This window comes from Chiloscyllium plagiosum, unplaced genomic scaffold, assembly GCF_037043375.1.
Source record: "Chiloscyllium plagiosum isolate Xiang-an unplaced genomic scaffold, Cpla_swu_hap1 HiC_scaffold_19, whole genome shotgun sequence".
Classification (NCBI taxonomy): domain Eukaryota; kingdom Metazoa; phylum Chordata; class Chondrichthyes; order Orectolobiformes; family Hemiscylliidae; genus Chiloscyllium; species Chiloscyllium plagiosum.
Genome location: NW_028270157.1, coordinates 41,753,975 through 41,898,153, shown reverse-complemented (window position 1 = coordinate 41,898,153; position 144,179 = coordinate 41,753,975). Strand labels below are relative to the sequence as shown.

Genomic DNA, 144,179 nt, shown 5'->3' with positions numbered 1-144,179 from the left:
GGCGGGTTTCGCTTCGGCGGGTCGGCGTGGACTTGTTGGGCCGAAGGGCCTGTTTACACACGTAATCTAATCTAAATCTAATCTAAACCTGTCACTCTTGTGAGCAATTCGCGCTCTGTAACAGAAGGGAACATCAGAACAACATCTAATATCTGTCAGCCTAGTGGTTCTCCTACTTAACAGTTTTCCATGAAGCTGATTTACAATGGTCCCAGTCAAGCAATTTGATTTCATTATTTCATTGTTCCAGAAGACCTCCTGTCTCTGAAATTTCCTCCAATCCAACAACACTGATGTATATGCACATGATCTTCATGATCTCAAAAATTCCCATTGTAGATTTTTTCCGTCACTGGCTATGCCATCAATTGCTTGCACTTGCATTATTTCCCAAAAGTTTTGTCTCTTTATAAGAGAGTTTTGAAAACCTACCTGTTTAATTGAGCTATAAGCCATCTGCCATCATGTCACAACATGGCACAACATTGAGGGTTAAAGGACCTGTACTGCACTGGAACATTCTATGTCACCTAGTATCTACTTTGGATTTAACACTTTTCCTGTAAACTGCTTAGGACATTTAACTACTTCGAAGGCACAATATAAACATAGGTTTTTGGGATTCTTGTAGCACATTAGTCGCTTAGAGCTAGGAGTCCCAGGTTCAAGTCCCACCTATTCCAGAGGTATATAATAAAATGTCTAAGCAAGTTATTTTACTGGGAAATTTATTAATGAAATTACATACCACTTCACACACTCAGCTTTCAATGGTCACTTTTTAAAAAGCATATGTCCTGCCTCTTTTGCAACTTTAGTATTGCCTGCCTTCCTTCCTTCCTAGATATCTTCCAAAGACAAAATCTAACCTCCACCATCTTAATATCCAGTTTTAATCTCAGGCTAGCACTTCATAGTCTGCTTAAAGTCTGATTGAGTCCTCCCATCTATTTCCTCTCCTTTTCTTTACAATCCCAGTAAATTGTAGAGGTGTCCCTCATCTTGGTCACACAGTGATTCACCCAATATAATTAAAACCTGTTGCACCATCTTTCCAAATGTTCCAAAGGAATTGGAACATTTTAATTTAATGAGGTTGGGATGAAGCATTTGACTTTATTATTTCAGTTTGAGGTCGATTCAGCCGTGACAAGCCACAAACTGGTTCTAATAACTTTATTATACATCGATACACCTGGACCATTAACTTTCTATCTCATTGAACAGGTTTAAAATGCCCACAGGCAATAACAATGTCACTTCATTTTGTGAAGAAAAGGATCAAAGTTATAAACAATACCATTATAATTGTTTAGTCGGTTCATCAGGAACCCAACATTCCAGTTTCATTGATCATCATGCTCAGGGCTGACCAACAAATGTGCATGTCAGCTCAACCTGACTGATTGCCTGACACCTACACCTTCATTATAATAGTATTGGGATTCCTTACAAAACATTAATGTATAATAAAGTTCCTATCATTAGTTGGAAAAGTTGCTGCGACTGTGCACTATATTTAACCACTCATCAGCAGAATGAATTAGAATTGATCAAAATGAAGCTGTCTTGTGATATTACCATCTTTTCAAAAAGGTCACTTCAATTTGTGGGTAATTCCACTCAAATCATAATCAGTGATAATTTAACCCATTGAAAGGAAAATGTTACTCTTTTCACAAGTGCATTTGGAATCAATTATCTAGTTTTTTTCTAGGAATGTTTGACTGCCAGTTGCAGCCTGTTATTTGAATCAATCAATAAAATATTTATTCTGTGCTCTCCACTCACCAACACTGACACATGAGACCAATTATAAATGTGATTGAACATTATGAGGCATTCTTTGCTTGTTGTCTAGCTGTCAAAGCATTTAATTCACACAGGAAGGGGAGGGAGTAATATCTTTATAGAGATGCTCTGAATTTCTATTTACACGCTCAACAACATCATCTGAGCAATTATCCTTTTGATTAATGATGAATAGCATTGAAGGAATCTGGGATGGTTTATATGCCTTGATATAAAATGTAGGTGTTAAAACTGCCAGAGATTTAAAAAACAACGAACAAAAAATGCTTGATTATCTGAGTTGGATAAAAGCTCAGTGCTTTACTTAAAGGGGAAACCGATGAAACTAACATTCAAACAATTGCTGCTGGTAAAGGAAAATGATTGAAAATGCTGTTACATACTTATTTTTGAAGTTATATGTCAGTGCCATTCAGAACCAGTTAAATCAGATGAAGAAAAGACTGTCTGACCTGGACTTCAGCTGTTTCTCCAGCAAACAACATCTTAAAAACATCAAAAGTTTACTACTGTGAAATTTGGCTCTGAAGTGCTTTTTAGTTCTATGTGACTCAGTTTTTGTGGCAAAACAATACAATGCCATTTTGTATGCTTCAAATGTTATCCATGTATCATCATATTCACAAGAGTATTAGATTTTCCCTCTTGTTGGTTCTTTTACAAGCTGCCACAGACCTAGTCAAGCATCAATGTTCCTTAAGACTCAACCAGCTAAGTCAGTTATGGTGCTACTGAACCGTTCTTGGTGATGGAGGTTGAAGATCCCACCCACAATACATTCAGTCCCTTTGTCACGTTCAGTACTTCATCCCAATGTTGCTAAACAGAGAGGAGCACTGATTCATCAGTAAAGGGGGAACTGCAGTATGTGTAAATCAGCAAAAGTTTCTATGTTCATGTTTGACCTGATGCAAGGATACTTCATGGGGTCCAGAGTCAAAGCTAAAGATTGTCAAAGTGACTGCCTCCGAACTGTTTATCACTGTGATGTCATCTCTGCTGAGTTTATCTTGCTGGTGGGGATCACATACTCATTCATACTGAGGGTGTTGTCTGGGACCTTGTCTGCAGGATATTACTCTGAATATATCTATGTCAGGTTATTGTTGACTAGTTTGTGAGAAAGCCCTTCTAATTGTGACACATACCCCAGATGTTAGCAAGGAGGACTCTGCAGCATTGACAGGGTTGAGTTTGGCATTCTCATTGCCTTGTTCAGCACCAGGTGACCCATCCAGATACATTCCTTTATTGACAGTTTTTAGCAGTTTGATACAATTGAGAGGCTTATTAGCTTTTAAAGGGTAGTTAAGAGTCAACCACATTGCTATACGTCTAGAATCCCATGCAGGCCAGACCAGGTAAGGACAATTTCCTTTCTGAAAAGGAGATTAATGAACCAGATGGGTTTTTACAACAATCGGCAATGAACACAAACTTTTAATTAAAGATTATTTTGAATAAACTTCCACTATCTACTATGGTGAGATTCAATCACAGGTCCCAGAGCATTTCCCAGATCTCTGGATTACCAAACCAATGACAATACCATTATGTCATTACCTTCAGCATTACCTATGTAATGACTCTGAGGCAGAGACAGTGAATAATGTATCTAATTTCCTTGACAATACACAGCCAGATGGAAATATAAGTTATATGGAAGATAAAGAGGCTTCAGAGAAATTGACAGTGTAAAAGTGAATGAGCAACAAGAGTGTGGACATAATACATTATGGGAAAGTATGGTTATAAGAGTGATAAGCAGAATTTTTTTTAAAAAGGGGAAGAAAACTTGTAAAAGTTGATGTACAGAAAGGCTTGAGTTTCTTGTATAAAGGAATTGCATGAAGGAAATCAAAGTTAGCATGCAGATGCATCAGACAGTTAATACAGCAAATGGGACATTGAAGTTTGTTGCAAGGAGTTTGGAGTTCAGGAAGGAAAAAAGTTTTGATACACCTTTACAACCGAGAACAGACCAAGAGTACTGTATAAATTTTGTTCACCATAGATAAAGGATATTAATCAAAGGTTCATGAGATTTCTGCCTGTGATGATAGGGTCGACCAATGTTGAGAGAATAAGTCAACTGATTTTATATTTGCTGTAGTTTAAAAAACAGAGGAGTGATCTGAATGAAATATGCAAGGTTTTGAAAGGGCTTGACAGGGTGGACTGCTGAGGTTATTCCCACTGGCTGGATAAATCTAGAACATGGGGTACAATCTCAAAGTAGGGAGTGAATCATTTAAAACTGAGATGAGGAGAAATTTGTTTACTCTCAGAGTGAGACTCGTTTTGGAATTCTCTACCCTAGAGAGTTAGGGATGCTTCCTCTCAGGCCATATTTAAGGCTATTACAGTCTGCAGCCTATGTAGTGTTGGTACACTTACAGTGCTGTTGTGTAGAGAGTTTAATGATTTTGTCTTAGCATTGATGATTTAGCGAATTCAAGGAATCAGGAAAATCAGAAAAGGGTATGGGGAATAGATGAGAAAACAGGCCAAATGATCTATTCCTGCCCCTGTTTTCATTAGAAATAAACAGCTCTGAGAGACCAGGAGTGCCTAAAGGATTCAAAACAAATAAACTATAAACTGATGCACCACAGTCCCTCAGCTCCTGAGATACACTTTGTAGGTAGATTTGATACTGTTAAATGCAATGGCAATAATTACTTCAGAAAGAATAAACTCCAGAGACTTGGATGGACAACTTGTCCAGAATTCACCTGTTGTGATACTCCTCTGTCTGTAAATATAATGTAATAAAAGACCAGCAGAGGGTGCGATTAACTATTGTCAATATCAAGGAAAATAGATTTGTATGTTTGGATACAGCTGGGTTGAAAGGAGTTTATGGCCCAATCTAGAAAGCTTTACAACAAAGTTGTTCTTGTTACCTCAAGACTGGTTCATTTTGAAGAAGTTATTATGTATCAAAGCAGCAGTTGTTATTCCTTGCCTACTTGTGGAGAAGGAAGAAAACTGAGAGGACATCCCTTCCATAAAATTTATTTGGTTTATTAAGAGGTTGGCCATTTTAGCACTAAGATGAGGTGAAACTTCTTCCCTGTGAGTTCTGAACCATTATAATTCTACACTGCAGAAAGCTGTGGATGCTCAGGTGTTGTTTCTTTCATGTCAGAGATCAATGCACATTTAGATAATAAGGGAATGTAACTGCAGTAGAAGATCAGTCACAATCTTAATGAATGATGCAATGGGCTAAGGTAGCTGAATGGCCTATTCCTGGGCTTTTTTCCTGTATTTGAAAGGGATGTGAGCATTACTGGCTGGCCAGCTTTATTACCCAATCTGTGCAAACCTTGAGAATACAGTCTGCAGCCTATGTAGTGTTGGTACACTTACAGTGCTGTTGTGTAGAGAGTTTAATGATTTTGTCTTAGCATTGATGAAGAAATAGTGATGACGACTTTGATAATCACTCATAAATCATGGCCACCAGGTACTGTGTTAGCAGCAGTTTTTATCCCAGCAAGTTGCAAATCTCTGCCACTTGACCCCCTGAGTGCTAACTTGACCCCCTGAGTGTGCTGATATCCTAGTCATTTGACAAGTCAAGAAAGATGATCCTCTGTGTGTCGACCATGTGTGTAAGACTTTCTGCATGCTGTAGCTTTCCACTGAAACTTTCTATGCTGTGGAGTCACCAATCTGAGACTGCAGGGTCCTGCTACACTTACTCCTACTTGTACCAGTTCCTGAGCCTGCTCCTGTTCCTCTTGGATTGCATGACTCTAAAATAGAACAATGTCAGTGGGGCGACATCGTGCATCTGATGCATCCAAGCTCTAAAGCATAAATCAAATTGTAGATGATGCATCAATAGATCCATAAAAATTACCACAGCACAAGAGCAGTGAGCATAGCCTTTTAGACAGCAGATAAGAGAGCAGCTGCACAGTGTCAACATTTTCTGTCATATCTTCAATGTTCCCGGATTACTGTTACATTACTTTCTCTCATGATTTCTAAAAAACCTGGAAAACCCAAGGGCTCATGAGATAAATTGTAAAATTTGTGTTAATTCCTCTAATTGAATGACTTGATTTATTAAAATCAACACCTCATCAGGAAGGGTTTCTCACAATGCAGCCTATACAGGAGATCTTGTGGTGCAGTCGCAACATCTCTACTTCTAGATCCAAGCCCCATTCCAGGACTTGGTCAGTCATGAAGGGAATATTCTTGATGGGTTTCAACAGACTAATAATCAATCAACCAGCCTGGGAATCATTCCACCATCTTTCCACTATTCCCAAAAGTGATCAAAAAAATGTGAGCCTGACATTACACAAAAAAAGCACACCTATCACATTAGAGTCAAATGTGAAATTTGGCGGATGGAGTTGGCTTCTTGATGTGCTCATGTATTTATAACATGAATACACTCTCCCAACTAGCACTCAAATGCATCTTCTTGTCCATGTTAAAACTCCACTGCACCCTCCCAAGAAATAAGCCCCACCCAACCTGCATTAGCACCACCACTGCCAATATGGCTGCAGAATCAACTTCATATATGAACTGCAAGATGGTCTTAAACAGAAATCCCAGCAAGTACAATAACCTCTATTAGTATATACTTCATGATCAACAAGCACTGTGGAAGAAAATTACTTTCAAATAGATATTATATTACTGTTACTTGAGAGATTTCATGAAGATATTCCTTGAAAGTCTTTCGATTTTTGAGGTATCAATATCCTGACAAATTGCCTTCCAGAACACACTGGTTTGGTTTATCTCATGATAAATTTATTAAATTTCACATGTACTGGGAAAAACCTTGGTATTAGCAAACTCCCTGTCACAAGCTCAATCACCAGGGATTATTGCAGCAGATCAAAGCTTCCAGGTCATGACAAAGAATTATGTGAATGGAATGCTATACAGATGGTGCAAATTTGGCCGAGGAAAGAAGAATTATGCTTCAAGAAAATGAAATCTGTAAGCTGATCAAGGAGGGAAGTCCAAAAAATGTACTCAAACTGAATAGTAAACTTGTAAGATAGCATGCTTCAGTGGAATTGATAATTGAAGATTGATTCATTTTGACAAGGTTGACTCTGTTGAATCCTACATTAGTGTGGTCTGATATGTTAGAAACAAGAACTGAAAATCTGGAATTTGACCTAAATAGAGCATTATGGCCTTGAGTGAAAGCTTAAAAAATGTTATAAGCTGTAAGAGAATGTAAAACAAGATTATGAAAGAATACCTATCCTTCCAGGAAGACTGGGCTTATAACAATCATTCTTATGATTGGGGTGAACATTTATTTGTTCTTGCTTGAAGTAATTCAGCAAAAGGGACAAAGGTCAGTGTGACCCGGAAATCATTATTTCCTTTCACATTTATTATGCACAATCTGAAATTTGTTAGAAAGGGGATACAGTGTTCATGGTCTTAAAGACCTTCTGTTTGTTCTTGTAATGCATTAAAAGACCAAAGGAAATTTTAAAATTACTGAAAACATAAGTTTTGATTGGGCAGTGGTTACTTTGACAGCCATGGGCAATATGTAACCTTCATGTCCAGCAGCATGCAGCTCTTCGATTACAGTTGTGTACCATCATGAGCTGAGCTTCCAGAAAGAATGCTACTCTAATACGTCAAGGAAATTCAATGTCAAATTTCCCTTTAGTGGCTGAAAGTTCCACAGGTTTTCCATTATAAGAGACCAGCAGAACAACTACAGAATTTAAGTCCTATAGATGTATCACACTGGAATAGTTGCATTGCAGACGCATGCCATAAGTACTGATATAATGTAAATAAATAGAGACATTCGTAGTAAAAGCTATGCAACTACAAACTGTCTCTGACTGTACATTTTTTTCACAATGTTACATTAGCTGAGGTAGGTAAAATGTAGTGGTGCAATGTCTTACATTGTTATATCCATAATAATGGTCTTCCTGAAATCATTCTGACATTATCACATTTTTGGTGCTTCTCATAAAGGGTTAAATCTACCATCTTTAGGGTCTGAAATAAAGGCTCCATATTGCAGCTGTTTGTTTAGTGAGGGTGACTAGTGGGAATATGTCTGCGTCCTCAATGCAAAGGCTCATAGAATATCAGAAACACACTCAATAAACATGTCAGAAGGGATTGCAGTGCTGTCAGGAAATGTTCCAGCTCCTCAGAATACAAATGAATCTGGTTTGTTTTAAGAACTCAAAATTAATAAGTGATGTAAAGCTTTTGGGATCTATTCACCAGATACCAATTAGCCACCAGCCAGTTTCACCACATATTTGTAACCATATGCAAACAGGTCAAAATGATTCCTGTCACTCGGGCACTGAGGCATTCTTTAACCTATAATTGATTCTGAGTCTGGTCACAAAAGGCTCATCACTGTATGGTAGTGAATCAAGGGTTTTTATGCAACCTTATTCAAAGCTAACATGTAGCCCAGAGCTGCACTTGTTCTACAGTCACAAAGGCACTGAAGGTTAATTCAAAACAAGGTTTTTGAAAAGCAATGTTACGATAGCCATGGGAAGCCATTTCTCCACTAAACATTTCACTTATATAATTTCCAATGCTTTTATAGTACTATACATATATATGACTTAATTGTATTTTTAAAAAATGGTTCAAAAGACAATGATTGGCAAAACCAATTGAATTGACAGAATGATAATAATTAAACAATTCTGCAGTCTTAAGATTCTCCAAACTCCTAACAGTGCATGTAATATCTGAAGCAGTCCTTTTTGAAGAAATCATTTTAGGGCAATTCTATTTTATAATTGCAGGTTGATCAACAACTGGAGCCATAACTATTGAGTTTGGATTTCATCAGTAAATGCCAATAGTGTTAATTCACTGGATCATAGAATTGGTCAAGTGACAATTCCTAGTATTGCTGGTCCTCTAAGTAGGCCAATAAAAATAATCTGGGGTCATCTGCATGCCTTTTTGTTCCTCTCCAGAAAAGTGTCCACACAGCTTATCTTCACGCTGGGTATTTTGGAACAAAGCTGCTGAAAGTTCCTTACTGATTTCTCCAAACTGATGGAAGTAGAGTTCAATTATGTGACGAGCCGGGGTAAATCAGAACAGAACAAGGGTGGACACAAGCAAATGTAGAGAAAATGATTTAGTATCAGAGGGACGAAAAGACTAGATTATCACCAACATCAAAAAATAGTGTTAGCATGTTATTACTTACCAATCAAATCATTTGTACAGATCAAAGTCGACTGATGTCAGAGACAATAATTGAATGAAAGGGCACATTGCAAGCTTACGTTTTAGTAAAAGGCCACTGGACTAAAACAAAAACAAATAAAAAATATAATCTTGAAGCCAGATTTATGTCTGATATCTGACTTGTCCAGTAATAACATCAGCTGCAATCATAACAGCATGGACAGTTTTTGTTTTAAAGAGGTTACGAAAGGGACATTTTTCTAAAGGCAGTGTCTCAAGCTAATTGCTCGGATCAACTTATTAGAAGTCATATGTCTGAAATTACGGCTGGCAGAAGTTGTAGCTGTTTGATATTGTTTGGATTTTGTTTGGTTTGTAGCCTGCTGTTCCCTGTCTCATCCTCTTCTGCCTCTTTTGAAAAATCTTCTGAGAATCCAGTGTGAACGATGACGACTAATGTAGCTGTTCTCCCAAGAAGCTTCTAGAGATGTTCTCCCAACCTCTCCTTAATGAACTGATTCTGAAAAGATCTCGGTGTCAACTACAAGTGACTAGTGAAAACCATTGACATTTAGTGACACCTGTCTTAGCTGGAAGTCAGATCAAAAGCCATCTGGACCATTTCAAATCTTATTCTTTTCTCTTCACAAACTAAAAACTTTTTGTCCAATTTCCCTTTTGTACAGTTATTCGCCACAGTGTGTTTTTAATTGTTCCTTAATTACTCTGTGCATGCATATGCGTGTTAGGTTTTTTAAAGAAGTGTACATAGTCATACAGTGCTATTTCAAGCCAATTGAATTCAAGGGAGAAAAGAGCTTTCAATATGTTTGATGTTATCCATCTATGTTATTTTCTCTCTCCTTTGTTACTGAAGGTAAACGATTGAAGTATGTTTTATTTGTACATTCCAAATCTAATTTCATTGTCTTTTTCAAACTGAATACTCTATAGGTAACCCGTTATCTTCAAAATGTGAAGTTATTGTGTTAGCAAGAGATATTAATTTCTCCATGCTTCTGAGTGTCGTGACTCTCAATTAAAATGGTCGTCCTGCTGTATTGGTTTTGTATACTCCATGTGGGTTGGCTGGCCTGTCAGGTGATCACAGAGCTATTTTAGGTCAATAGTGTCATTTTGAAAAGCATTAATTTTATGAAAGTTTTATATATTTAGGTCAGAGGTGAAAGCTGAATATTGTTTGTCCATTTTCACTCTGATCATAATATCCCCTCCATATATATACTTCTCAGAAAGTATTTAATTTCAAGTCAAGTAATATAAAGGCCTCAGCATTGACAGACAGGGAGTAAGGGAACATAATTGAGGGAAAGGAAAAGCAGAAATCTTAGACACATGGACAAGACAACATTATCATATTTATTGCTTTCCTTCTCGGCAACCACTAGGTTGGGAAAGTGTACAATAGAAGGCCACTCAAAGGTCAATTGAAAGTTATGTCCAGTAATCAGGAATAAGTGGGGGCAGGTAGAAGTAAGACAGGACACAAGGGAAATTCAGTAAAGAAAACATGACATAAACTGGCTTTGGCAAATATTGTGGCTTCTAACAAGAGTTTCAGGCATAAGCTAACTGGGTTCACTGGTTTGGGATGAGGGGGAGGAAGTTAGCTCATCATGGTAGAATTGTTCCTTGAGATAACAGGGTGCACTCTGTTCCTCCTGACTCATTCGTGATGCTATGATCCATTTGCCCTAACTCCATCCTATCAAGTTTTCCCCAAGCCTATTCAAGCTGGACTGAAATTTAAATCAGGCTCCAAACTGCATTGCTGAAACCCAATTTAAATATTATAAGACAGTCACTTCTCAGAGTGATACACACAGCTAGTTGTCATTGAAATAATGGTCTCCTTTGTTCTCACTTAACTATGTAAAGAAACAATTCACTTGGTTTAGATTTTATTTTACATTTTAGACCCAAATTTTGTAATATTTGGTAATTATAGAAGAAATAGACATGGGCAAAACGTGATGGTAGAGAGCTTAGCAGCACTCTGCTTCTTCATTGTTAGGACCCTCTGTTAATGAGGCAACATATTCTCTCCTGAGGAAGCCACAACCTCACACTTTGTACTTCTTTCATGATTTTCTCAGGAATGTGGAGAAGGACATGGAAGACACAGAATGTAGGAAAATAGAAGCCAACATCTTGAAAAAATGCCCCTATGAAGAGGAGGAGGCATTGGATGTCTTAAAATGCACAAGGATGGATAAATCCCCAGAGCTTGATCAGGTGCAACCTAGAACACTGTGGGAAGCTAGGGAAGTGAATGCTGGGCCTCTTGCTGAGATATTTTGATCATCGATAGTCACAGGTGAGGTGCCAGAAGACTGAGATTGGCTAACATGGTGCTACTATTTAAGAAACTTGGTAAGGACTGATTAGAGATAGTCAACAACACTTTGCACACGGGAAATCATGTCTCATGAACTTAATTGAGTTTTTTGAAGAAGTAACAAAGAGGATTGATGAGGGCAGAGTGGTAGTCATGATCTATATGGACTTCAGTAAGGTATTCAACACGGTTCCCCAAGTGAAACTGGTTAGCAAGGTTTGATCACATGGAATACAGAGAGAACTAGCCATTTGGATACAGAACTGGCTCAAAGATAGAAGACAGAGGGTGGTGGTGGAGGGTTGTTTTTCAGACTGGAGGCCTGTGACCAGTGGTGTGCCACAAGGAGCAGTGCTTTTCATCGTGTATATAAATGATTTAGATGTGATCATCGGAGGTATACTTAATAAATTTGCAGATGACACCAAAATTGGACATGTGGTGGACAGCAAAGAAGGTTGCCTCAGCATACATTGGGATCTTGATCAGATGGGCCAATGGGCTGAGGAGTGGCAGATGGAGTTTAATTTAGATAAATGTGAGGTGCTGCATTTTGGTGAAGGAAATCTTAGCAGGACTTATACACTTAATGGTAAGGTCCTAGGGAGTGTTGCTGAACAAAGAGACCTTGAAGTGCAGGTGCATAGTTTATTGAAAGTGGAGTCACAATTAGATAGGATAGTGAAGAAGGTGGTTAGTATGCTTTCCTTTATTGGTTAGAGTACAGAGTACAGGAGTTGGGAGGTCATGTTGCGACTGTACAGGACATTGGTTAGGCCGCTATTGGAATATTGCGTGCAATTCTGGTCTTCCTCCAATAGGAAGGATGTTGTGAAACTTGAAAGGGTTTAGCAAAGATTTACAAGGATGTTGCCAGGGTTGGAGGTTTGAGCTATAAGAAGAGGCTGAATAGGCTAGGGCTGTTTTCCTTAGAGCTTTGGAGGCTGAGGGGTGACCTAACAGAGGTTTATAAAATCATGAGGGACATGGCTAGGATAAATAGACAAGGTCTTTTCCCTGGGGTCAGGGAGTCCAGAACTAGAGGGCACAGGTTTAGGGTGAGAGGAGAAAGATTTAAAAGTGACCTAAGGGGCAACTTTTTCACACAGAGAGTGGTGCATGTATAGAATGAGCTGCCAGAGGATGTGGTGGAGGCTGGTACAATTGCAACATTGAAAAGTCATCTGGATGGGTGCGTGAATAAGAACAGTTTAGAGGGATTTGTGCCAAGTGCTGGCAAATGGGACGAGATTAATTTAGGATATCTGGTCGGCATGGACTAGTTGGATTGAAAGGTTTGTTTCTGTGCTGGACATCTCTATGACTCTGTGACTCTCAGGTCTTTCTCTACATGAGCCAGAAAATTTGTACCTTACTAGGAAATCTAATAGAACAATCACACAATCAATAATATTTATCAGAAAAGGACAATTTAATTTCCAGGAAGAAGAAGGTAAAACACAATGTAACTCCTTTACAACTCTGCAGAGATAGGTGGAAAGAGACAAAATGACAGAAATGACAACACAGTTAAAATAAGCTGGTTCTAAAGTAATTATTCAATATTCTCAGAAATCTAAATTCAGATCAAAATGAGAGCATTGTTGTGCAAAGGTTCAAGGTCCCTGGAGAAAACTTGTGATCACGTCATGGGATCACACATCACTGATCGTGTGGGTAGAGTTCAGACAGTGTGAAACTTTACATCAGACCAGGCTACACATGGGCATGAACATATAAAGAAGATCAGGTTATCCCTAAACTAATATAACTATAAAATCAGAGCTTTAATGATGATAGTTGCCATGTATACAGTAGTTGTATAATAAAAAGTGTTCCTTTTGAGGTCCAAGCCTAAAGACAGATCTTGACATTGACTTCTCCTCAACCAGTCTTGTCTTGAACCCAAATTCACAGTGTGGCATCAAACTACACAATAAAAGAGGCAGAACTAGGGAACATCATTCCACAGATTTAATGGGAAAACAGCTGCAAACTTGTGCAAGAGCAAAAACCAATTAATTCAGCTATTCACGGCAGACTACTAGTAAATATTACCAATATACTTGTGAGATTATTTATTTCATTGTATTGAATAAAAAAGTCTTCAGTATCTCCATTAAAATTCTGTATTGCTTAAATGTTTTTGACAAAACAGTTGAATGACGTTTGTTATACTTACTCAAGCCGTTAAGGGAATATTTTGTATTCAGTGTTGCTTGTCATCCAACAATGACTTCTACATTTTCCATCTTTCTCTTGAAGATTACATCTTCCACAGTAAATTAATGGAGCCAGCTAAGCAAATCTATATTTTAATAGAAATACTCACATGGATCATTGAAGCGATCCATTTACACAGGCATAGGACAGAATTCATTTGAACTAATTCAAAACTCCACAAAAGTGTCAAATAAAATTAATTATCAACGGCTCATCACTGACAGCAGGCTGAGAAAGATATCATGAACTCAGCTAATAAAGAGAGATTTTCTCAACTGTGTGCAGCAAAACCTGGGAATGCAATCTATTGAGATACTTGTTCCTTGTGACTATGTGGGTCTATACAAGACAATGATCTGACTCCTATGACTTTTTCTGGAAAAGTGTTAGCTTTGTTAAGTTTCAGGGGTTTCCTTCCATGAAGCTCAGTGTGATTTCTCTTCCTATCATGCCCAATCAACTAATTAAGAAAATACATAGCACTTACACTGTCCCTTTCACCCTATTCTAACAATATCAATTCCCTGAATGAACTCACCACTCACCAAATGTCCTGGGATCCCTGGCACCATCAATAAGAGGCTGCTGTGCACCCACACATGGATTGGCAATTCAGCACCGTCCTTCATCAGCAACATATGGCAAGGCAGCCACAAAGCTGGATTTCTGAAGGAAATACATTAAGGAGCATCCATATGGTTTTTACAAATACATTAAGAACAAAAGGGTAACTAGGGAGAGAATAGGACCCCGCAAAGATCAGCAAGGCAGCCTTTGTGTGAAGCCACAGGAGATGGGGAGATACTATATGAGAATTTTGCAATTGTGGAGATAGAAATGGAAGATATAGAATGTCAGGAAATAGATGATGACATCTTGCAAAATGTCCATATTACAGAGGAGGATGTACTGGATGTCTTAAAACGCATAAAAGTGGAAAAATCCCCAAGACCTGATCAGTTGTATCCTTGAAATCTGTGGGAAGCTAGGGAAGTGATTGCTGGGCCCCTTGCTGAGATATTTGTGTCATCGATAGTTACAGGTGAGATGCCAGAGACTGGAGGTTGATGAAGGTAGAGCCACTATTTTAAAAAGGTGGTAAGGACAAGCCAGGGAACTATAGACCAGTGAGCCTGATGTCAGTGGCAGGCAGGTTTTTGGAGGGAATCCTGAGTGACAGGATTTACATTTATTTGGAAAGGCAAGGACTGATTAGGGATAGTCAACATGGCTTTGTGCATGGGAAATCATGTCTCACAAACTTGATTGAGTTTTCTAAAAAAGTAACAAAGAGGATTGATGAGGGCAGAGCTGTAGATGTGATCTATATGGACTTCAGTAAGGCATTCGACAAGATTGCTCATGGGAGACTGGATAGCAAGGTTAGATCTCATGGAGTACAGAGAGAACTCACCTTTGGATACAAAACTGGATCAAAGGTAGAAAATAGAGGGTGGTGGTGGAGGGTTGTTTTTCAGACTGGAGGCCTGTGACCAGTGGAGTGCCACAAGGATCGGTGCTGGGTTCACTACTTTTCCTCATTTACATAAATGATTTGGATGTGAGCGTAAGAGTTATAGTTAATAAGTTTGCAGATGACATAAAAATTGGACGTGTAATGGACCGTGAAGAAGGTTATCTCAGCGTACAATGGGATCTTCATCAGATGGGCCAATAGGCTGAGGAGTGGCAGATGGAGTTTAATTCAGATAAATACGAGGTGCTGCATTTTGGGAAAGCAAATCTTAGCAGGACTTATACACTTAATGGTAAGATCCTAGGGAGTGTTGCTGAACAAAGAGACCTTGAAATGCAGGTGCATAATTTCTTGAAAGTGGAGTCACAGGTAGATACGATGGTGAAGAACTTGTTTGGTATGCTTTCCTTTATTGGTTAGAGTATTGAGTACAGGAATTGGGAGGTCATGTTGCAGCTGTAGAGCACATTGGATAGGCCATTTTTGGAATATTGTGTGCAATTCTGGTCTCCTTCCTATCGGAAGGATGTTGTGAAACTTAAAAGGGTTCAGAAAAGATTGACAAGGATGTTGCCAGGGTTGGAGGATTTGGGCTATAGGGAGAGGTTGAATAAGCTGGGGCTGTTTTCCCAGGAGAATCGGAGTCTGAGGGGTGACCTTACAGAGGTTTATAAAATCATGAGGGGCATGGATAGGATAAATAGACAGAGTCTATTTCTCTGGGATGTGGGAGTCCAGAACTAGAGGCTATTCACCGCATCAAGTCTGCTTTAGCTTAGATCAGAGCTGATATAAAAGAGACCTAAGGGCCAACTTTTTCACACAGGGGGTGTATGGAATGAGCTGCCAGAGGAAGTGGTGGAGGCTAGTCAAATGCAACATTTAAATGGCATCTGGATGGATATATGAATAGGAAGGGTTTAGAGGGATATGGGCTAGGTGCTGGCAAATGGGACTAGATTAGGTTGGCATATCTGATCAGCATGGACGAGTTGGAAGAAAGGGTCTGTTTCCTGTACATCTCTATGACTTCATGACACTCCCACACACATCCAAGCCCTTTCTCTTACCCAAGCCACTGTTGAAACGAAATGCCGCACAGTTTACTTGGCACTAGCAACATCCCTGAGGAGAAAGTGAGGTCTGCAGATGCTGGAGATCAGAGCTGAAAATGTGTTGCTGGAAAAGCGCAGCAGGTCAGGCAGCATCCAGGGAACAGGAGAATCGACGTTTCCTGAAGAAGGGCTTATGCCCGAAACATCGATTCTCCTGTTCCCTGGATGCTGCCTGACCTGCTGCGCTTTTCCAGCAACACATTTTCAGCACTAGCAACATCCCCTCCATCTACAGTCCAGTAGGAGAACGTTACAAATAGACAGACAATTCCAAAGATAAGTTTTTATTTACTGTCAGGAAAAGTAAACAAACATGAAATCAATAGAGTCAGAAGTTTGATACCCACAATACAAACAAAATGTTGGCAAGATAAGCAACATCCATTTTATAATCTATGACTGCCAGCTGCAGTCTGCTCTCATCCAATGGGTTAGGGGTCTTTCTGGCTCAATGCAGCTGAGATCTGACATTCAGAAGGATAACTTCTTCCTCCATGATGTGTTTATTCTCCTTCTCTGAAGACAGCTCCCATTCCTCAATTCCTAAGCATCTATCACATTATTTTGTTGCCTGCAGATCTCGCCTCATTTTATTGATGCAGTGCACTCTGTTTGGACAATATTGTAGTACCCCATACCGTCCCAGACTTCTCCAAGCAGTGGAACACTATCATCAGCAGCTTTATCATCTGCCCCACTGTGACCTTCAAGGCATATGCAGCATTAGACTTGTGCTTCGCATCAGTCAGGGAATTGCACAATGGTGTCATTACAGTGGATAGCCCTTGTCCCCCAGTAACCAGCCTCATAAGCCACCTGGGCTTTCAAGCACATCAGAATGTTCCAGGATTTAGGAGTCATCGCAACTGCCAGGGTACAGGGCACACATCCTCAAGAAGTGGTAATGGTGATCATAGATACATTAAGGAAGTGAAACCTCTTCTTGTTGAATTCTGCAGTGTTCTGATAGAGCCCTCTCACTGGCACATGTGAGCAGTTGATAGACCATAAGATACAGGAGCAGAATTAGGCTGTTCACCCCATCAAGTCTGCACTGGCTTTGATCAGAGCTGATATGTTTCTCAGTTACATTCTGCTGCCTTCTCTCTGTAAACCTTGATCCCCTTGCCAATCAAGAACCTATCTGTCTCTGTCTTAAAGACACTCAATGACTGCTCATGGAACCCAGGACAGAACCCCACTGGTCCTCACCTACCACCCCACCAATCTCCATGTACAGCGCATCATCCGCCGTCATTTCCGCCACCTCCAAACGGACCCCACCACCAAGGATATATTTCCCTCCCCTCCCCTATCAGCATTCCGTAAAGACCACTCCCTCCGTGACTCCCTCATCAGATCCACACCCTCCACCAACCCAACCTCCACTCCCGGCACCTTCCCCTGCAACCGCAGGAGGTGCAAGACTTGCGCCCACACCTCCCCCCTCACCTCCCTCCAAGGCCCCAAAAGAAACTTCCATATCCGCCACAGATTCACCTGCACCTCCACACACATCATCTATTGCATCCTCTGCACCCGATGAGGCCTCCTCTATATTGGGGAGACAGGCCGGCTACTTGCGGAGCGTTTCAGAGAACACCTCTGGGACACCCGGACCAACCAACCCAACCACCCTGTGGCTCAACACTTCAACTCCCCCTCCCACTCCACCAAGGATATGCAGGTCTTTGGACTCCTCCATCGCCAGACCACAACAAAACGACGGTTGGAGGAAGAGCGCCTCATCTTCTGCCTAGGAACCCTCCAACCACAAGGGATGAACTCGGATTTCACCAGTTTCCTCATTCCCCCTCCCCCCACCTTGTCTCAGTCAAATCCATCGAATTCAGCACCGCCTTCCTAACCTGCAATCTTCTTCCTGACCTCTCCGCCCCCACCCCAGTCTGACCTATCACCCTCACCTTGACCTCTTTCCACCTATCACATTTCCGACACCCCTCCCCCAAGTCCCTCCTCCCTACCTTTTATCTTAGCCTGCTGGACAAACGTTCCTCATTCCTGAAGAAGGGCTTATGCCCGAAACGTCGATTCTCCTGTTCCCTGGATGCTGCCTGACCTGCTGCGCTTTTCCAGCAACACATTTTCAGCTCTGATCTCCAGCATCTGCAGACCTCACTTTCTCCTCAAAGACTTCTCAATAGTCTTTTGTGGCAATGGGTTCCACAGATTCACCATTCTCTGGCTGAAGAAATTTATTCTCATCTCACTCTGAGGCTGTGCCCTTGGGTGCTAGTGGGAACACCTTCTCCACTTCCACTCTTTCAAGTTTCCTATTGTGGGAGAAACCAGAATTGCACACAGTATTTCAAAAGTGACCAAACCAATGTCCTGTACAGCTGCAACATAACCTCCCAACTTCTATACTCAAAGCACTGACCAAAGCGTACCAAATGCCTCCTTCACTACCCTGTCTCCTTGTGATTATGCTTTCATGGAACAATGAACCTGCACTCCAAGGTTTCTTCTTTCAGCAACATTCATCGGGATCTTTCCATTAAATGTATAAATTATTTTATACTATTAACTAGCTTACTTTCTTATTTCATATTCTCTGCCCCTTTCGCATTTTTTTTGGTTATATACTGCTGCTGCCTAAAGGCTTCCCAATTCTCTGGCTTTACACTAATCTTCATTCCTGAAGAAGGGCTTATGCCCGAAACGTCGATTCTCCTGTTCCTTGGATGCTGCCTGACCTGCTGCGCTTTTCCAGCAACACATTTTCAGCTTTACACTAATCTTCACCACATTGTATGCTTTTTCTTTTGCTTTTCTGCTGTCCCCTGTCTTCCTTAGTCAGCCATGGTTGCTTCATCCTCCCTTTCATATATTTCTTCTTCCTTGGGATGAATTTCTGCTGTATTCTTGAATTATCCCCAGAAACTCCTGTTGATGCTGCTCCACTGTCTTCCCTGTTAGGCTTCACTTCCAATCAACTCTGGCCCAGCTCCTCCTGAGTAGTTACTTTTATGCTTTGTAGATACTTTTATTCAGCTGTCATTGAGCAGGAAACAAAAATCAAGGCTTACACATTTACCTGGGAGCCCGGAGATAGAGTGAGCGAGAGCAGCCAGTGGGAAAGGAGAATCAGGGATCAGAACCAATGAAATAAAAACAGATTGGCTTCTTGGGAAAAGCTGTAAGCTGATTGCTTGCTTATTTTAGATTAGATTACCTACAGTGTGGAAACAGGCCCTTCAGCCCAACAAGTCCACACCGACCCGCCGAAGCGCACCCACCCAGACCCATTCCCCTACATTTACCCCTTCACCTAACACTACGGGCAATTTGGCATGGCCAATTCACCTAACCTGCACATTTTTTTTGGAATGTGGGAGGAAACCGGAGCTCCCGGAGGAAACCCACACAGACACGGGGAGAATGTGCAAACTCCACACAGTCAGTGGCCTGAGGTGGGAATTGAACCCGGGTCTCTGGCACTGTGAGGCTGCAGTGCTAACCACTGTGCCACCGTGCCGCCCAAATACCTATTAAAAATTGCTTTCACATTAAAGGTAAATTGGAGAAATATTTCACAGGCTAAAACTAAAGACTAATAGGAAATGTAAAAGCAATTAATTAAATAACATGGGGATGTCAGGTCAGGCAATGTGTTATAACTGCATGATGTGGAAGCTGGTAGACCCCACTGTGGTTCATAGTGAACACATCTGTAGCAGGCTGATTGCTTTACCAACTGTGGCTCAGAGTTGATGAGCTGGAGTCTGAGCTTCAAACATCAGGGAGGGGAGAGTTATCTTGAAGCTGTCTTTCAGGAGGCAGTCACCCCTGTAGGATAAATACTTCAAATTTGGCCAGTGACTGGGGACAGGAAGGTGTGACTACAAGTGAGACAGATAAAGGGATCCTGAATTCAGCTTTGAAGGAACCTCAGCTTTTGACATTGTCCAACAGATATGAAATATTTGTTTTCTTTGTGAATGAGGAACAGGACTGTAAAGAGGATTGGCATTCTGTACCACAGTGCAGTGATCAGTTTGCCTTTCCAGTGGGGGAGTGCAAAAAGAACAGTGGTACCAGTAGAGGATTCTATAATTAGAGGTACAGATAGTATCCTTTGAAGGAGGATTGAGAGTCCCACATGGTGTGTTGCCTGCCTGGTGCTAAAGTAAGGGACATCTCAAGCCAACTTGATAGGATATTGGAGGGGGAATTAAATAAGAAAGCTAAATTGTATCTATTTTAAGGAACCTGACTGTTAAGACAGATGAACTTAGAGCATTGATCAGCATATGGGAATATGACAATGTTGCAGTTGTTGAGACATGGTTGGAGGAAGGGCAGGACAGTCAGCTTAACATCCCATGGTATAAAAGTTTCAGTCTGGAGAGCAGGTTGGGGGAAGTAAAACAGGTGAGGCATGGTATTATTGATAAAGGAAACCATTACTGAAATAGTAAAAGATCACACAACACCAGGTGAGAGTACATGTTTATTGGATTATAACCTGGTGTTGTGTGATTTTTAACTATGTCCACTCCAGTCCAACACTGGCTCTCCACTTCATCACTGAAATAAATATATGAGGGTCTTCGTGAGGTCATCTAGGCAGAGGTCAAAATTTTAAAAAGTAATTATCTTGCTGGGATTATACTGCAGGCCTCCCAACAGTCATTGGGAGCAAGTAAGAAGGCATATCGCAGAAAGGTATAAGAGAAACGCACTGTAGTTGTAGGGGACTTCAACTTTCCTAACTGGGATTGCCTTAGTGTAAAAGGATCAGACAGAGTGGATTTTTTAAAGAGAGTCCAGGAGAGCTTTTTGTGCCAATACGTAGACAGTCCATGAGAGATGAGAAGTGTTAGACCTAATCATAGCGAATGAAGCAAGCCAAGAGGTTGAAGTTTCAGTGGGCAAGCAGTTTGGGGATAGTGACCATAATTCTGTAAGTTTCAATGTCACTATGGAAAGGGATGCAGAAGTTGTGCCTGAGCTGGAGTAAGCCAATTTCAATGTCATTAGACAGAATCGGGCAAACTTAAACTGGGAGCAGCTACTTGTCTACATTTAGAAAGTGAATGTCTTTTAAAAGTAGCATAGTGAGAATTCAGGGCCAGTGTGTTACTCTAAGAGTGAATGGTAAGGACAGCAGGTTCAGGGAACCCTGGATGTCAAAGGATACTGTGAGTTTAATAAAGAAAAAGGAGGAAGCATATGTCAGATACAGTGCATTAAAAACATGTCGGCCTTTCATAAGTACAGAGAGTGCAGGAGATTACTTAGAAAGGAAATCCGGAGGGCAAAATATCTTTGGCAGTTGGGATGAGTAAAAACCCCTAGGCCTTATATAAGTAAAGCCTTTAATAAAGACTTTGACAAGGACCCTCATGACAGACTAGTACAAAAGGTGAAGTCACATGGTATTGGAGTGAGCTGGCAAGATGGATACAGATCTGGCTTAGTCATAGGAGACAGAGGGTAGTGGTGGAAGGATGCTTTTGGAATAGAAGGCTGTGACTTGTGGTGTTCCACAGGAATAACTGCTGGGACCTCTACATAAATGATTTGGAGGAAAACGTAGCTAGTCTAATTATTAAGTTTGCAGACAATATAAAGATTGACAGAGTTGCAGACAGTGAGAAGAATTGTCAAAGGACACAGCAGCATGTAGACCAGTTGGAGGCATGGGCATAAAATAGCAGATAGAGTTTAATCTGAACAAATGTGTGGTGATGCATTTTGGAAGGTCAAGTACAAATGGAAATTATACCGTGAATGGCAGAACCTTTAGAAGTATTGATATGCAGAAGGATGTGGGTGTGCAGGTCCACAGATCACTGAAGGTGACAGTGCAGGTAGATAAGGTAGTTTAAAAAGGACCTATGGCACGCTTGCCTTCATTGGAAGGGGCATTGTGTATAAGGATAGACAAGTTATGCTGCAGCTTTATTGAATTTTTGTTAGGCCAACTTGGAATATTGCATACAGTTCTGGTCACCACATTACCAGAAGGATGTTTTGGGGAGGGTACAGAAAAGGTTTACCAGGATGTTGCCTGGTATGGGGGAGTTTAGCTATGAAGAAAGGTTGAATAGACTGGGTTGGGGTTTCTGTTGGAATGCAGAAGGTTGAGGGGTGACCTAATAGAGGTTCATAAGATTGGGAATGACTTGGATAGAGTGGAAAGTATGGGGTTTATTCCCAAGGTGAAGGGTCAGTTATTAGGAGACATAGATTCAAGGTTGGGGGTTGGGGGTTGGGGGAGATTTATAAAAGAAATGTGCAAAGCAAGTTTTGCACACAAAGGGTAAAGAGTGCCAGAGGAGATGGTGGAAACAGACACAATAGCAGCATTCAAGAAGGACCTGGATGAAAACATGAATAGGAAGGGAATAGAGGGATATAGATCCTGTAAGTGAAGACAGTTTTAATATGGAAGGGCACAATGTGATGGCATAGGCTTGGAGGGCCAAAGAACCTGTTCCTGTGCTGTTCTTTGTTCTTTGTATATTTATATTAAGAGTAGGAGGGTTACCAGATAAAGGGCGGGGCCTATTACAGACTAGAGTAGCAACTAGTGCATGGAGCCAGACGACACGGATTTAAAATGTTTTAAATGAATATTTCTCATCTGTATTCACAAAACAGAAAGATATTGTAGTAGGAGATAGTGAGGTTCTAGAACACATTAAGATTAATGAGGAGAAGATATTAGATGTTTAATAGGCTTACAGGTGCACAAATCCCCAGGGCCTGATGAGGTGTATCCCAGGCTGCTATCGGAGGCAAGGGAGAAAATTGCTGGAGACCTGGCAGAGATATTTAATACTTCGCTGACCAGAGGTAACCGGATGACCGGAGAATAGCTAATGTGGTTCCTTTGTTCAAGATGGACAGTAGAGATAGGCCAGGTAATTACAGACCAGTTTGTCTGATGTCAGTGGGAGGGAATTTATTGGAAATAATTCTGAAGGACAGGATTAATCAATGTTTGGAAAGGCAGGGATTGATCAGGGATAGCTTGGATTTGTTAGGGGGAGATCTTGTCTGACTAATTCAGTTAAGCTTTTTGAAAATGTGAATAAATATATTGATGAAGGTAGTGCAGTTGATGTGATTTACATGAATTTCAGTAAGGTTTTATCTGCTTGAGAGACATAGATGGAGTAGATCGTGAGAATTTATTCTCCATAGCAGACATAGAGTCATAGAGTCAGGGAGATGTACAGCACAGAAACAGACCCTTCGGTCCAACTCATCCATGCTGACCAGATGTCCCAACCCAATCTACTCCCATCTGCCAGCACCCAGCCCATATCCCTCCAAACCCTTCCTATGTCCAAGACCAGAGGATATAAGATGAGGAGTAAGTGATTTCAAGGAGATATAAGGAAAAAATATTCACCCAATATATGGAAAGTGCTGCCTGAGAGGGTGGTGAGGCAAATACTCTCGCAAAACTTAAGAAGCCAGGGCACAGTAGGTTACGGACCAAGTGCAGGTAAATGGGATTAGTGTAGTTTGGCATTTGTTGGTTGGCATAGACATGGTGGGCTGAAGGGCCTGATTCTATGCTGTATGACTCTATGCACACTCTATGCATTCAGTGCCAACAAAACAAGGGGCAAATGCCCCTTAAACTTCATGGTTTGCCCCTTAGAAAATAGAGGTGTTTGTTGGGGGTGGAGGTAGTGGGTAGCTGTAGGACTTAGGGGAGTGCCTGGTAGAGGCAGAGTAAATGGATCCTGATACAATGGTCCAGCTAGGAGTGTTTTGGGAGGGTATTAATTGGACTGTATATAGTGCTAAATGGCAAGTTATATGTCAAGCCAGCATTAACAGCCATTTAGCCTCACAGTTCATCCACGTTCCTTTCTTCTGCTGCAAATACAACATGCCTGTGCTCGCACCTTTACAGTCAGAATGTACAGATTGGGACATGCCAGATGAGTTTCAGATTTTTATCATACCAGCACAGTGTGAGGTAACCACACTTCATGGCCCTTATCTATTGAATCTAAACACAGCCCACTCCAACTTGCTCAATATCTCTGCTGCCCAACAGTCACCTCAATAAAAGCTATGTGCATGAACACAAAATCAAAAGAAACTGCTTCTCAACTAATGTGCTTTAACTGGAGTATATCAAGTGAAAGGTTAAATAATAGATTAAACAATTTTTGTGTTAGTGCCCAAATTTCTCTTTATTCTGTTTAATTACCATTTGTTAACTTGTCCTTAGAAGTAGATCCTGTAAAGACTGCATCCGTTTATTTTACTTTATTTTTGATCATGGACTGAATTTTGAAAAGGATTTTTTTACAACAAAAGGACAGAGGAAAAAATTGCCTTACTTTTAAAAAGCCAGTTACTGAAACTCAGTGGGTAACGTTTACATCGTTGCTTTGCTAGTAGCTGGGGGAAAGTGTAAGAGGAAATGGCTGAGCACCAGGGTGTGTACACAAAGTGAGATTTGGGCAACAACAAGTAGTTAATTTGTTTGTGCAATTGTGACCAGTTGTCGATATCAAAAGTCATCAGCCTGCCAACAACTCTGGTTTCCAGGTAGCCAAACAGTTTGTGGGCATGAACAATAACAGGGAGAAGCTTCTGGAAGGAGAGCTCATGATACCTCCCCCCTACCCCCCCCACCCACCCACCCACCGCAGTCTGAAACAAAACAAGCTATTTTCTTCATTAGGTACTTTAATTTGTAGCCTTTAACCAGTAAGAGACTTTGCATAGTACTCCAATTGCTAGTACTTCCCTGCGAAGAAGTGAAAAGAAACCAAATAGAAGAACAGGAAGTCCTGGCAAGCAAAAAGGATTATCTCAGTGTACGTTGTGGACTGATGTCACCCAACAGGTTCCAGCCTTTTTTACCCCTCCACTCATAAAATCAATGTTTTGTTTTCTTTGTCTGATGAGTGACTAGGAGGGTTTAGAAGACAGTTAGAGATTTAACCAGTAAAGCCATATATTGATAGTTCATGACTGTTTCCTTCTGATTAGAATTTATTCATTTGTGACATATAAATTGGGAACTTTGCATACTGTAATAACATGTTTAACCTCTGTGAGAAGTGGGGTTCAATTTCCAACATGAAATGTAGTGAGGCAATAACATTTCTTTGGGAGCTTTTATATTAAATTTCTCAAGACATTAGCAGAAAATTTCAGTAGTTGCTGTGTTAACTTGTATATTTACAGAGAAAAATACAGAACTTGACTACATTCAGACTTCCAAGTCCTCCTCAAGGAACTCAAAGGAAGAGGCACAGACTCCTGGAAATGGTGAATCAAATCCTCCAGAAAAGGTAGCCAATGTACAGTACAACCTGTACATTATTATCTAAACATTGATTATCCGAATTTCAGATTACCCAAACAAGATCTCAAGGCCCCGATGCTTGGGTAAACTCTGTTATCCGAATACTCGATTATCCAAATATTCGATTGTTCAAACCATATACTCCCTGCCTGTGTTGTTTGGATAATTGAGGTTGCTCTGTAAACCCAATTGTTTGCAGGGTACAGAGGAGCCAGGGAAGTAGGAAGTGGCTGTGAAAGTGTTCATTCCCAGATAAGGTGGAAAAACAAATTATGCCTTATCTGGAAACTATGAGCTCTCATCTAAGAAGAACTAGTTAAACTACTTAACACAGTGATAAATAATTATTCAATGATACTTCAGAACTTGAAAACATAATTAGTTAAATAGCATACAATAAAGATGACAGGGCAGGTGATGTCTCACAATGCAGCATATGGCTGGTGTGGTCCGCAGTAACTACATCTGCAGTAAATAAATGGAGTTCAAAGAACTTCAGTGCAGAGCTGATAAGCTGGGGTCCCAGCTTCAAGAATTAGAACATAGAACATAGAACATAGAACAGGACAGCACAGAACAAGTCCTTCAACACACAATGTTGTGCTGACCATTGATCCTCATGTATGCACCCTCAAATTTCTATGACCATATGCATGTCCAGCAGTCTCTTAAATGTCCCCAATGACCTTGCTTCCACAACTGCTGCTGGCAATGCATTCCATGCTCTCACAACTCTCTGTGTAAAGAACCAGCGTCTGACATCCCCTCTATACTTTCCTCCAACCAGCTTAAAACTATGACCCCTCGTGTTAGACATTTCTGCCCTGGGAAATAGTATCTGGCTATCAACTCTATCTATGCCTTTCATTATCTTATATACCTCAATTAGGTCCCCTCTCCTCCTCCTTTTCGCCAATGAAAAAAGTCCGAACTCAGTCAACCTTTCTTCATAAGATAAGCCCTCCAGTCCAGGCAGCATCCTGGTAAACCTCCTCTGAACCCTCTCCAAAGCATCCACATCTTTCTTATAACAGGGCGACCAGAACTGGACGCAGTATTCCAAGTGCAGTCTAACTAAAGTTTTATAGAGCTGCAACAAGATCTCACGACTCTTAAACTCAATCCCCCTGTTAATGAAAGATGCAACACCCAATGCTTTCTTAACAACCCTGTCCACTTGGGTGGCCATTTTAAGGGATCTATGTACCTGAACACCAAGATCCCTCTGTTCCTCCACACTGCCAAGAATCCTATCCTTAATCCTGTACTCAGCTTTCAAATCCGACCTTCCAAAATGCATCACCTCAAACTTATCCAGGTTGAACTCCATCTGCCACCTCTCAGCCCATCTCTGCATCCTGTCAATGTCCCGCTGCAGCCTACAACAGCCCTCTATACTGTCAACGACACCTCCAACCTTTGTGTAGTCTGCAAACTTGCTGACCAATCCTTCAATCCCCTCATCCAAGTCATTAATAAAAATTACAAACAGTAGAGGCCCAAGGACAGAGCCCTGTGGAACACCACTCACCACTGACTTCCAGGCAGAATATTTTCCTTCTACCACTCGCTGTCTTCTGTTGGCCAGCCAATTCTGTATCCAGACAGCTAAGTTCCCCTGTATCCCATTCCTCCTGACCTTCTGAATGAGCCTACCATGGGGAACCTTATCAAATGCCTTGCTAAAGTCTATATACACCACATCCACAGCTCGATCTTCATCAACTTTTCTAGTCACATCCTCAAAGAACTCGATAAGGTTTGTGAGGCATGACCTGCCCCTCACAAAGCCATGGTTACTGTATTTAATCAAGCCATGCTCTTCCAGATGGTCATAAATCCTATCCCTCAGAATCCTTTCTAAACCTTGCAGATGACAGACGTGAGACTTTGTTCCATGGACACTTTGTCCTGGGAGACATTCATAGTCCTGAGGTTAGGGAGGAACACATTACTACAGATGCTTGAATCTATACTGAAAACAACCAATGCTGGAGATCACAGCTCTCTCCATCACTGGAGAGAGATCAAGCTAACATTTCGAATCTAGATGACTCTTCATCAGAGCTGAAGTGAAGCGTGGAAAGGATTTTGATAAGGTTCCACATGGTAGGCTGCTCTGGAAGGTTAGATAACATGGAATCCAAGGTGAGCTGGCAAATTGGATACAAAATTGGCTTGATGATAGGAAGCAGAGAGCAATAGTGGAAGGATGCTTGTCGAACAGGAGGCCTGTGATTAGTGGAGTTCCTCAGGGGTCAGTGCTGGGCCCATGATTGTTTGTTATCTATATTAATGATTTGGATGAGAATGTGCAAGGCTTAATTAGTAAGATGGCTGAAGACACTAAAATAGGCAGTATCGTGGACAGTGAGGAAGGTTAACAAAAATTGCAGCAGGACCTTGATCAGCTGGGGAAGTGGACCGAGAAATGACAAATAGAGTTTAATACACATAAGTGTGAGGTCTTGCATTTTGGAAAGCCAAATCAAGGTAGGAGTTTCATGGTGAAGAGTAGTGCCTTAAGGAGTGTAGTTCTCTGAAAGTGGAGTCACAGGTAGACAGGGCAGGGAAGAAGGCTTTTGGCACACTGACCTTCATCAGTCAGGGCACTGAGTATAGAAGCTGGGAAGCTATGTTGCAATTGTACAGAACATTGGTAAGGTGACTTTGTTCAGTATTGTGTTCAGTTATACCTTGTTATTGGAAGGATGTTATTAAACTGAAAAGAGTGCAGAAGAAACTTACAAGGATGTTGCCTGGACTCAATAGTCTGGATTATAGGATGAGGTTGGACAAGTTACAACTTTTTTTCTTTACAGCATAGGAGTTTGAGGGTGGAATTTATAGAGGTGGATAAGATCATGGATAGGATTCTAGGTAATCCAAGATGGAGTATAGGAAAAAGATCAAAACAATGGCACTTTGAAAAGGAGGAAGACAAACAAAACCAGAGACCATATGGTCAGAGACAAAAACCAACAATGCTATCTGACACAGCAGCAAATCTACACAGTTACTGCCTTTGCTGTTTAAGTTCAAGTACCTCTGGACATTGGAGTGCACCGAGGAAAGATGAATAAACAGCAAAAATCATAGTTGACCTTGGAGGAACCCATGTGCTAAATCTGTAATAGTGAGTAGAGTGGGTCCTTTTTTGATTATATGTTTTATTGAGATCTGGTTCTTGATTAAATTTTAAAAATATAAAACATAAGTACAAAGCCTGGAGCAGTGATTTTTAGAGCAAAATGACAGTGCTATTTTCTGGGTCTTGAGATTGTTAAGAAGCGAAGAAGGCCTTTCGTAGCGCAATGTGCTCTCCCTGTCGGATGTGGGAGATTAGAGCGAGTTTCCATGTTGTTGATGATTATGTCTGCAGGAAGTGTATTTGGTTGCGAATCCTATCAGATCCAATGCATTGGTTGGAGCAAGAGTTAGAGGCAATGAAGAATTTACAAGAATGAGGGGGTGTGATGGATGGCAGTTATAGGAAGGGAGAAAAGCCGCGGACACAATCAGGTAGATGGGTTATCTCCAAGAAAGGTAGGAGGGGTAGGCGGGTAGTGCAGGAGTCTCCTGTGGCTATCCCCATCTCGAACAAGTATCCTGTTTTGGAAAATGGTGGGTGATGGACTCTCAGGGGAATGTAGCATGAACAGCCAAGTTTCTAGTACTAAGAATGGCTCTAATATAATGAGGCGTACATCAGGTTCCAAGTGATCAATTGTAATAGGGGTCTCTCTAGAAAGAGGCACAGACAGACGTTTCTGAAGCTGGCAGCTAGAAGTCAATCCCCCTGATGACTGGACCCAGGATTTCTCGAACAGGCTACAAAATATTCTCAAAGGGGAAAGGGACCAGCATGAGGTTGTTCGACACATTGGAACTATCAACATAGGAAGAGAGGGGGCTGAGATTCTGAAGGGACAATAGAGAAAGTTAGGCAGAAATTTAAAAAGGAAGTCCTTGAGGGGTGTAATGGCTAGATTGCTCCTGATGCCATGAGATAGTGAGGGTAGGAATAGGAGGATAGAGCAGATTAATGCATGGCTGAGAAGCTGGTGCAGGGGAGAAGGGTTCATTGGAATGTCTTCTAGGATAGAAGTGACCTGTACAAGAAGTTTGGATTGCACTTAAATTGGAAGGGGACTAATATACTGGCATGGAGGTTTGCTAGAGCTGCTAAGGAGGATTTAAGCTAGTAAAACCAGGGGGTTAGACCCAAGAATATATTGAGGAAAGAGATCAATCTGAGACTGGTACAGTTGGGAAAAGGAGTGAGTCAAGCAGTTTGGACAAGCAAGAACAAAGCAGGGAACAAGATAGGACTGATAAATTAAATTACATTTATTGCAGTGCAAGAGGCCTAACTGGGAAGGCAGTTGAACCCAGGGCATGGTTAGGAACATGGACTGGGATATCATAGCAATTACAGAAACGTGGTTCAGGATGGACAGGACTGGCAGTTTAATGTTCCATGATACAAAAGCTACAGGAAAGATAGAAAAGGGTGTGGGGGGGCAGGGGGACAGGGGGAGGCAGGGTGCAAGAGAGGAGGGTGAGTGGCAGTTTTGATAAAGGATAGCATTATGACTGTACTTAGGGAGGATATTCCTGGCAATACATCCAGAGAAATTATTTGGGTGGAACTGAAAAATACGAAAAGGGTGATCATCTTATTTGGATTGTATTATAGACCCCCAATAGTCAGCAGGAAATTGAGAAACAAATTTGTAAGGAGATCTCAGCTATCTGTAAGAATAATAGGGTGGTTATGGCAGGGGATGTAACTTTCCAAACATAGACTGGGACTGCCATAGTGTTAGGGGTTTAGATGGAGAAATATTTGTTAAGTGTGTACAAGAACATTTTCTGATTCAATATGTGGATGCACCCATGAGAGAAAGTACAAAACTTGACCTCCTCTTGGGAAATAAGGCAGGACAAGTGACTGAGGTGTCAGTGGGGGAGCATTTTGGGGCCAGAGACCATAATTCTATTAGATTTAAAACAGTGATGGAAAAGGATAGACCAAATCTAAAAGTTGAAGTTCTAAATTGGAGGAAGGTAAATTTCGTTGGTATTCGGCAAAAAACTTTCAAAAGTTGATTGGGAGTGGATGTTCACAGGTAGAGGGATGGCTGGAAAATGGGAAGCCTTCAAAAATGAGATAACAAGTGTCCAGAGACAGTTTATTCCTTTTAAGGTGAAAGGAAAGGCTGGTAGGTACAGGGAATGCTGGATGACTAGAGAAATTGAGGTTTTTGTTAAGAAAAAGAAGGGAGCATATGTAAGGTATAGACAGGATAGATCAAGTGAATCCTTAGAAGAGTTTAAAGGAGGTAGGAGTATACTTAAGAGGGAAATCAGGAGGGCAAAAGGGGGACATGAGATAGCTTTGGCAAATAGGATTAAGGAGAATCCAAAGGCATTCTATAAGTACATTAAGGACAAAAGGGTAACTAAGGAGAGAATTGGGCCATTCAAAAATCAGGAAGGCAGTCTATGTGTGAAACTGCAGGAGAAGGGGAGATACTAAACGAGTATTTTGCATCAATGTTTACTGTAGAGAAGGAAATGGAAGATATAGAATATGGGAAGTAAATGGTGACATCTTGAAAAATACCAATATTACAGAGGAGGATGTGCTGGATGTCTTAAAATGCATAAAAGTGGGACCTCAAGTATACCCTTGAACTTTGTGGGAAGCTAGGGAAGTGATTGCTGGGCCCCTTGCTGACATATTTGTATCAACGATAGTCACATGTGAGGTGCTGGAAAGACTGGAAGTTGGCTAAAATGGTACCACTATTTTAAAAAGGTGGTAAGCATAAGCCAGTGAGCCTGACATTGGTGGTGGGCAAGTTGTTGAAGGGAATCCTAAGGGACAAGATTTACATGTCTTTGGAAAGGCAAGTACTGATTAGGGATAGTCAATGTGGCTTCGTGCTTCAGAAATCATGTCTCACAAACTTGATTGAGTTTTTTGAAGAAGTAACAAAGAGGACTGATGATGGCAGAGCAGTGGACTTGATCTATATGGACTTCAGTAAGACGTTTGACAAGGTTTTTCATGGTAGACTGGTTAGCAACGTTAGATCTCATAGAATACAGGGAGAACTAGCCATTTGGATACAGAACTGGCTCAAAGGTAGAAGACAGAGGGTGGTGGTGGTGGAGGGTTGTTACTCAGACTGGAGATCTGTGACCAGTGGTGTGCCACAAGGATCATTGCTGGGTCCACTGCTTTTCCTCATTTATATAAATGATTTGGATTTGAACATAGGAGGTATAGTTAGTAAGTTTGCAGATGACACCAAAATTGGAGGTGTATTGGACAGTGAAGAAGGTTAACTCAGAGTGCATTGGGATCTTGATCAGATGGGTCAATGGGCCAAAGATTGGTTGACCGAGTTTAATTTAGATAAATGTGAAGTGCTGCATTTTGGAAAAGCAAATCAGGGCCTATATACTTAATGGCAAGGTCCTGGAGAGTGTTGCTGTACAAAGAGACCTTGGAGTGCAAGTTCATAGATCCTTGAAAGTGGAGTCACAGGTAGATAGGATACTGAAGAAGGCATTTGATTGTTTTCTTTTGATGATCAGTGCATTGAGTATAGGAGTTGGGAGGTCATGTTGCAGCTGTAGACCACGTTGGTTAGGCCACTTTTGGAATATTGTGTGCAATTGTGTCTCCCTCCTATTAGAAGGATGTTGTGAAACTTGAAAGGGTTCAGAAAAGATTTACAAGTATGTTGCTAGGGTTGGAGGGTTTGAGCTATAAGGAGAGGCTGAATAGACTGGGGCTGTTTTCCCTGAAGCATCAGACACTGAGGGGTGAGCTTACAGAGGTTTATAAAATCTTGAGGGGCACGGATAGGATAATAAACAAAGTCTTTTCCATGGGGTGGGTGAGTCCAGAACTAGAGATCATAGGTTTAGGGTGAGAGGGGAAAGATATAAAAGGGACCTAAGGGGCAACCTTTTCATGCAAAGTGTGATGTGTGAATGGAATGAGCTGCCAGTGGAAGTGTGGAGGCTGGTACAAATTACAGCATTTAAAAGGCATCTGTATGGGTATTGGAATAGGAAGGGTTTACAGGGATATGAGCCAAGTGATAGCAAATGGGACTGGATTACATTAGGATATCTGGTTGGCATGGACGAGTTGAATCAAAGAGTCTATTTCCATGCTGTACATCTCTATGACTCTATCAGAGTCATGGATAGGATGAATGCACTCAGATGTTTTCCAAGTGTTGTGGAATCGAGGACTGGAGGGAATCAGTTTAAGATTGGAGTGGAAAGAATGAAAGGGAACCTGAGGGACAACTTTTATCATAGAGGGTGGTATGCATATAGAATGAGCTGTCAGCGGAAGTGTTTGAAGCAGGTACAGAAACAACTTTTAAAAGGCATTTGGACAAATACATGGATAGGAAATGATTAGAAGGATATGTGCCAAGTGCAGGGAAATGGGATTCGTGCAGAAGGACATTTTGGTCGGCATGGACAAGTTTGGGCCAAAGGACCTGTTTCCGTGCTGTAGGACTCTATGGCACTATGACAGGATTTATGCTATAGTTTTGGGAAGGGGGTGGGGAGTGAGGGTAGTGGCTGCAGGGTGCTGATGGAGAAAAAAATGTTGATAGTTCAGGTTAAGTGATTGAAATGTGAGAATGGCAGAACAATGGTGTATTTACCTGCTAGACTAGAAAGGATAGACAGTCTCACTGACTGGGGGGAGGGGAGAGAGGACATGATAACAGAATGTAACAAGCCACTAGAAAGAGCAGAAATGGGAGTTGGTTCACAATTTGAAAGTGTTAGTTTCTTTAGATGTCACCCATGGTTAGGAGCAGGGGTGGGTGTGTGATTATGTACAAGGTTAAAATGTGTATCTAGAAGGTAGCAGTGGAAAAGCCCCAGCCTTTTCATTTGTCCAGCAGCTTCTCCTGTGGACAAGTGTGGGACATTTGGGAAATGAGTAAAGTTACCACAGCATCATGGTACAGGAGACCATTCACGATGAGCACATTACAAGAAATGCAGTGATCATAAGGAACACTATAACAAGAGCAATAGATACTGTTCCCTGGAGTTAAGAGCATGAGTCCTAGTGGTTGTGTTGCTTGTATCGTGGCAAAATTAAGAACAGAGGAAGATCTTAAAGTGGAAGGGAAGGATGTAATTAGTATCACCCACTTGGCAACCACTGAAATGAATAGAATAAGAAAGAGATCTGCTAAGGAAAAAGGAGCAGCTAAGGGTCTAAGCTAAAATGTAAAACAAAGACAACAATCTCTGAATTACTAATTAACCCATAAGCAAAAAGTCTTAGGGGAAATAAGATCAGAAAGTTGCATGCATAGCTAAAATATTGGTGTGACAGAAATGAGAGTCAACTAATGGGACAGTCACTGAGGAATTGCAAGGAGTTTTAACAAGTATATTGTCTTGATGTAGGAGACATGAAAACCATTCCAAAAATATCAGAAAAGAAAGGGACAAAGTGAAGGGAGGAACTTAAAACAATCAATATCACCCAGCAAAAACGCGAGGAAAAACTAATGGAACTAAAGGCTGACAGGTCCCATGGACGTGACTGCCACATCCTCGGTTCTTAATAGAAGTAGTGACAGAGATGGTGAATACATTGTTGTAATCTTCCAAATTTCTTCACCTTCTGGATAGGCCCCGGTGGTTTAGAAAGCTGCAAATGTAACACCAATATTCAAGAAAAGGACACAAAAAGCAGGAAGCTATAAACCAGGCAGTTTAAAATATGTCACATAGGGAAGTTAGGGAATCCATTACTACAGCAATAGTAGCAAAACATTGAGAAAATCATAGTAAACCCAACCAGGGAGAGCCAGATAAATGATGGCAAGACAAATGTTATGGTACTGGGACGATATATTACCGTGGACAGAGAATCTAGACAAATGGGTCATTTTCAAGTTGGCAAACTGTATCTAAATGGGTGTCACAGGGAATCAATGATACAGCCTCAACTATTTACAAATTCAATTAAAGGAGTTGGATGAAGAAACTGAGCATATTGTATCTAAACTTACTGATTATATAAAGATAAGTGGAAAAGTTAGTTTGAGGAGGACTGAGACACTGCAAAGGGATATATACACACATTACATGTATCGGCAAAACATTGGCAAATAAAGAATAATGTTAGAAATTGAAGTTGTTCATGAAGGAAAAATATAAAATCACAATATTTTTTAAATGGAGAGAGACTGTTGATTGCTGCCATACAGATGGATTAGGTGTCCTTTTAAACAAATCAAAAAATGTTGGTAGACGTATACAGGTATAGCATGTAACTGGAAAGAAATGGAATATTGGCCTTTCTTGGAAGGTGGATGGAGTACAAAAGTAGGGAGATCTTGCAACAACTGTGTAAGGGGATGAGAAACTACAAGTGTGGCAGTTTTAGTCTTGTTACAACACAGGGTAAACCCCTCTGCGAATTTAAACCAGTCACACTGAAAACGTTCACCTCACGTCATAATCTGTTAAAATTTGAGAGCCAAAGAACCATCCCAGAGGTCATTATTTAAAGTAAGAATTAACAATTTTATTCTTTAAGACCAACAGAGAATATTAAAACCGACAACTATTTACAACTACTTTCTTTAAACCTATGTTTTACTGCCCACTCTACAATACTGGTCTGATAAAAAAATCCTGATTGAGATTTACAAAAAAAAGTTTTTAAAACCAATCAGCTTTGTCGATTCTCCTTTGTAGATTTTCCACTGTAGATTTTCTCTAGGTCAGTTTTGATGTTCTGAAGCGCAAACTTCTTATAGACAGGTACCTTCTAGAGAGCTGTTCTGCTGGCAGTCTGTATTTGTTGGTGGCTTGACAGTTCTTCTAACTGTTCAAGGTGTCCAGTTTTATACCCCAAAACATTGGATTGTTTCATTGGTTTTAATATTACCAAAATACTAAATTCAAATTTGATTGGACTTTGGTATCTTAGGGCATAATTAAACTGATTGGCCAAACTTGAATTTGTTTTTGTTTCATGGCAACTCATCTGCAGCTATTTGTTTCCCAAGTGTTACATTCTTACTTTGTTCAGGACTCGCTGTGCTTTGTCAGTCCTTGCCAGTTTTTCAACTCTCTTAAAGGTACAGTACATCTCTACATCTTCATAACAGTCTCCTAATTTTAAGGGAGATATATTTGCACAGAAACCATTTCACTCAATACACTCCAGGGATGAAAAGATTGACTTTAGCAGAAAGAATCAGTTGGTTGGACTGTTGCTGATTTTGAGATCAGAAGAATAAGAGGGGATCTTAATGAAATATACAAGATTCTGAGGGGGTTCTGACATGATTAATGCAGAGATATTTCTCCTAATTTTAAGGAATGGAAATACATAATAAGAAATTAAAAGAATTGTTGCAATTCTTCACTTTAGAGAGCAAAATATTTATGCATAAGTTAAATGGGCTTTATGTAAAAGGGAGCTTAAGGTTGTGGGTGGCAGGCCTCAAAGTGAGGTTGAAGCTACAATCAACTCAGCCATGATTTTAATAAATAGCAGCAGATCAGAATTAAAGGCACTAAAGGCCTATTCCATTTTTTAATTTCAAATGTTCCTGTGTTGTTTTCCTATAAAGATTACAATTCTTTTTGAATTTAGTAAAAACTACGAAAGATAAAGTATGGAATTTGCAGTCTTATAGAGAAGGGGCCAGGCTTTTGTTTGCAACTCAAAGGTCATAAGTAAATGGTGTGATGTTCACTTATGGTTCCACAGATCATCTAACTTCGAGGAGCTTTATTTGATACTTTTGTAAGGCTAGCTTGCACCAGGTGCTTTTAAATTAACAAGGTGCCTAGCAATGGCCTTGACTTTAGGTTATAAGGTCAGTTTGTCAAAGACCTGAGAAGGGGCAGTTGACCTCAAACCTCCAGAAAGCCTGCAAGCAAAGACAGGCCACTCTGTACATCATCCTCTATGAGTGGAAAAAAAAGCAAGACTCTGAAAATAACGTCATCTAGCCTAACCAAAGAGTTAGTTCCAACTTAGCGACTCTGCAGTGAGCAACATGATATCATTGCCAAAAACCAAAAAGTATTGTCACAAAGTCTCCTCATTCCACCTTTGGAGTTTGGACTCTGGAGCCAAGAATTTATACTTTATTGCTTACAGTTTCCACTTATGATATTTCTGCAGAGTTGTCTGTCTTGTCTGACCTATTGTGGAGTTGTCTGTCTTGTCTGACCTATTGTGACTAAGTGTGTCCATACCTGAAAACAAAGAGGGCATGAATTTTAATTTTCAAAGTGGTCATTAATATTCCATCGTTTCACTTGTTAAAGAATACATTTGCTTATAATTTTTAAAAAATTGTTTGATGAAACTTGGTCTGAATTTCTAATATCCGAGACAGCAGTCCAAGTCAGGTAAATTAAACAGTTTGATTGTTTATATATTTGTGACAGTTCATGGAGCAAATTTGGGCTTTGTTACCAGTGTAATCTTCCCATCATGGTTATGACAATGCTTATAGCAAAAGCTATAGGAATGCAAAGAGAATAGGAGTTGAGGGAACACAGTAATAAGAAGAGACATCATTAAGCAAAGAAAAATTGAATAAAGGTGAAGGAGAATAATATGCATGGGAAGAACACAAACAATGGACATTCATGGTCCACATTAAAAATACATTCAGACTGCCAGGCAGGGGGAATCTCTCAGTGTTCAGCTAATTTGAAAATGTAACTAAACATTTTCTAGTATGGCTACCAGATTCTAGTGAAAATGCAATAGGCATCTGAATTGTGTAGCACCTCCTCGTAGGTACACCATTTTTAGTTTCAAATATTGAAGGACCCTGGCTATTTCTGTTTTCAAGGCATTTGATGTATAGTGGATGTAATTAACATAAACAACCGTAGAAAGATAAGACAAGAATAGAGTTAAAAGCTAATAGATGTAAAAAGTAGCAACTGTTGGTAGAAAATTGCAAATCATTAAGAGAATAGAAGAAAGTGGCACAACATGTCTGTGAGAAGAGAAAACCACATATTTCATTGCTTGTAAGTCATGAAAGTAAACCTGCATCATTGCCTTTTTATTGAAGACAATTAAAGGAATACACAATCGAGTCCATTAAAATGCTAAGAAGCAGTATCAAAGCTATTAATGTCAATGCTAGAACTGGCAAATTGTCTCGGGCTGGAGGCACTGAACTAAACAAGTTTGAAGTGAGGCACTGGATTTGAACAAACATTTCCACCCCCACCCCCAAGATTGGTGTAAAACATAGAGCAGAGTTTTAGCAAAAGCTACTGAATCTGAGTAGATTGACCCTTTAAAATGAAACCTAGGTAAATGCTTTGTTGCAATCAGATGATTTTGGAATAGGTAATACTAAAGTGGCTAATTGTTCCATGTAGCATGATGGCTCACTGCTACCGAGGATGGGAATACAAATATTCTCAGAGGATTAAGGCTGAATATTATAGTTCTGAGCATCAATTAATATTTTGGAAAATTACTTAATCATCATTCAAGATCATGGGCTCTTTCTGATTTAGTCTGTAAGTGTTTGAAGAAATGTATAAGACCTAAAGATGAGACATAATCTGAAGCTGTCTATTACAGGCTTTTCCTCTTTCCAGCCTGCCATGTTCTTAAGCTAGAATGAATAAGAAAATAACTTCATTAGCAAAGCAGAAAGTTACAGCAACTGAAGAGAATGTGCTGAAGAGTAATTTTGTTACAGATGCATTAATCAGCAAAGCAAGCCAGAGAGCAGGTTCATTGTCACCACCCAAGAGAGATTCAGCTGTTTCTATCTCTCCCTTAATTTGTCATTCAATCAAAGATGTCATAAAAATTTACATTAATGTCCCTAAGTAGATAAAATAAATATTGAAAGAACATGTTCCTGTGCTATAAGTTTTCATTGCTCATTGACATTGAGCAGCATTAAAATATTATTCTCATTGAGAATTTCATTACTATATTTGGGATAATTTACTAATCACAACTAGAGTTATGACACTATAATTAAACTTGATTTTCAAAATATATTTCAATTTCATTGTTGAATAGTATTAGTAAACAATGATGGCTCTTAATGCAGAATATCAACTAGATTAAAGGCACCTAAAAGAATTAGGAAGATCACAATGTAGTGATTCAGTAATTTTGGAACTTTGGGGGAAGAAAGATCAAAACAATGGCACTTTTAAAGGGAGGAAGGGAGACAAAGGCAGTGACCACATGGGAAATGATTCAAACGGAGAAAGAGACCTGTACTGCTGTCTGACCCTGCAGTAACCTGCACAGCTACTGCCTTTGCTGTTTAGTGTCAAGTATCTCTAGAATTCATTCAAAGAAAAATAAACGAGCAGTGATATTCCCAGCTGACCATGGAGAAACCTGTGTGATGCAGCTCACAGCAGCAGATCAGTTCAGTGGCTAGTTTTAAAGTGTAACCTAACTTGCTTTTGTAAATTGGCAGTACTGAGTAGAGTGGATCCTTTTTTATTTATGTTTTTATTGAGATCAGTCTCTTGATTAAACTTTAGAAGTATAAAAACATAGGTATTAAGCCAGCCTGGAGCAGTGTTTTAAGAGCAGTAAGACAATACTATTTTCTATAGATTGTTAAGGTGCAAAGATGGCCTTTAGTAGAGTGATGTGCTCTTCCTGTTGGATATGGGAAATTAGGAAGAATTTCCATGTCTGCAGGAAGTGTGTTTGGTTACTAATCCTATTGGATCATATGGATCGGTTGGACCGTCAGTTAGAGGCAATGAGAAATTTACAGGAGCTATGGGATGTGATGGATGGCAGTTTCAGGAAGGGAGATAAACCAAATGTACAGCACTCAGATGGTTGAGCCCCAGGAATGGAAACGAGAGCAGCAGTATGTGCAGGAGTCTCCTGTCGCTATCCCCATCTCAAACAAGTATACTGTTTTAGAAAATGTAGGCGGTGATGGACTCCCAAAGGAATGTAGCACGAACAGCCAAGGTTCTGGTACTGAAACTGGCTCTAATGTGATGAGGGGGACACCAGGTCCAAAGCGATCAATTGTGATAAAGGACTCTCTAGTCAGAGGCACAGACAGACAATTCTACAGCCAACAGCGATACGTCAGAATGGTGTGTTGTCTCCCTGGAGCCAGGATTAAGGTTTTCTCGGAGAGAATTTAGAAAATTCTCAAAGGGAAGAGGGACCAGCAGGAGATCATTGGAACTAATGATATAGGAAAAGAAAAAGACAAGATTCTGAGAAGAGAACATAGGAAGTTAAGCAGGAATATAAAAAAAGAGGTCCTCAAAGATAGTAATATCTGGATTACTCCCAGCGCTACGAGCTAGTGAGGGTAGGAAGAGGAGGATAGAATAGATTAATGTGTGACTGAGGAGCTGGTGCAGGGGAGAAGGATTCACATTTTTGGATCACTGAAATCTCTATTGGAGTAGAAGTAACCTGTATGAGAAGGACGAATCAGATTGCACTTTAATTGGTAGGGGACTAATATACTGGTGGGGAGTTTTACTAGAACTGTTTGAGAGGATTTCAACTGGTAAAGTGGTGGGGTACCCAGGAAGATAGTGAGAAAAGAGATCAGTCTGAGAATGGTACAATTGGAAAAAGTAGTAAGGCAAACAGACAGGACCGGGAGGGAAAAAGCAGAGAACAAGGTAGGACTGATAAATTAAAATGCATTTACTTCAATGCAAGAGGCTTAACAGGTAAGACAGATGAACTCAGGGCATGATTGGAAACATGAGTTTGGGATATCATAGCAATTACAGAGACATGGCTCAGGGATGAGCAGGACTGGCAGCTTAATATTCAAGGAAATAGATGCTGTAAGAAGTATAAAAAGGGAAAGGAAAGGTAGTGGTGTTTTTGATTAGGGATAACATTATGGCTGTACTTAGGGAGGGTATTCTTGGGAATATGACCAGGGAAGTTATTTGGGTGGAACTGAGAAATAAGAAAGGGATGATAACCTTATTGGGATTGTACTATAGATCCCCCCCCCCCCCCCCCCCAATATTCAGAGGGAAATTGACAAACAAACTTGTAAGGAGATCTCAGCTATCTGTAAGAATAATAGGGTAGTTATGGTAGGGAATTTTAACTTTCCAAACATAGACTGGGACTGCCATAGTGTTAAGGGTTTAGATGGGGAGGAATGTGTTAAGTGTGTACAAGGCAATTTTCTGATTCAGTATGTGGATATACCAACTAGAGAAGGTGGAAAACTTGACATACTCTTGGGAAATAAGGCAGGGCACGTGACTGAGGTGTCAGTGGGGGAGCACTTTGGGGCCAGTAATCATAATTCTATTAGTTTCAAAATAGTGTTGGAAAAGGATAGACCAGATCTAAAAGTTGAAGTTTGAAATTGGAGGAAGGTCAATTTTGACAGTATTAGGCAAGCACTTTCAAAAGTTGATTAGGGTGGATTTTCTCAGGTAAAGGTTCAGCTGGAAAATAGGAAGCCTTCAAAAATGAGATACAGAGAATCCAGTGACAATATGTTCCTGTTAGGGTGAAGAGCAAGGGTAGGTATAGGGAATTCTGGATGCCTCAAGAAATTGAGGTTTTGGTTAAGAAAATGAAGGAATTATATGTAAAGTATAGACAGCAGAGATTGAGTGAATCCCCAGAGTATACAAAAGCAGTAAGAACGTACTTAAGAGGGAAATCAGGGGGGCAAAAAGGATACATAAAAAAGCTTTGCCAAAATAGGGTTAAGGGGAATCCAAAGGGGTTTTACAAATACATTCAGGACAAAAGGGTAACTAGAGAGAGAATAGGGCCCCTCAAAGATCAGCAAGGCCACCTCTGTGTGCAACCATAGGAGATGGGGGGAGATACTAAACAAGTTTTTTTCATCACTGTTTACTGTGGCAAAAGGTACGGAAGATAGAGAGAATGGGGAAATAAACATCTTGAAAAATCTCCATACTACAGAGGAGCAGGTGCTGAGCATCTTAAAATGCATCAAGGTGGATAATTCCCAACAACCTGATCAGGTGTACCCCAGAATTCTGTGGGAAGCTGGGGAAGTGATTTCTGGGCCTCTTGCTGAGATATTTGGATCATCAATAGTCACATGTGAGGTGCTAGAAGAGTGGAGGTTGGCCAGCGTGGTACCACTATTTAAAGAATGTGGTAAGGAAAAGCCAGGGAACTATAGACCAGTGAGCCTGACATCAGTGGTGGGCAGGTTGTCGGAGGGGATCATGAGGGACAGGATTTACATGTATTTGGAAAGGCAATGATTGATTAAGGATAGTCAACATGGCTTTTTATCTGGGAAATCATGTCTCATGAACTTGATTGAGTGTTTTTCTGAAGAAGTAACAAAGAGGATTGTTGAGGGCAGGGTGGTGTACGTGATCTATGTGGACTTCAGTAAGGTGTTCAACAATGTTCCTCATGGTTGACTGGTTTGCAAGTTTAGATCACATGGTATACAGGGAGAACCAAACATTTGGATACAGAATTGGCTCGAAGGTAGAGAGAGAGGGTGGAGGTGAAGGATTGCTTTTCAGCTTGAGGTCTGTGACCAGTAGTGTGTCACAAGGATCGGTGCTGAGTCCACTGCTTTTCATCATTCATATAAATGATTTGGATGTGAATATTGGAGGTACGGTTAGCAAGTTTGCAGATGATACCAAAATTGAAGGTGTAGCGGACAGCGAAGAAGGTTATCTCAGAGTACAATGGGATCTTGATTAGATGGACCAATGGGCCATATATGGGTAGATGGAGTTTAATTTAGATAAATGTTCTGCAGTTTGGAAAAGCAAATTAGGGCAGGATGTATACTCTTAATGGTAAGGTCCTCAGGACTGTTGCTGAACAAAGACACTTTTGAGTGCAGGTTCATAGTTCCTTGAAAGTGGAGTTGCAGTTAGATAGCATAGTGAAGAAGCTGTTTAGTATGCTTGTCATTATTGGTCAGTGTATTGAGTGTAGGAGTTGGGAGGTCATGTTGCAGCTGTACAGGATATGGGTTAGGCTACTACTGGAGGAAGGATGTGAAATTTTAAAGGGTTCAGAAAAGATTTACAAGGATGTTGCCAGTGTTGGAGGGTTTGAGCTATTGGGAGAGGCTGAATAGACTGGGGCTATTTTCCCTGGAGTGTCAGAGGCCGGTGTGTGTGGGAGAGGGGTGGGGAGAGGGTGGTGACCTTATAGAGGCTATAAAATTATGACAGGCATGGATAGGGTAAATAATCAAGGTATTTTCCCAGCAGTAGGGAGTCCAAAACTAGAGGGCATAGGTTTAAGGTGGGATGGGAAAATTTTAAATGGATCTAAGGGGCAACGTTTTCAAACAGAGGGTGGTGCATGGAATGAGCTGCCAGAGGAAGTGGTGGAGGTTGGTATAATTATAACATTTAAAAGGCATCTGAATATGTATATGAATTGGAAGGGTTTATAGGGATATGGACCAAATGATGGCACTTGGGACTAGATTTATTTCGGATATCTGGTCAGTATGGATAAATCGGACCAAAGGGTCCGTTTCCGTGCTGTACACCTTTATGACTCTATGAATAGAAGAAGCAAAAAAATTAAGGGGCATTGAGTACAAACTTGAGATTCTGAGAAAGAACAAATTAGAGGAGGCATCATAATGAACTTTGATTTTAACACAGTGAAGATAGGACCTTTTGGAGTGAAATAACTTCGAAGGAGCCTAGTTTAGATTAAAGAAGCACTGACCACAATGTCAGGCAAAATAACAATCAAGAACAACAATGCAGATTGGAAGCAAGAGATAAATGTTCTATCGGGTCACAATCTTTTATTTGTACACTGTCCAGGAGTTTTCAAATTTTGTTAGATGAGTCAGCAATGTTGGGGAAATCTTCAAATCTCAAAAAAGAATTGGGTCTGTATTTCATTTTATAGAAGATTCCCTAAGACAATTTTATGCACATGATAGCAGTATGAATTTTATTTGAAGTTAAATGGAGGTAGTGAGAGTAATAATCATAACAGATTTTTAAAAATACTTTTAATGGAAATAGTCAACTCAGCAGTGCAAAATGGATTAGATTTTTGGGAAGATGGGGGCATAGTGATAGTCTCACTGGATAGAAATCCAGAAACCCAGGTTGCCCTGAAGACACAGGTTTAAATCCCACATTGGTAATTGGTGGAATTTAAATACAATTCAAAATCTGGAATTGAAAACTAGCCTGAGTAGTGGACACCGTGAAATTATCAATTGCTATAAAGCCAAATCTGGTTATTATTGCTCTTTAAGAAAATAAATCTAATTTCTTTACCTGGTCAGTCCTACATGTGACTTCAGAGCTACAGTAGTGTAGTAGACTCTTAACTGCCCTCTGCTATACCCAGAAAATCACTCAGCTCAAGGACAAAAAGGATTGGCAACAAATGCTAGCTTTTGTTCTGTGAAGGATTGAAGAGATAGATTGCAGGCAAATAGAAGTCAGTGCATGATATGGCAATTGGATGTAACTCTCATGCCATCTTCCTTTCCAAAGACATTTGGTCCAAAATACAAAAGAAAGAATTGTGACAGGTGACAGCTCTTCAATCATCCAACTTTCAACTCAAGCAAGGTAAAAGCATTTCAAAACCATTCAGAATGTCTGAACAAGCAGGAAGAGGTACATGTACCAGTTCAAGATAAATTTCTCCTCATCTTTCTTCTCATTCTGTTGTATTTTATTAATTACAAATAAGACCCTCTTCTGTAATAAATGAATCCTGCTCATCTGAACATCACTGTAGCCTCAGTTCTTCTCTTCCACGTTCACACCACCTCAGTCTGTCACTCACTATACCAAACTTTATAAGCACCATAACAGAGATAATCTCCTCAGAGGAGTTGGAATGTGTGCCAGAAGGTTTTGGACTAGATGAAAAAGATCACAAAAGATACTTCTAAATGACATATAATTTGAGAGCTACTTATGGAAGAAAAGGAAGTAATGTAAAAAAAGTAATCACGTAATATCATCTAATATGTTTTAGAAGCATTGCAAATAGTTCTATATGAATCAATTTGAGGTACACTGACATTTGTGTAAAGTAGCAGGGTAGTCATTTTTGCCCCAAAGAAGTCCACAAACAGCAGGGAGATGAGAACCAATTTTTGTTTTTGTGTGGTGCTCATGAAGGGAATTATTGGCGAAGATGCTTCCTGTGATATTAGCTCTCCACTGGGAGCACATGACATATGCTGGGAGTTCACAATTAAAGTCAGCCCTTTTTGCACAGTTTCACTTTAAAATTCACTGTGTTTTTATGAGACAATGGCCGTAGCAGTAATATCACTGAACAGTAGTCCAGAGGTCAATCAGATGCTCTGAGGGACATTGGTTCAAATCCCACCATGACATCTAATGGACTTTAGATTCAATTAGTTATTGGGAATAATCTGTTATAGTGCCATGAAACTAAAAATGATTATTCTAAAGACCTATCTGGTTTATTAGTGCTTTGTGGGGAAGGAAATCTGTCATGCTTACCTGATCTGACCTAGAGCCACACAAATGTGGTTAACTCTCAAATGGCCTTGGAGACAGCTATTCAGTTCCACGACAATTATGGATGAAAAGCAAATTCTGGTCTTCCAGTGGTTAGCACTGCTGCCTCGCAGTGCCAGAGACCAGGATTCAATTCCCGCCTCAGGCGACTGACTGTGTGGAGTTTGCACATTCTCCCCGTGTCTGCGTGGGTTTCCTCTGGGTGCTCCGGTTTCCTCCCAAAGTCCAAATATGTGCAGGTTTGGTGAATTGCGATGCTAAATTGCCCGTGGTGTTAGGTGACGGGGTAAATGTAGGGGAATGGGTCTGGGTGAGTTATGCTTTGGCGGGTCGTGTGGACTTGTTGGGCCGAAGGGCCTGTTTCCACACTGTAAGTAATCCAATCTAATCTAATTGAATCTAAAGTGATTCCATCCTCCATACAACAATAAAGAAAGGAAAAGGAACCAAACATCAATCAGGCAAATTGCAGATGGTGTCCTTTATCATAATCTACTCAAAGGTTTATAGGTTCCAGATCTTAAAGTTCCAGATCTTAGAAATAATCAATTGTCAATTCAGCACATCAATACTTGTGATTTTGTGTAAAAGACAACATCAGTATAATTCTGTGGCATTCTCACATAGACAACTGGATAATAAACTTATATTCCAGAGTTTCATGGGAGATTAATACTATTTCAAACACTACATTTAAAATACGTCTTTGTCATCTCTACATAAAACATGCTATTTTAATAAATTTGTTGCTGCTTTTGTTCCTTATAGATCTAGGCACTATCAATTTCAGCAGTTTCATCAGTATCCTCTATCCATCATTAGGTTTTAAGTGGGGATACTTGTTCATGATTGTGCCATGAAACAAGTGCTAGGCAATGACTATTTCCAACAAGAAAGCATTACCATTACCGAATTCCCCGTTATCAACATTCTGGAGGTTTACCATTTACCAGAAGCAGAACTGGACTACCTATATAAATACTGTCGCTTACTAGAGTAGGTCAGAGGCTAACCATTCTGTGCTAGGTAACTGACTTTCGGATTCCCCAAAGCCTTTCCGCCATCTGCAAGGTATGTCAGGGTGTGATGGAGTACTCCCCACTTGCCTGGATGAGTGCAGCTTCAATAATACTCAAGAAACATGACACCATCCGGAAAAAGCAGTCTGCTTGATTGGCACCACATCCACAAACATCCACTCTCTCTACCATCGATGTTCAGTAGCAGTAGTATGTACCATCTGCAAGACGCATTGCAGAAATTCACCAAGGCTCCTTAGATAGCACCTTCAACACCCACATTCACTACCATCTAGAAGGACAAGAGCTGCACATGGGAATACCACCATCTGCATGTTCCCCCTCCAAATCACACACAGTCCTGACTTGGAAATATATCACTGTCCCTGATCAAAATTCCGGAACTGATTCCCCAGTGTGACACCAAGTAATCTGCAGTGGTTCAGGAAGGCAGCTCATCAGCACCTTCTCAAAGACAACTAGAGATGGGCAATAAGTACTTTCCTTGCCAGCAATCCCAATGTCCCATGAATGAGTAAAAATTCTTAAGTGTCTTTTATTATTTATGATGCACTGTTACAGTACAATATATTACATTTTTCTAAATCAAGTTATTATGTAAACAAAAACAATGTTTACTCATACTCTCCCTGTCCAAGGGAAATCAAACTAAATGATAACCCATTCTTTGAATCAGGAATGACAGTGATTTTTAATAAACTGAACATTGTAAGAACTAATAATAGGAATGCGGGTTGACAGGCCTGCCAGATTTTCTGATGAGACCACTAATCTATCATTAAACAAATTTTCCTTCTTAGTTCCTGTTACTATGTCAGCTTTCCTTGATTTTGTAAGCTCTGGGCCCTACAGGGCCTAGCATTGGGAATTTCCCAGAGGAAGTGTGGAAAACTATCTGTGAACAGACTACTAAAGACTAGCTTTGAAGGTAGTGACTAAATTTAAAGCTGGTTCAAGCCTCATAAATAAGAAGAAATGATGACCATTAAAGAAGTGTCTTATATTCTTTATTATATTCCAGCAATTCCTTCCCTACCTGCTTAGTGGGTCTATCTACAGCACATGGACAGCAGTATTTCAAGAAGGCCACTTGTTACCACCTTCTCAAGGGCAACTAGCAATGTTCCACCCACATCCCACTTGTGAATAAAAAAGCTTTTTAAAAGGCTGATTATGTAGCACAAATGGCTAGCCAAAACACATTCATTAATAGAAAGAATCTGGGTACAGGAAACTGAGTCTGAAACCAAGCATTTGAGCTAGTTAACACTCTATTTTCCGTTCAATGAATGAAATAGGATGAAATGAATGAAGGATTGCAACCTTGCTTAGTGTGGCAGAGCATCCTTCCTATATTCAATATTATATGGAGGTGGAGGCAAAGTACATGGGATTGAAACAACTGTAGTGTCAATAGAAGTGTGTGCTCTGAAATAATCTAGGTATAGGTATCATTTAGCTTATTGAATATGTCTGAATAATACTGACTTGAAGCCTTGTGGTCTATTTTTAATGGTCTTTACTCGATGGATAAAATGCTACTTGTATACATAGATGTGAAGATTATTTCTGTTTCAGCCTTGTCTGTTCTGTTAGGACTCTATCCATTCTCCTTTCTATTAAATCAGGAAAATAAATGCAAAACAGTATTCTCAATTGGAAACCCAATCTCCCATCAGATGGAAGTGCCAGAGTACTAGCTCAAAGCCCCCCCCCCATGGTCATCTGAATGGTCAAAGCAACAGAAAAAATCTTAAATGTTACTGCAATTCTTACTCCAGGGCTCTTTCAATGTAGTTCTACTTAGAAGTAGTCACCAACAATCAGAACATGTATTGTTTATAACTGGCCAGACGCTTGTGTATTATACTGCAAACATGAGGAAATTGCAGATATCTACTTGCTGTTACTGAGTTTATTCCTCATACAACTTACTGCAAACTTGACTGTTTCTAACATCAGTACAAATCCAGGCTGGAAAATCAAACTGGGCTCTACTGGTAATATAAGCCAAAATAAATCTTTGCCTATTTTCTACTCATTTGTGCACACCCTCACCTGCTATTTGGATGTAAACATTTGGAAAATCAATTATCTTGTCTTTCTGGTTAAATTACTGTTTCAAAAAACCCATGTCTTTTGAAACATTCCTAAGAGACAAGCATAAGGTTTTCTTTCTCACGATCAGTAAGGCAGTCTCTTTTTATATAGAGTTGTAGATTATCACTGCAATAGCTCAGCAGATTTTGATTAACAGACGCAACACAACAGAGACAGATTACTGGGCCGTTGAGCCCAATTTCCAAATGTGGCTTAAATAGCTCCAGAGGCAATGCACTGTTGTGAGGATTAGTTTAAAAAGTGTCAGCTGTGATGCACATAAGATAACTGACTGTTAGTGTGGTTTCCAATCCACTTTATCAGACTGTAGAGCTGCAATCTGTATTTTAGATGGAATTAATTCACAGATAGACCTTTAAAAGACTTTGCAAAACATTACTGGCACACATAGTTCAACATATTGCATGGGCCAAAAATAACGATTAAGGGATTAGGACCATAAAACAGCTACATTTGATCCACCTATATCCTACTTGCCACTGTGAGAATTTGATCACATCTTAATAGTTTCAAAGACTTGCAAAAAATTTTGTACATTTAAAATGAAAATCAACATACCCACTGAGTCCAGAAAGAGAGATGTAGTGAGATTGAGAACATCAGGGAGCTCATAATATATGCTGAAAAGAGAATTTCCATTCCCATTTGAATTTATGAGAACAGTTCTTACACACAAAAAAAGTCCTAATGCACAATTCTCTCAACTTGATTCTACCATTCTATCTGTTGGATCAGGTCAATTGGATGCATGAACAATGCTGCAATCAATCATTTAAACTATATATTTCAATGTAAAGTGAACCGTTGTGTTGGGATTCAAATGTGTTTCTTGTGGCCAATTTCCTCATGAGCAAATTGAAATAGAGACACTACATCACTTTGTACTCAGAACATTCCTACTAACTCACAAAGCCCTGAATTTTTAGACACATATGTCAGCACTTTGTAATAGAATCAGATGTAAGTGTTCTTAACTAGTTTCCAAAAGTCCTTTCCTAACCTTACACATTTTATTAAGTTTTATTGCAAAATATAAAATAGCAAAGCTGGTCTACATGAATTAAACCAGCTACAGCATAATGGACATCCAGTGAAAGTCATTTTTCCAAGTATAACTGTAAATTACTTTGCAGAATAACCAAGATTTTGTGTAACTAACCACCCATGATGTGCCAGTCAGTTCAAAAAGGATGTGTGATAGTAAATATCCAACAGCCAGCAAGTGAAGTACAAAGCGAGACAACCTTAGCCTTATTTATAATAATAGGCTCCATCAGTGTTATAATCAACGAGGTAAAAACAATGACTGCAGATGCTGGAAACCAGATTCTGGATCAGTGGTGCTGGAAGAGCACAGCAATTCAGGCAGCATCCGAGGACAGGCAAAATCGACGTTTCGGGCAAAAGCCCTTCATCAGGAATAAAGGCAGAGAGCCTGAAGCGTGGAGAGATAAGCTAGAGGAGGGTGGGGGTGGGGAGAGAGTGGCATAGAGTACAATAGGTCAGTGGGGAAGGAGATGAAGGTGATAGGTCAGGGAGGAGAGGGTGGAGTGGATAGGTGGAAAAGGAGCTGGGCAGGTCGGACAAGTCCGGACAGGTCAGGGGATCGAGTTGCGGGAGGTTAGAAGCTAGGATGAGGTGGGGAAAGGGGAAATGAGGAAACTGTTGAAATCCACATTGATGCCCTGGGGTTGAAGTGTTCCGAGGCGGAAGATGAGGCGTTCTTCCTCCAGGCGTCTGGTGGTGAGGGAGCGGCGGTGAAGGAGGCCCAGCACCTCCATATTCTCGGCAGAGTGGGAGGGGGAGTTGAAATGTTGAGCCACTGGGCGATTTGGTTGATTGGTGCGGGTGTCTCGGAGATGTTCCCTAAAGCGCTCTGCTAGGAGACGCCCAGTGTCCCCAATGTAGAGGAGACCGCATCGGGAGCAACGGATACAATAGATGATATTAGTGGATGTGCAGGTAAAACTTTGATGGATGTGGAAAGCTCCTTTGGGGCCTTGGATAGAGGTGAGGGAGGAGGTGTGGGCGCAGGTTTTACAGTTCCTGCGGTGGCAGGGGAAAGTGCCAGGATGGGAGGGTGGGTCGTAGGGGGGCGTGGACCTGACCAGGTAGTCACGGAGGGAACGGTCTTTGCAGAAGGCGGAGAGGGGTGGGGAGGGAAATATATCCCTGGTGGTGGGGTCTGTTTGGAGGTGGCGGAAATGTCGGCGGATGATTTGGTTTATGCGAAGGTTGGCAGGGTGGAAGGTGAGCACCAGGGGCGTTCTGTCCTTGTTGCGGTTGGAGGGGTTGGGTCTGAGGGCGGAGGTGCGGGATGCAGGCAAAGCCTGCTCAGCTATTTATATTTCATGGAGTAGAGTGGTGCAGGAAAAGGGCTTTTGCCCGAAACGTCGATTTTACTGCTCCTCGGATGCTGCCTGAACTGCTGTGCTTTTCCAGCACCACTCTACTCCAGAATCTGGCTTCCAGCATTTGCAGTCATTGTTTTTACCTATTTATATTTTATGCTGGTTAGTTTAGTAGAATTCAACTGGTCTTTAGTTCCTAAAACCAGTATAGAAGTTAGTACATTGATAATTTAATCCTGGTGATGCTGTTTGTGCAATTATTTTTCTTGGGCAGCACTTGCAATAGGTTTGTATTTCTACACCAGAACACAAAACCAGTGAGATATAAACCTCCACCTGCCTGATGAGCATTGGCCACAGTTGTTTTGCTTTGCCAGACTACTATCACTGAATTGTCTACGTGCTTCAGAGTGAAAGCCCCACCTCCAATACAACTTCATGAATGATGAGGCTCTTAAGATCTTAATAACTGTTGATTTTTATTCTACAACATCAGCACCATTTACACCCCAATCAGCTGTGCACAGTGCATTAAGTAAATCATTAATGTATTACTTTTCTTGCTCAAAGGCAGGCACCATACATATTTTAGTAGAAAGTTTAGAAGAGGGATAACAACCTGGTGAACCATCAGGCACAAGTACATAAAAATAATGCAGTGTGAGTCTTATGGTGCAGTGGCTTTGTGCGTAAATCTGAGTCATGAGACCCCTGGTTTAAATCCCATTTGCACTATATGTAACAATATCGCTTAACACGTTGATAAATAATATCTAGAAATAGTGCAGGAGAACCAGGATGTCACAACAATAAGATTGCCCGACAACAGGATAACAATTTAGGAAGAGAAGGGCAAGTGTTGAGTCCACTTTGTAATTCAATAAAATCATGGCAACCTTGCATTTTACTCATCCCTTCCCCATAACCCTATGTACCACTGTCATTGAGGATTCAGATGCTGACTCTTGGGGCCTAGATTATCAAACCAGGGTCATAGGAGCAAACCAAACATGTTAGATGCACTGAGCATTCTCGCAGCAAACCTGTTCACAATGGTTCAGAGCTGGTAAAGTCCAACCCAAACCTATGTTGGGGTTTTGCATCAAGCATGGAGACTATTATGTTCAATGTCATATTAGTGCTCAACTCCATTAACATGACAGTGGAGCCGATATTGCAGCCTATGCCACTAGATATGACAACTGCCATAGCACTTTACTATTGTAGAAACGAAATTAAATTTTTACTTATATTAGGAAAACTTTTTTTGTACAAAGAAATGTTCACACATTCAAGAATCTTCCAGTAGCTTCAGGTTACTAATTACTTTCAGTGCTTTGTAAGATACAAAATCTAATTTTATATTCAGCTCAGGGCTGTAGAAAGGTGAGGATTTTATGTGGGTGACAGTCAGAGTTGTATTTCAGAAAATATTGCTATTTAATAATTTATATTAACAGTAATTTCAGTTTTACCTCATTTGAAATGTGCTAAAAGTGGATCTTCTAACAATTTTGGTTATTAACATGGTCTTATTAACGTGAAATTACACGATGTTTCACATTGTCGGTTTCTTCATTCCTTGTTATGAGCATTATATTCACATTTGACTACTGGACACTCAACTTAGATTGAAAACCATTCTTTATATTTTGTCCATTGTCCACTATTTAAAAATATGAAGCAGCAGATAATATTTTTATTAGCTAACAGATTTTTTTTAAACATAACTAAATTTGCTGTTTGGGGGTCTGGAGCTCAGTGTAGTGACATACCACAGGAATCCACAATACTGGGTCTCTTATTATTTGTGAGATTCATAAACACTGTAGATAAGAATGTAGGGGTGATGATGAGTAAGTTTACAAAATTAAAAATCACAACACCAGGTTATAGTCCAACAGATTTATTTGGAAGCACTAGCTTTCGGAGCACTGCTCCTTCATCAGGTGGTTGTGGAGTATAAGATCCTAAGACTCAGAACTTATAGCAAAAGTTTACAGTGTGATGTAACTGAAATTATTTATTGAAAAAGATCTGGATTGTTTGTTAAGTCTCTCATCTTTTAGAATGAACAGGTTGGTTTCAGTTCTTTCATATGTGAATCGCAGAATATTTAAAAGTTACATTCTCAAGTGAACATATTGTTGAAGTTCACTTAAGAATGTAACTTTCAAATGTTCTGCAATTTGCGTATGAAAGAAGTGAAACCAACATGTTCATTCTAAAAAATGAGAGACTTAACAAACAATCCAATATATAATTTCAATATATAATTTCAGTTACATCACACTAAACTTTTGCTATAAATTCTGTGTCTTATGATCTTACACTCCACAACCACCTGAAGGATCAGCGCTCTGAAAGCTAGTGTTTCCAAATAAATCTGTTGGACTATAACCTGGTGTTGTGTGATTTTTAACTTTGTACACCCCAGGCCAACACCGACATCTCCAAAGTTTATGGATGACAAAATATGAAGAAGCAGATAATATTTTTATTAGCTAACAGATTTTTTTAAACATAACTAAATTTGCTGTTTGTGGGTCTGGAGCTCAGTGTAGTGTCATACCACAGGGATCCACAATACTGGGTCTCTTATTATTTGTGAGATTCATAAACACTGTAGATAAGAATGTAGGGGTGAGGAGGAAAGTGTCAGATCAGTGGCAGGTGGAATTTAACCTTGATAAATCAGAGGTAATGCAGTTTGAAAGAAGGAACAACACAAGTCATTACTCAATAAATGGAAGGACACTAGGAAACAAAGAGGAATAGAGGGATTTTGGGAGCATTTTTCTTTGGTATAGAGAAGGTTGAGGGAAGATCTGATACAGTTGAATAAGATTATGAGGGTCATGGACAGGATGAATAGAAAGCAGTTGTTCCCTTTATTGAAAGGTCAATTAACAAAGGGGCATAATTTTAAAATGAAAGACAGAAGGTTTAGAGGAGATTTGTGGAAAAAGGTTTTCACTCAGAGGGTGATGGAGGTTTAGAATGCACTGCCAAGGAAGGTAGTTGAGGCGGGAGACCTCACAACATTGGAAGAGTACTTGGATGGGTACCTTAAGTGTCATAACATTTGAGTCTGTGAGTCCACTATGGGAAAGTGGGACGACTGAAGTAGGAGATTTTTGCTGGTACAGACTCCATAAGCCAAAGGGCCTCTTCTGTTTGAATCTGCGCTGTATGATTCTATGAAACTTAAACTTTTCAAATCAGCATGTAGAGAGTCAACTGTAATGAGAAACTTGACTGAGTGGATGTCAAGAGGATGCTTCCTCTAATGGAAGAAGTTGGAACTAGAGGTCATAGTTTAAAATGAAAGAGGCACCCATTTAGACAGACATGAGAAGTAATTTTTCCTTACAAGGGTTATGAGTCTCAAAAGGCACTGGTTACAAAATCTTTAAATACATTTGTAGGACAGAGGTAGATACATTCTTGATTATCAAAGGGATGAAAGATTATCCAGGAATCAGATAAATGTGATTTTATTGACTGGGGGGGCCAGGTTCAAAGGGCTGTGTGACCTATTGTTGTTCCTTGTTTCTATATTCATATTTAAATGCAAATAATTTAAAAATTTGAAGCCATTAATATTCAAAACCATTAAATTCTGATCTGAGAATCACTTCATGAAATATCATTTCTTCAGATATATCTGGTGTTTTATCAGGTTAAAAGTGGTCAATGTTATTATCTTCAAAGTTGGCCCTGACAATGCCTTGCTTCCTGGCCTCCTGACATGTACCATATGGAAATGCCACCACTTCAAAAACCATTTCATCTGTAAGCACATCATCCTGCCGTCAATGAAATAAAAAAAATAACAGTGGGTACTGAAGATGTGAAACTGATATCCACGACAAACTCATCGATTCCTGCAGTTACCTGAACTGCACATCCTCACACCCTATTTCCTGGAAGGAATTCATTACATTCCTCCAGTTTCTTTGTCTCTGTTGCATCTGTTCTGATGGTGCCACTTTCTGCAGGGGGCATCAAAAATGTCAATTTTTACTTCAACTGAGGGTTCCCCATCACTGTGGTTGATAAGTCCCCCTTAGCTATATCCTTCCCCTTTCCAGCACTTCTACCCTCAGTTCTTCTCTTCCCTCCTATATCAATGATATGGTTCACTTGGCCCTCACTTTCCACCCCACTCGCCTCCATCTCCAAAGGAGCATAAAATGCCATTTACGTCACCTGTGGGGAATCCCTTTCCCTCCCCAATCAGCATTCCAAAGGGACCAACCCTCCAGGACACTTTGATTCACTTGTCCTCCACTCCCAACACCTCCCCACACCCCCATGACACCTTCCTATGAATCACAGAAGGTGCCACACTTGCCCATTTACTTCCTCCCTTCTCAATATTCAAAGACTCAGGCACATCTTCCAGGTGAAAAAGCAACTTATTTGCACTTCAAACAAACTAGTCTATTGCATTCACTGCTCACGATGTGGTCTTCTCCATAGTGGGGAGACGAAACACAGACTGGGTGACTGCTTTGTGGAGTACCGCGTTCTGTAAAATGATCCTGAGCTTCCAATTGCCTCCACTTCAGTTTCTACAAACATGTTCCCTGGCCAATATTTCAGTCTCAGGCCCGCTGCATGTGCCCCAGCAAGGCTCAGCACAAGCTGGAAAAACAGCAACTCATTCTCCTCTTAGGGGCCCTGCAGCCTTCAGGACTCAATACTGTGTTCAATAATTTAGAGTCTGCATATCTCATTCCATCTCTATTACCCACCCACGCACACCAGATCCCATCATGAAATAGTTTGCTTTCAGCACTGCAATTCTTTTCAAATTACTCATAGTCCATTATCACGTATGTAGCTTTTCTTCTTCCCTTACGTACTATCAACTGTCCTTTTGTCTGCCTATCTCTTCTCTCTCTGGGACCATCTCCATCTATCCATTCATTCTATCACCATGCCTCCCAACCATCAGCATAAAAACCACCTTTTTCTAGCTGCTATCAGTTCTGAAGAAGGGTCATTGGTCTCAAAACATCAACTCTGTTTTCGCTCCATGGATGACCTTCATTAGCTGCACTTCTCTGGTGCAGCAAGTCCCAAACAAATTTTCATTTACAGATGCAAATATTGTCCCACTCTAAATCTGCAACCTCTTCAAACTCTATTTCCTAGTCCATTTACCTGTCCTTTCTTTCAAACCTCCTTCAGTCTGTTCATTAGATTGTACTCTCTGGAACTTATTCTCTAATCCTGTTTGTTTCACTGTTTTTCTTTCCACCTTTAAAGCTTGCAAAACCAACCTACTTAATCATTCATCAAGCCATATCTACATATTGTTTCTACTATTATTTCTACATGGTACTGTTTCTTCAGGAATTTATTACGTATCAATACTTTGGAAATTTGTTCTTACCAGATGACAGAAATAGGAAACTGAAGATAGCACCTTGTACATTTCTGGGTTAGAAATATTCAGCAATAAGTGTAAAATGTAACCACCTTAATACAGCACAGATTGGAGAATTGGGGCTACAATGGTGTAGCTTCAACTCTAACTCTGTTAGAAGTGCAGGATTGTGAAATTATCTCCATAGGGTAAATCTCCTTCTCTGACATCATCAGCAGTCCTACAAAGTCAGGAGAATGCTTGCCAAGGAGAAAGCTCCCTCTAAACTGAGTCTTAAAGCACTCATTCTCGATGAAATGTTCATTTACTACCTACGTTATCAAACAATTATTTGTATGACTTCTCCAAAGGAAACAAAGGGCCTCAATACGATGTACCTCTACTCATTAATTCCCGAGAGATGAGCTTGATAGCATTTCTAGATAAATGCCTCATCTCTTTTGTTACTGAGGTTTGTATGTGTGTTGAAATGTAAGCAATCCCAGCAGTTTAAACAGACAAGATTCAATAATGTTCACAGCCTGAAATGTTGTATTAATTTATTTCTCTTTATCAGAAAAATCAAAAAGAGTGCATAGTAACAAAAAACAGTGCTACACTCACTCAGCCAGGTGTGTTTCCATGGGGGTCAGTGTTAAACTGTTATCTCTATATTATCAGGTTTAATATTGGCATTTACCCAGCAATGTGCTAAATTGTTGTCACCATCTATCATGCTATACTTAATCATCAGCAAATTCATGGAACTTATCATCAACAGTGCGATCAAGTGATACACCCTTAGCAATAGCCTTACTCACTGATGCCTATTTTGGGTTCTACCAGGACCACTCAGCTCCTGACATTATTACATTTTTGATCCGCACATGGACAAAAGGCTGATTTCCAGAGGTGAGGTGAGAATGGTTGCCCTTGACATCAAGGAATCATTTGATGAGTATGGTATCAAGGAGCTCTAGCAAAACTGGAGTCAATGAGAATCAGGAGAAAACTCTCCACTAGTTTGAATGATAGCTTGCAGAAAGGAAGTTGGTCTTGATTGATAGATGTCAATCTCCTCACTTCTAGAACATCATTGGAGGAATCCCTCAGAACAGATTTAACCAACTTTAGCTGCTTTGTCCGTGATTTTCCCTGCATCATTAGGTCTGAAGTGGCATTGCTCACTAATGAATGAATAATGTTTAGCACTATTTGCTCCTCCTCAGATCCTGAAGTAATTTGGAATCGTATGGCTCAAGATCTGGACAATATTTGAGCTTGGGTTGATCAGTGTCAATAACATTTATACCACACAATTGCCAAGCAATGTGCATCTCCAAAAAGGGAGAATCTAACCATCTCACATTTACATTCAATGGCATTACCATTGTTAAAACCACTCAATCAATATCCTGGGAGTTACCATTGATGCCATTCCAAAATTGAACATGGCCCATTAAGTAAGCATTATGGCTACAAGCAAGGCTTGGAATTCTGCAGTGAGTAACCTACCTCTTACCTATTGATTTGCCAAGACCTGTTCATGATCTATGAGTCACAAGTAAGGGTGTGATGTAATACTCTGGATGAGTGCAGCTACAACAACATTCAAGAAGCTTGACAAGATTCAGAAGCCGATTTGATTGGCACTTCATCCCTTATATTAAACATTCACTCCTTTCGCTATTGATACACTGTGGCAATAGCGTGCAGCAACTCACCAAAGCTCTTTGACAGGTCCTTCCAAACCTGCAATCTCTACGGTTTAGAAGAACAGATAGCAGGTAAATGGGAACACACCACCTGCAAATTCCTCTTGAAGCAATGCCCCATCCTGACTTATCATATAATCATAGAGATGTACAGCACAGAAATAGACCCTTCAGTCCAACTCGTCCATGCAGACCAGATATCCTCACTTAATCTAGTTCCATTTGCCAGCGTTTGGCCCATATCCCTCTAAATCCTTCCTATTCACATTCCCATCCCGATGCCTTTTAAATGTTGTTATTGTACCAGTCTCCACCACTTCCTCTGGCAGCTCACTCCATACACGCAGCACCCTCTGCGTGAAAAGATTGACCCTTGGGTCCTTTTTATATCTTTGCCCTCTCACCCTAAACTTATGTCCTCTACTTCTGGATTCCCCCACTCCAGAGAAAATACCTTGTCTATTTTAACCATTCCTTCACTGTCACTGGGTCAAACTTCTGGATCTCCCTTCTTAACAGCACTGTGGGGATACCAAAGCACATGAACTTCAAACATGCAAGAAGATGGTTCACCACCATCTTCTTTATAGCAATTAGCAATTGGAATTTAATGCTGGCCTAGCTGACATCACCCATATCTCATGAAAGAAGAAATTAAAAATATTTTCTAGGCAGAATACAGAATGGCTTCTAACCTATGCTGTACCTGGGTTTTGTTGAATAAACAGAAAAACACATTTCAGTTACCAGATCTAACTTCTTTTTCTGTTGACTAGAAGCAAGTGCAGAAAAAAACTGTCATTTTAAAAGAAATATTTACAAATTTTAGTTGAATATAAATGAGTGCTTCTTCCTTTCCCATTCAGAGGCATCCTTTGGAATTCATTGCAAGGAAGGCAGCATCTGTGTGGTACCAGGCAGGAGGATTAATCTGTGAGAAACAGCTTGGAAATCTAATCCTTAACAAAATAATATTGTGTCTGCGCTACGTCAGGTTGGAACAGATCAATATATGAACAGTTAGAAACCTATTTTATTTTTTTTGTGGCTGTTATCAGGGGTTTCTCTGGCAACAGAAAGGCTTGGGGCTGCAGCTGAAATCCGATTATCGTTATTGCATTCTCAGGGGAGACACAGGAAATGTTATTGTCTGACATGGAGGAGAACTGCTTGACATCACCTACTGTGATGAAGCTCATCAATTTTATTAGAGAAATGCTTAAGAATAACAAACATTATTTAATATATAAATTTATTTTTGTTTGCTACATATAAACTACTGTCATTATGTGTAGCAGATCAGAAATTAAAAATCCATCCTTTTTTCTATTACAGAAGAAATTCACCTAGTTACGGACTATTTTTGACTTCTCTAACCCATTATGTACTCACTTTTGGACTTTGAAAATCAAAGATTTTTTTAAAAATATTTTCCTGATGTTTCAATTTAATTGCAATCAATTGGGATCTTTGTTTGACAAAGCATTTCAATCAGTTCCACCATTCACAAATATTCTATCAGAAATTCCTGTAGTGTATATCTGGTCAATTCAAAAACTGCTTCCGCATATAAATCAACAAGGCACAAAGGCCCAGATGTGTGGAATTCAACATCCCTGGACATATAAGCCAGTTCAAGAAAACTTCTATTTAAGTCGAAAGTGAAAAAATATTTCCAGATAGACATTCTTCACCATAATAACAATAGCAAATACCTAACCATTGGATCCTTACATGATGCCTCATAATGTAATGAACCTGTGAATGGAATTAAATGCTGCTGAATAAAAGGTGCAGTTTAACTGGCCACTCGGGTGTTTTCCTATCTTCCTGGTGGTGGAAATTGAATAAAGATTCGTGCACTTTGAGTCTTTCACTGTGTCTCACATGTATACACACACACCATGGGTGCTGGGGAAAAAATAAGCACTACCGCACTTAGGTGGTAGTGTGGGGGTTAAATTTTAAAAATATATAAAAAAATAAATAGGAGTGTCACCTGCACATACACAACGAGGGAGAATAAGCACTACTGCTGTTAGGCAGTAGTGTGGGGATAAAGAAAAAAAAAGAAAAAAGAAAAAAAGAGAGAAAAAGAAAGAAAAAAAATTAAAAGGTGCAGTTGCACTGCTGGGAGTGTTCTTTAGGCTTCCAAATAGTCTGGCAGCAATACAGAAGCAGATATATAGACAATTCATCCAGGTATAGAAAATAATGAGTATTAGGGATTTCAACTTTCTCAGCATTAATTGGGATAGCCATGTGTGGGGGTGGGATAGTTTAGATGGAAGCAGATTTCTTGAAATGGATTCAAAAACGCTTTTCATGTCAATATATAGAAGGTCCAACAAAGAAAGGTGCCATGCTGCACTTGATTTTGGGGAACAAATCCAGACAGGTGTTTGAGGTGGCAATGGGAAAGCATTTTAATTATGGTGACCACAGCACCATATGATTTAGGTTTGATACGGAAAGGGAAAAGATGATAAAGAAGGTAAAAACACATGAGATCCAGGGTAATTTGGCAAGCTGGTAGCAAAATTAGCTTAGAGTAGGAGACAGAGGGTGATGGTAAAACTGCGCTACTGGAGTCTGGTGTCCAGCTGTGTACAACAGGTATCAGTGCTGAGTCCCTTATTATTCATGATACATGGAAAAATGGAAGAAAATGTGCTGGGATGATAAGTGAGTTTGCTGTTGTCACAAAGATTGGTTAAGTTACTGACAGTGAAGAAGAAGGTCTTGGGTTACATAAGCATATAGATTGATTGGTCAGTTGGCAGTTCAGTTGAAGATGGAATTTAATCTTGAAAAGTGTTATGAAGATGAAGGCATGTACTGCATCTTTAAAAGAGAGTGAATGCTGTTCGGCACGAAAAGCTTACAATAGCAGTCTCATGTGTACTAAAAAATTGAAAATATGTAACATTTGGCTGTGAAATAGATACCTGAGTTGGTTGCCATTTTGACAACAATTCAAATTTAACCAGTTTAAATTATCCCCCAGGATACTAAAACCCAATCGAGTTTGAATTTATTGTTTTGCCAACATTGAACCTCTCTCATGTTGGGGATATAAAAAAAGGCATGCATTTTACAAATCAAACAGAGCAACTACCATCGAGAGAGAGAGCCAAGACATTGAAACACTCTCTATCAAAGGTACCTTTTCACATGAAACATCTCCACAGTAAAAAGAAAGAAGATGACCCAGGGAGATCCACAGCCAGAAGACACACCAAAACTATATGGTTTTGAAATTAAGTTGATGTAATTTTAATAAGTGTCTTACTTGAACAGCATTTTGTTAATAAATTGGAGGCAGGTAATAAGCAATTAAGAGAAAGGAGGGGCTTAGAGTTGTGAATTGTTGTTATGTAAGAGTTCACTTTTAGAGTTAAACAATAAGTGATGTTATTTTCTTTAAATAGTGGAATTTGGGGAGTCCTCTTTCACTCATACTTTAACAGATTACAAGGTGAGGTGAGCTTTTCTTGGTGTTTTGTTTATTTAACAGAAGGATTCACTGCTGTGTCATAAAAGTTTGGGGGCTCATCAGGGAGGTGATGCATGTTGGAATAAGTAACAAGATAAGAGAATACTCAATAAATGCGAGGTTACTATGAAACTCAGAGGAACAGAAGTTTTTGGGGTGCTTATTCACAGATCCCTGAAAGCAGCAGGGCAGGTTAATAGGGTGGTCAAGAAGGCATATGCGACACTTATTAATCTTTATCAGTCATGGTATAGATTATAAGAGATGGAGATCATGTTGGAGCTGTACAAAATTTGGTTAGGCCCCAACTGTACTGTACTATATGAAGGATGGACTGTTGGAAGGGATGCAAAGGATATTCACTATAATTTTGGCTAGGAGGGAGCAGTTTAGCTTTGAACAGAGGCTGGAAAAGTTCACATTGATTTCTTAAAGCAAAGAAGACTGAGATGGGACTTGATTGAAATGTATAAGATTATGAGAACCTTGGATAGGTGGATAGAAAGTAGCTGATCCCTTTAATTGAAGGGTGAATAATAAGGGAGTATAATTTTAAGGTGAAAGGCAGTAAGTTTAAAATGGATTTGAGGAAAACCTTTTTTTTACATCTAGAGGGTAGTGGGAATCTGGAATGCACTGCTTGGAAGGATAGTTGAGGCAGCAAACCCCATCCTTATTGTGCCCCTTTCATCTGATTCTCGTTCCACCTTTCCACTCATCATACTGGGAAAAACTCGCCTCTGTCAGAATATCTGAATTGACTAATATCCCCTGCACCGGTGCTGTTTTTAAAGGGATGTTGTGCACCCAGACAAGCTCTGTCAGTCTGTTATTGTCATGCACTGTCCCTTTATATGGCAGAGAATGGAATATTGGCACCCTTCTTTGCAGGCAGGGACTTAGAGGTCCTATTGGGGAGGATGGTACAAATGCAGATGTTCTCTTCTCCCATCAACAGTGGAGGTCATGGCACTAAACCATGCCAGCCTAGTCTGACATTGCCCCTCAGATCAGTGCAGTTTCAACTCCACTAATATAAGTGCCCCATTTTCTATCTGATAGCTTGGAATTATTCTATTTCTACTGTACCAATCTTGCACCAAGGCTCTTGTCCTATCATTCACTACTGTCTGCAACATTTACTTTGCTTGCTTTCACTCACCCCAATTCATGACAGCATTAACCCTCACACATTTGAGGCAGCAAACTTGCACCAGCACTGTCAGTTGTGTTACCCACTTAGTCACCCTTCATTCTTGTTCCTCTCTCATTCCAGGAGGAAAACAGTTCATAATCGGGCAGAAAGAGTCAAGACTGTGAATGGGATGCCTGATATTTGGCCCTTCACCCCTTACAAGGAGACAATCCTGATCCTAGCCACCCTAGCAGCTAACTGACCAGCCCTTGTACTGATATCAGAAGCCAGCTTTCACTTACTGTGCTTGGACCCACTGAGCAACATCTATCTTGACTGAAGACTGCTGACAAACATGACAAGCCAGCTGGCTTTGTGTCTGCACTATGTGCCTGTCTTTGGTCTCCTTATTTAAGGAAGGAAGTAAATGCTTTTAAGACAGTTCAGAGGAGCTTCACTCAGTTGACACCTGGAATGAGTGGGTTTCTTATGAGGAAAGGTTGGACAGACTGGTCTTGTTTTCACTGGAATTTAGAAGAGATGGAGACAACTTGGCTAAAGTATATAAGATGGAGAAAGTGAGGGCTGCAGATGCTGGAGATCAGAGCTGAAACTGTGTTGCTGGAAAAGCGCAGCAGGTCAGGCAGCATCCAAGGAACAGGAGAATCTACGTTTCGGGCATAAGCCCTTCTTCAAAACGTCGATTCTCCTGTTCCTTGGATGCTGCCTGACATTCCTGAAGAAGGGCTTATGCGCGAAACGTCGATTCTCCTGTTCCTTGGATGCTGCCTGACCTGCTGCGCTTTTCCAGCAACACATTTTCAGCTAAAGTATATGAGATCCTGAGTAGTGTTGAAAAGGTGGATATGCAGAAGTACTGTGAACCTAACTTTGGCTGGCAGGCAAAATGCAAAAAGGCAAGTCAATCAGGGATGGTGTGAGTATCCAGGTAGGGTCAGAGTGAGTGAGCACTAAGAATGTAAACATCCCGAGATGCAGCCTGCTCGAATCCAAGACGTCCCTGAGCTAATAGTATCTTTGCTGCAGCATTCCAATGGTAGTTGCTGTTTTATCCTGAGTTGCAGCATTAAAGTACTGAGCAGACTGACAGTGCATCGGAGATGTGCATTGAGGGTTCTTACAGGCTGGCATATTGGATGCCAATGTTCATGGAAGTGGGGTGCATGTGGCTGGTGTCCAAGGATTTCACCCTGAGATGTTGGTGCCTGGTATCCAACTTAGAGGTCTTTTGGACCAAGCAGCAAGCTGAAGTTGGCAGGTACTACTTTGTTTTCTTCACTTGTTCCATAACTGCTGCCTTTGACCATACACCCCCAACTCTTTTGTCAATTAATTGGTCCTGTTTTCTGCTGAGTCACAGATGTTCTTCTTTGTCCACAACAAATTCAGCTGCTTAAAGTCTATTTCATTTCTAGCTTTTCCCAGTTCTGAAGTCTATAAAAGTCCAGTATCATTGGTACAGGGCATATGGCATGGGGTGAAGGAAAGGTTGTGCCAGATGATAGAGGAGCATAGGGTAGCATAGATGGAAATGAGTTAGTATGATAGGGCATGTGAAGTGTCAGTGTGGAGGGGACATGAGAGGTGAGGACTGAAGGAATGTTGTTGGTTTCACTCTTTTTGTAAAATGCAACACATTTCTTGAACAGGCTTTGTGCCCTTCTGCATTCTTACCCAACAGTCCCCACTCACTTTCTAGGATCACCCAGCCCCAAAGATTACTAGAATAGAAATTGGACTTTCCAGGCACAGTTTTTCCTTGGTCAGGAGGTAGAGCTGCAAAATGCCCTGTCTCTGCACTCCCAACCTGGAAATAAAAATCAAGGCCTACGTCTCAAGGCTGACATTCCAATACAGTCGTGATGCTGTGCTCCCAAAGACTTTTGGATGGGTGTTAATCTGTGGTCTAGTCTGCCTTCTCTACTGGATATAAAGATCCACTGGCAGTATTTTGAAGGACAGAGAGTTATCCAACCACAGTGTCCTGACCATCATATATTCTCATTCACCATCATAGATACAAGTTATCTAGTCACTATGACATTGCTGTTTATGGGAAATAGTGAAAATTGGTTTCCAGAAGTCTTACAACAGTGACACTTCAAGAAATATTTCGTTGACTATAAGATAATTCAAAATATCCTGTAATCATGTAAAGTGTTATAAAAATGCATCCATAACAGAAAAACGTACAAAATGGCAAAAATTCGTGGTAAACCAGAAGATTGGGAAAGTTTCATAAATCAAGAAAAGATGACAAAAAATGATAAAGAAGGAGAAGATAATCTTTGAAGGTAAGCTTGTGAGTAACATCAAGACTGACAGCAAGAGTTTCTTTAAATATATAAAAAGGAAAACAAATTCCAAAGTGACGTAATGAGGAAATAATAATGGTGAACCAGGAAAGGGCAGAGTTTATTCAATACTTTGCACTAGTCTTCACAGTAGTATGGATGTAATATATTTCTCAATTTTTGTTTGGCATGGACTGGTTGGACTGAAGGGTCCATTTCCATGCTGTATGACTCTATGCTGCTATCCTTACCTTCCCTTGGTTAATCATGGTTTGCTTATCCTCTTCCTAGAATCCCTCTTTCTCACCGGGATATATCTTTCCTGTGAATCATGAACTATTTTCTTAAATGTCTTCCATTTTTCCTTAACTGTCTTTTCTGCAAAACTCTCTTCCTAGTCTACTTCAGCCAGTTCAGCCTTCAGTTCTTTGTAATTGTCCTTATTTGTGTTTAGCACTGTTGTTTCCGATCCGAGATTTTCCCTATCAAGTTGAATGCGAAATTCTATCATGATACGGTCACTGTTTCTTAGGGGATCTTTTACTCTAACATCACCTATTAATCTTGCCACATTACACCTCACCAGATCAAAAATGGAATGATTCCTGATAGATCCATAACAATTTGTTCTTGGAAACTATGCCAAATATACTCTATAAATTCTTCCTCATGGCGGCCTTTACCAATTTATATGAAGATTAAAGTCAACCACAACTAATGTACTGACTTTTTTACATGTCTTCATTATCTCCTGATTTATTCTTTATCCTATCATAGAAATACTGTTAGGAGAACTATAGACTACATTTACAAGTATCTTCCTTTTTTATTTCTTACCTTATAACTTTCATATCTATTCCACATTGTCCTAATAAAGCTACCCTATCACCCTTCCTATCCTACCTGTCCTTTGGAAAAGTCACACATGTTGAAAATTTAGTTCCCTGTATTGATCTCCTTATAACCATGTGTCTGTAATGGCCATAACATCACATCAACTAATGTCTATTTCTGTCATTAATTCATTTATATCATTCTGAATACTACATACATTTAAATAAGGAGCAATAAATTTTACAATTTTCTTCCTCTTTGCTATTCTTTAGTGTTTGTATACTCTGTCCTTTCATGGCTCACTCTGAATAGTTATAAGACCATAAGACATAGGAGTGGAAGCAAGGCCATTCAGCCCATCAAGTCCACTCCACCATTTAATCATGGCTAATGGGCGTTTCAATTCCACTTACACACACTCTCCCCATAGCCTTAATTATTTGTGAGATTCATAGACGTTTGTAGAAGGAAACAGGCCCTTTGTGCCAACTTGTCCAGGCCACCCTGTTTTCGTAATTATTGTCGTCCCTTCATACCTGTCCCATCCATGTTTAAGTCTTTCTTAAATTACAAAATTGTACTCACCTCCACCATTATCTTTGGCAGCCAATGCCAGGCATTCACCACCCTCTGTGTGAAAACAAAACCCCTCTGGACCCTTCTGTATCTCTCTTTTCTCACCTCAAACATATGCTTTCTAGTTTTAAACTTGCCGGCCATGGGGGAAAACTGTTGGTTATGTATCATCTGTGCCTCTCATGACTTTATAGATCTTTATTAGGTCATCCCTTAATCTACCAGGGGAAAAATGTCCCAGCCAATCCAGCCTCTCCTAATAATTCAGACTACCAGGTATGACTGCAAACAGTGGAGAGTTTTCCCTACAATTCCCATTCACTCTGGTTTTGTTAGAGCTTCTTGATGTCATGCTCTATCATATGCTGCCTTGATATCAAGAGCAGTTACTTCAACCTCATTTGTGAAGGTCAACTGCTTCATGCATTGACCACAGCTCTAAGGAGATCAGGAGCCAAGTGACCCCGCACCCAATGAGTAGGTTGTTCCTTGCTTAATATCAATGTAAGCAATCTCTTCTTTCATTGCATGGTAGGCTGATAATTTGCTGACTGGATTTGTACAGCAGCTCAAAACTAGGCATGAGATATTATAGAGGAGGAGAAAGTGAGGACTGCAGATGCTGGAGATCAGAGCTGAAAATGTGTTGCTGGAAAAGTGCAGCAGGTCAGGCAGCATCCAAGGAACAGGAGAATCGACATTTCGGGCATAAGCCTGAAGAAGGGCTTATGCCCGAAACGTCGATTCTCCTGTTCCTTGGATGCTGCCTGACCTGCTGCGCTTTTCCAGCAACACATTTTCAGATGAGATATTATATAGTCCAGTCCCTTTGAAATAAAAACCAACATTCCATTTGCATTCCTTATTACCTGCTGAACCTGAAGATCTGTACCCCGTGGGGTGGGGTGGGGTCTCTCGGTTCCACGATCAGTCAACAAGCACTCACAATCGGTCTGGCTGTTTAAGACGTTGTTCTTTATTTCTTCACACAGCTGGGTACAGAGCATCCGGAAACACAGAAGAACAGTTGAGTACTTCCACATTCCTCAGAGGAGCTGCACACAATGGCTTAATACAAAGGCATTTTTATACTTTTCTTAAAGCAGGGTAGAGGGTGTGATCACATCGTACATTGGAACAATTACTAATCAATACATGATATTGACAGTTTCTTGGTCCTATGATATTTCCTGAGAACCAACTTGTGTTCCAATGCTTAGGTCACTTTTATCTCACAAACCAAGCCACTACACCTGTATCTGAAGGCCAGCCAGTATGGCTAGTACTTTTTTATCTTGTTGTGTTACTTCTATACTTTAAAGGACTGATTGTCCACTAATCTCTTTTTGCAGCAGACTATGGTTACTCATTTATGCAACTCTATCAGAATTAGCAATTAGCATCCTAGAAGCCATTTTGTTGCCACCTAAGTTACCAAGAGCATCTGTTAGGCGGTTGCCCCTGACTGCAACTAGTCACATTAGCTCAGCCTGTATTCAAGTTTCAGATTCTCATCTCCCCCCTTTGGTCATTTCATGACCACACCATAGAGCGGGAGGCCATAAGTTAGATCAGTCCAATTGAATGGAAGCCAGAGCTTGCCATTCTTCCTCCTCCTCCAAAGAAGAGACAGGGGTGGGCAATTGCTTCTCCCCATCCTCACTGGGGGCACCATCAGGACGGAGAAGGTGCATTTTCTGAGGGAAACCGATGTTGTCAACAGAACTCATGAGCTTAGCAATAATATATTTAATGATAGCAACGCCAGCAAAGAGACAAATTAAAATAATACCATTATACTTTGTCAGATGTATGACGACGCAGCCTCAACAGCCCTCTGTGGCAAAGAATTTAGGACTTCACTATCCTTTGACAGAAAAGAAATCCTCCTCACCTCTGTCTTAAATGAATGGTCCCCATACTCTTGACATTATGCCCTCTTGTTCTAGATTCTCTCACAAAAGGAATCAACTCTCCACAACCACTGTGTCAAAGCCAGTAAAAATATTTCATGTTTTTAAAAGTTCACCCTCTCATTCTTCTAAATTCCCATGAATACAGCCCAAATCTCTCCATGCCCGATCAGCGTGGCAACCAGTTGTACCATGAGCCAAAACCCCAATCTCGCCATCCAGTGCCTTCCGTCAGTTTATTGACGAAGGCGTGGATTTTATCTACATGGTAATATTCTCGATGAGGTCGGTAACACCCATCAAAAACTTGCCCTTCACTACGGTGCAAACCCCACCCTCTTTGACGAGTAGGTAGTCGAGGGTGTACCGGTTTTGCTGGGAAAACAGACGTAATTCCGAGAGCATGTCTTTAACTCCTGCCAAGGCAGAGGCCGTCTTGTGGCCCAAGCGGGTGGGACTGCAAATAAGATCATTTCGGTTTTGATGGCTGATAATTCCTGCAGATCCACCTAAGGAAAATCACTAAGAAATACGTAGCCCCAAGAATGGGCTTTACCATTGCCCAAAGCGTTAGCATCCTTCCAATGCGCACAGAATTTGGTAGAGAAACACCAGCCCCTTTTCCAGGTTGATGGACAGGGAACAGTAGTCGGAAAAAGTGTCCCTTCAGCTACAGTACAGGGAGTACCTGTTTTATTAAGAACAAGGAAGTCGGACACTTTTCCTTGGCTGAAAAAATAATAAGCTGAAAATTTGTTGCTGGATAAGTGCAGCAGGTCAGGCAGCATCCAAGGAGCAGGAGAATCGACGTTTCGGGCATGAGCCCTTCTTCAGGAATGAGGAAAGTGTGCCAAGCAGGCTAAGATAAAAGGTAGGGAGGAGGGACTTGGAGGAGGGGCGTTCGAAATGCGATAGGTGGAAGGAGGTTAAGGTGAGGGTGATAGGCCGGAGTGGGAGTGGGGGCGGAGAGGTCCGGAAGAAGATTGCAGGTTAGAAAGGTGGTGCTGAGTTCGAGGGTTGGGACTGAGACAAGGTTCCCTTCCCCCCAGCTTGTCTCAGTCCCAACCCTCGAACTCAGCACCACCTTCCTAACCTGCAATCTTCTTCCTGACCTCTCCGGCCCCACCCCCACTCCGGCCTATCACCCTCATCTTAACCTCCTTTCACCTATCGCATTTCCAACGCCCCTCCCCCAAGTCCCTCCTCCCTACCTTTTATCTTAGCCGCTTGGCACACTTTCCTCATTCCTGAAGAAGGGCTCATGCCCGAAACGTCGATTCTCCTGCTCCTTGGATGCTGCCTGACCTGCTGCGCTTTTCCAGCAACACATTTTCAGCTCTGATCTCCAGCATCTGCAGTCCTCACTTTCTCCCTGAAAAAATAATAACCGGGTTTAGTATAAATAATGCAGGGGGCATGCCAATATGAAGCATGCCTATCTTTGTGACCACCCTGGACGAACGGGTAGTCCATAGTTGACTGTGGCAATCAAAGGCAGCAAAATTGTATTCAACCAAAACCTGCAAACCCATGGCCTAGCATTTCTTTCACTCTACCATTAGCAAATTATCAAGACTGATCATGAACAAGCTTGATCCTTGAAGTACCTGGTCACAGCCTGCCACTTTGAGAATGACCTGTTTGTTCCTATTCTGCTTTCTTGAAAGCCTATATTCTCTGGAGTTTAGAGGAATAAAAGGAAATTGCAGAACAACTGACAAAAGTCTTAAAGTGATAGATGGAGCAAATGCTGAAAGGATGCTTCTCCTAGTTGTGGAGTCTCAAACCAGGGCACCAAGTCTCAAAATAAAAGGCAAGCCATTTAAATCTGAAATGAGGATGAGCTTCTTCACACAGAGATGGAGAATATTTGGAATTCTCTACCCCAGAGAGCTGGGAAAGCTCAGTCATTAAGTTCAAGACAGAGCTTGGCAGATTTTCAATTACTAACGACATCAAAGGATATGGGTATAGCACCGGAAATGGTTTTGGGGTAGATGATCAACCTTTATCTTGAATGGTGGGAGCAGGCTTTAGGGGCTGATTCATCTATTGCTGTCCCTATGTTCCTAAAACACACTTAACGTGGCTGTCAAGGTAATAAGATAAAAGGAGAAACATTACCAATCTCAGATGGGCAATGGGCCATGACAAGACAAATAACAGAATTGGGCAAGATGTTCAGTGAGGCCCATTTCAACAGCAGCATCATCTCGCTGCATCTTTCTTCAAGTTGTGTGGCAAAATTCTCTCCACACACTGGCAAGTTCCCAACTGTTGCAGATTATTGCTTGTTAACCAACTTGTTAACAGGCCAACTTGGCACAATTTGTAATCTTATTAAACTCTCCATACAGACTAAGCATAGGGTAAACTTGAGGTGTAAAACAAGCTTCAACTTGCCACTTATTCCAAAATATTTGGACACAGACACCAACATCTCAGATATGCTGCATGGACATCAGCCACATGCACACCACATTAACAGACAATGGTATCCAATATGTGCCAGCCTCTAAGACCCCTCACAGCACATATCTGATCCACTTCTATATGCCAATGATGCATCTTAAGCTGCAGTCGCTGGCTCTATTCACTAGTCTCTTACAAGGTAAACATAAAGTCGCCATAATCCTAGTGGACAATCGGCTGCTCTTTCTCTCATTAGAGAGAGACCACTGGTTTAACCGGAGGGTCACCACACCTCAGGCGAGGGGCAAGGTTGAGAAGGTGGGACCTTCATGGTAACCTTAACAGGTATGAGAATTGAACCCATACTGTTGACATCACTCTACAATGCATACCAGCCATGCAGGCAAGTGTGTGCACCTTTCTGAAGGCCTTTTCTAAATCCAGATAAACCACATCAATTTCATTAACATTTCCTACTCTGTTTGCTCCTCAAAAATTCAGTAAATTTGTTCAAGCAGGAATTTCTCTCTTAAAATCCATTTCTTCCTTTTCATCTTGTGATGGAAAACAGAAACTCTGAATACGCACTATGGATCAGTATTCACCAGGAATGACCCAAACGTGGTTTCAGAAATAGATACACTACCCACTCACTTGCACCGATATTGCTAGAACATTAGAAGTTCTAAATGAATTATATCAACACAAAATGTGTGGTCCTAATTAAATATCTGTGTACATATCAAAGGAATGTGAAAAACTAGTGTCAGCATTTACTGAAAGACACCATATGTCAATAAAGAGAAGAGGGGTTCCTAGAAGATTGGTTAGCTGCTAACATCTGCCACGTCTTTTAAAAAATTGTAAAGTGGCCAGAAGTTCTAATAAATCTGAGTGAGGATTGAGAAGTTTTTATAATACAGAAAAGGAGAACCAAGAAACTGTTAAGGAAATGAATAGAACACAAATGCAATCCAGCAAAAGCCACGGGCGGCACGGTGGCACAGGGCGGCACGGTGGCACAGTGGTTAGCACTGCTGCCTCACAGCGCTAGAGACCCGGGTTCAATTCCCGCCTCAGGCGAATGACTGTGTGGAGTTTGCACATTCTCCCCGTGTCTGCGTGGGTTTCCTCCGGGTGCTCCGGTTTCCTCCCACAGTCACAAAGATGTGCGGGTCAGGTGGATTGGCCATGCTAAATTGCCCGTAGTGTTAGGTAAGGGGTAAATGTAGGGGTATGGGTGGGTTGCGCTTCGGCGGGGCGGTGTGGACTTGTTGGGCCGAAGGGCCTGTTTCCACACTGTAAGTAATCTAATAAAAATAAGACTGTAAAAACTTTCAGAAGAATGTTAAAAGGAAACATTTGGCTCAGATAAATGTGGGCCCATAAAAACAGTCAATGCAATTTATAGTGGGGAATACAGGAATGGCAGAGAAGCTAAGTAATTTCTTTGTGTCTGTGTTCACTGAGAAAGATACAAGAATTATCCCAGAATTAAAGATCTCAGTGATTGGGGAGAATGATGAGTTGAAGGAAATTAACATTATAAGAAGGCTCAACTGGAGAAATTAATAGAGCTAAAAGAAGATAATCTCCAGAACCTGATAGTCTATATCCTAGAATTTGAAGGAAGTGACAATAGAGATAATTGATGCATTGGTAATCATCTATTAAAATTTCATACATTCTATCATGATTATTGCAGATTGGAAGCTTGCAAACGTCCCCCACTATTTATGAAAGAAGTAGGGGAAGAACAGAGAACAACAGACCTATCAACCTTACATCTGTAGTACGGACAATGCTTGAATCTATCATAAAGGATATGATAAATGGACACTTGAATAAAACTTAATGTGTTCCTGGGGCTTAGCAAAGCCCTTGTGTAAAATCAAACAATACAGAATAAAATATGAATCCCTCCACTGAATATAAACTTAGCTAACCAAGAAAATTTGATACGGTAAAAGCAAAGTAATTTGGATGGTGAAGATCTGAAATAAAACAGAATGTGCTGAAGAAACTCACTACTGTTGTTAGAATACTGAATGGACTCACAAACTCTTAACATTCGCCTGTACCTGTGGTTTTGTTTTTGCCGCTGTTTACCTATTATTTACTTACCTTAGAATTTTTTTTAGAATTAGAATCCCTACAGTGTGGATTCCTACAGCCTTTGGCTCAACATGTCCACACAGACCCTCCGAAGAGCAACCCACCCAGACCCATTCCCCTACCCTATATTTACCCCTGACTAATGCACCTAACCTACACATCCCTGAACACTAAGGGCAATTTAGCATGGCCAATTCACCTAACCTACACATCTTTGGATTGGGGGAGGAAACCCACGCAGAGACCGGAGAATGTGCAAACTCCACACAGACTGTTACCCGAAGCTGGAAGCGAACCCGGGTTCCTGGTGCTGTGAGGCAGCAGTGCTAACTACTGAGCCACATGCCACCCAATTATCTATGCTACTTAATTCTGATCTGCCTGTATTGCTCGCAAGACAAAACTTTTCACTGTGCTTCGGTACACGTGACAATAAATTCAGTTCAATTCAATTCAATTCAAATACTTTGAGCTCGAAATGCATTTTATTCATTCCAAAATGGAGTAATGTCAAACACAAAATGTTCACTCTTCTCAGAACAGCCAAACATGCTGAGTTTCTGAAGCACTTTCTGTTTTGAAGCACTGCAGCATTGTTAATAGGAAAATATTTCACTCAATACCAGTAACCTCAAATGTTCACTCATATTCTTAATGTGCATAATTGACATAGGATCTAGGAGACTAGAAAATGCAGCAACAATTGAGAACCTCCACAAAGTGTATTTTATACATATATTGACAATGGCTCATAGATGTGCAATATGGTTTGTCTTCAATAACTATGCAAGAACTATGCACTTGCTAGACTGGCCTACACTGCAAGAGCAAAGACAGCTCAGTAAGTTCACTTGATTCTACAATGCAGTTCACCAACCACTCACTAACAACATCCTTCATTGTTCCAAACAGGTGAACTTTTTCTCTTACTTCCTTTCAGGGTACATGAGGATCACTGACGACAGTAACATCTGTTGTCTATTCTTAGATATTAAATAAAATAAAAGTTAAAAAATAAATAAAATGGGCTTAATAAGGAATATGGAATTCATTTGTAAGATTTAGTTCAATGGCAGAACAGCTTCAATGATTTGAATGGCACCATTTATTCCCAAATACACCAAAAAGCCTGCACAATGAATCAACCACACTACCTTGTGTTTGTGTGACATGTCAACCAGATCAGGAGGACAGGTTGCTGGGTGAAGACAGATTCTTACAACTGATAGCACAGTTTCACGGGCATCAGTTTTGTTTTCCAGATTTTATAAACGTTTCATAAATCCCACTAGCTGCTTTGGTGAGATTTGAATACCTGTTCCCAGGGAATTAACCTGGCCACAGCATGCCAGCATCGCCCCCAGACCTGATAGAGTCTGGGAAAGTAAATTCCTCCCAGAGGGAGTCCAGAACTAGAGGGCATAGGTTTATGGTGAAAGGCGAAAGATACCAAAGGAACCTAAGGAATGCCTAGGTATGGAATGAGCTGCCAGAGGAAGTGGTGGAGGCTACTACAATTGCAACATTTAAAAGGCATCTGGATGGGTATATGAATAGGAAGGGTTTGGAGGGATATGGGTCGGGTGCTGGCAGGTGGGACTAGATTGGGTTGCGATATCTGGTCGGCATGGACAAGTTGGACCGAAGGGTCTGTTTCCCTGCTGTACATCTCTACGACTCTAAGTAACTAACCTAAGGGGGGGCGAATTAGTGTAATTCCGGGTAAGGGCAAAACCGTGCAGATCCAGCAGCAGGAGGACTGCAAAAAATTTGAAGGATGCTGCTGGACCAGATGAGCAGCGCTCAGAAAGCTAGTGCTTCCAATTAAACCTGGTGATGAGTGATTTTTAACTTTGACCACCCCAGTCCAACACCAGCATCGCCAAATCATGAGCACCGAGATTTTCCACAATTCCGCGAACCACTCTCATCCTTTCATCACTATTTACTCCTTCTCTGACTTTCTGCGCAAGCGTGACTTTAGAAACCGGAAGTTACTGCTGCGACGGCGCGGGTGGACGGACCGGAAGTTTCGTCAACGTTGGTGTCACACTAATACCTTTCCCAGGGTGTGGGTCCACTTTCCCGTTCCCCACAGGCAGTCGCTGACCGCGACCTGTTAAGCAGCTGCTAGCAGTGAAAGACAGAGAGAGAGAGAGAGGAGAAGGAGGAGGAGGAGAGGCCGCCTGCTGAATTAAAAGATGTCGGATGCCAACTACAACGTCATCTGGGCCATCAAGAACGGAGATGTCGAGGCTGTAAAGAACTTCGTGGAACAGGTGCGAGTTCAGGGCGTGAGGGCGGCGGCACCGACAGGCCTGCAAGGCGGGGGCGGAAAATAACGGCTCTGGGCCAAGGGGAGCTGAGGGCCGGCCTGTAGGAGGAGGCGGAAAATCACCAGCTAATTCCTATGAAAGGTCCTCCGTAGCAGGCCGTCGCCCTGTAGATATAACTGTTAAGATATGAACGCTTGTTAACGTTTAATTGCTAATTATGCTGACCAGGATCTCCGCTATAAACTTGTCAGTTGGGTTTACACAAGTTAGCCTGATTTGTGAGATTGTGTAATGTACTTGGGAGTGAAAGTGGCTTCAATCTGCAACTATTAACTATCTTAACTGCCATGCTCGGTCACGTTTGAGTATTTTGCCAGTTATATAAAAATTGACACGGTAGGATAATTATAAACAGTATACAGAAATAAATATTGCACAGCAACGATGTATTGTTATTTTAGAAGTATGGAGAGAAATAGCACTATTAAAACAACTGATCACGTATGGTGGGATGACAATGTCCCCCTCTTATGCATTGCATTATAACTCTGACTTTTATTTTACAATTGAGTTTATATACACATATTATACACTAGCAGTATATAGTGTATATGTAACATGCTTTGCATATGTACACCCACTTCTGCAAAAGATTAATGTAATCTCAATAGTGCAAGAACCTTAATGTACTGGGCTAGAATTTCTGCTTTTGTGTAGACATGAACAGAATAAGTGAGTTCCACTATTTCCCACCCCCCAAGAAGTTAATCATGCAGTTTCTAGGATCAGTAAAATTTCAATGAACATTGAGTTCATGATTATGTCTAATTGAAAAACTGATTAGTCAAGTTTTATGGAAACTTGAATGCGATTGTCACGGGCCTATAAGTTTGACAATTTAAGTTCTTTCAGTTCTAGAAGAATGAAAGTTTGGTTGAGAAATGATTGCCCCATCTGCCTGAAACAGTTCAATCAAAAATCCTCTTCATCTATCATCACTCTGCTTGATGGTCAACATTAGCTCCCAGTAAAGCAATGTCTTAATTTTAAAACACTCCCTATCCCACCAAATCACATTTTTAAAATCACTGGCATATTTTTCTAATCAACCAGTCCAGAGACAAACCGCTGAGGCAGAGGCACGTGAACTCTTGATTACGGGTAAGGGATGCAATCCCTGCAACCACAAGAGGACCCCAGATCACCTTTTGAATTTCTGCAATTGCTTTCAGCTGCATAGCCTTCAGGTATCTAAGCTCATATTCTCAATTTTACACCACCTCTGTGAAGGTGCCTTCAGCTTCCAATCCCTAAACTGTAAAATTCCCCCTCTTATACCCTGACCCTGCCAACCCCATTTCTGATTTGGAGATGCTGGTGTTGGACTGGGGTATACAAAGCCAAAAATCTCTCAATGCCAGGTTATAGCCCAACAGATTTATTTGGAAGCACTAGCTTTTGGAGTGCTGCCCCTTCATCAGGTGATTGTGGAGAATAAAATTGTAAGACACAGAATTTATAGCAAAGTAACTGTAAACTTTTGTTATAAATTCTGTCTTACAATCTTATTCTCCACAATCATCTGATGAAGGAGCAGCACTCCAAAAGCTAGTGCTTCCAAATAAACCTGTTGGACTATAACCTGGTGTAGTGAGATTTTTGGCTTTATAAATCCTATTCCTAGTTGCCTTTTTAATTTGCTTCCCTTCTTTTGAGACATTCTTTTAAAACCTTACCTGTCAACTGCCCTGAAAGTTTATGGTGCTAGTTCTTGCTTGTCATGCTTTGTGAAGTGCCTTGTGACCTTTGATTTATTCAAAGTGCTATATAAATGTATTTTTAGATTATCAAAGGATAATTTGTTTGCTTACTAGTAATTTTCAAATTTTAAATTGAGACAAAGCACATTAACAGTGATTAGAATTCACCAATCATGAGAATTAGTCAGGCCAGAGTGCCCATGGATAACCACTACCCTTCTAGTATTAGTTTTGATTTATCATTGCAGGGAGTGAAGAAGAAGTCAGCAGCATCTTTCAAGGCGTTCTGTGCTAACTCAGCAATGCTCAAAGACCTTGAATTTCTTTCTATCGTTAACCCAGAGGCCACTTGTTACTTTAATCCAGTCTTCAGTTAGCCTTTTTAAATTCATGGTCTTGCTTGCATCAACTTCCTTCCAATTGTAGTAATAATGATTTGAGAAAGTAATGCATTTTGAGAATGTTTAGAAATTGTTGGGAAATTGTTGGGAATTAAAAACAAGTAAGTTGGAAGAGATTAATTTTCTGTGGCCAATAAATGTGTAGTACCTCGGCAGGTCTGACAGAATCTGTGGAGAGAAACAGCATTTTGGTTCTGATAGAACTGTTCTTAAAAACTGAAAGGAGTTGGAAAATGTACTGTTATACTCTAGGCAGAGGAGGAGCAAGGAAACAGATTTTATGAAGATCCAGTGTAAACCAAAGGGGTTGTTGGTTGGGGTGAAGAAGGTTAGAGATGTAAAATGGGAAGAACACAACAATACTGATTAGTAAATTGGTTGAAATAGCACTGACATCCACTGAATACAAAATGGTTTGAATATGGTTTGAGGTCAAATTGCAAAAACCACCTCGTTTGGTCTGAGGGTTTTGCTGTTACTTGAAGCATTCTAATGTAGACTTAGTTTACCCTGTAAAGTTTTTGTACTTGGAGTTATTTTTATTACCCTACTTATTTTATAATAAAGTAGTATAATAAAGTAATACAGCATGGAAGCAGACCCATTAGTCCAAATTCTGTATGCCAAGAACAGGAAGAAGTTTGTACAAAATCTTTCAAGGAGTAGGTGTCTATGGGTGGAGTATTTAGAGTGAGGAAAGCTATATTTATGTCGGAGGTGATCCTACAGTGACAATGTTAGTAATCTAGAGAAGGGTTTGAAAGCAATATCAGTGATGACCATCAATTATCAGAAAAGCCCACCTGGTTCACTGATTTCCTTAATACAACGAAATTTGCCGTCTTTATCTGTCTTGGCCCTTACATTTGACTTTAGAATCTCAACAAAGTTTGCATATTAATTACCCTTTGAAATGACCTAGAAAGCCACTCAGTTTGAGGTAGTTAGGGATAAAGGACAAACGTTGCTCATGTCAGTGACACCCACATCCCATAAAAGGATAGACTGATGGAAACTAACGTGGTTGCCATGAGTGTTTTGTCTTAAAGCATTATAAAATCAAACTGCTGAATACATATCCAAAGAGGCTCAATTTCAGATGGTTCCCAGAGCTGCTTGAGCCATGTATTGAGGATCTTGTAACAGTGGTAGGGTACCTACTTCTTGGCTAGAAGGTCTGGATGTAAGCCCCACCCATCTCAGACATGTGTCGTAACATGTCCAAATATGTTGGGGTTTTTTTGTGTTTTCAAAACTGACAGAGTTTTACTTGTATAGTTGAGGTGTTTAATTGCTAAGATGAGGCCCAGGCTCTGTGCATCATTAAAAGTATTCCGCATTTTAATGTAATGGAAACAGGAGTCCTCCTGTATTTCACACAAGTCTGAAAACCTGTTGCTTATCTTTTATTGCGAACTTAACTAAGAGATGTCCCAATCTGAAAGCTATTTTCTCAGATGGCAAAGCTGCATGTGGAAGAAAAAAAATCCAGTATCTATTGCCATTCATTTAGCTTCCTGCTTCAAACAGATTGTTCCTACTACCATTTGGTGCCTAAACATATTTCTAAACCAGTGGCTCAAAATGTGTAATATGATTGTTTTTTTTTAGTGCAAGGCATGTATTATTCTGATGGTATTTGCAATGTTGGATATTTGAATTTCTGAATGTCAAGATTATATTGTAGTTAACTTTATTTATTTCTATTGGGTTTGGTTAATTTGCATGGCAGATTGTTGTAGGCAATTCTTGGTAGAAATTGTTTCCCTGGCTTGGGAATCTAGAACAAGGGGCTCACATCTCTGGACGAGAGGCTAAACATTTAGAACTGAGATGATGAGAAATTTCTTCCCTCAAATCTTTGGATCTTCTGTTTCAGGATGTTGTGGATATGACATCATTGACATACTTAAAGCTGAGATTTTTGGTCTTTTGGAGAATTAGGGAATATGGGAAATGGATGAGAAAACTGAAACTCAAGATTTGCTCTTATTTCTTATCTTGTATCAGTGCTTGAATGGTGAAAGGGTTGGTTGACTGCAGCCAAAGGTATCTGTTGACTGTGCGAAACGAGGATACTGATAGGTTAGTTGTTGTGTTGTCAAACCTTTACCAAATCCCTAATTAGACTATGATTTGGAGATGCCGGTGTTGGACTAGAGTGTGCAAAGTTAAAAGTTTTAAAATATCTTACAATTGTGTACTGCAACCTCCTGATGAAGGAGCAGCACTCCGAAAGTTAATGCTTCCAAATAAACCTGTTGGACTATAACCTGGTGTGATTTTTAACTAATTAGACTACTTAGCAAAGTGGTGCTGCATTTTTATAGTGCCATTTTTCCAACGTTGTTACATTGGTTTTTGATTTGATTGGAGGCTTTGGTGCATCGCATCTGTTTTTTTCTATAGTGCATTTTTGAAATGCAAAAGCAACTTAAATGGAACAGAAAGTAAAAGACGTTTTTAGAACCTCAGTAATCCTGCTGGTCTTTTATGATTTTGTTCCAGAGACGAAGGTTGCTACTATTTTAGGTCCTTTAACTTTCTTTTAAAAATTCAGTGTCTGGATAGATATATGAATAGGAAGGGTTTAAAAGGAAATGGGACGAGATGAATTTAGGATATCTGGTCAGCATGGACGAGTTGGACCAAAGGGTCTGTTTCTGTACTGTACATTTCTATGACTCTTCTGGCAGCTGCTGTCTTTCCGCATTTTTTTTGTAGGCTCAATATTTGGCATATGTAATAAAGCAAAAAGTACAGAGTAGGTTCTTTATTGGTTAAGCTATGTACTCCTAGCTCCATTAAACTTTTGGTATTTTTCTGGCGGCAGGTTTGCTTTTATCAAGCCACCTAACAAAGGGATCCTTCCAGTTCGAAGGTGTAACGATCAGTTCTTCTGATCTATCATTTTTGGTGATAAAGTTGTTTCTGTTACATGGATGGTACTCGGATCGGATGGAGTGCAGTTAAAGAAATCTGATCTCCTAGAGGCAACCAAGGTCTTGCAAAGAGAGCTTCATGTGCTAAATACTGGAATGAACGGTCAGAAAAGAAATTCAGTGTGGGCAAATGCAAACTACTGCATCTAAGTAAACAAGCCTTGTGTTGAGTGGAATAATTTACCAGGGGAATTTGTTAGTTTATTTGGTGTTTGCCTATGTCCAAACAGTTACTTCGGAGATAAAAACAATCAGAATATTATGCTACAGTGCCAAATTAGTTGAACTCAAATCTGCAGAGGTCACATTGTTTTGATCAGACTGTATAAAGAGTGCTGCGTGCAGCTGGGACTGCTACAAAATAAGAGACCTGTGAAACCCTAATGGTATTGCAGAGAAAAGAATATATTTGATCTATATTACAGAAAATTTGAGGAACAATTTGAGTAGAAGCTTACTTACGCATAGAAAATACACAACAGCACGCTTAGTTCACAGAGTAGTTTAGAAAGGCATGATTTCAGACTTGAGGGTAGAACAGATTCTCGAATCGGCTTTAATTGCTTGCTCAGAAGGATTGTTTCCAGCCAGGACTCTGGCTTCAATCTAATTAAGAACTAGATACAGTTTTGGTCAGCAATAGGAAAAGCTAAGGTTGCCATTGCTTTCCAGACCCGAGGGCTTTGCTTTCATTAGAGAGAGACAACTCGAGTTTAACTTGAGGGCCACCATCCCTCAGGCAAGGGGAGAGGTTGAGAAGGAGAATCTTTGGTAACGTTAACCAATGTGGGAAATGAACACACTCTGATATCACTCTGCATTGTAAACCAACCTCCAATAGTCAGTATTCTGATGAAAGTGAAATGTGTTGACACTGTTTTGAATGATGCTGGCTTGTTGCTTTGATGTTAGATGCTGGAGTGTACTACAGGATTTTGCATATAACTACAAAACCATTCCATGTTTACTGTCCAGAGTTTTTTTATATTGATAGTAATTAGCTGATTAAGGTTTGGAACTATATGATCTATAAACCATATACTTAGTATGGCTTTGCTGGATCTTCTAGATCTCTTCATAAGACTTGTTTAAGAGTAGTTGGTCCCTTTTTTTAAATGCTGTATTTTCTAATTAGAATCCTTAAACTTGACTGAAGTCTGTAACCAGTTACAACATTTCACTTTTGCACGTTTGTTGTGTTTGCTTTTCTCAGTATGGCTTAACGTCTTGCTCGGTATGTTTTAGTACAAGTATTGTGCTGGCTGCTGAGTGTTCAGGTAATAGTGATGCTTCTGCTGTAGTATTAAGTGTAATAAATTATCAGCAGTTTTGATCTATCATTATTTGTATTTCAACTTCTTTATCAGCATTGGCATTTTCTTCCATAGGATTAAAAACTGAGATTTGCAATAGTAATGGAATCCTTGTATTGAATTCGTGGGCGGCACGGTGGCCCAGTGGTTAGCACTGCTGCCTCACAGCGCCTGTAGACCCGGGTTCAATTCCCGACTCAGGCGACTGACTGTGTGGAGTTTGCACATTCTCCCTGTGTCTGCGTGGGTTTCCTCCGGGTGCTCCGGTTTCCTCCCACAGTCCAAAGATGTGCGGGTCAGGTGAATTGGCCATGCTATATTGCCCGTAGTGTTAGGTTAAAGGGGTAAATGTAGGGGTATGGGTGGGTTGCGCTTCGGCGGGTCGGTGTGGACTTGTTGGGCCGAAGGGCCTGTTTCCACACTGTAAGTGATCTAATCTAATCTAATCTGATCTGATCTAATCTAATCTGATCTAAAATTCTCTATTGGAATTTTTTAAACTGTCATGGGGAATGGTGGCTAACTTTGTCTATCCCTAGTACAGCTGTTTAAATGCTGTGTAGGGGTCTATTTACATACATACTTCAGTCATACCACAAGACAGTGTGTTGGTAATCCACTGGGAGCTAAATAGTTCTTTTTAAAGGATTAGAAAGCCGAGTACTTGGTTTTTGTGTTTTATACATCCATAATCTCACAGGCTATATAGAATTATAATCATATTGTAGGATGTACACATTCATAATCATGTAAAAAGAGATCCTGTCAAAGCTTTGTCTTTCTTTCATCAGGACATTGAAAGAAGACCAAATTTTTGAAGGTGACAATGATTTATGTTACATGAGAAAGGGATTTTTGTTGCCTGCGAATAACTACTGTTCAATGTAACCCTCTTGAGGCTTTCTCTTCCTATTGAATGAGATGACCACCGCTGTTTTAGAATTTGTCTTACAGTTCACGTCATGTTGTGTACGATTTTGAATGAATGCGATGCTTGATTTTTTTGCTCTAAACACATTACAGGTCTGTATTTTTGTCATAGGTTTTTTTGTATTGTTAACAGTCCTCTGCATACAGAATGGAAAAGCATAATCTTATGAAGCTACATGACCCCCATCACATTAGTGGAGTAGATTCAGGTGTACTAATTAATTGAAATTGTCCCCCCACATTTTGGGTTTATTGCATTAATGACAAGAACGGCTTTGATTTGGACTTGTTGATGTTGGACTGGGGCAGACAAAGTCAAAAATTGCACGACACCAGATTCTAGTCCAACAGGTTTATTTGAAATCACAAGCTTTCAGAGCTGCACTCCTTCGTATGGTAAAGTGTTTAGTTATTCCCAAAAGCCACTTTGGATGTGTGTTCATCAAGCAGCACTGCCTCAGGCAGCAAACCTCCTGCAAATATTCTTTTGTACCTCAGCTGTGGAGTGATTTTTGTATTGGCCTCTTCAAAGGAGAATAATCAGAGTTTAAGTGCTGTTGATACCCATTTTTGCCTACTCCTCAGTGCCCTGCAAATGTAGGGTGAGGGAATCACAGCTGTTATTTTTTTCCCCCCACAACAAAGTTGACAGTCTGCTGCTCCAGAGAGCAGTTCAAAATCAACCACTTAAGTGTCAAACTGTAATCCCAAAGAAGACAAGGAGAGCATGCAAACCCACCCACCCCCAACCCCCCCCCAACCCCCCCAACCCCCGGTCACTGTCATGGACGTAACAATGCAATTCGGACATTGACAATGCAACAGCTTCATATTTACTTTTACCAACCATAACTTTCCTTTCCCACTTTTTAGTTTAATATCAGTTAAACTAAAATCAAATTTTCAAACTACCAGGGTGGGATTTGATGTATTCTCTGAATTATTTGTCCAGGCCTTTGGATTGACAGCCCGTTAAATAAGCAGCATACTACTGCACCTGGTGTATAAATAAAATAAATCTACATATATGGATGGTCTGGAAATGTGTTGCTGGAAAAGCGCAGCAGGTCAGGCAGCATCCAGGGAACAGGAGAATCAACGTTTCGGGCATAAGCCCTTCTTCAGGAATGGGGAAAGTTTGTCCAGCAGGCTAAGATAAAAGGTAGGGAGGAGGGACTTGGGAGAGGGGCGTCGGAAATGTGATAGGTGGAAAGAGGTCAAGGTGAGGGTGATAGGTCAGACTGGGGTGGGGGCGGAGAGGTCGGGAAGAAGATTGCAGGTTAGGAAGGCGGTGCTGAATTTGATGGATTTGACTGAGACAGGGTGCGGGGAGGGGAAATGAGGAAACTGGTGAAATCCGAGTTCATCCCTTGTGGTTGGAGGGTTCCTAGCCGGAAGATAAGGCGTTCTTCCTCCGACCGTCGTTTTGTTGTGGTCTGACGATGGAGGAGTCCAAAGATCTGCATATCCTTGGTGGAGTGGGAGGGGGAATTGAAATGTTGAGCTACAGGGTGGTTGGGTTGGTTGGTCCGGGTGTCCCAGAGGTGTTCTCTGAAAACAGGTGTTCCCTGTAAAAACGCCATCCCATTCTCCCAATTCCTTCGACTCCGCCGCAACCCTGTAAAAACGCCATCCCATTCTCCCAATTCCTTCGACTCCGCCGCAATTCCTCCCTCCCCTTCCTCGACCTTTCTATTTCCATCTCAGGCGACCGAATCAACACGGACATCTACTACAAACCGACCGACTCCCACAGCTACCTGGACTACAGTGGTTTTCAAAGACACTGTTAAAAGAACTTTGAGTTGTTGCAGTGCACCATACATAGTGGTAGCAGAGCATACCATCTTCATCTGTGAATATTGAAGGTGGTGGAGCAAGGGGAGTCAGCCAAGCTGGTTGCTTTGTTCCGCATTCTTGTGATATTGGGGTTGGTCAGAATCACTGTGGCACTGGAAAAAGAACAGCTGGTCAGGTGGCATCTGAGGAGCAGGAGAGTTAACATTTCAGGCATAATCCCTTCTTCAGGAAGGGGACTGAGAGATAAATAGACTGGGTGGGGGCTGGTGAGTAGGTAGGTGAGACTGTGATAGGTGGATCAGGTGGGAGGTGATTGTGATAGATTAGTGAGGAGGGTGGAGTGGTTAGGAGGGGAGAAAGATGGACAGGTCAAGAGGGTGGTGCTGAGTTGTAGGGTTGGATGTAGGATGGAGTGAGGAGATTTGGAAACTGGTGTTGTCGTTGTAGGGTCCTGAGACGGAAGAGCCGGAATTCTCCTTGCAGTTGGCAGGTGGCTATGATTTGGCAGTGGAGGAGGGCCAGGATTTGCAGATCCTTGGGGAAGTTGAAGTGGTCGGCCACAGGGCAGTGGGGTTGTTTAGTGTGTGCAGACCAGAGATGTTCTCTGAAAAGCTCCATGAGTTGGCGCTCAATCACCCTGATGTAGAGGAGACCACATAGAGAGCAGCTGATGCAGTAAATGAGGTATGAGGATGTGCAGGCAAGTCTGTCGGATTTGAAGTGATCCTTTAGGGCCTTGGACAGAGGTGAGGTGGAGGTGTGGGTGCCGGTTTTGGACCTTGTGACAGCAGGGAAGGTGCCAGGTGTAGAGGGTGGGTTGGTGGTTAGTGATGACCTAACAAAGGAGGCGAGAAGGGAATGGTCTCTGTGGAACACATGGGGTAGGAAGGAAGTATATTTGTGGTAGGGCCTAACTATGCTGGAGGATAATGCACTGTATCTGGAGGTTCGTGGGGTGGAATGAGAGGACTGGGGGGTTCTATCCTTGTTGCGGTTTTGGGTGTGGAGTTTGAGGGTGGAGGTGCAGGAAGTGGAAGAGATGCGATGGAGGACATTGCTGATCACGTGAGAGGGGAAATTGCAGTCCTTGAAATAGGAAGCCATCTGGGATGTACTGAAGTGCAATTGCTCTTCCTCTGAGCAGATACAGGGGAGGAATTAGAGTACGGGATTGTTTTTACAGGGGTGGGGAGAGTTGGGAGGAGTTGTAACTGTGGGAATTGGTGGGTCGGAATAGATATCCGTGTTGAGTCAGTTGCCAGAGACAGATGTAGAGATATAGGAGGAGGAGGGACGGAGGTGTCAGAAGCGTTTTGTATAAACTCGATGGTGAACGGACAGTGGAGAGGGAGAAAGTAAATTATTTGGCACAGGATCTCAGCCTCTGGCCTGCTCTTGTAGCCATAGTATTTATTTATATGACCATTCCAGTTCAGTTCTCGTCAGTACTAACCCCCAGGGATGTTAGTGGCAGATTCAGCAATAAATATTGAATGTCAAGAAGCAATTATTAGATTCCCTCTGGTTGAAGATGGTTATTGCCTCGTGCCTGTGTGACAGTGGTGTTGCTTGCCACTTAATCCAAGCCTGACTGTTGTCCAGGTCTTGCTACATCTGAATATGAACTGCTTCAGTATCTGTGGAATCTTGAATGGTGCAGTCGTTAGTAAAGTTGCCACTGCTTATGTTATGCTGGAGTGAAGCATCTCAATGAAAACATTTGAGCCTCAGACAATACTCTGAGAAACCTCTGCAGTGATGTCTTTGAGCTGAGATGATTGACTGACTGCCAACGACCGGAAGCATCTTCCTTTTGTATTCAGTATAATACCAACCAGCAGAGAACATTCTCCCTGATTCCCATTGGCTCCAGTTTGTTAGGCTCCTTGACGCTCGACTAATTTAACTGTTGCATTGATGCTGGAAATCTCTCTCCTTGCATCTGGGTTCACCTTTTTTTATTATGTCTTATGTTTGGATCAATGCTGTAAGAAGTTCAGGAGCTGAGTGGCCCTGGTGTCACCAAGCTGAGCATGAGTGAGTAGGCTATTACTTTGCTAGTACCTTTGATAGCACTATTGATGATCTCTTCCATTGCTTTGTTGATTGAGTAGGCTGAAGGGGTGGCAATTGTCTGGGTTGGATTTGTCCTGCATAGTGTGGACAGGGTCCACATGAGCAGTTTTCCACTTTACTGAGTAAATGCCAGCTGTACTGCAACAACTTTTCTAGAGACATGAATCGTTCAGGAGCACAGGACTTCATCAAGAACTTAATTTTGTCAGAGCCCAAAGCTTTTACAGTATCCAGTATATTCAGCCCTTGATGTCATGTGGAGTGAATTAAATTGTTTTAAATTGTCTGCAATGCTAGAGTTTTCAACAGGATATGGATTATCCACTTCTGCTGAACCTGGATTCAAATGATTGAACCTTTTGTATTTGGAGGTAAAGTTCTGAGTTTCCCATTGAGTATGCATGTTTGTAGAGCCTCCTCTTCATATTTAATTGTTCACAGCTGTTTATGACCAATTGTGGTAGCACTGTGACAGAACTTAGATCGTCCCCATTTCCAAACATTATGTTGTGGTGATCTTGCATTTTTGCCAATGTACTCTTTTGCCAATACTATTATATGGTATTTAATAGCATTGCTGCTATTGTAGTAGACTAATAGTCTGTTTTAGATGATATAGCAGTTTACACTTGGAGCCTTTCTAGAATGAAGAGCTTTGTTTTTGACAAGCAGGCAGTTGTTTTTTCTAATGCTTTTTATTGGTTGTGCTGTAATCTTTTTGTACAGTTGTAAAGATCAAACCTTTCCCTTCTCTCTTTCCAATGTAAAGTTATCACAATTTTATGTTGTATAAGGTCACGTTTATGTTTGATGTCAGGTACAGGAGATGGAGCATTTTGCGAGCTATACGAATACTCCAAGTCTGTGAGAAGATATGTCGCTCGGGTGCTCGTTGTTGTGGTTCTGTTCGCCGAGCTGGAAATTTGTGTTGCAGACATTTTGTCCCGTCTAGGTGACATCCTCAGTGCTTGGGAGCCTCCGGTAAAGCGCTTCTCTGATGTTTCCTTCGTCATTTGTAGTGGTTTGAATCTGCCGCTTCCGGTTGTCAGTTCCAGCTGTCCGCTGCAGTGGTCGGTATATTGGGGCCAGGTCGATGTGCTTATTGATTTGAATCTGTGGATGAGTGCCATGCCTCTAGGAATTCCCTGGCTGTTCTGTTTGGCTTGTCCTATAATAGTAGTGTTGTCCCAGTCGAATTCATGTTGCTTGTCATCTGCGTGTGTGGCTACTAAGGATAGCTGGTCGTGTCGTTTCGTGGCTAGTTGGTGTTCATGGATGCGGATAGTTAGCTGTTTTCCTGTTTTGTCTTATGTAGTGTTTTTGTACAGTCCTTGCATGGGGTTTTGTACACTACATTGGTTTTGCTCATGCTGGGTATTGGTCCTTTGTGCTGGTGAGTTGTTGTCTGAGAGTGGCTGTTGGTTTGTGTGCTGTTATGAGTCCTAGTGGTCGCAGTAGTCTGGCTGTCAGTTCGGAAATGCTCTTGATGTATGATAGTGTGGCTAGTCCTTTGGGTTGCGGCATGTCCTCAATCCGCAACCCAAAGGACTAGCCACACTACCATATATCAAGAGCATTTCCGAACTGACAGCCAGACTACTGCGACCACTAGGACTCATAACAGCACACAAACCAACAACAACTCACCAGAACGAAGGACCCAATACCCAGCATGAACACCAACGAAACGACACGACCAGCTATCCTTAGTAGCCACACATGCAGATGACAAGCAACATGAATTCGACTGGGACAACACTCCTATTATAAGACAAGCCAAACAGAGAACAGCCAGGGAATTCCTAGAGGCATGGCACTCATCCACAGGTTCAATCAATAAGCACATCGACCTGGACCCAATATACCGACCACTGCAACGGACAGCTGGAACTGACAACCAGAAGCGGCAGATTCAAACCACTACAAATGCCGAAGGAAACATCACAGCACTTCACAGGAGGCTCCCAAGCACTGAGGATGTCACCTAGACAGGGGACGAAACGTCTGCAACACAAATCCCCAGCTCGGCGAACAGAACCACAACAATATATGAATGCTGTTTGTTGTAAGGATACTATTAAACTAAAGAATGCAGAAGAGATTTATCAGGAGGTACCTGGACTGAAGGATTTGTATTATAAGGAGAAGTTGGATACTCTGGGACATTTTTTCCTTGGAGCGTAGGAGACTAAGGGGTGACTTTATAGAGGTTTATAAAATCATGAGAGACATAGATAAGGTTGATAGCAGACAGCTTTTTCCCATGGCATTGGAGTCTAAAACTAGAGGGCATAGGTTTGAGGTAAGAGGGAAGATATACAAAGGGTCCAGAGGGGCAATTTTTTCACACAAGGTGCTGAGTGTCTGGAACATGCTGTAAATTACTTTTCCACCTAGAGACTAGTGGCTGTTGGCTCACAGCCAATTTGCAAAACTTTTGTTCAGTTGAGCTGAACCTTATTTCTGGGATGAACTGAGATTAGTTTATACAGAAAAAAGTTACCAAGGCCAAAGTGTTCTGATTTTTGATTTCCTGGAAAGGTCAAAAGAATGTTAGGGTTTATTCCCTCCTTAAATTGGCCTGGACAAATCTTATTTTCTCTCGCTTCTCCTAGGAGGAAATGTTGGCATAGTTGTCATGTTAACATGACTAGAACTGTAATTTAGAGACCTGTTTGACAAAAGAGATTGTCAAACCCACCAATGCTAATTGAGGAATTTCAGTGGTGTCACTTGAGTCAATTTGAAATTAAAGTAGTAACTAGCATTGGTAAAAGAGATTGGAACAATTGACTTGTCATCTTCACTTGATTCACTGATATCCTTTTTTGTGAAAGATTTGCAGTTCTTGCCTGGCTGTCATGTATGTGACTCCATAACCACTGCAGTTTGGTTGCCTGTTAACTGACCTCTAGGTTGCTGGCCTATTACATTCAATGTGTCAGAATATTGAGTATCTGCATTGTTGGATATCTAATTTTTTAACTTGCATAAACTTGGTATTAAACAAAAAACCAAGGTTAAACAGTTATAGTAGTTGTCAGGGGCTTTTCAAAGGTTCCAATGAAGGACAGTATTAATTACGAGCCAATTGGATCCTCATGATGGCCTTTCATGTCTGCATACTTAAGGTAGCTAACTTTGTGCAACTTAGTATTTTGAGTATGATTTTAGAATAGTTGCTGGAATTATCAGGTCTCTTGTGGCACAATAATACTTCCTGGACCAGGAAGCAAAATGTCTTTTGTCTGAATCAGAAAGGAAGGGAAAGAGGTGTGTTGCTTTTGCCTAAACCTCTTCAGCCTCTAGGAATTTATTCCAGTCCTCTTTCAGAAGAAGCTAGCTAATTAGTGGACATTTGGTAAGTAATTAAGGTTTATTTTTAAGCAAACGGTGAGTGGGAGAGATTGCAGTTAGACCAGTGGCAGAATGATATCTTGAACTACTGTGACACAAGTGCAGCTAAAGCAGTCGATTAGGGAGTATTTCACGTTTTTAAAGTAAAAGTAATGTCTTTTGATTATGCTTTGATCTGTTTTTTTTCTTTCTTAGTACCTGAGTACAAGGTTTTTACTGGTGTAATATAAAATGAACTATGATAAGTGTAAAAAGCTGGTGGGGAGGGGTGCTCTTTCAGTGTAAAGAACAGGAATACCTGATATTAATTAATGAGTCAAGGTACAATAGTGTTGTATTTCTGCAGCATTACAACTGTTGGACACCAAGGTAATCCAGAGCAAACACATCGATATGAAGTGTTTACAGCTCAAGAAACTTTTTTTGGAACCAAGTTGAGTCTGGGCTGCAGACATTGCGTTACATCAGGGAGGGCAAGCATGTCAGTGCACTTGCCACAGCAGGTGGGAGAATCAAATTGTAGAAGTGATTGGGATGAAGAATTCATAGTGTATTCAGGACATTTTCCGAGAGTATTTGTTGTGGATGCAATCAGGAATCTGGCTATTTTGGATCTGGTATGTGCAATGAGGCAGATTTATTAAATTAGCTCAGTAAAACAAAATAGTGTTCCATGTGAGAGTGAGAAACTTGGGTTAGAAACAACTGTGCTAAACTTAAATCAGGGTAATAACAAAGGATTGAGGGAGAGTTGGCTGTAGAGGACTGGGAATGCAGTTCAGCAGAAACAGTTAAGGAGCACAAACCGATTATTTCAAAAAGTAGTTCATGACTCTCAAAGTTGATAAGCCACTTATACTTCTCAAGAAAGTTTGAAATACTATTAGTTTGAAAATGAAAGCACAATGTTGGGGAAATGTTGTAAACCAGACGATTAGAATAAATTTTTATAAAGAAATATAAACAAAATTGAAAAGGAAAAGAAACTTTAAGCTATCAGGTAATATAAAATGGACAGTAAGAGCTTTATTAAATATAGATAAGAGACAAAAGTGACAATGGCACTTTATAGACTGAGGCTGATAAAATAAGGAGAATCAGGAAATGGAGGGAGAATTGAAATAATACTTTGCTTCAGTCTTCATGGTAAAGGGCATTAATTGTTTCCAAAACCGGTGGCACAGTGGTTAGCACTGCTGCCTCACAGCGCCAGAGACCCGGGTTCAATTCTCACCTCAGGCGACTGACTGTATGAAGTTTGCACATTCTCCCCATGTCTATGTGGGTTTCCTCTGGGTGCTCCGGTTTCCTCCCACAATCCAAAAGTGTGCGGGTTGGGTGAATTGGCCATGCTAAATTGCCCATAGTGTTAGGTGAAGGGGTATATGTAGGGGAATGGGTTTGGGTGGGTTGCGCTTTGGCAGGTCGGTGTGGACTTGTTGGGCCGCAGGGCCTGTTTCCATACTAAGTAATCTAATCTAAGCAAAACAATCAAGGGGCAATGGGGAGTGGAATAAAATAGCTATCGCTGGAGCAAAAGTACTTGAGGGTAGGTGGGAGAGCTAATGGAGCCAAAGAATGGCCCTGATGCATTGTGAAAGAAATAGCTACAGAGATAGTGAATGTGCTAGTTGCAATCTTTTAAGAATCCTTGGATTCTGGAAAAGTTCAAGAATTGTAAAAAAAAAATGGCAGTGTAATATCTTCAAAACAGGAGAGGAAGAAAATAAGTAACTTCTTTTAGGTTAGTTAATTAATCATCTGTCATTTGAGAAATGTTAGGATTTATCATTAAAGGATGTAATTTAAGAACATGCAGAAAAACAGCATATAATGGAATAAGGTTAGCACATGACTCCATGAAGGTGAAGTTGTGTACGATGAATCTCAGAATCTTTGGAGCAGTAACGAGCAGGATAAATAAAGGGGTACCAGTCATCATACTTATGGTAGTTATGTACTCCAAGTCAGAATGGTGAGTCACTGTGAGAGGGAAATTTTAAGGTGGTGGCATTTCCATGTAATTGCTGCCTGTGTCCACCTTGATGGTAATGGGTTTAGAAGATGCTGGTGAAATTCTACGGTTTATCTTGTGGATGAACACACTTATCTGCTGTGTCGATTATGAAGGGAGTGAATGTTGAAGGTGACGTATGGAGTGCCAATTATTGTGTCTTGGAAGGCTTTTGTTGGAACTGCCCTTGTCTAGATAGGTGCAGTGTATTCCATCATAGACTTGAGGTACAGAGGAACAAATCCTTGGGAAAAGAAAATCAACTTTAATTTTGTGCTAAAGGCAAACGTTAATTTCTTGAGGTCAAGTTGCTGAAATCAGATCTGGAAATGGGGCCTGGGTTGGAGGAAGAAGTTAAACTAGGTTAGGAGTGATGTAGACTGTTGTTTTGGAGTAGATGTAAGGTTGAATGTGCACCTCTCTCTTAAAAAGGATCCTGCAGTTCCAACCAGTCCAGCAAGAAATAGTGACTTGCAAGAGTACAGAAATATTGACAGAGTTTAGAATTTGTGCCTCTGCATTCTAGTAAATTGTGATGTATCTGAAATGTGATACCAGGTAAAGAGTTTAGCGGTAGAACTATACATCACTAGCATACGTACAAGAGCCAGTACAATCCAGTGATAGCAAATTAATTCAGAAAGGCAAGGGTGTCAGGGGTTTGTCCTTTATCTAGTAATCCAGTTGTTGGTGTCAGCTTGAGACAATTATTAGAAATTCTCTTAATTCCAATTTGGTACTTGAATGGAACCAATTCAGAGAGGCTTCTTTAAACTATACAGTAAAGTGTTGGAGGAGAATTATCTGTGTAAAAACTGCGCACAAGTTAAAGCAGAATGGCTCACTGACTAAAAATGTCATTTGTGACTTTGGACAGGGCTATTTTGGAAGATTTTAGCAAATTGAAAGAAAGACTGATATGAATTTGAGTCTTTTTGAGGAGTAATGTGACTACTTTTTAGAAAGGGGGAAACTGGAGTGTTATTCTATTTACTAGCTTTTACTATGTTTATTTAGCAAAGTGATAATTCTTCCTTGCCCATACCAGTGGATGGTTGCTGCAGTGATGAAGTGAGATTAAACAGTTTTAAGTGTTTAAATTCCAAAACCCATTGCCTAACATTTGGAAGGAAGGAGAGCTGACCAGAACAGTTGAGAAAAGTTGTGGGTTTGTGGGGAGCTGGGACATTTTGAACTCTATCTAGTGGTACAATGCCCAGCTGCAGGCATGAATGAGCATTGTTACAGAGCCAATTTCTTGGAGATATACTAATCCAGTATCATCTAGGGACACCACAAAATGATAATGCTGTCTTGTATTTACTTTATGCGGTCTTGCATAAATAGCTGGTTTGTTATTCATTTCTAAGCTTGACTCAATTGCTTCTGGATCCGAGGAGCAGGAGAATCAACGTTTCAGGCGAAAGCCCTTATCAGGAATGAGGCTTGTGGACCGGGGGGGTGGTGTTGCTGAGAGATAAATGGTAGGGAGTGGGGGCTGGGTATGGGAAGGCAGCTGAGAATGTGATAGGTAAATGAAGGTGTGGAAGTGATAGGGTGGGAAGCAAAGAAAATGGGCAGGTAGGACTAGTCAAGGGGATGGTGCTGAGTTGGAGGCTTGGGACTGGATAAGGTGGGGGCAGGAGAAAAAAGGAAAATGGTGAAATCCACATTGCCATGTGATTGTGGGGTCCCAAGGTGGAAGATGAGGCGTCCTTCCTCCAGATGTTGGGTAGTAAGGGTTGAGCATTGGAGGCGGCCCAGGACATGCATGTGCTTGATGGAGTGGGAGGGGAGAGTTAAAATGTTCAGCCATAGAGCAGTAGGGGTTGTTTGGTGCAGGTGCCCCGAAGATGTTCTCTGAAACAGTCCGCAAGTTGGTGTCCTGTCTCCCTGATGTAGAAGAGACCACACAGGGTGCAATGAATACAGTAGGTAACGTGCATGGAAGTACAGGTAAATATCAGTCGGAAGTGGAAGGGCCCTTTGGGCTGATGGGGGGGCATGAACCTGACGAAGGAGTCACTGAGGGAATGGTCTCTCCAGAATGCAGATGGTGGTGGCGAGGGAAATATATCCCTAGTGGTGGGGTCTGTTTGCAGGTGGCGGAGGTTAATGCGACATATGTGGAGGTTGGTGGAGTGGAAGGTGAGGGCTAGAGGGTACTGCCCCTGTTGCAATTGGAGGGGTGGGATTCAAGACGGGGATGAGATATGCTGGAGGACATCGTCGACCATGTGGGAGGGGGAAATTGCGATCTTTGAAAAAGAGGCCATCTGGGATTGGTCCCCCTGGAAGCAGATGAGGCAGAGGAATTGGGAATAAGGGATGGCAGTTTCCACAGGAGGTAGGGTGGGTGGAGGTGGGTCCAGGTAGCTACGGCAGTCAAGTTTGTAGTAAATGTCCGTTCATCTTCTGTAGCAACACAGCACCATTTCCCACCTTTTTCCTCTGCTACATCGATGACTGTATGCATACTACCTCATGCTCCCACAAGGAGGTTGAACTTCACAAACACCTTCCATCCTGACCTCAAATTCACCTGGACCATCTCGGACACCTCCCTCCCCTTCCTGGACCTCTCCATCTCTGGCGGCCAACTAGACATGGACATTTGCTACAAATCCACAGACTCCCACAGCTACCTGGTCTACACCACCTCCCATCCTACCTCCTGTTAAAAACTGCCATCCCTTATTCTGAATTCCTCCACCTCCATCTCTTTTGCTCCTAGGAGGACCAATTCCACTGTAGAACATCCCAGGCAGCTTCAAAGACTGCAATTTCCCCTTCCACGTGGTCGACGATACACTCCAGCGTATCTCCTCCACTTCCCATTCCTCTGCCCTTAAGCCTCCATCCCTCCAAATGCAACAGGGACACAAACTCCCCCACTCCATATCTTCCAATCCACCAACCTCCATGTATGTTACGTCACATCACCCTCTGCCACCTTCCAACAGACCCCACCACTAGGAATTTATTCTCTTTCCCCCCCCCCATATCTGCATTCCAGAGAGACCATTCCCTCCACAACTACTACTTCGTCCGATCCATGCCCCCTTCCCTGGCATCTACCCCTACCACCGCAGGAAGTGCAAAACCTGCGCCCATACCTTCCCCCTCCCCTCACCTCTGTCCAAGGCCCCAAAGGATCTTTTCACATCTGACAGAAGTTTGCCAGTACTTTCACGCACATTATCCACTGTATCCGTTGTACCAATGTGGTTCCTTCTACACTGGGGAGACGGGATGGCAATTTGCAGATCCTCTCCGAGACACCCACACCAACCAATCCCACTGCCCCATGGCTGAACATTTTAACACTCCCTCCTAATCCACTAAGGTCATGCAGGTCTGGACCACCACCATTGACCAACCCTTACCACTTAATGCCTGGAGGAAGAGTGCCTCATCTTCTGCCTTGGGACCCTGCAATCACATGGGATCAATTTGGATTTCACCAGTTTCCTCATTCCTTCCCCTACCCTCCTCCCAGACTTTTTTCCCCCAGTCCCAAGTTTCCAACTCAGCGCTCTCTTCCTGCCCCACCCCCTGCACATTTTATCTATCACATTACCAGCTACCTGTCCCACTCCCTCCCATTTATCTCTCAGCCCCATGCCCACAAGCCTCATTTCTGCTGAGGGGCTTATGCCCGAAACAGTGATTTTTTTTTTTTTCCCCTGCTACCTGACCTGCTGTGCTTTTCCAGCACCACACTCTACTCTGATCTCTAGCATCTGCAGTGTTCACTTTCTCAGTTGTTTCTGGGCTTCTTTGTTTTAGTGAATGAAAAAGAGATGATGGCATAGTGGTAACATCACTGCACTAGCAATCCAGAACAGGCAAATGTTCTGAGAAACATGGACTCAAGTCCCACTTTAGGTGGTGAAATTTGAATTCCATGAAATTTGGAATGAAGAAATAGCTTTTAATGATGGCATATGACCTTTAGAGATGAAAGTCTGTTTTTCTACTGGTCTCTTATAGATAACTTTAAACCACAATGATGTGTTTGACTCTTAACTGCCCTCTGGACAATAAATTCTTACCTAGCTGGTGACACCCACATTGCATAAATCAATCAAGACAAAGAAGGCAAGTCTGTTGTCTTCCTTTATTAAATCCAAAAAAGTCAACTTATTTCATTATCCTTTCAGCTTTTAAGATTGTGTCCCTGTAATTTGCATTCATATGGCTAGTCCAGTTCATTTGTTGGAAAATGTGGCAGACTGCCATTCAACCCCTCTCTTCCCTGCCACCAGGAAACAAAAACATTGTTGAATGTCACATGGGGTAATGGTTAATTTTTGTTTAGTTTGAGATCATCATTGACATAAACATGAATGTCAGTTAAGCCAGTTTTCTTCATTAATTGAAGATTTATAAATGGAGTGGACAGTATAATGATAAACCCCCTGTTTGCAATCTTTGGAAGAAAGATTATTAAAGAAGCTGAAGATAGTTAGACTGAGCAGTTTGTTGCAAAACTTGCTGAGATGGTTGACCTTCAACAATCGCAACCAACTTTCTTTGTTCTAGATATAATTCAATGTAAAATTAATTTCTGTTCAATTTGTTGAGACTTTTTTTACGCAGCACTTTAGAATTAAAAGAGGCCTTTTAACAGAATTCAGCTGTTAGACCAATGCTGTGATGACTGAAACTGAATAGCTCTGACTGAGAATTAAAGTTGAACATTAATTTCCAGGTGATTTAAGTTAACTTGATAGCTCTGTCAATGACCGCTTCCATCACTTTGTTGCAAGTGGGCTAATTAGTAATAGAGAAGCACAGCAGGTCAGGCAGCATCCAAGGAGCAGGAAAAGCGACGTTTCGGGCATGAGCCCTTCTTCAGGAATGAGGAAGGTGTGCCAAGATAAAAGGTAGGGAGGAGGGACTTGGGAGAGGGGCGTTGGAAATGCGATAGGTGGAAGGAGGTTAAGGTGAGGGTGATAGGCTGGAGTGGGGGTTGGGGAGGAGAGGTCAGGAAGAAGATTGCAGGTTAGGAAGGTGGTGCTGAGTTTGAGGGTTGGGACTGAGACCAAGGTGGAGAGAGGGGAAATGAGGAAACTGGAGAAATCTGAGTTCATCCCTTGTGGTTGGAGGGTTCCTAGGCCGAAGATGAGGCGCTCTTCCTCCAGCCGTCGTGTTGCTATGGTCTGGCGATGGAGGAGTCCAAGGACCTGCATGTCCTTGGTGGAGTGGGAGGGGGAGGTAAAGTAATGGGCTATGGGGTGGTTGGTTTGGTTGGTCCGGGTGTCCCAGAGGTGTTCTCTGAAACGTTCCGCAAGTAGGCGGCCTGTCTCCCCAATATAGAGGAGGCCACATCGGGTGCAGTGGATGCAGTAAATGATGTGTGTGGCCAATAGTAGTGTTGTCCTAGACATGAAGGTACAGAGAACACCTAACAGAATTCACCACAAAGGTATACAGGAAAGCCACACACAGACGAAGTCCTGAACTACGAAAGCAACCACCCCAACACACACAAAAGAAGTTGTATCAAGACACTATTCAAAAGGGCCACAACATACTGCAGTACACCAGAACTGCAAAAAGAGGAAGAAGAACACCTATACAATGTATTCGCCAAAAACGGATACCCACGCAATTTCATCAACAGATGCCTAAGGGAAAGACGATGGAATGAGGACATGCCGCAACCCAAAGAACTAGCCACACTATCATACATCAAGAGCATTTCCGAACTGACAGCCAGACTACTGCGACCACTAGGACTCATAACAGCACACAAACCAACAGCCACTCTCAGACAACAACTCACCAGAACGAAGGACCCGATACCCAGCATGAGCAAAACCAATGTAGTGTACAAAATCCCATGCAAGGACTGTACAAAACACTACATAGGACAAACAGGAAGACAGCTAACGATCCGCATCCATGAACACCAACTAGCCACAAAACGACACGACAAGCTATGCTTAGTAGCCACACACGCAGATGACAAGCAACATGAATTCGACTGGGACAACACTACTGTTATAGGACAAGCCAAACAGAACAGTCAGGGAATTCCTAGAGGCATGGCACTCATCCACCGATTCAATCAATAAGCACATCGACCTGGACCCAATATACCGACCACTGCAGCGGACAGCTGGAACTGACAACCGGAAGCGGCAGATTCAAACCACTACAAATGCCGGAGGAAAGATCACAGAAGCACTTCACAGGAGGCTCCCAAGCACTGAGGATGTCACCTAAATAGGGGACGAAACGTCTGCAACACAAATTCCCAGCTCGGCAAACAGAACCACAAGTTGAATAAGTGGTACCTTTTCCCCACGGTGGTGGATTTCAAGACTGGGGGCACATCTTTAAGGTGAGAGGAGAAATATTTTAAAATGAAAGGCAATTTTTTTTTTACAATGGTTTGTGGATGGAGTGAACTTCCAGAAGTGGTGGATGTGGATATAGCTACGATGTTTAAATTTTGGATAAGTATGTTAATAAGAAATGTTTGGAGGGATATGGGTAAAGTGGAGGCAGGTAGGACAAGTTTGGGATTCTGGTCATCATGGACTGGTTAGACTGAAGGGTCTATTTCTGTGCTCCGATTTGCCGGTCATGAAACCATGCTGACACGAGTGAATTGAGCTTTGTTTTTTTTTCAAATGTTATCTCCTTTCTGGTTGACTCCAGCAACTTCCCAGCTCGAGGTCAAACTAGTCTATAGTTGTCCCACCTTTGGTCTATTGCCTTTTTTGGATGTCAAGTGAGCATGTTTCCAATCCCCCACTTCCCTTCCAGAATCCAGGGAATTTTGGAATATCGTAACTGACACACTATCTCTGCCACTCCCTTTAGTACCCTCTGGTACAGACCCCAGGGATTCATCTGTCTGTCTTCCCATCAGTTTCTTTATTCCCTTCTCCATAGTTATAGTAATTTCACTGAATTTATCTGAAAATGATCTGCTGGCTATTTGACTGCAGGTAACCTAATCTAACGTGAACCTTTCACTCGAGAGAACATCACTTCATCTTAAAATGTTGAATCTGTCGGAAAACTTCAGTTTCAAAAACAAAACTGTGAATACTGGACATATAGAACATAGAACAGTACAGCACAGAACAGGCCCTTCGGCCCACGATGTTGTGCCGAACATTTGCCCTAGCTTAAGCACCTATCCATGTACCTATCCAATTGCCGCTTAAAAGTCACCAATGATTCTGACTCTGCCACTCCCACAGGCAGTGCATTCCATGCCCCCACCACACTCTGGGTAAAGAACCTACCCCTGACATCCCCCCCCCCCCCATACCTTCCACCCTTCACCTTAAATTTATGTCCCCTTGTAACATTCTGTTGTACCCAGGGAAAAAGTCTCTGACTGTCTACTCCTATCTATTCCCCTGATCATCTTATAAACCTCTATCAAGTCAGTCCTCTTCCTTCGCCGTTCCAATGAGAAAAGGCCTAGCACTCTCAACCTATCCTCGTACAACCTATTCTCCATTCCAGGCAACATCCTGGTAAATCTCCTCTGCACCCTCTCCAAAGCTCCCACATCTTTCCTAAAATGAGGCGACCAGAACTGCACACAGTACTCCAAATGTGGCCTTACCAAGGTCCTATACAGCTGCAACATCACCTCACGACTCTTGAATTCAATCCCTTTGCTAATGAACGCTAATACACCATAGGCCTTCAGACAAGCTCTATCCACCTGAGTGACAACTTTCAAAGATCTATGAACATAGACCCCAAGATCCCTCTGCTCCTCCATATTACTAAGAACCCTACCCTGTATTCCGCATTCTTATTTGTCCTTCCAAAATGGACAACCTCACACTTGACAGGGTTGAACTCCATCTGCCACTCCTCAGCCCAGCTCTGCATCATATCTAAGTCTCTTTGCAGCCGACAACAGCCCTCTTCACTATCCACAACTCCACCAATCTTCGTATCGTCTGCAAATTTACTGACCCACCCTTCGACTCCCTCTTCCAAGTCATTAATAAAAATTACAAACAGCAGAGGACCCAGAACTGATCCTTGCGGAACTCCACTTGTAACTGGGCTCCAGGCTGAATATTTACCATCTACCACCACTCTCTGACTTCGACCAGTTAGCCAGTTCTCTATCCAACTGGCCAAACTTCCCACTATCCCATGCCTCCTGACTTTCCGCAGAAGCCTACCATGGGGAACCTTATCAAAAGCCTTACTAAAATCCATGTACACTACATCCACTGCTCTACCTTCATCCACATGCTTGGTCACCTCCTCAAAGAATTCAATAAGACTTGTAAGGCAAGACCTACCACTCTCAAATCCGTGCTGGCTGTCCCTTATCAATCAGTGTCTTTCCCGATACTCATAAATCCTATCCCTCAGTACCCTTTCCATTACTTTGCCTACCACCGAAGTAAGACTAACTGGCTTGTAATTCCCGGGGTTATCCCTATTCCCTTTTTTGAACAGGGGCACAACATGCACCACCTCCATTGACAGTGAAGACGAAAAAATCACTGCCAACGGTTCTGCAATTTCCTCTCTTGCTTCCCACATAATCCTAGGATATATCCCGTTAAGCCCGGGGGACTTGTCTATCCTCAAGTTTTTCAAAATGCCCAACACATCTTCCTTCCTAACAAGTAGCTCCTCTAGCTTACCAGTCCGTTTCATACTCTCCTCTTCAACAATACGGTCCCACTCATTTTGTAACTACAAATCATGTTAGAGTTTATATATCATGAGGCACTGACAGGGTGTTTGGGAATTCCCAGTTCCAGCTGGTTTCTCATTCTCCAAGCAGTGAGTATAATCAGATACATGACAACAATTTTCACCGAGAACATCAAGATGATAGATGACAATTCTTCCGAAGAAGTCTGTGCTTTCCTCAAAAATGATTTTTAATTTATCAGCAATGGATTCTTCATGGATGGAGAATCTCTAAGTAGTTTGTGTCTCTGAAATAAAAACAAAAACCTAACAGGTGTGGTAACATTGATAGAGAAAAACAACTAAAGATTTGAGTCCAGTGATCATTCGTCACAACTGAAAATAGTTGGGAAAGAGTGGTATTTTTGCTGATTTGTGTGGGATGTAATACAGCACATGCACCTGGGGCGGAGAGAGAGCAGGAGGGTTAGGTTAACAAAGAGATTGCTGATCAGCTGAGTGCGAGAGTCACACTAGGTGGTGTGCTAATGAGAAGTGTAAATAGCTGAAAACAAGCTGGCTGTGATGGGACGGTAGCCAATACATTTTAGGAGGAGAAAGTGAGGACTGCAGATGCTGGAGATCAGAGCTGAAAATGTGTTGCTGGAAAAGCGCAGCAGGTCAGGCAGCATCCAAGGAACAGGAGAATCGACGTTTCGGGCATAAGCCCTTCTTCAGGAATGAAGGGCTTCTTGAAGAAGGGCTTGTGCCTGAAACGTCGATTCTCCTGCTTCTTGGATGCTGCCTGACCTGCTGCGCTTTTCCAGCAACACATTTTCAGCAATACATTTTAGGACTCTGGTGTGGAAGAAGTGTAACAAAGAGTTTGTTCTGAAATACAATAGTTAAGTTCAGTGAGTCATGGAGATGTACAGCATGGAAACAGACCCTTCGGTCAACCCGTCCATACCGACCAGATATCCCAACCCAATCTAGTCCCACCTGCCAGCACCTGGCCCATATCCCTCCAAACCCTTCCTATTCATATACCCATCCAAATGCCTCTTAAATGTTGCAATTGTACCAGCCTCCACCATTTCCAGCAGCTCATTCCATACACTTACCATCCTCTGAGAAAAAGTTGCCCCTTGGGTCTCTTTTTTATATCTTTTTCCCTCTCACCCTAAACCTATGCCCTCTAGTTCTGGACCACCCGATTCCAGAGAAAAGACTTTGCCTCTTTACCCTATCCATGCCCCTCATAATTTTGTAAACCTCTACAAGGTCACCTCTCAGCCTCCAACGCTCCAGGGAAAACAGCCCTAGCCTGTTCAGCCTCTCCCTATAGCTCAAATCCTCCAACCCTGGCAACATCCTTGTAAATCTTTTCTGAAGTCTTTCAAGTTTCACAACATCTTTCCGATAGGAAGGAGACCAGAATTGCACGCAATCTTCCAACAGTGGCCTAACCAATATCCTGTACAGCCGCAACATGACCTCCCAACTCCTATACTCCATACTCTGACATATAAAAAAGCATACCAAACACTGCCTTCACTATCCTACCTACCTGCGACTCCACTTTCAAGGAGCTATGAACCTGCACTCCAAGGTCTCTTTGTTCAGCAACACTCCCTAGGACCTTACCATTAAGTGTATAAGTCCTGCTAAGATTTGCTTTCTCAAAATGCAGCACCTCGCATTTATCTGAATTAAACTCCATCTGCCACTTCTCAGCCCATTGGCCCATCTGTTCAAGATCCTGTTGTAATCTGAGGTAACCCTCTTCGCTGTCCACTATACCTGCAATTTTGGTGTCATCTGCAAACTTACTAACTGTACTACTTATGCTCACATCCAAATCATTTAAGTAAATGACGACAAAAAGTAGAGGACCCAGCACCGATCCTTGTGGCACTCCACTGGTCACAGGCCTCCAGTCAGAAAAACAACCCTCCACCACCACCCTCTGTCTTCTACCTTTTGAGCCAGTTCTGTATCCAAATGGCTAGTTCTCCCTATATTCCATGAGATCTAACCTTGCTAATCAGTCTCCCATGGGGAACATTGTCGAACGCCTTACTGAAGTCCGTACAGATCATATCTACTGCTCTGCCCTCATCAATCCTCTTTGTTACTACTTCAAAAAACTCAATCAAGTTTGTGAGACATGATTTCCCACGCACAGAATCATGTTGACTATCCCTAATCAGTCCTTGCCTTTCCAGATACATGTACATCCTGTCCTTCAGGATTCCCTCCAACAAACTGTCCACCACGGAGGTCAGGCTCACTGGTCTGTAGTTCCCTGGCTTGTCCTTACCACCCTTCTTAAACAGTGGCACCATGTTTGCCAACCTCCCCAGTCTTCCGGCACCTCACCTGTGACTATCGATGATACAAATATCTCAGCAAGAGGCCCAGCAATCATTATTTTTTCTCCAGTTTCCCACAGAGTTTTCGGGTACACCTGGGGATTTATCCATCTTTACCCATTTCAAGACACCCAGCACTTCCTCCTCTGTAATCTGGACATTTTACAAGATGTCACCATCTATTTTCCTACAGTCTACATCTTCTAAATCCTTTTCCACAGTAAATACTGATGCAAAATACTCATTTAGTATCTCCCCCATTTTCTGCGGCTCCACACAAAGGCTGCCTTGTTGACCTTTAGAGGGGTCCTATTCTCTCCTTAGTTTTCCTTTTGTCCTTAATGTATTTGTAAAAACCCTTCGGATTCTCCTTAATTCTATTTGCCAAAGCTACCTCATGTCCCCTTTTTGTCCTCCTGATTTCCCTCTTAAGAATACTCCTACTGCCTTTCTATTCTTCTAAGGATTCACTTGATCTATCCTGTCTATACCTGACACATGCTTCCTTTTTTTCTTAACCAAACCCTCAATTTCTTTAGTCATCCAGCATTCCCTATACCTACCAGCTTTTCCTTTCACCCTGACAGGAATATACTTTCTCTGGATTCTCTATCTCATTTCTGAAGGCTTCCCATTTTCCAGCTGTCCCTTTACCTGTGAACATCTGCCTCCAATCAGCTTTTGAAAGTTCTTGCCTAATACTGTCAAAATTGGCCTTTCTCCAATTTAGAACTTCAACATTTAGATCTGGTCTATCCTTTTCCATCACCATTTTAAATCTAATAGAATTATGGTCGCTGGCCCCAAAGTGCTCCCTCACTGACACCTCAGTTCCCAAGAGTAAGTCAAGTTTTGCACCTTCTGTAGTAGGTACACCCACATACTGAATCAGAAAATTGTCTTGTACACACTTAACAAATTCTTCTCCATCTAAACCCTTAACAGTATGACAGTCTCAGTCTATGTTTGGAAAGTTAAAATCCCCTACCATAACCACCATGTTATTCTTGCAGATAGCTGAGATCTCCTTCCAAGTTTGTTTCTCAATTTCTCTCTGACTACTAGGGGGTCTATAATACAATCCCAATAAGGTTATCATCCCTTTCTTATTTCTCAGTTCCACCCAAACAACTTCCATGGATGTATTTCTGGGAATATCCTCCCTCAGCACAGTTGTAATGCTATTCCTTATCAAAAATGCCACTCCCCCTCCTCTCGCCTCCCTTTCTATCCTCCATGTAGCATTTGTATCCTGGAGCATTTAAGCTGCCAGTCCTACCTATTCCTGAGCCATGTTTCTTTAATTGCTATGATATCCCAGTCCCATGTTCCTAACCATGCCCTGAGTTCATCTGCCTTCCCTGTTAGGCCCCTTGCATTGAAATAAATGCAATTTAATTTATTAGTCCTACCTTGTCCCTGCCTGCCCTGACTGTTTGTTTGTTTGATTCACTTCTGTTCTCAACTGTACTAGTCTCCCATTAATCTCTTTCCTCACTATTTCCCTGGGTCCCAACCCCCCCACCTTACTAGTTTAAATCCTCCCGAGCAGTTCTAGCAAATTTCCCTGCCAGTATATTAGCCCACTTCCAATTTAGGTGCCATCCGTCCTTCTTGTACAGGTCACTTCTACCCCAAAAGAGATTCCAATGATCCTAAAAATATGAATCCTTCCCTTGAGAATCCATCACCCCCTACATTTTCCAAAACAGCATACCTGTTTAAAATGGGTATATCCTCAAAAGACTCCTGCACTAGGTGCCTACCTCTCTTACCTTTCCTGGAGTTAACCCATCTATGTGACTGTGTCTGAGACTTTTCCCCCCTTCCTATAACTGCCATCCATCACATACTGTTGCTGTTGCAAATTCCTCATTGCTTCTAACTGTCTCTCCAACCGATCCATTCGATCTGATAAGCTTCATATCCAACCGCATTTATGGCAGATATAATCCGCAGTAACCTTTAAATTCTCTTTAAACTCCCACATCTGACAAGAAGTACATATCACTGTACTAAAGGCCATTTTTGCTCCTTCACAATCTACAGATCCAGAAAATAACTGTCTTATTCCTCTACAAAACACTGCCCCAGGTTAAATTAATAGTTATGGCTTATATTTTAAGTTTAGTCAAGGGACATCTCTCCAAAAACACACAATGAAGAAAGATCCAATTCTATTCTCTACTGCAGTCTTTCTGTTGACATACTTAAAACAATGATCCTGAAGGCTGGAAGTTACCTAGATGGAAGATGAGGTTTTGATCTTCTAGCTTGTGTGAGCCTTGCTAGAGTATTTCAGCAGGCTTGAGACAGAAATGTTTGCATGGAGCATGGTCATGGGTTGAAGTGGCTGGCAACTTTTATTTTCATGGACTGAGCATGGATGTTCAGCAAAGCAGTCGCCCAGTCCGCTTTTTGAACGTGTGAAAAACTTCAGATTAGACTCTGGGAAACCTGAGGTCATAATATGAAGTCTGTTCGAAGTTCAAAATTAAAAAGTACTATCATTACCTATTCAATTTCTTATTGTGGGCATGCATGTGACTGACGTTGACATAATATGGATATGTGAGTGAATAATTACATTTACTTAAGTCTGCAGCAGGCTTTTAATTAACTAAATTGAATAAACACAAACTAGTAAGAAAAATAAGCAATATTTCCATTTATACAATGAAAAATGTCTTAATGTAAATTATATTGTAAAAATAATAAGGAATGTTTTGAAGAAGGGCTCATGCCCAAAACGTCGATTCTCCTGCTCCTTGGATGCTGGCTGACTTGCTGCGCTTTTCCAGCAACACATTTTCAGCTCTGATCTCCAGCATCTGCAGTCCTCACTTTCTCCTAGTGATAAATGCTACCTGAATCTCCATTTGTGCACACCCCTCTCTTCCAATAAGTCTGCAAACATCAATTCAATACTGCTCAAACAAGCAGCTGTGTAAGCAGTACTTAAAATGAGCATCCAATTACTTGCTTTCAAAATAGATAGTAATCCTTTAGTAATCCTCAACTTTAAACAGTTCTCTGTGCCATTTTAGGTCCCAAATTTTATAACAAATGCATTGTGAGGATTGGACTTTGTCTCTACTAAGATTTATGTTTGGCTCCTTCAACTGTGGAGAAAGTGAGGACTGCAGATGCTGGAGATCAGAGCTGAAAATGTGTTGCTGGAAAAGCGCAGCAGGTCAGGCAGCATCCAAGGAGTGAGGAAGAGAGCTTCTTCAAGGAAGGCATCCTTGTAAGAGGATTCGCGGTAGGTTAAAATCTTCGAGGAGAAAGTGAGAACTTCAGATGCTGGAGATCAGAGCTGAAAATGTGTTGAGGAAGAGAGCTTCTTCAAGGAAGGCATTCCTGAAGAAGGGCTCATGCCTGAAACGTTGATTCTCCTGCTCCTTGGATGCTGCCTGACCTGCTGCACTTTTCCAGCAACACATTTTCAGCTCCTTCAACTGATTGTCATGCACAGATGGGTCAGCTAATGGTAGATTGGCCAAGATGTGGACCAGTAGGTCTTCCAATTTTGATTCTTTCATAAACTGCTGTAGTGCTAGTCAGGCAGAAATGTTATTCAGCACTTGGCCAGAACGGTCTGCAGTTGCAATAGTAGGCCATTCTTGGTAACGGACATTGAGATCCAACTTCCAGTACTACTTCCAAGTAGTTTTCAATGTGGCACCTTTTTTGTTGAAGTGCTGTAAATGGTAATACACAGGATGTTTCTGTTTTTGGGTTTAATTTGAAGTATTGAGTATTAGTTGCACTTGGAATCCGTGTTGAGGGCTCGTGGGGCTACTCCCTCCCCACTAATACACTGTGCCCGTCACGAAATCTGAAGTCTGGTTTACTGTTGGGGTGGTGATAGAAGATTGAGATTCTAGACTACTTTATGGGATAGCTGTCCCAGTTCTGGTGCGCAAGCCCAGTTGTTTATAAGAATGGTTTCTGTTATGAAAATAAATTGGAAAGGAAGACTATCAGGGGATTTGCTCGAGATTTTCAAAATCCTGAGTGAGCTGGATGGAGCAAATGGTGAGAAGCAGTTCTAGCTCATCTTAAACCAAAAAAAGTGGATTTGAAGTGGTATGTAAATATGTGAGACAAAAACTTTTTCATGCAGCAACTAGTTAGAGTATGGAATGCTCTGCCTGGGAGTATGATGGTGGATTCATTTGAGGTGTTTTAGGGATAATTATTTGAATTGAAATGTGTGCAGGGGTGTGGGACAAAGGAAGGAGATTGGTATTTGATAATGGAGCCAATGTAGGCATAGTGGTCTGAATTACCTCCATCCATGTCATAACAATTCTGATTTTTTGTGCCGAATAGTTTGCAAGAATTTGCCTTTGTTGTATATAATGTCTCTCAAATGCAAGGGGTCAATCTGGCTTTATTCCTATTAAATCTCTTTGATACAATTTGAGTGACTGGCTAGGCCATTTCAGAGGGCATTTAAGAATCCATCACATTGCTGTGGGGCTAGTGTCATGTAGGCCTGGTTGGGTAATATATTTCTTTCTCAAGAATATTGATGAACAGTTGGGATTTTCAATGATTCAACAATTTCATGGTCACCTTTACTGAAGCATTTTATTCCAGATGTATTTCATTCATAATTTCATGCCCAGATGCCGTGATGGACTTGAGCTCCCACCCAGCGTATCAGGCCCATCCTATCACAGGTTCATGAACATGATCACATTCACGTTTAATTTTTCCTACAGAGGAAAACACAGCTGGTGCAAGCACTGAACGCTTTCTGAATGTGAGGCAAAGTAAGACTTTATTCACTTCAGAGTTTGCTTTTTGGTTTTGTTTCAAAAAGGAAATTTAGGTAATGCTATTTCTGTCAAACCTACAAAATCATTACGCTTTCGCTCCCTTTCCCACCCTCCTCCCAGTGCACCCCCAAAATTGGGTAGCATTTTCCCATTTCTGTATTAGGGCATCAACTCATTGATACCACTGCTGTTCTGGCTGGTCTTCAATTTTTCATTTTCTGAAAGCTTGAGTTTTTCTCAAAACACTGCTAGGAGTATCTTAATTTGCAGCAAATCTAGTTTTCCAATCAGCTTGTGCTTAAAGTCCTATTTTATCCCTGGTCCAACAATACAAATTAAATATCTGTTCTGAGTTAAAGTATGTCCCTATGGCTGCACCTCTTTTAATATGTACTTCAAGCCTACTGACTTGGACTATTTTCCTTCACTTCTGGTTTCTTGTGATTTCCTAATTTCTTTCATCTTACAGTTAGCATTGTGCCCTGAGTTCTGGAATTCCCTTTCTGGATTTCAACCTTTTGCCCTTCTGTTAGTTTTTGGGCATAACTTTTGTAAAAAGTCTCTTTGACTAAGCATTTATCTCCTCCTGTTCCATAAGATATTGGGTATCTCTCTTTGGGATCTTTATTGTGTTTAAGGGTATTTCCTTCTGTTTGTTCACTGGAGGTGTGCAACTTAGGCTAGGCAGTCATTGCCCATTTCTATTTGCATTTAGGTAGGTGGAAATGTGGTAGATGCCTTTTGTTGAACCGCTGTAGCCCATGTGGTACAGTAACTCTTGTTAGGAAAGTAGTTGCATGTTTTGTATCCCAGCAAGAAAGCAAGAGCATGACATATCCAATCAACATTGTGTGAATTGGAGGGGTGCTTGATGGTGGGTGGCCCCATTTTTCTTTGAAGGACTAGAGGTTGTGATTTTGTTCACAGACTTGATGAGTTGCTGCCGGGCATGTTGCACGTGATTTACATGTGCTGCTGATTACTAAGAGAACACCTTGAACGTGGAGGATGGAATGCCATTCAAGTGGTTTGCTTTATTTTTGACTGGTTTTTAGCTTGCTGGCTGTATGTTGGAGGTGCACTCTTCCGGCATATTAGATTAGATTAATTACCTACAGTGTGGAAACGGGCCCTTCGGCCCAACAAGACCACACCAACCCTCCGAAGAGAAACCCACCCCCCTATATTTACCCCTGACTAATCCACCTAACACTACGGGCAATTTAGTATGGCCAATTCACCTAACCTGCACATCTTTGGACTGTGGGAGGAAACCGGAGCACCCGGAGGAAACCCACGCAAACACAGGGAGAGTGTGCAAACTCCACATAAACAGTTGCTCAAGGCCCCTGGTGCTATGAGGCAGCAGTGCTAATCACTGAGTAACTGTGTTTTTGGATAGCCAGCCAGCAGAATGTGCCCACTGACCAGCCTGAGGTGAGTGCCTTAGGACGAAATTAGGCAGCCAGTTTATGGAGAGTGTTGTCTCTCTCCGAAGTCTTACTGCTTCTGAATGGCAGACAGGCTTTGAGAGTCAGTGAATTTTTGTCGCAGATTTCCTATTCTGACCTGCTATTGTATTGCAGCGTTTGTATAGGTGGTCCTATTTAGGTTTTGGTCAAAGGTAATCCATGGGAAATTAATATTGGGCTATTTTAGTGAAGGTAATGCCATTAAATACTTGGGAGGTAATAATTAGACCATCTTATTGAGATGGTCATTGCTGGACACTTGCAGCATGAATATTACTAACCTCTAAATAACCTGAATCTGGATGTTAGCCAGGTCTTGCTGAATTTGGGCTTGGACTGTTTCAATAGTTGATCTGAGTACTTCATACCTCCACTTGTGACATTGTATTGAAGGGAAAATCATTTGAAAGTGGTTGGCCCTTAGACATCAATCAAGGGGGAATTCCTAGTGATGTTCTGGGACTGAAATGATTGGCCTGTAACAGCAAGAAACATTCTCTTTTGAATAAGATTGTCATGAGCCAGTCGAACATTCCCAATAATCTAGTTAGTCTGTTTCTGGTAACATTGTTCTGTATTGAATCTTGAGTGCCGTTCATATAATGTGCAAGAAGAATAAATGTCTGTTATAAACCAAAACAATTGACCTGATGTGCCCAAAAGAACATTTCTTAATGGGGAAGCACTTTCTGATGAATTGGTTGGATTTTGATCACTTGAATATCTAAATGTTTTGCTAATAGAAAAAATGAAGTGACCTTATGCGGAAATCCTCATCTAATAGCCATTTTTGGTCGGCAAGTTCAAATCCAATTTCGGGTGTATCTTTGTTCTGACTGAACAATATCATGGAAGGTATGAAATAAATATTAAAAAAATAGGAATGTTGGCAGCTCTATGAGAAGAAATTTTCCCTCATTTCATTGTTTAGATAACCAGGATACTGTTTAGTATGCTTTCCAGCGTTTAGTATGCTTTCCTTTATTAGTCAGAGTATTGAGTACAGGAGTTGGGAGGTCATGTTACGGCAGTACAGGACATTGGTTAGGCCACCATTGGAATGTTGCGTGCAATTCTGGTCTCCTTCCTATCGGAAAGATGTTGTGAAACTTGAAAGCGTTCAGAAAAGATTTACAAGGATGTTGCCAGGGTTGGAGGATTTGAGCTATAGGGAGAGGCTGAACAGGCTGGGTCTGTTTTCCCTGGAGCATCTGAGGCTGCGGGGTGATCTCATAGAGGTTTACAAAATTGAGCAGCATGGATAGGATAAATAGACAAAGTCTTTTCCCTGGGGTCAGGGAGTCCAGAACTAGAGAGCATAGGTTTAGGGTGAGAGGGGAAAGATATAAAAGAGACCTAAGGGGCAACTTTTTCCCACAGAGGGTGGTACGTGTATGGAATGAGCTGCCAGAGAAAAGGGTGAAGGCTGGTACAATTGCAACATTTAAGAGGCATCTGGATGGGTATATGAAGAGGAAGGGTTTGGAGGGATATGGGCCGGGTGCTGGCAGGTGGGACTAGATTGGGTTGGGATATCTGGTTGGCATGGACAGGTTGGACTGAAGGGTCTGTTTTCATGCTGTACATCTCTATGACTCTGACTCTTAGTGTAAAACTAAATTTGTTTTTTTTTGCTTCTGAACATGGTGTGGATTGGTGTCTGTCACTAAAGAGTTTGCAAAGAGCATAACTGTGGTTAGTTTGTACAGGAAGTTGAGCTATTTAAAGTAAAATGGAGAGCCAACTTCCCTTTTATTCTTAGCAACAGTTCTACTTTTAATGCAGTAACAAGATTAGAGCTGCAAATGTCTTGGTTTTGTTCATAACTGTCATACGTAAACTTGTGCTGACAATTCTCACAGCTTAGACACTAATTGCACATTATAGATATGAAGTATTCACTAATGCTAACTGTCATGCATGTTTCATGCATTTTCTTTTTGGCCAGATGAATAAATTACCTGTTGCCATAAATCCATTGAAATTACGCACTCTACTGTCATCAGCTAGCTATTCAAGACAAATACGTTAGGAGAAAGTGACGACTGGAGATTTGTGTCGAAGAGAATGATGCTGAAAAAGCGCAGCAGGTCAGGCAGCACCCAAGGAGCAGGCGAATCGATGTTTCGGGCATAATCCTTTCATCAGACAAATACATTAGCCAATTTTTTCATGTGGCTAATTTGAAAATCCTAATGGCGATAATGGTATTCCCCATTTAGTGACTACAAAGTGATTAATACTTCTACTTGTAACTTCTCCACACATTTGTTAGATAAAGTCAGAAAAGTGAAGTGCAAGTGCTTTTTGATCATTGTATAATCCTTGTCCATGGTTGCAAAATAGTTCTCAATGTTAATGACTATATTGCCCGCTTTTATGCAAGAGTATGTAGACTTTTTTTGACCAACATATACAGTGGAACCTCGGTTATCAGAGTATTAATTATCCGAAGGAGATCTTTAGGTCCTGATGGAAACATTACATCAAAGATGTGTTTGTAACTGTGATCACGTCTTTTGTTTATAGTGATTAAACAGGCACCATCTCCAAATGACTGACTTCCCGCCCTCCCTCTCTCTCCCCACACTTTCCCTGGGGTTCTACAGAGGGGTGTATCCTAAACCCCTCTTCCCCAGATAATCTCTCCAACATTGTCCTGTACCAGGTAAAGGTGGAACTTGTCAAAATGTTGCAGCAAAAGGTTGTCTGTGGCTGTGTGCGCACAATTTGGAGACTTATCCTACAAAGGCGGCAACAGCAGCAGTTGTCTTGTTGGTGTCCAGTCCAGTTGCCCCGGAGAGGGGGTGGGAGTGATTGTTAGACGGGGTGGTGTGGGGCGGGGGCTCGCACACGGTGTGCTGCTGCTTCGTCTCCTGAACGGGGAGCAGACTTAAACTCAGAGCTACAGAGGAAAGGCATTTAATCGATTAGCTGAATAATCAATTATCTGAATGAATAGTGCCCACCATCTCGTTCAGATAATCGAGGTTCCTCTGTAAATCTTGAGGATGACTACAGCATTGTACTTATGGTTAGTCAGCAATTTCTCTTGGATAACATTTGGTCTTGTGCCCTAATGAGAAGCACTGAAAAGCATTAAAAAGGAATGTTTTCCAGTTGTTAGCAGAATTAAACAAAGGCTGTAGCCCACAAAGGTCCAAAGAGAACTTCTTCAATTGATCTCTTAATGTGTTTAAATAAAACTGCCTTCTATTACACTTCAGAACATCTCTTCATAACAATGAGACCTGTTTTGGCCTTGAAAGGGTAGGCTGGGGAATGTGGGGCTAATCTGTTACCAGAATAATGTGTAAGTTCTGTCCTTTTAGAACCATGCATCTAACTATTTATAAACAACAAAATCCAAACATACTTTGTCTTAAAGCATTTTTGCTGAAGTTCAGGAAATTGCAATTCATGGAGTCGTAGAGATATAGAGCACAGAAACAAACCCTTTGGTCCAACTCATCCATGCAGACCAGATATCCTAAGGAAATCTAGTCCCATTTGCCTGCATTTGGCCTATATCTCTCTAAACCCTTCCCATTCATATACTCATCCAGATGCCTTTTAAATGTTGTAATTGCCCCAGCCTCCTCCACTTCCTATAGCAGTTCATTCCATACACACCACCCTCTGCATTGAAAAAAAATCCCTTTTATATCTTTTCCCTCACCTTAAACCTATGCTCTGCAATGTTGAACCCCCTCCTCGTCCCCAGCGAAAAGACCTTGTCTATTTATCCTATCCATGCCCCTCATGATTTTATAAACCTCTATAAGATCAGCCCTCCGCCTCCGACGCTCCAAGGAAAGCAGCCCTAACCTATTCAGCCTCTCCCTGTAGCTTGACTCCACCAACCCTGGCAACATCCTTTCCTGAACCCTTTCAAGTTTCACAACATCCTTCTGGCAGGAAGACCAGAATTGCACGGGGTATTCCAAAAGTGACCTAACCAATGTCCTGTACAGCCACAACATGACCTCTCAACTCTTATGCTCAATTCTGTGCACTAAAGGAAAGCATGCCAAATGCCATCTTCATTATCCAATCTACCCGTGACTCCACTTTCAAGCAACTATGCACCTGCACTCTTTTTATTCAGCAACACTCCTCAGGATCTTAGTATTAAGTGTATAAGTCCTGCTAAGATTAGCCTTTCCAAACAGCAGAGGCTCATAATTATCTAAATTAAACTCCATCTGCTGCCACTCAGCCCATTGGCCCATTGGATCCCATTGTTCTGAGGTAACCATCTTCACTGTCCACACCTCCAATTTTTGTGTCATCAGCAAACTTACTTACTATACCTGTTATGTTTACATCCAAATCATTTATATAAATGAAAGGTAGTGGACTCAGCACTGATCCTTGTGGCACACCACTAGTCAAAGGCCTCCAGTCTGAATAGCAACCCTGCACCAGTGCCCTCTGACATTTGAGCCAGGTCTGTATCAAAATGGCTAGTTCTCCTTGTAGTCCATGAAGTATAACCTTGCGAATCAGTCTTTTATGAGGAACCTTGTTCAACGCCTTACTGAAGTCCATATAGATCACGTCCACTGCTCTGCCCTCGTCAATCCTCTTCGTTACTATTCAAAAAAATTCAGTCAAATTTGAGACAGGATTTCCCATGCACAAAGCTATATTGATGCTCCCTAATCAGTCCTTGCCTTTCAAAATGCATGTAAATCTTGTCCCTTAGGACTCCCTCCGACAACCTTCCCATCCCCAATGCCAGGCTCATTCGTCTATAGTTCCCTGGCTTGACCTTACTACCTTTCTGAAATAGTGACACCACGTTAGCCAACCTTCAGTCTTCTGGCACCTCACCTGTGACTATGGATGATACAAGTGTCTCAGCAAGGGGCCCAGCAATTGCAGCTTCCCACAGAGTTCTAGGGTATACCTGATCAGGTCCTGGGGATTTATTCACTTTTATGCATTTCAAGACATCCAGCACACCACCTCTAATATGGATACCTTTCAAAGTATCACCATCTATTTCCCATATTCTATGTCTTCAGTGCCCTTCTCCATATCAAATACTGATGCAAATTACTCATTTGATGTATCTCCTGTAGTTCCACACATAGGCTGCCAAAGCTATCTCGCGTCCCCTTTTTGCCCACCTGATTTCTCCCTCAAGTATACTCCTACTGCCTTTATACTCTTGTAAGGATTCGCTTCATCTCTCCTGTCTCTACTTGACATATGCTTTCTTTTTCTTAACCAAAGCCTCAATTTCTCTAGTCATCCAGCATTCCCTATATCTACCAAGAATACACTGTCTGTGAATTCTCGTTATCTCATTTTGGAAGGTTTCCCACTTTCCAGCTGTCCCTTTTACCTGCAAATCCACCTACCCCAACCACATCAGCTTTTGAAAGTTCTTGCATAATAGTCAAAATTGTTCTTCCTCCAATTTAGAACTTCAGCTTTTAGATCTGGTCTATCCTGTTCCATACTATTTTAAAACTAACAGAATTATGGTCGCTGGCCCCAAAGTGCTCCCCCACTGACACCTTAGTCACCTGCCCTGTCGTATTTCCCGTAAGTAGGTCAAGGTTTGTAGCTTCTGTAGTAGGTACATCCACCTACTGAATCAGAAAATTGTCTTGTACTTACTTAAGAAATTCCTCTCCATCTAAGCCCTTAACACCATGGCAGTCCCAGTCTATGTTCGGAAAGTTAAAATCCCCTACCTTAACCACACTATTATTCTTACAGATAGCTGAGATCTCCTTACAAATTTGTTTCTCAATTTCTTGCAGACTGTCGGAGGATCTACAATGCAATCCCAATAAGGTGATCATCCCTTTCTTATTTCTCAGTTCCAAATAACTTCCCCGGATGCATTCCCGGGAATAACCTCCCTAAGTACAGCAGTAATGCTATCCCTTAACGAAAGACTACTCCCCTCATCTCTTGCCCCCCTTTTCTATCCTCCTCATAGCATTTGTATCTTGGAACATTAAGCAGCCAGACCAGTGCATCCCTGAGCCATGTTTCTGTAATTGCTATGATATCCCAGTCTCATGCCCTGAGTTCCTCTGCCTTCCATGTTAGACCTCTTGCATTGAAATAAATGCAGTTTAATTAATCAGTCCCACCTTGTTCTGTGCTTTGTTCCTGCCTGCCCAGACTATTTTGACTGACTCCTTTTCCCAACTGTATCAGTCTCATTGATTTTTCCTCATTTCTGTGGGTCCCACTCCTCCCCACACCTTACTAGTTTAAATCCTCGAGCAGCTCTAGCAAATCCCCCTACCAGTTTATTCGTCCCCTTCCAATTCAGGTGCAATCCATCCTTATTATACAGGTCACTTCTAGTTCAGAAGAGATTTCAATGATCCAAAAATGTGAATCCTTCTCCCCTGCACCAGTTTTTCAGCCACACAGTCACCTGCTCTATCCTTCTATTCCTACCCTCACTCACTCATAGCACAGGGAGTAATCCAGATATTACTACCCACGAGGACCTCCTTTTTTTAAATTCCTACCTAACTTTCTATATTCTCCCTTCAGAATGTCATCCTTTGCCCTTCATATGTGGTTACTTTCGATGTGTTCAATGATCTCCTGCTGGTCCCTCTCCCCTTTTGAGAACATTCTGTATTTTTTGAGATATTCTTGATCTGGCACCAGGTAGGCAACACACCATTCGAGTTTTCACTGCCAGCCGCAGCAATGTCTGTCTGTTCCTCTGTCTAGAGAGTCTGCTATCACAATCGATTCATTTAGAATGACTCCTAACATTTAGAGCCCTTCTCTGTCCTAGAAATATGGTTATTCATGCTATGCTCCCTTGATAGTCCATCACCCCCTGCATTTTCCAAAACCGCATACTTGTTTGAGATGGGCATAGCCTCAGGAGACTCCTGCACTACCTACCTGCCGCTCCTACCTCTCCTGGAGTTAACCCATTTACATGACTGTATCTGCAGCTTTTCTTTCTCCCTGTAAATGCCTCCCTTACACCCTCTAGCTCCTGTAAATTCCTTATTGCCACTAACCGCTGCTCCAGTTGATCCATGCAATCTAATAGGATTTCCAGCTATAGATACAATCAGTAACATGGAAACTCTCTCTAAACTCCCACATCTGACAGGAACAGCACACCACTCTATTAAAGGCCATCTTAACAATCTACAGATCCAGAAAATAGTCCTTTTGCTATGGAAAAACACTGTTCCAGACTAACTAAGACTAATGGCTTATTTTTAAAATTTTAATCGAGACATCTCAATAAAACACAATCAAAAAAGAACCCACTCTACTCTCTGTTGTAGATTTACAGCAAGGCTGCACTCAAAAACTATGCACTTATCTGCTCCTGCGCTGTGAGCTCTCCCCCACTGGTTCCTCCAAGGTCAGCTGTGCATTTTGTTATCTGTTACTTTTTCCTGGATGCACTTTGATGTCCAGAGATACTTGAACTCAAACAGCAAAGCAGTAACTGTGCAGAATCACTGCTGTCAGACAGCAGTATAGGTTTTGTTCCCTGACCATGTGGTTGCAGCCCTGTATATCTTCCTCTTCAAATGCTGTTTTGATTTTATTTTAAAACTTTCTTTTGTAAAAGAACTAAGGCAGGTATTTAGCTTGTTGAGTTTCAAGGGAATAGGGCAAGGCTAGATGGCACTTAACATGGAGTATTGTTGGTAAAATAGATGAGTTAAAGGGTGTGATATTACTGTCACGAAGATGTGGTTGAGGGAGGGGCAGGGCTGACCACTCAATATTCTTGGGTATAGGATCTTCAGGCAGAACAGGGGAGGATGTAAGAGGAGTATTTCTTAAAATGTGGGTGTCATTGATTAGGCCAGTATTTATTGCCAATATCTTAATTGTCCAGAGGGAGGTTAACAGTCAACAACATCGCTGTGGGTTCGGCGTCACATGTAGACCCTCTTGGGTAAGGATGGTAGTTTTTCCTCCCAAACAGACATTAGTGAATCAGATGGGTTTTTTTCTTAGTGGTTACACAATCACTTATTAAACCTCTGATTCCAGATTTTTATTGTATTCAAAGCTATGGGACGAGTGTAGATTGAGTGAGTAATTTTGTGATGTATGTTCGATGGACCAAAGGACCTCCTTTAGTACTGTATGATTCTGAGGTTCATTCTCCCTATCTCCTTTCAATTTGGAAATGAGTAAGGAGTTTCTTCTGGAACAATGTTTTTGATCAGCCTAATCATCAGTTAGTGGCTGTCTGTTCCTTGAGCTATAATCTCATGGGCTGGGTTTGATATTACATCACTGTTCCTTTTGTAAGTGACTTTCATGTAAAATGCCCATACTCACCAGTCAAAAGCAAGTTGCTTAAGATTTTGAGAAGCATAAGCAAGTCTAGCTGAAACTTTATTGCTGGAACAGCACAGCAGGTCAGGCAGCATCTAGGGAACAGAAGATTCGACGTTTCGGGCACATGCCCTTCTTCAGGAATGAGCAGAGAGTGTTCAGCAGGAGAAGATAAAAGGTAGGGAGGAGGGACTTGGAGGAGGGGCGTTGGAAATGTGATAGGTGGAAAGAGGTCAAGGTGAGGGTGATAGGTCGGAGTAGGGTGGAGGCGGAGAGGTCAAGAAGAAGACTGCAGGTCAGGAAGGCGGTGCCGGGCTGGAGGGATTCGGCTGAGACAAGGTGGGGGGAGGGGGGATGAAGAAACTGGTGAAGTCCAAGTTCATCCCCTGTGGTTGGAGGGTTCCCAGTCGGAAGATAAGACGCTCCTCCTCCGACCGTCGCGTTGTGGTTTGGCGGTGGATGAGTCCAATGACCTGCATATCCTCGGTGGAGTGGGAGGGGGAGTTGAAATGCTGTGCTACAGGGTGATTGGGTTGGTTCGTTAAGTCTAGACCTACTACTATTTGAGGATGCAAGATTTTTGGCAGTATTATGCCTCTGACACTAACTGTATGTACGTAAGGCAGATGAAAAAGAGACCACCTTGAAATCGGGCGCACTTTCCTCAGCAAGAGGGAAGAAACCTGTTATGCTTTCTGCAAAAACTTACTCTGCAGCAAAAAGAATCCATATTGGACTGGCCATTTTAGTAGAGTGGAGTAGCTTTTTTATTTGTCATTTCTACCATATGCAGCTGATGCGGTTAAAAACAAGCCAGCATTCCTCCAGGACCAAGGTGCTACATGGACAGCACAAACTACATGATCATAAAAAGGTGCTATAAAGTGCATAAGAAGTGCAAAACTTGCAAATTACTGTGTCATGTAAGAATGATAATTAGTCGACATTGTTCTAGCAGCACTTCAAAGTCATGCAAAGAATTTCAAATGGAAAAGAGTCTGATCATAGTGTTAAGGAACCTGATGGCATGGGGGAAGAAACTGTTTCACAGTCTGGCTGTGAGAAATTGAAAGCTCCGGTATCTTCTGCCAGGTAGCAGGAGGGAGAAGAGTTTGAGTGAGGGGTGTGGAGTCTTCCAAAATGCTGTTAACCTTTTGGATGTAGTGTGTTGTGTAAATGTCTGTAATGGAGGGAAGAGAGACCCTGATGATCTTCTCAGCTGGCCTCACTGTTGTATGGTCTTATAGTCCAAGGTGGTACAATTCCCGATGTAAACAATGATACTGCTGCATCAATGAACTCTTGATAAACCCTCTGTAGAATGCAGTGTGGATGGGGTTTGGGAGGTGCACTTTCCTCACTTTACATAGAAAGTAGAGACGCTGTGGGCTTTCTTGGCTATGGTGATTAACTGCTGTGCCACCCACTTGGAAGCAATAAAGGGTGCTTCAATCCTTGCCGCCTCAAACATAGGAATTAAATGAGCAAATCTTGAGTGTGAGTCATTGTCGACTTCATGGGACATAATAAGATTTCTCCTACTCAACTCTAACTGTTTTAGATCAAATTCCTTTGCCCAGATCCTTCTGTGAAACACTTTTTCTCTCTCTCATTGCTCTTCCCCTCTATCTTTCCCAGTATTTCCTTTTCTTTCCTGAAAACTTAAATTCCATTTCTCCAATTTTAATTTCATTACCAATACAACATCCATTTCCTTGACATACACATAGAAATGTGTAGCACAGAAACAGATACTTTGATCTGACTTGTCTGTGCCAACCAGATATCTTAAATAGATCCTGGCCATATCCCTCCTAAACCCTTCCTGTTCATAACAACTGTCCAGGTGCCTTTTTAAATGTTGTAATTGTCCCTGGCAGCTCATTCCATACATCCACTACCCTCTGCGTGGAAAAGGTTGCCCCTTAGGTCCCACTTACACACACCCCTCCCCACAATCCTAAACCTATACCCTCTAGCTCTGGGTTCCTCCATCCTGAGGAAAAGACATTGTCTATTTACCCTATCCATCCCCCTCATGATTTCATAAAACCTCTGAGCCCCACCCCCTTAGCCTTTAATGCTCCAGAGAAAACAGCCCCAGCCTATTCAGCCTCTTCCCTATCCCTATCCAATCCAAACACCATCCTTATAAATCTTTTCTGAACCCTTTCAAGTTTCACCAAATCCTTCCTATTTGAGGGAGACCAGAATTGCACACAGTATTCCAAAAGTGGCCGAACACATGTCCTGTACAGCTGCAACATGACCTTCCAACTCCTATCCTTAGTTTCCATTAGCCACTTTTTAAAATTTCAGGTTTTCTGACTTGTAGGCAAAATGCTAATTTTCCCCAAGTGCCTCGCTAAGTCTAACTGTACTTACCCTTTAAACAGTTAAGTCCTCAAATAACTCCTCCCCCACCCCAAAGTTTCACTAATTAGAATACATTGACATCATATGCAAACATTTCTATACTTTAACAATGCTGTCTTTTGTCTTTACAAAATCTGTTTCAAAATGGCAATTAACACCAGTGCAAATTAAGGCCAGAACTCAGGTGAGAAATCCCAATTCATTATGGCTTCAGGCAAATGGTTAAGTTCCCAGGGAAGGTCAAACAACTTCCCTCCTTTATTCACACTCCCATCTGTTGGTTTGCAGTGAGGTTAATTTGAAAAGGATCCTTGTCCTTGTGTATTCTTCAAAGGGAAAAACCGTCTGTTTGCAGTTTGGTATATAATCTATAATGTGGCTGAGTTGTTGTTGAACAGGTGATCATAAGGCCTTTATCATTGTTGTCACGAGCCCATAATCCTGCCTGGATATTTGTACTTAATGAATTTTCAGGCGTTTGAGTCTTTTTAGTTGATTAGTGAAATCAAACAATGTAATAGTTTGGTGTTTCAGTGCTTGTAGATGTATTGAACAGCAATCATAAATTCTGTAACTTTGTTTCTATTTATATTAATATTTGTTTTCATTTATCTTCAGGGTATTGATGTGACCAAGTTAGAAGTAGCTGGTCGGAGGGCCATTCACTTTGCAGCCGATTGTGGTCAACTTGAGGTTCTGGAGTTTCTCATTCGCCTGGGCGCTGAGATTAATGTAAGTAAGATAAATATGTCAGAATTTTGGAAGATATAATACCAATGTTGGTCCCACCACTCTTATTTAAGCAATATTCCTGTTATTACTGTTCTTCGGGTATCTTTTATCGGTTATGTTTCTAAATGTTTGATTTTCTAATTGTCTTTGGATTTCTCATCATTAAAATTTACTTTCTAATTTAAGTCTGATACTCAAATATTAAGATAAATGTTTTAATATATGTAAGATTTTACATAGTTAGACTCTACAACCTTGACCAACTTTTTATAATCAGTGGATATAGAAAAATAAAGCTCACGTGTGTTAGTAAGCAACATGGGCCAAAATATTCTGCTTTTGTGAAGACTTGACTGGAGCTGCTAACACCAAGACCCTGAGGCAGAATCTATGTCCGCCCAACCACAATAATTACATGGAAAACTTAAATTTCCATTTGCTGCTTTACCTAGACTGCTTTGTGATTTCTACAGCATCTTTTTTTTTCATTTTGTGCTAGTAGGTGTCACAAGATGGGCAAGCATTGTTGCCCCTCCCCAATTGCACTTCAAGCAACTTGCTAGGCCATGTCACAGGGCAGTTAAGCATACTGCTGCAAGTCGGGAGCCATGTATAGGGAACATCAAGCAAGGGTATCAGATTTCTTCCTCTGAAGGACATTAGTGAAGAGACAGGTATTTGTGAAAATCCACAATTGTTACATGGTCAGCATTAGTCAATAACCAGCTTTTTAATTGAATCTGTATTTTGTGTCTGCAGTAGACATCAAACTAGTGTCTTCAGGACACTGACATTACCAGATTAGATTAGATTACTTACAGTAGTGGAAACCGGCCCTTCAGCCCAACAAGTCCACACCAACCCTCCAAAGAGCAACCCACCCGAACCCATTCCCCTACGTTTACCCCTTCACCTAACACTACGGGCAATTTAGAATGGCCAGTTCACCTAACCTGCACATTTTTGGACTGTGGGAGGAAACCCGCACAGACTGGGAGAATGTGCAAACTCCACACAGACAGTTGCCTGAGGTAGGAATTGAACCTAGGTCTCTGGTGCTGAGAGGCAGCAGTACTAACCACTGTGCCACCGTGCCACCCATAAGTGCATTACTACTATACCACAGTCTCCCCAAAGTTGTGATCAGCTTGCCAGCAGCACATGGACTTGTTGTTTGAAATGTGCATTGACTGATGTGTACGCACATTTTTGAGTTTGTCATAACTATAAAATAAATTAGTTGGAATGCAAAGCATTTCAGCACTAACAACAGTTACTGGTGCTCCTACTCATCAGTGCTCAACCCCTCCTGCACAACAGACACTGCTTACATGATTCATTGCAAATTCATGTTCTGGAATCCTTGACTTATGCCCAACTGTTGTAAAAGTAATCATTGTTGGAAGAGTTATTGGCATTTCCCTTGGGATAAAAATGTGGGCTAAGAGCAACATTGCTGGGGTTTGAGGGGGGGAAATGGAATTAGCATTTGGGATGGGCAGGTGAAGGAGTGGAGGGGAGCGTGGTTTGAGGGTTGAGGGAGGCAGTGGTGTGGAGAGTGAACATTCGGTGAAGGGGTAAGGGCGGTCACAGTTTTGCAGAGGTTGAGGAATAAGAGGTGAGTGGGTCTTGTCCATTGTTTATATGATCCGTATGTTATCTATAAATTAATGTTATTTATAAATTATAAAGTGTGCCCTGTCTACAATTATCCAGATTCTTTTCGATGGCTATACAGTGATGGTGCAACATACTTCAACTTACAAGCAGAATGCCAACTAATATAGTAGACAAGAATATTTTCCTTTCTGTGCTACAGGAGTTGAAGGTGTCATAAGTTAACTTCCCTTTTTAACAAAACAAGCAACATACCACAAATTTGCACAAATGTTATAGGATTTGGGTAAGTTACTGTGGTGCCAGTAGTGAAACTTTGAAGAGTGCTTGTTCATGAATTGGATTATAGTGAGAAAAGGTTCCACGCAAGTCAAGATGAAAGAGAGTCCATCTTGGCCCAGTGGCAAGCTGAATATAGATGGCTGGATATTATTTTGCATGGCTTGGGTGACCAGGCTATCTTTATTGTCTTATCAAGCTCAGATGTGTGCCATGATTGTGTTGAATAGCCTGTAAGACCTATGGATCTTGAATTGATCTGTCCCAATCTGTCCACCAGAAAGAGTCCCTAAGTTGCCAAAGTTAGGAACCATTGGCAGCTGCCCTCCGCTAGTTTGGTCTACTCGTTGAACCGTAGTGTAACCATGTACCATGCTAATAATAATTTTGAACAACAGCTGACGGCTGGGTTATGCATTTTTAAGACTCTGATATTTGTCTGTCAATATTCTAACTCCTTCATTTCACCTTTCATTTGCCTTTCCTTCAAAATAGCTGTTGATCAGGTTTGTCAAATATGTTCAGCTACTGATTCCTGAATGAGCAATGGTCAGATATGCATCAATGAGCAAACCTAAATGATCTGTGGAGGATCTATTAACCTGAAAATCACCAATAAAGCGATTTACTTTTCAATTTATAAGTATATGCATTATGTGTGTATGATATTAAGTTGATTTCCTGGCGTTGTGGAATTTCCTTCAGAAAGTAGAATATCTTCAAAATAGAAGTTTGGAGAAATTAAGTTCCCTCAAGAACACACATTCTACAAACATTGATGTAATGGAAAACAGAATTGTCTAATCCCTTTCGGTAGGAGCTCCATATATGGACTCCTACTTACTGCATTGAGAAATTAGATTAAAAGATGTAAAGTTAGGAAGGAGGTAGTTACCTTAGAAGCAAGTGCAACAAAGGCCAACTGAATTGATTCCTTGAATGGAAGGATTTTCCCCATGAGGGGAGAGTGATTAGAATGGGATAATTATCTGAATTCTGAAGAGATGGTCTTATTAAAATATTTTAAATTCTTAGCATCTAAACTATAATAGAAACAAGAGTAAGCCATTTAGCACCCCCTACCCCCAGGCCCGCATTGCCATCCAAAGAATCGTGACTGATCCGGCATTTCTCAAATCTATTTTCCTTTATTTTCCCTGCAACCCTTGATTACCCAGACTGATCATGAATTCATCTATCTCGGCCTTAAATATACAAAAGACTATCCCTACAGTGCTCTAGCAGGGAATGCCAAAGACTCCCAACTGTCTGAAAAGAAATCCCTCCTCATCTGTTTTAAATTTTTACCCCTTTATTCTGAGGCTATGCCCTCTGGTCCTAGACATGAACGGAAGCATCTTAGCATCTACCCTGTCATGCCCCTTAAGAATCTTACATTTTCCGATGAGATCACCTCTCAAAAGGCCCAACCTGTTGAGCCATTGCTTGTAAATTAATCCCTCCATACCAGAGATCATTCTCGTGAACCTTCTCTGAGCTGCCTCAAATGAAATATCTTTTTTTATATAAGGGGGCGAAAACTGCACAATATTCTACCCTTTTCAAGCTCTATAACAGGCTGCATTCCTCAGGATAGAAAGACTAAATTTGAAATCGTAGTCTCCAGTTTCAAGGGCTGGTAACTTAATACTAAGTGACGTGAAGTTTCAAATGATATTCTTCTTAGAACTTGATTTCTAAGTTGGTGAAAACGTTATTTCAGTTTTCAGTTGTGATCTTAGAGTTTAAAAATGTGTTGCTGGAAAAGCGCAGCAGGTCAGGCAGCATCCAAGGAGCAGGAGAATCGACATTTCGGGCATACGCCCTTCTTCAGGAATGAGGAAGGTGTGCTAAGCAGGCTAAGATAAAAGTAGGGAGGGGTGTTGGAAATGTAATAGGTGGAAGATTAAGGTGAGGGTGATAGGCCAGAGAGGGGGTGGGGGCGGAAAGGTCGGGAAGAAGATTGGAGGTCAAGAAGGCGGTGCTGAGTCCGAGGGTTGGGACTGAGATAAGATGGGGGGGAGGGGAAATGAAGCTGGAGAAATCTGCATTCATCCCTCGTGGTTGGAGGGTTCCTAGGCGGAAGATGAGGTGCTCTTCCTTCAGGCGTCATGTTGCCATGGTCTGGCAATGGAGGCGGCCAAGGACCTGCATGTCCTTGGCGGAGTGGGAGGGGGAGTTAGTGTTCAGCCACGGGGCGGTTGGGTTGGTTGGTGTGGGTGTCCCAGAGGTGTTCTCTGAAACGTTCCGCAAGTAGGCAGCCTGTCTCCCCAATGTAGAGGAGGTCACATTGGGTGCTGCAGATGCAATAAATGGTGTGTGGAGATGCAGGTGAATTTGTGACGGATATGGAAGGATCCCTTGGGGCCTTGGAGGGAAGTGAGGGGAGAGGAGTGGGCGCAAGTTTTGAATTTCTTGCGGTTGCAGGGGAAGGTGCCAGGAGTGGAGGTTGGGTTGGTGGGGGGGTGTGGACCTGATGAGGGAGTCGCGGCGGGAGTGGTCTTTCCAGAACTCTGATAGGGGAGGGGAGGGAAATATATCCTTGGTGATGGGGTCTGGTTTAGAGGTGGCGGAAATGACGAAGGATGATACGATGTATCTGGAGGTTGGTGGGGTGGTAGGTGAGGACCAGTGGGGTTCTGTCCTGGTGGCGATTGGAGGGATGAGGCTCAAGGGAGGAGGACAGGAAGTGGAGGAGATGCGGTGGACAGCATCGTCAACCACATCTGAGGGGAAATTGCAGTCTTTGAAGAAGGAGGCCATCTGGGTTGTTCGGGTATTGGAATTGGTCCTCCTGGGAGCAGATGCGGTGGAGGCGAAGGAATTGGGAAACGTTACAGAGAACACCTCTGGGACACCCGCTCCAACCGCCCCGTGGCTGAACATTTTAACTCCCCCTCCCACTCCGCCAAGGACATGCAGGTCCTTGGCCGCCTCCATCGCCAGACCATGGCAACATGACGCCTGGAGAAAGAGTGCCTCATCTTCTGCCTAGGAACCCTCCAACCACAAGGGATGAATGCAGATTTCTCCAGCTTCCTCATTTCCCCTCCCCCCACCTTATCTCAGTCCAACCATCGGACTCAGCACCACCTTCTTGACCTGCAATCATCTTCCCAACCTCTCCGCCCCCACCCCCTCTCTGGCCTATCACCTTCACCTTAAGCTCCTTCCACCTATTGCATTCCCATCGCCCCTCCCCCAAGTCCCTCCTCCCTACCTTTTATCTTAGCCTGCTTAGCACACCCTCCTCATTCCTGAAGAAGGGCTTATGCCCGAAATGTCGATTCTCCTGCTCCTTGGATGCTGCCTGACCTGCTGTGCTTTTCCAGCAACACATTTTTCAGCTCTGATCTCCAGCATCTGCAGTCCTCACTTTCTCCATCTTAGAGAGTTTGTCAAATTTGAAGCAGTATTAGTGAAATCATGTGCTGCCACTTAGAGAGATCATTAAATTGTCAGCCATGATTTGTATATCCTCCTAAGGACAGCAAGCAGGCAACAAGCAGGTTTACCCAGTAAGAAAAGATAACAGTAGGCGTGCTGTTACTGGTCTCCAACTAGTCAGGGCTGAGAGTCCTGAGTTCCTTTGAAGTCAGGAGAAAGCGTTTGGAATCTGACACATTTACAAGCTTCAATGAGGAAGTGATCCAAAAGGCTGTAGGAGTTTAAATAGCCTATGTTAAGGAGTAAGTGAGCTGAGATAACAATTTGTGTATAAAGGGTCCTCCAGAAGAAATATCAACCGAAAGAAACAGTAGTTTGTGAATGTTTGAAATTTGCTGAAAGGAAACCAATCACAACCGTGCCAGCTGGCAAAAAGCTCTCCTGTGGAAATAGGAGTAACTCCTCACTGAGATTTATTTGCCTATAACTGTAATTTTGGAATAAAGATGATGACTCTTGTAGTTCATGTATGCTGTGTTTACAATTTTTATGTTGTGTAATGTATTTCATTTGCAACATTTTTTAATATGCTCAGTGACCTCAATAAATGAAAAATGAAACTTGTAGTCATCGGCTCAGATTTCACTGAGATATTTGACTTGTTCTTTGTCATATGGATGATTCCATTCTCTGGGAACATCACTGAAGGAAGAGTTTCTTTTGAGGTCCATCTATCTTCAGAATTTTTAAGTCTTTGTTGTTAAATATGTTCGATTACAATCAACTGATATTTGGACGCAAAGGTAGTTGAAGGGTAGGAAAAATGGATAAGTAATTTGTTTTCTCTTTTTTTTAATAACTGTCACTCACTTGAACGCCAATCTAAATATTTCATAAATTTAGTTTTGTTTGTGATATATTTATCTAATTTTATTACTCTTCAAATTTTAAATCTTCAAATCTCAAGTGAGAATATTTGACTCTCTAATTTCAACTAGCAAGTTACCTTGCTATTAGTTGTAAGAACTGAGGCAACTCTTTCTATTCCTCTTCTCTTGCTCCCCCCCCCCCCCCCCCCCCCCCCAAAAAAAAGCACCAAAAAGGCAAGCTAAATAATGTTTCAAGTCTTTTGTTGGAGAGTTCTACAGATCCCTGGTGACCCTCAATTTGAGAACATTCTTTCAAGAACCATAGGAAAGAGACTTTAGATTTATGCAGTTTTTGCTTACATTGGTGGCACAAAGGTCATTTTTTGTCAATAATGTTTTATCCCTCTATTTCTCTGATCTACAGGTTCCGGATATACATGGTTACACAGCACTTCTGTCAGCAATCTATGAGGGACATTTAGAATGTGTGAAATTCCTGTTATCCAAGGTAGGTTCAGAGTACCAGAGAAATGGGGTTGCATCCCAATCCCAAATCTTCTAAATAAGAGGTCAGCAGCTGTGGTCTGTGTATAGAAACTGATCTGGTGGTGGTATAGAGGTTCTATTCTAGAGGTTTGCTCACGTACTTTGGAGTTTACTTTAACTGACTAGCATATCATTCAAAATATATTTCCATGTAAAGTTGATTAATAAGACTTTCCCAGAATTATTCACTGTGCTAACTCGATAAAAGGTATCTAATGCATGTGTCTTATCCATTTATAAACGAAGAAAAAAAGTTGGTATCATTCTATTCCTAAGTTATTTCGTGAATAACTGAAATTGCATCATGTGCTTGGTGTTTCCTCCTGTTGAAGTCATAGGAGAAAGTAAAATATCACTGTTTTTAAATAACACTTTTTTTTTTAATTTTCCACTGGTACCTAAAATCCAAAATTGTTGCTGTCACAATGAAAGATTTGCTCGCAGAGATTGCCCACATAACCAATATTAGTACCTGTCATGACTATTTATTCAGAGTGTAGTAGGTCTACCTATTCAAGGTGCATTCCACAAGGGAACGAGAACTTTAAATCTTGAATTCACTCAGCAAACCTTCCCAACAAGTCATCTGGTCATTTTCTTACACATGGTATACAGAATGAAAGTAGGTGATTGACTGATAAAGCACACAAGTTTTGGTCTAATGGTAAACTCCTGGAATTTTCTCCATATCAGCACTGAATGCAGGCGACATGTCCTTTGTGCTAGAAATGCTAAGCACTCTGACAATCTTTGTCTAAATGTGAAGTATGATTTAAGATCTGCGCATTTTATCCCAGAGAATGAGAATTTTCAGCATTTTTAACATTACAATTTTTCAGTCTCTTAAGATGCTATATTTCCATTACTCCACCTTTTATCCAGCTGAAAACAATTGTAGCATGTTTGTTTTTTTGTGTATTTAAATATAAATTATTTTAGAATTTGGGTTTTGAACTAGTGGTATGGGTGTTTTGGTCTATATGAAGAATTTCAATGCTTAACTTGTAAGTATATCTATAGTCATGGTGATTTTTTTTTAAATGTAGTATGAGAATTTTTTAAGTAGTTAATGGTAATTTGTTTACATTGGGAGAACTCTTACCCAGCACAGGGTAAAGTGTAGTACACTAGAATTCAGATTCTGGATTTTTTTTTTTGCTTGGGGAAATACCTATAATTTGAGCTTTTGGATTTTAGTTTGGCAGATTTTAATATGTCTTGGTTGAAGCTAGATTTATAAAACAGTTGCTCCTGGTGAAAGATGGATTACTTTGCTATAAGTGGTTAATTTGAAAGTTCGAAATCCGAAGTGTTTGGTTAAAACCATGAAGCCTTTATTTGAAATTAATAAAGCCTAAGCTCCATTGTGAATGTTCAAGGAAGTGGTGATAAGATTCTCAAGACTGGATAATTTAATACCATAATTAAGTCAAACCTCGCAATAGAAAATGTGAGGCAAATATTTGACAGTTGCTGAGACCAATGCTTTTGACCTATGAACAAGTTTTTCTCTATCAAAATCCACGAAATTTACCAGTTTAGGGGCTAAGTCTAACATGAGGTGGCATACAACATAAAATATTTCAAAATCTGGATTGTTAAGTAGCAAATTTATAACTTCACCTTGGGTAAATGTGGTGCACCGGAAGGAAACACTTGAAAAACACATCACCAAAATTCCTTAGTGCCTTCCAAACCCATGACCACAGCAGATATCAACAGCTGCAAGTTCCCTTCCAAGCCACTCATCGCTGACTTAATATTGTCGTTCCTTTACTGTTGGGTCAAAATCCTGGAATTCCCTTCCTAAGATCATTGTTCTGGATGTAAGTTTGCTCGCTGAGCTGGGAGGTTCATTTCTAGGCATTTCGTCACCCTAATAGCTAACATCTTCAGTGGGCCTCAGGCGAAGCAGCGTACATGATTCCTGCTTTATATTTAGATCTTTGCATTTCTTTTGGGTTGGTGATGTTATTTGCTGTTCCTTTTCTCAGGGGGTGGTAGACAGTGTCTAACTCAATGTGTTTGTTGATAGATTTCCGGTTGGAATGCCATGCTTCTAGGAATTCTCATGCATGTTTCTGTTTGGCTTGTCTAAGATGGATGTGTTGTCCCAGTCAAAGTGGTGTCCTTATCTGTGTGTAAGGATACTAGTGAGAGACGGTCATGTTGTTTTGTGGCTAGTTAGTGTTCATGTATCCTGATGGCTAGTTTTCTGCCTGTTTGTCCAATGTAGTGTTTGTTACTAGCATTAAGAGCATTGTTAGCCAACCTACAGCATGTGGGCTGCAGCAGTTCCAAAAGGCATATCGTCATCACCTAGGGATGGGCAATAAATGACACCACATTCCATGAGAGGTTTTATTAAAATTTAATGTCTCAAAAGTGGAGTTAAGGCTACAAACAAATCCGTTATGGTCTTAATGATTGGCAGAACAAGTCTACTCTTATTTCTTATGAAAATAATGAGATAGGTGAGTATTGGCACCTTGTGTTGAGTTTTCATTCAGAACAGGTAAGATACCATACTGAGAAGTGTTAGAATTTTAAATCCCAAACTGCCAATTCACTTCATATTCCCCATTATGTACCCCTCTCAAGTTTTGATTATTGGACCATGTCTTAAAGAAAAAAGTATAATCTCTTGTTTATGCAGGACTTTAAGGATTGCTTTGTAGTTAAATTGCAATTTTACTGTAATAGCTTTGCTCTAATGATACTGTTGGGAATATGTACATCCTGAAGCAAATTGGGTGATTCAGAATTGTAAGCAGCCAGCATTGCACCAGTGAGCTTGAGGTTTTCTTCAATCCTTAATCCTTTCAGCACTGCAGTACTATTTATCTAGAATACTTGTACATTGTTAGCAGTTCTAACAATGAAAGAAGAAACTGATTATCATTTTAGGCTGTTTGTAGACCGTTTGCATTGCTGTTCTGTGATAAGTTGCCCTTCTGAATGTTTCTGGGATTATTACTTTTATAAAATGTAGCCAAAATCTATCATCTAATGTATTTCACTTACCTTGCTCTTGGACTGACATTTTGCAATTAATATTTTTATATTGTGTGTATATTTGTATATAAAGTCTTATTATTAGAAGGGATTCCCACAACTCCAAACACTTGGACTGTAATGTTTACTTGCCTTGCTATAAATTGGGTCTCCTCCCACCACACACCTTCACCTACCTCTTCTAAACCACATTGGACTTAGAATCAGCCATAGAGTCAAACAACACAGCAACTGACCCTTTTAGTCTAACCAGTCCATGCTGACCATAATCCCAAACTAAACTAGTTCTACCTACCTGCACTTGGCCCATTACTATTAACAATGAAAGTGGTACCGAAGTTGTTTTTATATGGTGACTGATGTTAGTTTGAATTTACAATACAGGTCATATTGCAATTTTTGGACAATGGGATGTGAAATATAGCCTGAATAAGGAGGAAAGAAAGATTAATGATATGCTGTGTCCTGTTGAGGATAAGCTATTCATAAGAGTTGCTTTTACTTGTTAATGGGCCATGCATTTATTATCCATCCTTACCTTCTTGAAGGTGATGAGCTTCCTTTCACTGCTACAGTCCATGATTGATAGATACACTCATTGTGATGTTTAGAAGGGAGCTCCAGGATTTGAACGTAGCAACGGTGAATGAATATGGGTTTGGAAGGAGTGGTATTGATTTACTGTATTGCATCTTGCAGCTAGTACATTCTGCTCCCATTCTGCATTGATTGTGGACAGTAAATCTTTAAGGTAGTGTTCGATAGGCCAGTCAAGTGGGCTGCTTTGTCCTGGATCCTTAGTCATCCTGAAAAAGAGAGTATGCCGTGACACTGAATTGTGCCTTTTAGGTGTTGGACAGATTTTGAGGAATCAGGGAGAGTTACTTCCTGCAGAAGCCCTAGCTTCTGACCTGGCTCTGATACCTCAGTGTTTTATATAATTGGTGTAGATCATTTTCCAGGATAATCAGGGATTCAGTGGTAATGGCATTGAATATCACGAAGTGGTTAGATTGTCTTGAGTTTTTTTTTGTTTATATAGACTTCCATGTCCCATAACTTACAACCTAGACTACATTTAAGTGTTTTAAGACATAATGGTCCTAAGAAGTTCAATAGGGATGCAAGTTTTTTTAAAATATACGTGTGCAAGAAACTATTTTGATGTTGTGATCAATATTCTGAATGTGCTTAAAGCCATGGCAGCTAGATGGAAGCACTCAATCTATTGGCAAAGTTGTTTTGTGATAACTATTATTCCCACTCTAGACAGCAACTTCAAGCCTCATATATCAGTGTCTGTCTGATAAAGTGGAGTATGTTGACCATCTGGCAGCTGTCACCACAGCATTATGTGCTATTCTTGAGGACATTAGGGCAGCAGGTTATTGATCTGCTTATTTTTAGTTATCGCATATATTGCTAGGACTAAACTGGTTTGTGGCTGTTCAGGTGTATTAAGCTTTTGTAAAGCTTGCTGCATTTTGATATTTGTAACAAATTCATTCAAAACATTAATTCAGTTACCTTTTGAGCATTCTGTATTTTAATTGGGCTCAGTGTTAAGGACCAGATTTGTAGTTGGCAAATCCTATTTCTTATAAAGGACTGAAAGGTATACACTCTGGAGTATTATACTTATTCCTAATTTTTACAACTTTTGTAAAATAAACATTGGCTATGTATATAATGGGGAGAAAATAAATCATAATTTTAAAAAAAATGCAAGTATTGCTTTGACTTGTCTCATTGGTATTGACTTCACTGACTCTTTTCATACCAGACTGATGCATATATAGAGCAATTAGTCCCTATCTGTTAGAGTTGATAGTGATATTCTGTATGAGTCTCCTCTGATTTCAACTGTCATCTCAGACTTGTGTTCCATTTTGATAATTACACTTTTCCATCAAGATCCATTTTATATTGGCTATCTTTTTCAAATTGTGTTTATCTTACTGCTTTGGTTGACATGTATGAGGATTTGCTGTCGCAATGCCACCTTTTATTTTTGAGTTTACCTACTTATATTTTCTTGTTTCTACTTCCTTTTCCAACCCTTACTTTTGAGGTCTAAGATTGACTATCTAATAACTGATAGCTACACCTAGAGTCAGTTGCCCGCTTTCTGTATATTACCTTATGAGTTGTTGAATAGGTGTACAGAAATTGATCCACAAGTCAACATGTTTTTTGGCAGAGCACCACCAAGTGGTCTCTAGCCCGTAATAAAGCACTAATGAAAACAAAGTACTGGAAGTACAACAGGTCAGTTGCCAAATGTGAAAAGTAAAGGTTGGTAATTATCTTTGTGGTACAGATTCATCAGAAGCTCATGGGTTTGAAACTAAGTGAGATTTTTAGTTTAAAATTTTAATGTCAAAGTTTAATTTGAATATTACAGATGCAAGATATCTGAAATTACAGCAGAAATGGAAAAAAGGTAAATCTGCAAAGAAAGTTAACTTTTCAGATTAATATCAGACTAGCTAAATATTTCCAGCACTTTTCATTTCTATTAAAGCTTCCATAGAAACAAGTGCAGGATTAGGCCATGTGGCCCTTCAAGTCTATTTCCCCCATTCAACACAATTTTAAACAATGAATTGGCTTTAACTGCTTTCTGTGGCAGAGAATCTCATAGGCTCAACACTCTCTAGGTGAAGATATTTTTCCTCTTCTCAGAACTAAATGGCTCACCCCTTATCTTTAAACTGTGACTCATGGTTCTACACTTCCCAGTCATCCGGAACGTCCTTCCTGTGTTTACCCTCCCCAGCCCTATTGCAATTTTGTAGGCTTCTGAGATTCCCTGAATTCATTCTTCTGAACTCTAGTGAATACGGTCCTACCCGATCTAGTTTCTCTCTTCACATGTCAGTCCTGCCGTTCTAGGAATCTGGTAAATCTTGGTACACTTTCCGTATCCAGAGCATACACTTAAGGAGACCAAAGCTGCACACAATACACCAGGCATGGTCTCCCCCAGGCCCTGTGCAATTGCAGCAAAAAATCCCTGCTCTGGAATTTGAACACTCCATAAAGACCACCATCCCATTTTCCACCTTTACTACCTGCTGCACGTGCATGTTTACTTTCAGAGGCTGATGTACAAGGACGCTCTGATCTCATTGCACCCTTACCAGTCCATGCTGGCTGTCTGATCCTGTCACTGTGTTTTCCAAAGATTCTAATACTGAATCTTTAGGGTGGAAAATACTAGAATTCACTCTATGTCAAATTAAGAAGTCTGCAATTTCCTGTTTTTTTTTAATATATAAATAGGTTACATTTGCTACCCTCCAATCCATAGGATCTGTTCAAATGTTGAAAGATGACCACCAATGCATCCACTATTTCTAGGGTCACTTCCTTAAACAGTCTGGGATGTAGATTATTGGGTGGGATTTATCAGCCTTCGTTCCCTTCAATTTTTTCTCAAACCCATTTTCTTCATGCTGATTTTCCGTCAATCCCTCTCCCTCAGATCGGTTCCCAATCACTTTAGAACATTTGTGTCTTCCATAGTGGAGATGGAACCAAGATGTGTCTTTTATTGATCTACTATCTGTTTCCTGTTACAATTTAACTTTTTGGACAAGTTTCTTGGGCATTCTCGCTCAATACAGAACCAACTAGTTCAAGGGGACGGATAAATTATAGATCAGTCATTCCATTCGTTGTGCATAGAGCCATAGATCTAAGTTTATTTTCTTGAGTCATTGTGTAATATTGATCAATTCTGATTGGATTTGAGGAATGTAATTAACTTTTCATTCTAAAATTCCAAATTATGCAAAGTTGAGCTGCAGTTTGCATGAGGTAATTATGGCTGATAAGAGATGGGATTGAACTGGTTGTGTCTGATAGGTTAACGATCCACCATTGCAGAGCAGTAGGTAGAATAAACCAAGATCACTTACAAAGAGAAATTAAGTATTAAAACGTTTGAATTAAAGTAAAATGTTGCAGATGCTGGAAATATGAAACAGCCACAGAACAGTGGGAAAAACTCCACAGCATCTGTGGACAGACAAAAAACAGTTAATGTTTTGAGGCTAGTTTGACCTCTGACCCCTTGAAGAAAAATTATACAAAATTTAAAACTTTAATATTTTTCCTGTGCCCAGAAATGCAACCAGAATCACCTGAGTTTCTCCAGCATTTTTTGTATTTTAAAAAAAAACCCTTCGTTTATATGGTGCCTTTCACAACCATCCGATATCTCAAAGCACTTTCTATGCAATGAAGTACTTTCGCTTTGTGACTCAGGTACAAGTGCTACCAACTGAGCCATAGCTGACTGCAACATATTATTATATGGATTAATTAGGCAAAAGTCATAATTACTGAAGAGGCATTAGGAAGAGTTTGATGTAAGTGCTTCATAACTAGACAAATGTTGCTTTTACTAAGTTATGCAACAAAGACATGATATTTGGAACAGCAATTAACCAATTAGCTCTTCAAGACTTTTTGTCTTTCAGTCATATCATGTTTGATATTTTCATCAGATAAATGAGCAGAATTAGGCCATTCGGCCCATCAAGTTTGCTCCACCATTCGGTCATGATTGATCTGCTACTCTCTCAATGACCCTTCAACCCGTTATCAATTAAAAATCTGTCTAACCCCTCCTTGAATTTACTCACTGTCTCTGCGTCCACAGCACTTTAGGGTAGCAAATTCCACAGATTCACAGCCCTTTTGGATGGAGTAGTTTCTCCTCAACTGTTTTTAAATTTGCTACCCCTTGTCTCAGAATACCCCACAAGAGGAAGCATCCACTCCATGTCCTATTATCCATATCTGATCTGTGATTAAATTCCATATAGTTGTCTTTGCCCCATACCCCTTAGGGTTTTGTCAATCAAATGGATTAATAGTATCTTAAAAATAACAATTGATTGAACATCAAATTTCTGCTCTTTTTGTACCATATAGCGAGATTACCCATTTTTACTCCCAATGCTTCTGTTGTTTGGTGCTGTTTTGTGGAAAATGTTGTTTTATAAACTTAAATTGGATTCTGATGGTATGTGGATGTGGAACCTGTGTCCATCACTAAGAGTAACTCAATAGCAAGTTGGCTCAGTCCTAAAAAAAAAACATAGCCACTAGACTGGGTGTGCAGCAGGTGGTTTGGGAATCCTAGAGGGAAGCACTTACTTAACCTCATCTTTGTTTTCAAATCGTAGATAAAGGTAGTGGACGACACTTAAATAACTAAAAGAGCAGAAGGCTCTATAAAATGCTGCCTTCCTCATTGTTGGGAGCGCTCAGTGCTTCAGTGCAAAAGACAGGGCTGAAGAATTTGAATTCATCTTCAGCCAAAAGTCTTGAATGGATGATTTGCCTCTCCTTTCTCCTGAGGTTCTCTGCCTTCTACCAATCCATCAATTCTCTATCTATATGGTACCTTGCCTTTAATTCCATGGGCTGATGTGTTATTTAGCAGTCTCCTATGCTCAAATCAAATAACAAGTTAAATCAAGAACTCCACAATCTCATTCTTATAATCTATCACAGATGTGGTTGGGAATTAAATATCTAGGATACATATCCTATCGAAAGGTCAGGCAGAGGTGGGGGAAAAGGTTGCCACCTTAGTAAGAAATGATACAGGGTCAGAAGACAAGGATTGTGGGTAGAGTTGTGGAACTGCAAAGGAAGGGGAAGGTGATGGCCTAGTAGTATTATCACTAGATTATTAATCCAGCGACCCAGTTAATGATCTAGGGACCCAGGTTCAAATCCTGCCACAGCAGATCATGGAAGTTGAATTCAATAAAATCTGTGATTAAGGATTTAATGATTGTGAAACCATTGACAATTGTAAGAAAAACCCACCTGGTACACTAATGCCCTTCAGGGAAGGAAATCTGCCATCCTTTCCCAGTCTGGCCTACATGTGACACCAGACCCAAATTTCAGTTGCCCTCTGAAGCCATTCAGTTGTACCAATCTCAAAGAAATGAAAGTGAAAGGATCATCTAGCATTGACCTAGGCACCAGAAAAGACGCAGGCAGAAACAGCCCTGTCAACCCTGCAAAGGCCCCCTCACTAACGTTTTGGTTGGGGGGGTGGTGGAGGAGAGCTGTGTCTCAGACGAGTCGAGCAACAGCCTGATGTAGGCATACCAACAGAATTATACCTTTACAGATGTCCCAGAGACGACCACCACATCACTGTTCTTGGATACATCCTACTCCACCGGCAGGACAGACCCAGCAGAGGTGGCAGCACAGTGGTATGCAGTCAGGAGGGAGTTGCTCGGGGAGTCCTCAACATTTGATTCTGGACTTCATGATGTCTCATGGCTTCAGGTTAAACATGGGCAAGGAAACTTCCTGCTGTTTGCCATCCTCCCTCAGCTGATGACTCTGTACTCCCATGTTGAACAACACCTAAAAGTACTATGGATGGCAAGAGCACAAAATATACTCTGGGGGATTTCAGTGTTAACCACCAAAAGTGGCTCGGCAGCAGTACAAATGATTGCGCTGGTTGGGTCCTAAAGAAGACAGCTGCTAGATTGGTTCCTTCACCAATTATTGCATACCTGACAAGGGGGAAAAAAATGTACTTGATTTCATCTTTACCAATCTGCCAGCTGTTGATGCATCTGTCTGACAGTATTGGTAAAATTGACCACCTCTCAGTCCTTGCAGATACAAAGTCCTGCCTTCATATTGAGAAATATATTTGTGTTGTCTGGCACTATTGCTGTGTTAAATGGGACAGACTTCAAACAGATCTAGAAACTCAACTGGGCATTCATGAGGCACTGTGGACTATCAGCAGCATCAGAATTGTACTCCAGCACAATCAGTAACCTCATGGCCCAGCATATCTCCCATTCCACCATTACCATCAAACCACACAATCAACCCTGGCTCAATGGAGAGTGCCGGAGGGCATGCCTGAAAATGAGGTCATCCTGGTGAAGCTAGCAAACAGGACTACTTGCATGCCAAACAGCATAAGCAGCAAGCAATTGACATAGCTAAGCAATCCCACAACCAATAGATCAGATCTAATCTCTGCAGTCCTGCTACATCCAGTCATGAATGCTGTTGGATGCTTAAACAAATCACTAGAGGAGAACACTCTTCAAATATCCCTATCTTCAATGAAGAAAGAGCCTAGCACATCAGTGCAAAAGATAATGCTGAAGCTTTCACAGCAATCTTCAAGCCAGAAGTGCCAAGTGGATAATCCATCTGTCTTCTCCAGCGATCCCTGGTATGACAGATACCAGTGTTGAGCCAATTCGATTTACTCCACAGATCAAGAAACAGTTAGAGGCACTGTTAGAAACATTGCAAGGGCCACGGGCCCTGACAACATTCCGGCAATAATACTGAAGACTTGTGCTCAAACTTGCCGCTTCCCTAGCCAAGCTGTTACAACGCTGGCATCTGCCCAATGTAGGTGTGGAAAATTGTCCAAGTGTGTCCTGTACATTTTTTTAAAAACCACAAATCCAACCTGGCTAATTACTGCTCCAACAGCCTATTCTCTGTCATCTGTAAAGTGATGGAAGATGTCATGAACAGTGCTACCAAGCAGCACCTGCTCAGTGACACCCAGTTTAGGTTCCACCAGGGCCACTCTGTTCCTGACCACCTTACGGCCTTAGTTCAAACATGGGCAAAAGAGCTAAGTTCCAAAGGTGAGGTGAAAGTAATAGCCCTTGATTTCAAGGCTACATTCGACAGTGTGGCATCAAGGAGCCCTAGCAAATAGAAATCAATAGGTATCTGGGCCAAACTGTCCAGTGCTTGCACTCCTACCTGATACGTAAGATGATGGTTGTTGGAGGTTGGTCATCTCAGCTCCAGGACATCTCTGCAAGAGTTCCTAGAGTAATGACTTGAGTCCAACCATCTTCAGCTACTTTATCTATGACATTCCCTCCATCATAAGGTTAGAAGTGGGGATGTTTGCCAACGTTCAGCACCATTTGCGATGATTCAGACCCTGAAGCAGTCAGTCTCCAAATGCAACAAGATTTGGACAATATCCAGGCTTGGGCTGACAAGTGGCAAGTAATATTTGTGCCAACATTCTTGCCAGCAAGAAACAATCTAACTGTTGCCCCTTGACATTCAATGGTATTGCCATCACTGAAGCCCCCAATACCAACATCATTGATCAGAAAGTCAACTGATCGAATTAATACAGTGGCTATGAGAGTTGCTCAGAGGCTATGAATACTATAGCAAGTAATTCACCTCCTGTCTCCCCAAATCCTGTCCACCATCTACAAGGTACAAGTCAGGAGAGTGGTGAAATATACTCCACTTTCCTGGATAAGTGCAGCCCCACCATCATTAAAGCTTTTACACTCTCTGTGAGAGAACTGCCTGCTTGATTGGCACTGCATCCACTCCTTCCACCACCAGTTGCTCAGTTGAAGCAGTGTGTACTATCTAAAGGATGCCCTGCAGAAATTCACCGAAGATTCTTGGACAACATCTTCCCAACCCATGACCACTTCCATTTGGATGGAAAAGGGCAGCAGATATACAGGAAGACCACCACCTTCTAGTTCTCCTCTGAGCCATTTGCCATCCTGACTTGGAAATGTATTGCTATTCCTTCACTGGCACTGGCTTAAAATCCTGAAACTTCCTCTCTCAGGGCATTGAGAGTCAACCCACAGCAAGTGGACTGCAGCAGTTCAAGAAGGTAGCTCACCACCACCTTCTCAAGGCCAACTAGGAATGGGCAATAAGTGCTGGTCTCTTAGCAGTAGTTAGGATGTGGAGAGAAAATAGTGTCAGACTCTTACAATCATCATGGGGAACTTCAATATGCAGATAGACTGGGAAAATCAGGCTAGTAGCAGATACCATTGAAAGGAATATGTGGAATGTATGCAAGATGATCTACCAGAAGAAACTGACATTACTAAAAACAAATGCTGGAGATCACAGCAGGTTAGATAGCGTTCCATAGGAAGAGAGCAAGCTAACATTTTGAGTCTAGATGATTCTTCAGAGCTCTGAACTTGCTCTCTCTATGAATGCTGCCTGACCTCCTGTGATCTCCAGCATTTGTTGTTTTCAGTACAGATGGTGGATTCTGTAGTAATTTGTTCTGACACTGGCATTGCTAGCTGGAAATTCAGCATTTGTGTAACGCTAGAGTTGTGCCTATGACTAAATGCTGGTGTTCAGTTTTCAGAATCGAGGGGAGCATAGTCTGAGGAAAGGAGATGAACACTAGAATATGAGCAATAGTTGAGGCAGCCTTTGAGACTTTGCAAAGAGTTTCAAGGCCAGATCATCAAAAGCGAACAGTTAGAATCCTTTGTTCTGATGACACTGGGTCACCAAATCTCTAACATCTCAAGGGTTTCTAGATAACTGCATTTGCTATTTGATGTGCTGTGGGCTGTTCACTGGCAGTTACCTGTATTAATCTTGGGTTAATTCTGGATATTAGAATCTAAAATAGAAATAAGGTTTGTCTACTGTTCTAATTTTCTTTTGTTTTAAAACATTGGCATCATGGTTTTATTCTCTCAGTATGTACGTACAATCATGCATTTTATGTACAGTTATTTAAAAATGTTGTTGGACCAAACCAGATTCTAACTTGTTAGACATATGGTGCAGGATTTCCAAAAGCAGACACTTGTTTGTATAATTCCCATTTTTGTACAACGTCCATGTGGAACCCTCTGTGGCGGTCTCTTAGGGAATTACCCAAGGGTAATCCACACTGCCCAAGCCCCACTCTCCTTTTCTCTTTCCCCCCACCCAGTCACCACCATCCTTAAAAACTCTCTCGCTCATTCTCTCACAGCACAGCTGCATTACTCTAGTTAAGCTACTAATGTATTATCACCTCCAACATACTACAGGAAAGTTTGCCTAAAAACCATTTCACATTAATTTTGTACCAAAATTACATTGGTCAGTATGGATATGCTTGGAAATGATCCAACTGTTAAATGATCTACTTTAAAATTGTTTTATTAAGGTTTTATTGATTGAACCTCAAACTGATCAGTGGTTATTCCTTGAACCAAATTTCCTTACTCAAGGCAACCACACAATGGCAAGGATGGGTTTAATAATCTGCAAGCTTGCTGCTGCTTGATCAGACCCATTTTAAAGTCTGTTACTTCTTTGTTCATCGTGGGTATCATTTTCAGATGATGGTTCTATTCACTTTTTTTAATTTGGACAGGAGCCAATATTTAGGTCTTATGTGAATCTCCTCTGTCTCCAGTTGGTTTCTAATTGTCTTTTTCCAACCCACAGGGTGCAAATAAAACGGGGAAGTGCCCTGATGGAATGAGCTATTTGGAAGTTGCTGAAAGCCCTGAAATGAAAGAACTTCTCAAGTGACGATTGTCGTGCTTTACTGTGGCCTTGTGCTGCACCATCTTGTTTCTTTTTCTTAATTTTTTCTGCTTCCGAGTGCATCTTTTAATTCTAACTAAACAGACAAGTTTGTAGCATGTTTTTGTACAGTTACAGACGTCTTGGTTAACGTAAATATCCGAGCTCTTGCACAGCGTACAATGGACTGACTCTACGTCTCTCTAGGGATAGTTCAACACAAAAATAAATTGCTGCAATTCTTGAAGCAGATCATATCACAGTTATACTACATATGTCCATCTTACTGAGTCACCTTTCCTCGAACTTGTTTTCATACGTTGTGGACAGTGTGAAGCAGATGTTCTTTTAAATGATTGTACCGAAAAGTTTTTCAGCAAAAGGTTATTCTTGTGTTACCCACAAACAGTACTCTAAACTTAACAGATCATTTCTGAAATTTGAAGATTTTGGCAGTTGCGGTGCCTCACTGATTTGAAGACACCTTCCAAAGTTTTGTTTCCCTTTTTGACTTTTGGGTATTGATTATCATGTAAACCATAATGATTTGTGAAAGTTTTATTAAAAGTTACAATTCTAAGGATGATCATGATAACAATTGGATTGAGTGAACTATCACTATTCCTGTTGCATAATCAGTGACTTGAGAAATCTGTTTTAATAAAATAAAGATGTGTGTAATCTGCCTTGTTTCCATTGTTTTTTGAGCTTTCTATTAACGTATGAGTTTTAAACTTGCCTCAGTGATGCAATGTATCTAACCAACTCGATGGTGCCAACAGCAATCAAGAACTGTGCATACACATTTTCAAATTGTCAAGTAATCTCCAGCAGTGTGGTTTTTAAATATATGCAGTTAACTTTTTGGGGTTATATTTCCTCAATTAAACAAAACTGCCTGAGCGCACAAGGGGAAATGTGAAATTTAGCTGAGTAAACTGTCTTATGCCTTTCACAACTTTGCAAATTGCCAACGCACATCATAGCCGGTGAGGTAGTTTAATCTATATTTTTAGTCAGATTCTGCGAAGTCTCACGCAGCAGAGAGAACATAACAGATGTGTTTTGATGGTAGTCATCAAATGATATATGTTGACCAAGAGAAGAACTTTTTGCTTGCTCTTGTATAATACCATGAAATCTTTCACATGCTTCTGAAACAGCAGATGAGATTTGGGTCTAATGTCTCTCAAAAGACTGCATTCCTGACACTGCATCACCTTTTGGGTTATAATACTGTTTGTTTACCATTAGTAACAAGATGTAGGAACAGAAGGAGGCTATTCATGCCTGTACTCAATGAGATCTCAGCTGATCTAATAATCCTCCAATTTCCCATAACCATTGATTCCCTGACTGATCTAAAATCTGTTTATCTTATCCTTGAATATACTTAGTGACACAGCATCAATAGCTCTCTGTGGTGATGAATTCCACAGATTCACAAGTGTCAGAAGAAATTCCACCTTATCTGTTTTAAATGTTTAACTCTCTTTTTATTTTATGATTATGCCCTTTACCCCTAGAGTCTCTCGAGAGGAAACTACCGTTTTACACCTACCTGTGAAGCCCATAAAATCTTGTATGTTTCAACAAGTTGGTCTTCTATTTTCCTACATTCCAACATGTACAGGTCCAGTGTACTCAATCCCTTCGATAAGGAGCCCAAAACTGTCCAGTATTCCAACTGGTCTAAAGCTTACCTTGTATAGGTTTAGCAAAATCCCTCCTACATCCTCCGTTCCTTTTGAAAAGAAAGCCACTTTTTTGTTTGCCTTTTAACTGCTGAACTTGAATGTCAGCTTTTTGTGATTCATGGACTAGCAGTATCAAATGCTGTTTCCATAGCTTTCTGCAGTCATCTTCCACTTTAAGTAATGTTCTGCTCCCCTCTCCTTCTTGCCAAAGTGCACAACCTCACATTTTCCCCACGTTATATTCAATCTAAGTTTTTGCCCACTCAACTATTTTAATCTAAAGATGTGCATGTTAGGTGAATTGGCTATGCTAATTTGCCTATGGTATTCAGGGATGTATAGGTTAAGTGCGTTAGTCAGAGGGAAATGGGTCTGGCTGGGTCACTCCAGAGGGCTGGTTGGGTCAAAAGGCCTGTTTCCATTCTATGGTCTGCATCTTTATGTAGGCCTTTTTGTGCCATACTCGTCATTTGCCTTCCTACCTATTTTGTCAAAAATTTGCTTATACTCCCTTTCCTCCTCTAAGTCATTATCTATATAATTGTGACCCAGTGCTGATCCCCTGGTACCATCCTAAAAGTCCCCCCCCTTTATCCTAACTTTGTCTTCTGCTAGTTCGCCAATCTTCTATGTACTATTTCAAACAATGGGCTATTAAGTAACCTTGTCTGGTACCTTGATCAATACCTTCTGAAAATCCAAATATATTACGTTCACTGCTTCTCTGTCTTCATCTTGTTACTTCCTCCGATTCTATCTTCTCCCCCTCAAATTGCAGAGTAAATTCAATCATATTATGATCACTGCCTCCGAAGGGTTCCTTCACCTTAAGCTTTTGAAGGCCTCCCCTGTTTTTAATGTACTGTGCCTAACATATGCTTCTTTCTTAGTCTTGATATCCCTTGACATCCAGGGTTCCCTGAACTTACTGCCCTTGCCCTTCACTCTTCGAGGAACACATTGGCCCTGAAATCTGATTATATTTCTTTTAAAAAGGCATCTACTTTCAAAATCTAGATAGGCTTGGAGCAGTCACTTGTCGATAGTTGCCAAATCTTGTCTAATGATAATGAAATCAGCCTTCCCCCAATTTAGACATTTAACTTCTATACTATCCTTATTTATTTCCATGATGACTTTAAAACTTTTACAGCATCATGGTCACTATGCGAAAAATGCTCACCCACTTAATCTTCAACCCCATGGCTTGCTTCACTCCCTATGATTAAGTCTAGCACTGCCCCATTTCTTGTGGGGCTATCTGTGTCCTGGCACAAAAAACTCTCCTAGATGCACTTTAAAAAACTCCACCCCATCTAATCTTTCACACTAAGGCAATGCCTGTTAATGTAAGCAACGTTTAAATCCTCTCCAACTATAAGTCTATTTCTCACGCCTTTCTGTGATTTGCCTACATACCTGCCCCTCTACTCCTTCTAATTGTTGGGAGGTCTGTATAAGTCCAAGGTAATTTCCACTTTTTATTTCTAAGCTCTACCCAAATAGCCTCATTTGAAAACCCTTCCAGGAGTCCTCCCTCAATAGTGCAGTAGTTATTTCCATTAATCAATAAAGCAATGACCCCACATGTACTTCCTTTACTATCATGCCTGAAACTTTTACACCCTGGAAAGTTGAGCTCATCCCACCCCTCCTTCCATCATTTCTCTGTGACTGCAATAATATATTTCAACGTGCTGATCAACACTAAGTTCATCTGCCTTATCAACCAGGCTCCTTGCACTAAAATAGATACAATTTAGCTTTCTGGGCCTCCCATGTGCCTTATCCTGCTCCCATGCCTTCTCCGCCAACTGAGCTATTTTAGCAATCCTTCTCTATCTGATTGGATCTTGTTTCTGACTTTATATCTAGTCTATGTCTCCTACTCCTGCCAAGTTAGTTTAAAACCTCTCCGCAAGAATGCTGGACCCATTTCTGCTACGGTGCAAACTTGTTCAGGTCCCATCTACACCAGAAGTTGTCCCAATCATCCAAGAATCTAAAGCCTTACCTCCTACGCAATCTCTTTTGCCATGCATTTGTCTAATCTACCTTCCTGTTCCTATTCTCTGTTATCATGTGGCACTAGGAGTAATCCATAGATTACAACTGTAGATTACTACCTAAGTATATTCAAGGCTCAGGTATATTCTTGACCAGTAAGGGAGTAAAGGGAAAAGGCAGGAAAGTAGGGTTGAGGATTATCAGATCAGCCATGAGCTAATTGAATATCTAAGCATACTCAATAGGAGCAGTAGGCCATTCAAACCATGTTTTATATCTTGTGATCTTGCAATCCTCATTTTCTCCTCCTTGTTGGAGAAAGAACCTTAAATCTCCAGCGATGTGATAGCCATACAGTGATTAGCACCTCCTATTTGTTTGAATTCATTTTCCAA

At 41.1% G+C, this 144,179-nt stretch overlaps 1 protein-coding gene across 1 annotated transcript; it reads left to right on the top strand.

Annotated features, from left to right (window-relative positions):
- Positions 1-74,528: 74,528 nt before the first annotated feature.
- mtpn (myotrophin) lies at positions 74,529-140,765 on the top strand. Its single transcript, XM_043709439.2, has 4 exons — positions 74,529-74,726; positions 119,895-120,008; positions 126,585-126,668; positions 140,000-140,765. Exons 1-4 carry the CDS (start codon positions 74,649-74,651, stop codon positions 140,084-140,086), a joined length of 363 nt encoding a protein of 120 aa, XP_043565374.1. The 5' UTR covers positions 74,529-74,648; the 3' UTR covers positions 140,087-140,765.
- Positions 140,766-144,179: the final 3,414 nt, after the last annotated feature.

Excerpts from the sequence above, each read along its gene's own strand:
- mtpn (XM_043709439.2), top strand. The coding sequence starts at position 74,649 with ATGTCGGATGCCAACTACAACGTCATCTGGGCCATCAAGAACGGAGAT. Across the intron at positions 74,727-119,894 it reads TAAAGAACTTCGTGGAACAG|GGTATTGATGTGACCAAGTT; the intron begins GTGCGAGTTCAG and ends ATTTATCTTCAG. Across the intron at positions 120,009-126,584 it reads GCCTGGGCGCTGAGATTAAT|GTTCCGGATATACATGGTTA; the intron begins GTAAGTAAGATA and ends TCTGATCTACAG.